A 144,179-nucleotide genomic window follows, 5' to 3' on the forward strand; every position below is an offset into this window, starting at 1 on the left:
ACTTCATATTCACCTTTTTTTATGCTTTTTAAAAAAAATTACATATTTTTGAGCCTATTAAAAAACAAAATAATATAGAATAAAAGAAAAACTGTATGTAGACAAGAAAATTCAGTAGAAGTTTAGAGGAGCACCAAAAGAAGGCAAAGGAGTCAGAGACCCACCCATGTAGTGTCAGATATGAGTTTCATCTTGTTTAGTGAGACTTTAAGTCAATTCATTCACTGTTTGCATATTCCTGAGAGGTTAGTTCCACTGCTGGCCCAGCATATTTTTTAGGCAGGACACATTGTAAATCAAAGGTTTTGAGGCTGGGTTGATATCTTAGTTTGGGTTTTACTGCTGTGAACAATCACCATGACCAACACAACTCTTATTTAAACAACAACAACAACAGCAGCAGCAACAACAAAAACAAAAACAAAAACAAAAACAAAAACAAAAACATTTAATTAGGGATGCCTTACAGTTTCAAAGGTCCAGTCCATTATTCAAGGCAGGGGTATGGCAGCTTCCAGGCAGGCATGTTCCAACAGGAGCTGAAATTTCTATATCTTGATCAAAAGCAAAAAGTGAAGACTAGACTCTGGGCAGCTAGAAAGAGTGTCTTAAAGCCCACATCCACAGGGACACATCTACTCCAAGGCTACATCTTCAAATAGTATTACTACTAAGGCCAAACATAGTCAAACCACTTCACTTGGTATTTATATTTTCCTCTTGGTATTTTTCAGAGTATATTTCCATACCAAAGTCACTAGAATAAGGGGGTGAAGGTTTTATGCTGGCATCACTTCAGCTTCTTCATGTCCAATGAATTAATGTGGATGTTGTCATCAACAATGGCGTCTTGTAATCAATTTGTGGACAATAGATTTATTGTCTTGCCAACAAACTCAACTGTTTATGGCTTTCCATAGGACACTTTTGTTAAGAAATCAATTGAATATAAGACATTCTTGCCACTGGAAGCTACATTTGGTGACAGTAGTTGGTCAGTTGTATCTCTATTTCACTTATTATTGAAACATTCATTAGGATTGCCTTAATATGTATAAGGAAGTTTCCACTGCACTAGGGTTACTCCTGGTCCCTGAAATGCCCCTGTGTCTTCTTCCATTCACGCTCTCAACTACATTTCCTCTCTCCGATCCCATGTGATCCTCCCATTCTGATCCCTTCACATTCATTGATCCAAGGCCTCCTATAAAATCTATTTAATTTCCCCATCTCAGGGAGATCTACTCCCAGGCCCCAGGCCCATGATCTATGCTTAACCACACATATTATAAAATATACAGTGCACAGATGGTATATAATAATTAATTATTTAGCATATATGTGAATTTGTACCATAACTTTCTCTCTGGGCAATCCCTTCTTTAGATTGGGGAAATTTTATCTTATAAATTTGTTGAAAATATTCTCTATCCCTTGGATTTGGGTTTATTCTAATTCTTTATTTCTACTTTCTTTAGATTTATTCCTTTTCTGTGATCGTAGATTCCTAGGCATTTTGTGTATAGATATTTCAGATTGATAATTCTTTCTGATATCTGGAAGGAAATACCAATAAGGATTTATCCAATAAAAGAAAATAAATTGTAGAGGCAGAAGAAGGGAATTCTGGAAGGAGAGAACTCAGAGTACGGGTTAGAGAAGGCACAGATCATGTCAATTCCCAACTTCAAGGTAGCCAGAGGTCTTCCTGACACCAAAGCTTCTTACTACTTCTGGTCTAGGTCTGAAGATGTCTTGTTTCTCCAATAGGAACTTCACTCTTCATCTGACACCTCTTGACTTCCTTCTGTCACTAAAAGGCCCAGGGATTTACTATGATCTCTCTTTAAGGTCAGGTCCTACAGATCATGATGAACGCAAACTTACTATGTGTTTGAAGTTAACCTAGTATGGCTGATCCCATCTTTGACCTGTCGAGCTTGGCTACTAAAGGGATGTACTGATGTGTTTGAATTACTTTAGTTTTTTGGGTTTGGGGTATTTTGTAAGCTGAGTAGCCATATTTCCCAGGCTTTCATATATCAGTTTTATCAATTTTGCCCCTGCATCAGCCTTCTAAGGAGCTGGAACTACAAGTGCTCACCACAGTGTCAGCTTTTGTGTTTCTGAGGTATGTTTCATTTTTTTCTGTTTTATTTTCTAAAGAATGAACTTTTACTTAATACTTTTATTATATGTGTGGGATTCCTAACATATGTGTTTCCAAAGAGCACAGAATTTGACATCTGATCCAGTGTAACAGATAATAAGATCTAAGAAAGTTGTAAGCCATCATATGAATGCCAATCCTTGACTAAGAGTCAAAGGTGAAATAAAATGTTATCAGGTTCTACCCTAGTATTGAAAGAGTTGAAGGAGCTTGCAACCCCATATAAACAACAATGCCAATCAACCAGAACTTCCAGGGACTAAACCACTACCAAAAGACTATACATGGACTGACCCAGGGCTCCAACTGCATATGTAGCAGAGACTATCCTTGCTGGGGCACCAGTGGAAGGGAAAGCCCTTGGACTTGCCAAGGTTGAACCCCCAGTGCAGGGGAATATGGGGGAGGGCAATAGGGGGCACACCCATATGGGGGAGGGGGAGGGAAGGGGATGAGGACTTATGGACAGAAAACCGGGAAGGGGAATAACCTTTGAAATATAAATAAAGAAATATATAATCAAAAATTAAAAAAAGAAAGAAAATTTCACTGGAAACCCTGATTGTGAGGTAGACAAAAATGCACTTTTTCTCTGCTAATGTGATTGTAAACTAGTGAGGAAATTAAGAAAATAAACATTGATGTGATTAATATGCTAAAAGTAAAACCAGATGAACCATTTCTTACCCTAAAACATGAGATTATCAGAGCTAAATATTTCCTTTTATATTTTTTATATAATATCTATTTATAATATCTGAAAAATGAACTCACACAAGGTATCCATCACTATACAAATGGATGTTGAAAATATGATGATGAAAATAATATATACTGAAATTTGTTCAGATAAAGAAAATATTCAAATTCAAAGAAAATGAATGACACTACAAAATACTATTTTTAAATGAAGGAAGAGAGGATTAGGAAAACAAAATCAACCTATACACCCTCATATATGGATTTTTACCTTTAACTTGTATATGAGCATGCCTTCTTGGAAAGACTAAGGTCAGATAACAGGAAAACTTATAGCATACCATGAGGGAGAACATTGTTTCCAGCAAAATTTTACTATGTATTTAAGAAGATAGAAATAATCCCATGCATCCAATGTGATAACCACGGACTAAGGTTGGTCTTCAATAACAACAACAAAAATGACAGAAAGTCCACATATATATGGAAGCTAAACATTGCTCTACTCAATAATTATATGGTCAAAGAATAAATAAAGACATTGAAGACATTTAAGAATTTAATTAAAATGAAAGCACATCATACCCAGATTATGGGACACAATAAAAGCAGTGCTTAGATGAAAACACATGGCTTTGAGTGCCTCCAAAAAGAAACAGAATAGAGAATACATTAGCATCTTGACAGCATACCTAGAAGCTCTAGAACAAAAAGAAGCAAATACACACAAGAGGAGTAGAAGGCAGGACATAATCAAACACAGGGCTGAAATAAACTAAGTAGAACTGAAAGGGATCACACAAAAATCAACAAAACCAGGAGATGGTTCTTTTAGAAAATCAACAACACAACTAAAACTTTGCCAGACTAACCATAGAGCACAGAGAGTGTATTCAAATTAACAAAATCAGAAATGAAAAGGGATATATAACAACAGTATCTGACGAACTTAAAAAAAATAATCATCAAAACCTACTACAAAACCTATATTCACCAAAACTGAAAAATGTGGAGGAAATGGACAATTTTTAGACAAATAACAAGTATCAAAGTTAAACCAGGGTCAGATAAATAATCTAAAGAACTCCATAAGTCCTAAAGGAATAGGAGCAGTTATTAAAATCTCCCAAGCAAAAAGAGTCCAGGATCAGATGGGATTGGTGCTGAATTCTATCAGATGATCATAGAAGACTTCTTACCAATACTATCCAAATTATTCCACAAAAGAGAAACAGATGGAGCCCTACCAAATTCCTTCTATGAAACCACAATTACTCTTACCCCACACAGAGCCAGCAAAGAAATAGAACGTCAGACCAATTTCCCTTATGAATATCTATGCAAAAACACTCAATAAAATTCTTGCAAACTGAATCGAAGACCATATAAAAATGATCATCCATCATGATCAATTAGGCTTCATCCTAGGGATACAGGGATGATTCAATAGATGGAAATCCACCTAGGTAATCCATTTTATAAACAAACTCAAAGGGGGGAAAATAGCATGATCATTTCATTAACTGCTGAGAATTCATTTGACAAAATTCAACACCCATTCATGATAAAAGTCCTGAAAATATAAGGAATTCAAGGCACAAATCTAAATATATTAAAAGGAATAAACTGCAAACCAGTAGCTACCATTGTACTAAATGGTGAGAATCTTGAAGCATTCCCACTAAAACCAGAAACTAGACAAGGCTGCCCACTCTCTACCTACTTATATATTATAGTACTTGAAATCCTAGCCAGAGCAGTCAGACAATGAAAGGAGGTCAATGGGATACAAATTGGAAAGCAATAAGTCAAAATATCACTATTTGCAGATAATATGATAGTGTATTTAAGTGATTCCAAAAGTTCCACCAGAGAAATACTTAACCTGATAAACAACTTCAGCAAAGTGTTGGGGTACAAAATTAACTCAAACAAGTGAGTGATCTTCCTCTAATCTGAGAAAGAAACTAGGAAAATGACACCCTTCACAAGAGTCCCAAATAACATAAAATAACTTTGTGGTGACTTTAACCAAACAAGTGAAACCTCTGTATGACAAGAACTTCAAGTCTCTGAAGAAAGAAATTGAGGAAGATCTCAGAAGATGGAAAGAACTTCCATGCTCATATATTGGCAGGATTAGTATGGTAAAGTTGGCCATTTTGTCAAAAGCAATCTAAAGATTCAATGCAATCCCCATCACAATTCATACTAAATTCTTTATAGAGATAGAAAAAGCAATTTGTAAATTCATTTGGAATAAAAAAAATCCAGGATAGCGAAAACTATACTCAACAATAAAAGAACTTCTCAGGGAATCATCATCCCTGACCTCAAGCAGTATTACAGAACAATAGTGATAAAAACTGTATGGTACTGGTACAGATAAAGGCAGATAGATCAGTGGAATAGAATTGAAGACACAGAAATGAACCCACGAACCAATGGCCCCTTGATCTTTGAGAAGGAGTTAAGACCATCCAGTGAATAAAAAACATTTTTCAATATATGTTGCCGGTTCAACTGGAGATCAGCATGTAGAAGAATGCAAATTGATCCATTCTTATTGCCCTGTACAAAGTTTAAGTCCAAGTGGAAAAAGAACCTCCACATGTAACCAGATGTGCCCAAACTAATAGAAGTAAAAGTGGGAAAGAATCTTGATCACATGGTCACTTGGGTAAATTTCTTGAACTAAACTCCAGTGGCTTATGCTCTAAGATCAAGAATCAAAAAATGGTACCTCATAAAACTACAAAGCTTTGTAAGGCAAAGGACACTGTCCTTAAGACAAATTGGCAACCAACGGATTATGAAAAGATATTAACCAATCCTAAATCTGATAGAGGGCTAATATCCAAAATATAGATGGAACTCGAGAATTAAAACTCCAGAGCACCAAATAACCCTATTAAAATGGGGTACAGAGCTAAACAAAGAATTCTCCTCTGAAGAATATGGAATGATTGAGAAGTACCTAAAAAGATGTTCAACATCCTTATTCATCAGTGAAATGCAAATCAAAAGAATCCTGAGATTCTACCTCATTGCAGTCAGAATGGCTAACATCAAAATGTCAGCTGATAACAGATGCTGGTAAGAATGTGGAGAAAGAGGAACACTCCTTCTTTGTTGGTGGGATGGCAAACTACTACAACTACTCTGGAAATTATTCTGAAGGTATCTAAGAAAGCTATACCTCTCCTGGGCATATACTCAAAAGGTGCTCCAACATAAAAAAAAAGGCACATACTGCCCTATGTTCCTAGTAGCCTTATTTATAATAGCCAAAACCTGGAAAGAACCTAGATGCCCTTCAGCAGAAGAATGCATACAGAAAATATGGTACATCTACACAATGGAGTACTGCTTAGCTATCAATGTCCTCATGAATTCCATAGGCAAATGCATTGAACTAGAAGATATTATCCCATCACAGAAAAACATACATGGTTTGTACTCACTGTTATGTGGATATTAGCCCAAAAGCTAGAATTACCCATGATAATTACCACAGACCCCATGAAACTCAAGAAGGGCAAGCAAAGTGCTTATGCTTTACTGCTTCTTAAAATGGGGAACAAAAATATTCATAGAAGGGGATATGGAGGCAAAGTTTGGAGAAGAAGACACTTAAAGAACAGCCATTAAGAGCCTGCCCACATGGATATACAGCCCACGTACACATACACGCACACACACACACACACACACACACACACACACACACACACACAGCCACCAAAACTATATATGATTAATGAAGATAAGAAGTGCATGCTGATAGGAGCCTGATATAGGTATCTCCTGAGAGGCACAGCCAGAACATGTTAAGTACAGAGGCAAATCCTAGCAGCAAACCATTGAACTGTGAATGGGATGTTTGTTGGAGGAATTAGAGAAAGGATTCAAAGAGCTGAAGGGTCTTGCAATACCATAAGAACAACAATGGAAAACAACCAGTGTTTCATGGGACTGAAAGTCTACTCAAAGAGTATACATGGACTGACCCATGGCTCCAGCTCCACATGTAGCAGAGGATGGCCTTGTTGGGCATCAATGGCAGTAAATGCCCTTGGTACTGCCATGTCTGGACCCCCATTGTAGGGAAAAGTCCGGGGTGGGTGGAAAAGGGGTGAATTGGGAGGAAAACACTGTTATAGAAGAAGCGGGGAATGGTACAGGGGGCTTATGTCTGAGAAATTGGTAAAGGGAGTTACACTTGAAATATAAATAAAAAATATGCAAGAAAAGAAAAAAAGGAAAAGAAGAAGTGTAAATAACAAATATTCAATAAAAAAAGAAAAAAGAAAAAATGAGATGAAAATTAGATCAAAGAGCCAATGAGCTGGCCTCTGGTGAAAGCACTGTAACCTACCCAGCTTGACGACACTGGTTGGTGAGCCAGAAATAAAGAAAGTAAGGAGGAAAAAAAGAAAGAATGAATGAAAGGAAGAAAGGAAGGAAGGAAAGAATGAAGGAAAGAAGGAAGGAAGGAAGGAAGGAAGAAAATATCATCCTGACTGAAGTAACCCAGTCACAAAGGAATTCGCATGCCATGCCTGCACTGCTAAGTGAATAATAGCCTAAAACCTCAGACTAAAACCTCAGAATAAATAAGAAAACATTCACAGACCATATGAAGCCCAAGAAGGAAGAAAACAAAAAAAAATGTTAATGCTTCATTCCTTCTTAGAAAGGAGAACTAAATATTCACAGGCAGAAATACAGAGACAGAGTTGAGAAGGGACTGAAGAAATTGTCATCCAGAGACTGCCCTCCCTGGTGATCCATCCCATATGCCCCCAACAAACCAAGTCACTAATGCCAAGAAGTGCTTGCAGACAGGAGCCAGATTTGGGTATGTCCTGAGAGGCTTTGCCAGAGCCCTACTGATATAGATTAGAATGGTTGCAGCTAATCATTGGACTGAACAGGGTTACCCCAATGGAGAAATTGGAGAAAAGTCTGAAAGAGCTGAAAGGGTTTGTAACATCAAAGGAAGAACAAATATATCAACCAACCAAACCCCACCAGAGCTCCCAGGGACTAAAACACAAATCAATGAGTAAACATGGAGGGTGCCATGACTCCAGCCACATATGTTGCAGAGGATGGTATTGTACAGCATCAATGGGAGGAAAAGACCGTGATGCTGTGAAGACTTGTTTACCCAATGTAGGGTAATGCCAGGGTGTTGAGTTAGGAGCGGGTAGGTATGGGAGCATCCTCATAGAAGAAGGGGGACAGGAGGTGTTTTGGGAGAGGGGGAAAAGAATATAATATTTGAAATGTAGGTACATAAAGTGTTCAAGGAAAATAAAATTAAAAAAAGAACAGCATCATCTGGCTGAACCACCCATTGGTCCTAGGAACTAGACTAACAGCCAAAGAGTGTACAGAGAGGCATACGTAGAGGGATTGGTAGGGTAGGGGGTTATGGACATCATTTGAGATGTTAATGAATGGAATTGTTAATAAAAATATTAACAAAGTAAAAAAGAATAAAATATAAGAAATTAAAATCTTATACAGATAATAAAAATCAAAATCTGAACAGGGGTGATATTTAATTTAAAGTATTAACAAAATTTTATAAAATATTAAAAAGAAAAAGAATAGGGTCAAGGATAGCCACTCAAATAAGATCATCCTTAGCTATGAGGGAAATTCTGATCAAGAGAACTTTGATACTTCATTTTTCCTCAAACAAAGTGGAAAATATTAGCCAAAAACCTGACAACAAATGTTTGGAATAGTGTAATCTTATTCAAGCTATGGAGTCCCCAGAGAGTGGACATATGGTAGGAGGAAAGGCTTCTACACCCAAACATTGAGAAAGAGTAGGGCAGGAAGGATATTGAAACTCACCTGTGTCCTAGCCCAGTAACATTGTTTTATTCCTATCAAAGTTTAGCCATTATTTACACAATAATTTACACCCTGTGCTGTATTTAGCTCTTATGGTAGGCATTTGAATTAGCATAGATCATGGCTACAGTGCCCCATACGTTCAAATCACTGGCTTCAGTCATCTCTCTGCTTTTTTAGAAATAGTACTTCTCTTATGACAGCATTACTCAGTATCTGTAAGAGATGAAAAATTAGATGTTTTTGTAAGGTATTATATTTCTTAAAGATACTACATTCTCAGGTATGAATTATCAGTGGGTCGATCCAATGTTCTAGGACAAAGGTGTATCAAGAAAATATCTATTCAGAGATTCGTGCAATACAATAATATCACATTATGTTTAGATTCATACAAGAAACTTGATTTCTGTATTGACATGAAGTTGATCATTTGAAAGTTAAACTGTAGAACCATTAGTTTCACTACAAAGAGACAGAAACTGTTTAGAAAGGGGCCTGGACATAATTTTGGCATACAAACATCTTTTGAAAAAAAAATCTGTGACTTGTGGAGACCCAGGAAAGCAAAACAAAGATTGAGTCTCTTCAGTTCTACAAAGCATGGTGTCTACCACTGAGACTTGCTCAGGACATATATAGCCTTTTCTGGTACAATTTCTGTATCATTTACCACGGCATCATCTGATGTACATGTTTGTATTATCATAAATGGCTTTCCCATAACTAGTCTCTTGGGTCATATTTGTGGTTGAATTCACTAAGGCTTTTATGCCTTGTGTCTGGATCTCTGTTGTCTTGAATGGAATCATACTGCCTGTGGCTAGAGAAGTTTTTTTTTTTAATCCATATTGTTATTCTGAAAGCAAGCCCTCAGAATAAAAGCCTGTGGGGAGAAAGTAATGGGCAAATACACTGGGCAGTGAAGAGTCTTATCAAAAAGAACGTGGGGTGGTTCAAGTGATAATTTCATTCACAATAAAATTCTAAGCAATCATGCACACATAAGCCATGCATATGTGTGCTGGACATTATAGAGTTCATCTTATGCTCACAGAAGGGAAGATACTTTGCTAATATGCTGTTCTCTTGGACTTTTATCTCTTGCTTTCTGCAGATTCCAATTCTTGTGTGCTCCTACACAAGCAGCGAGTGCTTAGTCAGGATGAATTACCGTATACGTGGTGAAGGAAATGTGGTGATTGTCGGATATTTCCCTGCTTTTGCTGTCTACCCGCTCAACAAAACAACTGACTGGAGGATGTCTGAAGTCAACAGAGATGTTATGGTTGAGTAAGTCCCTTACCATTTATTCATTTTCAAGACTTGGCATTGACATACCCTAGGGGAAGTACAGATTTAAGCTTCATTAATCTTAATTTTTATCCTAGTGAGAAATATGCTTTCTTCCATTCCTAGATCTTTTTTGCAGTCCTGTCTTTTTAATGACTCATCTGGTACTTTCATAGGACAATGAGTTTGTGGTTTAATCACTTTCTTTCCAGAGCAGTCACTGGAAATTTCCCCCATATTCTCAGTCATGCCTATAACTCCTCAGAGTTTGGATTGTTCCCATGTTAGCTCTGCAGGAGAAAGAACATAAAATAAAAAGTTAGAGTATTTGAGAGTATTCTAGAAATCTAGTTGTGCTCAGTAGGATAGTGCCACTGTTATTAGTGAACAACTATTTCCTTGTGTGAGGGTATATTGACAATGTCTGTGTTTGCTGCTGACAATTTGGGAGTAGGAAGATAAAGATTAGAAGTTGAGACCGACTGTCTGTTTCAAAAATACCTACATCGGCCACAGATTATTTTATCTAACTTTTAATATTTGTCTTATGAGATAGCTTACCATGTTTACTTGTTTGCTGCACACACACACACACACACACACACACACAAACACACACACACAGAAATACATATACATATATATGCATATTATATATAATGTGTATTTGTGGTCATGAATGTATTTCTCTGCACATAAAGACTTTAATTGGAGCACCTGAAAAATGTTTCTAGGCATTTAGAAGATGCAAGATTAGAATCAGACAAATCTGCTTGAGTTTCTTAGGTCCTGCTAAAGAGAAAAAAATGCATATTTGTGTTTAAAGAAAGAGAAGTGTATTTTGTCACAGACAACCATGTTTATTGGTGTAGGTAGCCACACAATAACTCTAAGTGAGAAGTGCAGCTTGCACTCAAGTCTGAACTCAAAAATGGAGTATGGAAACATAGTTTCAGGACTTAGTTTGGGGAAAACAAGTGGAAATTAACCAAAAAGAAACATAGGACTCAAGTGGGTTATTGTTAGTGTGGCATTACTGTGTCTGCTGAAATGTGACTCTGAAGCCAAGCCATTAATTCAGCAGTAAAAGAAGAATATGTTCACGTGTACAAGGTTACTTAAAATTAAGGATATTGTAATAGGTATAGCTCTAACAAGGCAACATGGGAAATTTAGAAATTGATGCCTGAACATAATATTCTATGGGAATGTCTATTGATTCAAGAGATCCTTGCTTACTTCAAGGAAGATTAAAAGGCTGTATGGTCTTCTAGACATTTTCACCTGGTATACTAATATGGAATATGTTCTGGTTGACAGTAGATGCTCTCTTTGTTTCTCTACTTCTCCTTGGCTTCCCAATATGAAAATGTGAGGCACCACTCACTCTACATCATCCTGAATGCCTCTTCAGGTGGTACCACGCAGTCCCATCCCTGCAAACTTCACACTTGTAATTATATAAGCCATCTCTGGCTGGCTTGTTTAATATGTTCCAGGAGAGAGTGCTGAATAATGTGATTTAATACCTTATGATGTCAGAAATAATATTAAAGAGAACTTAAAATTATAAATACTATAAAAATAACATGTCTGATATAGGCATCATATTTATTTTTCACATAGTATTTTTCATTGAGATTGGGGTATATGCAAACATATACCCTTCAAGGTTTAAAAGTGTTTAAAAAATTCAATAAAATCTTTTACATAGGAATAAAATACCCCATGTATTACTTGAAAGAGAAATAGTTCTTTCTAAAGTAAATTTCTTCCTGTTATAACTGTAGCAGCATTAAGTATAATTGTCTTAATTATCATAAATACAAAAGACCAAATGTTGTGGGGCTAGCCTTATTTTCTATGACTCTAATTTTCTTGTTCAAATTTTGTAATTGGGTTGCATTTTATATTTTTACTTTCTTGGCCAAATTAGGAAGATAGGAAATGAATATTTGATATATTCTGAAAATAAATAATATGATCATTATCAGAATAAAGCAGATTAAATTACAGTGTAGAAAGATTATAGAATCCTTTATGCATGAGGGTTAATTTACCTGCTAAATAATAATGACAGTTTCTTTCACCATGTATGTGACTTCTATTCCTTCAAACTAACTTAAAAAAAACAAGTTAATTTTTACCAGTTATGTATGCATATTTGTATCAGTAACTTGAAATGGTTTAGGAAATAGAATGTGAATTTTCAAATTGTACTTTTTTTCTACTTTTCTGTGGCAAATTTTCATTTTTTGTATTTTGCAATATAAAGTACCTAAATATCTCCTTTTTGGTTATTTGAACATATTGTTGCAATGTATGGTTTACTTTAAGTACTTTTGCTATTTCATGTGGAAGATATAAAATAACATGAACTTTTATTTGTCAAACCTATATTTATCAGGTTTCAAAACTCTAGTCTTCAGGTATGGAACAACTTTCCAGTTTACTGTAAAACTGTTTGCACTAATTTACATTCCACATTGCTATAGTTATGTCAGTAATATGAATGCACATTCCTTTATCATCATGACAGCATTAGCATCCTATGAGACTGTACGATGGTTAAATTATGAAAGTAATGTATCTACATTTAAAATTAGTCAGATTAATTATGCAACTGATTGCAAACCATGTGCTCTCAAAACCAACTGTCTTGCTGGGAATCATGCTGGTGCATGCCTTTAATCTGAGCATTTGTGAGTCATAGATGGGTGGACCTATGTTTTCAAGGCAAGCTTTATATACACAGGCTTGTGGAACACCCGAACAATTATATTGAGTACTCTATTGCAATTATGTTTTTTGGTTCTTTTAAGAGCCAGAGAAATTTTGTAAGCAGAACTAGTAAAAAGAGGTTTTGGTTGAAAAATCATATATAGTACCATTTTGGGCAAGATATAAACATCCCTAGAGTTTCCCACACTATTGTTTCATGATGCCAAGAATAAGGAAATATTCTTATCTATGTACTCACACTTGGACAGAGAACCATTGTCCATTGTGTGTGTGTGTGTGTGTCTGTCTGTGTGTGTGTGTGTGTGTGTGTGTGTGTGTGTGTGTGTGTGTGAGAGAGAGAGAGAGAGAGAGAGAGAGAGAGAGAGAGAAGTGTGGAGAATATATAGAGAAAGAAAAACAGACAGAAAGAGAGAAAGACAGACAGACATAAAATGTCCTTATTCACTTTATCTCGTCTCTATAAATGTAAAAAAATCTTTTAAAACTACATCTTGTGGGATAAAATGACCTCAAATTTTTGATCTTCAAAATTCAACATTTGGTAGAGAATGAAGGGTTCTGGGAAAGATAAGTATCTTTTAAAAACATTTTGAAAATGTGTTTTATGTAGATGGGTCATTGAAGGATACAGTACATAGCAGACATCAATATATTGTGTAAACGTCATTTATCTAGAGTGTTACAAGGCACAAGTGATGTTAAATGTAGTAATAGAAATGACTGATGATGTCATTTTTTAATTGTTCTTTTATAATATTTTTATTAGATATATTTCTTTACTTTCATTTCAAATATTATTCCCCTTCCTGGTTTCCTGTCCATAAGCCCTAATCCCCTGCCCTACCCCTTCCCCATATGTGTATTCCCCCCATACATCCACCTTATTGCCCTCCCCCATATTCCTCTCAACTGGGAGTCCAACCTTGCCAGGACCAAGGGCTTCCCCTTCCACTGGTGCTCCAATAAGACATTTCTCTGCTACATATGCAGTGGGAGCCCTGGGTCAGTCCATGTATAGTCTTTAGGTAGTGGTTTAGTTTCTGGAAGCTCTGGTTAGTTGACCTTGTTTTTATGGGGTTGGAAGGTCACTCAACCCTTTCAATACTTCATGTAATTCTCCCCAGGTGGTCCTGTTCTCAGTTCAGTGGTTTGATATTAGCATTGACCTCTGTATCGGACATGCTCTGGATGTGTCTCTCAGCAGAGATCTATATCCGGTTCCGTTCAGCATGCGTTTTTTAGCTTCATCAATCTCATCTAGTTTTGGTTGCTGTATATATATATATGGGTAATATGTGGGCCAGGCTCTGACTGGCCATTCCTTCAGTTGCTGCTCTAAACTTTTCTTCAATATTCCCTCCAATGGATATTTGTTTCCCCTTTTAAGAATGAGTGGGAGCATCTGCATTTTGGTCATCTATCTTCTTGAACTTCCTATGGTCTGTTGATTGCATCTTGGGGAATTCAAACTTTTGGGCTAATATCCACTTATCAGTGAGTGCATGCCAAGTGTGTTTTTCTGTGGTTGAATCACCTCACTCAGGATATTAACTAGTTCATTTTACTTGCCTATGAATTTCAGGAAGTCATTGTGTTTGATAGCTGAGTAGTATACCATTGTGTAGATGTATCAAAAGTTTTAATCCATTCCTCTGTTCAAGGGCATCTGGGTACTTTCCAGTTTCTGGCTATTATAAATAAGGCTGCTATGAACATAGTTGAGCATGTGTCTTTGTTGTATGTTCGAGCATCTTTTGGTGTGTGCCCAGGAGGGGTATAGCTGGGTCCTCAGGTAGCAGAATGCTCAATTTTCTGAGGAACCTCCAGGCTGATTTCCAGAGTGGTTGTACCAGTTTGCAATCCCAAGACAATGGAGGAGTGTTCCTCTTTCTCCACTTCCTCGTCAGCGTCTGCTGTCACCTGAGATTTTTATCTTAGTCATTCTGGTTGTTGTGAGATGGAATGTCAGGGTTGTTTTAATTTGCATTTCCCTGATGACTAAGGATGTTGAACATTTCTTTAGTTGCTTCTCAGCCATTTGATATTCCTAAGCTGCAAATGTTTTGTTTAGCTGTGTACCCCATTTTAATATGGTTATTTGGCTCTCTGGAGTCTAACTGCTTGAGTTCTCTGTATATTTTGGATATTAGTCCTCTATCAGATGTAGGATTGGTAAAGATCTTTTCCCAATCTGTTGGTTGTTGTTTTGTCCTAATGACAGTGTCTTTTGCCTTACAGAATCTTTACAGTTTTATGAGGTACCATTTGTCAATTCTTGATCTGAGAGGATAAGCCATTAGTGTTTTGTTCAGGAAATTTTGCCCAGTGCTCATGTATTCAAGACTCTTCCCCACTTTTTCTTTTATTAGTTTGAGAATATCTGGTTTGATGTGGAGATCCTTGATCCACTTGGACTTAAGCTTTGTACAGGGTGATAAGAATGGATCAATTTTAATTCTTCTACATACTGACCTCCAGTTGAACCAGCATCAATTGTTGAAAATGCTATCTTTCTTCATTGGATGGTTTTAGCTCCTTTGTCAAAGATCAAGTGACCATAGGTGTGTGGGTTTATTTCTGGGTCTTCAATTCTATTCCACTGATCTAGCTGCCGGTATCTGTACCAATGACATACAGATTTTATGAATATTGCTCTGTAATACTGCTTGAAGTCAGGGATGGTGATTCCCCAAGAAGTTCTTTTATTGTTGAGTATGATTTTCACTATCCTGCGTATTTTTGTTATTCCAAATAAATTTTCAAATTGCTTTTTCTATCTCTATAAAGAATTTAGTAGGAATTTTGATGGGGATTGCATAGAATCTTTAGATTTCTTTTGGCAAAATGGCCATCTTTACTATACTATCCTGCCAATCCATGAGCATGGAAGATCTTTTCATCTTCTGTTCCTCAATTTCTTTCTTCAGAGACTTGAAGTTCTTGTCATACAGATCTTTCACATGCTTGGTTAAAGTCACACAAAGTTTTTTTATATTATTGGGGACTTGTGAAGGGTGTCATTTCCCTAATTTCTTTCTCAGAGTAGAGGAAGACTACACCAATTGAGTAATTTTATACCCCAACACTTTGCTGAAGTTGTTTATCAGGTAAAGTGTTTCTCTGGTGGAACTTTTGGGATCACTTAAGTACACTATCATATCATCTGCAAATAGTGGTATTTTGACTTCTTCCCTTCCAAGTCCAATTTGTTTCCCTTTGACCTCCTTTCCTTGTCTGATTGGTCTGGCTAGGACTTTGTGTACTATATTGAATAAGTAGTGAGTGAATGGACAGCCTTGTCTAGTCCCTGATTTTAGTGGGATTGCTTCAAGTTTCTCTCCATTTCGTTTGATGTTACCTACTGGTTTACTGTATATTACTTTTACTACATTTAGTTATGGGTCTTGAATTCCTGATATTTCCAGGACTTTTATCATGAAGGGGTGTTGAATTTTTTCAAATGCTTTCTCAGCACCTAATGAAATGATCATATTGGCCTTATCTTTGAGTTTGTTTATATAGTGGATTACGTTGATAGATTTTTATATATTAAACCATCCCTGCATACCTGGGATGAAATCTACTTGGTCATGATGGATGATTGTTTTGATTTATTCTTGGATTCGGTTTGTAAGAATTTTATTGAGTATTTTTGCGTCAATATTCATAAGGGAAATTGGTCTGAAGTTCTCTTTCTTCATCGGGTCTTTGTGTGGTCTAGGTATAAGAGCAATTGTGGCTTCATAGAAGGAATTTGGTAGTGCTCTGTCTGTTTCTATTTTCTGGAATAATTTGGACAGTATTGTTATAAAGTCTTCTATGAAAGTCTGATAGAATTCTGCACTAAACTCATCTGATCCTGGGCTCTGATGTTGTAATTTAACATCACAATTTCTCTACTTAGTTTACTGCCATGTAAAATATCTATTGCAGTAAGTGGGTAATGAAATGTCTCACCATGTTGTGCCATGGTTAATCTGTTCTTTGCAATCTACTACTGTTTCATTAGTGAAGTTGGTTACTCCTGTGTTGGAGATGTGCATGTTTAAAATTGTAATACTCTGTTGTTGATTTTTTCTTTAATGTATGTAAGGTATGTTTAATTTGGCCCTCTAAATAGTTTGGTTTGATGTCTATTCTTTTACATCTTGGGATAGCTATGCCTGCTTGGATTCTTTTTGTTAATGTTTTCATTTCTGATTCATTCTTACCATTTCCAATTCATTCATTTTCTGCCTTTCACTAATGCCAGCCTCACCCTACAACCTTCTCCCCTTTATTTGTGCCACCATTTGTTTGAAAAAGTGCAAGCCTCTTGGGAATACCACCCAAACACAGGCAGCATAACATGACAAATTAAGACTGGGCATAAACCCACAGATGAAGGGTGAGTGAGTTAACCCAGTAGGAAGAAAATTGACTGAAAAGCAAACAAAAGAATCAATGACATTCAGGCTCCCACTTTCTAAATCTCACAAAATCACCAATCTAACAACCATGCCATATATGATGAGGACCTAGCCCTGCTTATTTTATTCTGTGGGCTGTGTTCTCCTATTTTCCAAAACCCTACTTGCTCTTCCTGTTTTTCCTCCACTTTCATAGGGCTCCCAGATCTCCAAGAGGAAGCATCCAGTGGAGATCTTCAGTTTGAGCTCTCTGCACACCTAATGTTTTACTGTGTTTTTCTGCATCTGCTCTAGTGATAGCTGTCAATGGGGAACTCTCTTATCACAATTTTCCTAGGCACAGATATTAATACAAAAAATGTCATTGGGTATCATTCTATTAATTATTTCCCTAACCAATGTCTCTGAGCTATGCAATCTCTGGTTCCTGGTCATCTGAACAGTTACAAGCATGAGCTCTCTTTTCTCGTGGAGGCGTCAAATTTGACCAATTATTGGTTAGCCTCTCCCACAACTTCGGCCCCTCTATTGCCTCACTGCGTCTCACAGGCAAGATAAATTATAGGTGTAAAGTTTTGTGGTATTGATGTCCTAGAACCAGATCTGTAATATTTGCCTTGTTACAGAAATGGATTGTTGAGACTTCATATATTCCTTTACTAGAGATCCTAGTTAGAATCCTAACTACCCTTGTAGAATTCTGGAAGTTTTCATGCAACATATTTGCACAACTCTTCCTAAATTTCTCCCAGTTTCATCTAGCTTGCCCAGTATTCTCTCCATTCATATCTTTCTCCACCCCTACCGGATCAGTCCTATTCCCAAACCCACCTGCACACAGTCCACTCACACAATGTATTCCATTTCCCCTTCCCATGGAGATCCATGCATCCACTTAAGTCCTTCTTGTTACTTAGCCTCTGAGTCTGTGAATTGAACCATGATGATCCTTGACATATAAATTAATTTCTACTTATATATGGGTACTTATCATATTTATCTTTCTACATATGGGTTGTGTCACTCAGGATATATTTCTAGTTCTATAAAGTTGCCTGAGATTTTTATAATGTACTTTTAAACAGCTGAATAAAACTTAATTGAATAAATATGCCCCATTATCTTTATTAATTCTTCAGCTGAATAACATCTTGATTGCTTCGAGTTTGTGTCTATTATGAATAAGGAGCTATGAACATGGTTGAGCAAGTGTCCTTGAGATAGAATAAACATTCCTTGGATATATACCCAAAAGTAATATGGCTGGGTGTAAAGGTAGGTCAATTCCCAGGTTTTGAAGGCACTGCATATTATTTTCCACAGTGGCTTTACAAATTTGTTCTCCCACCAACAATGCAGGAATGTTCCCCTTGCACCAAATCCTCACCAGCATGTGCTGTCTCTTGTGTATTTGACTGTAGTCCTTCTGACACATGTAAGATGGTATCTCAAAGTCACTTTTGTTAGTATTATCATGGTTGCTAAGTAAGTTGAAAAATCTTTAACTATTTCCTAACCAGTTTCCTGTTTTCCTCTTTTGAGAATCCTGTCTGGCTCTATACTCTGCCTTTTAGTTGGATTTATTTCCTTCTCAATATCTAAGTTGTATATATATATATACATATATATGTTATATACAATGATATATATATATATATATATATATATATATTATTACCACTCTATCAGATCATGAGTTGATGAATATCTTTTTCCATTCTGTAGACTGTGGTTTGCAATTCTGACAGTATCCTTTGCCTCACAGAAACCTTTCAGTTTCAAGGATAAATAAAGGTAATAATTCATGTAGACCTATAGCATTCAAAAAGATCCAAACATCAACTTAAAAACCCTCTGCCAAAAAGGCTCAAGATGTTTGATGTAGTCAGTATATAATTTTATCAGTCCTTCAAGGAATTAGTAACCTTAATACATATGTAATTATTATACAAAACTGCAAAAAAAGAACATTTTCTTAGGGAAGGTTACTCTGATTTCAGAAACATACAAAGACTCTATCAAAAATATAATAAAACAAAGGAAAATTGTAGGACAACCTCTTTGAATATAGACACAAATAAGTGTGTGAGAACTTAATCTACTAACATGCTAAAATATCTATAAACTCTGATCATGTTGCCCTCATTCAAAAGATGCATGGTTAATTAAAAACCTTTAAATCAATGAATGTAACTCACCTTATAAAGAGACAAAAGTACAGGGAAATAACTGATCATCTGGTTGAATGGAGTAAAGCCCTCTCACAAAATCCAGGATGATTTCATGATGATTGTCCAGGAGTAAATGATGAAAAGAGAAGGAACCTCGACTTAATGAAAAGAGATTTGTTTTTTTAAAAAAAAAAACAACAGAAAACATCATAGGATACAGAAAAAAACAGTATATATCACTGAACTTCTGAACAAGACAAAATTGTCCATTCTCATCCCTTCTTTTTAACCTAGAACTAGAATTGCTATTGAGGGAGTAAGACAGGTGAAGTAGATAAAGAGACCACAGATAAGAAAAGAAATAAAATTATCTTTACTTGTAGGTGTTATGATAATGTACACAAATGATCTTACAGACTATATAAGAATTCTGATATAGCTGATACAGACATTCAGCAACACTACCTAATTCAGAATTGCCACAAAAACCTGGTACCCTTCCATTGTACAAATTTTAAACACTGAGAAAGAAATTTAAAAAATCCTCTCAAAATAGCTCCCAAAATAAAATATTTCTAAATGAATGAATCAAAGCTATGAAATACAGTAGTAATAAAGAACTTTAAGACACAGATAAATTTTGCATAAGATCCCATATGTTGAAAGGATCTACTAATACTAAACTCATTGATCATTAGCATTAATTATTGTGAAATGTCTAGGGTTACAGGTTTACTCAGTGACAGTACACAGCTTCTTGGGGAGAGGGACAATGTTCTGAGGCTGGAGACGACCAGTCTGAAACATGAGAAAGATGGAAATGGTTCTGGGGACTGTGGCCTGCATCAAAGCCAGGGATGTGGAGTTCTCAGACCCTTTGACATATAGGTGCTGCTGGGAGTAGCAAAAGAGCGCAGAACAGAGGTAGGGCCCATGGGATGTATATGACCTTGGACCAGGAGAGAAAAGCAGAGCTCCTGTTAGTATCATGGAGAAGAAATCTTGGGTTAATGTGCAGCAAGCTTAGTGGTAGTTTTGGCTGGGCATTCAGAGACGCCTTCTATAGGTGATTAGACTGCAACTCAAAAGGTGAAGGCATACTCCATGGCTCCCCAGGGCAGATCTCAATGAAAGCAGACAGTCTATTGTTCTTAATTGTTTATTGTCAAGGCAGAAGATTGATGTGTAAAAACAAACCACATTTTTCAGGGTGGGACTGAGATTGAATACCTTTTGCAGGGAGGAAGTCTGAGAAGGAAAGGTTATTTGTGAAGCCTTCTAAGCTTCTAGGTTGCTCACTTGCAGAGACCTCTGTCTTGAGTCTACCAGAACTATGGTCATATATCTTTCATATGAGAAGAATGCATGGTACGTTTGTTCTAAGTCAGGAGTCTGTCATGGACATGGGAGTCATCTTAGCCTCAGGATTGTGTCCACAAGGTCTCCAAGTTTTGAACATCTTTACCTTATAAAGCTTCCAGACATGGTTTTACAGCCCATAATAATGTGCATCCTATAAAAAGCAATCTAGACATTCAGGGCAACACTCATCAAGATTTGAATAGCAAATTTTATTGAAATTGATGTATGTTTATTTTTCCAATGACAACACAAAAGACCCAAAATAGACAAAAATAATCCTGAACAATAACCACAGAATTAGAGATTCCAAGACCAGTTTTCATGCTATGCTTCTGAGCTACAATAACAAAAGCAACATTTATGTGAATTGAAGACAGACTCATTGATGAAAGGAGTAGAACTGAGATCACATATAATCATATAAAGGAACACTGATAGAGAGAGACACCATGTTTTTGTCAAAGAAAACAATAATACACATTAGTCAAAACACAGAAACCTGGGGAACTAAGAGATGGCTCAGTGGTTCAGAGCAATGAAACCTTTTCCTTGTAGTGAGTTCAATTCTCAGTATCCACATAGTGTCTTAGAATTATCAGTAATGGTATCTGATGTCCTCTTTTGGTATGTCTAAAAACAGCTAGAGGTACTCATATTCATAAAGAAAATAAAGCTTTTTAAGAAAAGATTACAAAAAGAAAAATAGAACTTTAAAAATACAGGATATATTGAATAGCTACAGGTAGAATCATATGTTTCTAACTTTCTTCCTATACAAATTCCAATTCAGTGGATCAAGAACCACAACATAACACCCAACTATACAAGCTGAAATTGTTGCTTTTGGTTACATCCTAAAACTTGAAGGTAAGACTCTATTACTAGAGAAGGCACATACTCGACTCAAAGTATAAAGAAAAATCCAGTAGGAATGGGCCAGGAAGCTTGATCCTTGCAGGCTATGTTTTATAATTCTAGAAGGTGCTATGCAATCTTCCAGAGGATAAAGGTAATAACCAAGCCCATGGAACTATGGACTGTTTAAACTACAACAGTAATTGTCATGTTAACACGAACACTCAGCTGGTTGGGTATAAACATAAAGTAATCTGAAAAGACTGATTCTCCATTGAAAGTTTTCTTCCATTAGGGTACCTTGGAGGGAAAACTCCACAGAATTTTCTTAATTAATAATTGATGTGTAAGGAGGAATCTTCTGTGCATGGTGCCTCTGGGCAAGTAGTTCTGTGTTATATTAAAAATCAGATTGAGTAATTCAAGAGAAGCAAGAAAGGAAGATTTGCTTCATTATGGTTCCTGCTTTGTTCCCATTTTTTGAGGTCCTACTTTGATTTTCTGCAATGGTTTTTCAAAATTTTTGACCTGTAAGCAAGTTTCACATGGTCAATATTTTACCGTCAGAACAGAAATCAAACTAAGACATACATCATGGAAGCTCTATACTATTGTGAGATAAGGTTTTTTCTGGCTTAAAATGATAAAACTCATCACTTGCCAGAGTATTGGGCCAAGCACTGCGGGTTACACAAAATATAGTCTCAAGGGGAGAAGGAATTACTATTACCTTGATAAATTCACTCAATGTAAAACTGAATCTTCTTAATTTATCATTATACACATTGATAAACAGATCTCTCAATCCCTGACATAGAATCTATGGCATTATTATTATTATCATCAACATCATCATCATCATCATTACTATTATTTTTATTATTATACCCTGACCATATTTTTCTCATTCTACACTCTTACCTGTCCCCGATTCACACTTGCCCTCTGTCCATCCCCATCTACTCTTTACAGTTTCTCTTCATAAAAGGGCAGTTTGATATCCTCCCATGAATATCAACCAAATATGACATATAATTTTTCAGTAATGCAAGTCACCTCACCTTTTATTAACGTTGAACAAATCAACCCAGGTTGTGGGAAAGGATCCCAAATGCAGGCAAAATATCAGAGACAGGCACTGATCCCACTGTTTAAGAGTTCCTTAAGAAGATCAAAGTTACACAACTGTAATTAATATATATATATATATATATATATATATATATATATATATATATATAAAACAGATGGCCTAGTCAGTACCATGCAGGATCCATGGTTGTCATTTCATTTGCTGGGAGTCTCTACAGGTTAGTTGATTCCATGGTGTTCCTTTTGGTGGCTTTGACCCTCAGGCTTCTAGAATCCCCCTGCCTCCTTTTTTGCAGGATCCCACAAGCTCCACCTAATGTTTGGCTATGGGTCTCTGAATCTCTGGTATAAATCGGGATAGTTGCAAGGGGTGGGGGTGGGGTTCATGTCAGTGAAGGCTGAAAAGAGAATGTATTGGAAGAGACAACTGGAAATCTGGGCATTTTGGAGACAAGCACGAAACTTCGTGCAATAAAATCTTCCAGGAATCTATAATATAACCCTAGCTGAGAATCACAGCAATGGGAGTCTAAATTTCATATCTCCTGTAACCAGTCAAGACTTCCGGTGGAGGGATTCGGATGCTAACTCAGACACAAAACCTTTGACCTGTAAGCAAAGGTTTCCGAGGGTACCTGGAAGAGAATGGGGGACAAGAGACGCGAAGAAGGATGCCAAGACAAGAGTCTGATCAAGGCGACAATTTTTTTTTCCCAAGGCTGAATTTATACCATAACGTGGGTAACAGAGGAGGGTGGGGAGTAAGAAACATTTACTCAGGCCAAGGACACAATATTCCTGTGGTCAGGAAATCGGCTGATGTTGACAGAATGTCAGAAAAATCACAGGTTTGTCATATCTATTAGTCAGTAGGATGTTGGTTTTTCAAAAAGGTTACAGGTCATCACATTGTGTATCTTTACGCGTCAGATGTTATTATTTATTTTGACCACCAGATTTGTATTAGTCTTCTGCAGCTGGCTGGGGACTTTCCATGAACCCAGTCATACTTAATTCTAACCATAATAATAACATCAACAGTGGAGGGCTTCAAGGGCATCGGTCCCAACATTGACCTACAATTTTTCATGCCTACATGATGTGGAGTAGATGCAACAGAAATTGTAAGTGTTGGCTAACAAATGATTGGTCCAGTTTGAAATTTATGCCATGACAGGGAGCCTAACATGGACATGGCCTGGAAGGCCAAGACCCTGAACATAGATATCCTAGAGTTCAAGCTTAAAACCAAATAAAAGTGGCAAGAAACAGTCAATGAAATGACTAAAAATGAGATGCTACTATTTTCATAGATAGTCAGTGACACAACAAAATAAAAAAAATATTAGAGATAATAGTGTGTTCTTGACTGAATGGAACATAATTATCTAACTCACACCATTCCAGAGATCATTGAAAAAGAAAAAAAAGATAAAATATATGTAACAGCCAAAGTTGATGGGTAAGTATAAGGAAACATCTGGATGTATCAAAGCTGCTCCATTTAGGAACTGATCACAATTGTGACAGCATAGACTACACCTGTATCAGCCAAGACCATACAGAATCTCAGTATTCAGAAGTTAGATGAGCAAACAAGCTCATACATAGCTACAGAGTGAGTGGCAAATTTTAGGCACTGAAAGAAGATAAGACAGTTTTATTTAAGGATGTGTAACTTCATAAACTGACCTCATTTCAGAAGATCACATGCATCCAATAATGCATAAACAGCAGAAATTTAAAAGTAAACCATGGGGAAAGAAACAATGCTAACAAGAAAGAAAGAAAGAAAGAAAGAAAGAAAGAAAGAAAGAAAGGAAGGAAGGAAGGAAGGAAGGGAGAGAGAGAGAGAGAGAGAGAGAGAGAGAGAGAGAGAGAGAGAGAGAAAGAGAGGGAGGAGGGAGGGAGGGAGGAAGAGAGGAAAGAAGCAAGCAAGAGAGGAGAGAGAAGAGGAGATGACCAAAATGTGAATGCTCCCACTCCTTAAAAGGGAAAAAAATATCCATAGGAGGGGATATGGAAGCAAAGTTTAGAGCAGCGACTCAAGGAATGGCCATTGAGAGCTTGACCCACATGTGGGCCATATATATACAGCCCCCAAAACTAGATAAGATTGATGAATCTCAAATAAATGCATGCTGAAAGGGACTGGATATAGATCTCTCCTGAGAGACACATCCAGGGCACGTCCAATACAGAGGTCCATGCTAGCAGCAAACCACAGAACTGAGAATAGGACCCCTTTGGGGAGAATTAGAGGAGGTATTGAAAGAGGTAAAGGAGCTTGCAACTCCATAAAATCAACAATGCCAAACAACCAGAGCTTCCAGGGACTAAATCATTACTGAAAGACTATACATGGACTGACCCAGGACTCCAACTGCATATGTAGTAGAAAATAGCCTTGTTGGGGCACCAGTGGAAGGGGAAACCTTTGGTCCTCCCAAGACTGGACCCCCCAGTGCAGAAGAATATGAGGGGGGCAATAAGTGGAATACACGTATGGGGGGGAGGGAATGAGGGCTTATAGACAGGAAACCTGGCAGAGGAATAATGTTTGAAATATAAGTAAAGAAATATATCCAATAAAAAATTTAAAAAAGTTATATTTAAGGAAAAAGGGTAGTATGAGCAGACAATGAGAAATGTCTTAGGAGAGTTAGTGAAGATGAGTATATGAAGAAATGAGTTTGTCAAAATTCTAGATTATCAGAAAACATTAAAAATCCTCTCTGAATCTGATAAAGAATAAGAAAGAGAAAATACTTGAATTCATTTTCATGTGTGAGAATTTCCTAAATTAGACCGTGGAAGTATAGATATAAAGACCAACAATTAAAGGACTTGTGTAATGCTGTATATTTTTCTCCCTGTGTTTTAGAGGTAGAGAAACAGGGATTTCTGTGAGTTTGAGGACAAATTTCACTAAAGAGAAAGTTCAACAACAGCTAGGGATAAATATAGAATCACTGTTAAAATAAAAGTCAGATATTTAAAAGGAAACCACAGAAGAAAGAAAGAATGAAAGAATGAAAGAAAGAAAGAAAGAAAGAAAGAAAGAAAGAAAGAAAGAAAGAAAGAAAGAAAAGGAGGAATGGAGGGAGAGAAGAAGAAAGCCAGAGAGAAGGAGGAGTTTGCAACACACTTTCTTTTCTGCTTGTGTTATCTCCTTTCTAAAACTCCAAACTCAACTCCAAAAACCCTGTTTCCATGGCAGTGAATCCATTGTCAGTCTTGTTTTGTTTCCTGGGACTTTTAAGTTCACAAATGTGAAAAAGTGTCTGGATGTGATTCCCATTTTTACATTCATGTATTTGAAGTTTAGAGTTGATTTCATCCTAGGATGAGAAAATAGGGACAAACACTTTTTCCTAACTTTTACTTTCTATTTACACCAGCATCTCATAGAAGAAAGTGTTCTGACCATTATGCTTTTTTATTTCCTGCTTCCATGACAAATCACAAAATGCTAATTTTGCTGTATATTCCAATTTATTCTATTAGTCTAGGAGTAACATCATTTTTATCTTTTCCATGTATTTGTTTGGAAAACTATTTTTTGTTAGATAGTAGAATAGATAAACCCACTGGTTTCTTTGCTACTTATACTTAAATTATCCTTTCAATACTTTTTCCAAGAGGTAGTTTGGATATTATTATCAAAGGTGGTATTTACATAGATGCACATGTTTGTGTTAGTGTACATACACAGTTATGTGCAAGGATGTAGATGACAACAATCAACTTGAGTGGACAGAGCCACATTCTGTGTGCATGGTCTCTTATTGTCAGAGGGTTTACTGTTGTGCATAAACAGACAGAACAGCATGATTTTGGGATCCATTTATCTTCAGAAGCCACAAACTGGAAATTAACGTGTTCACTATTGTGCCCTGTGAGATACATGAGTAACAGGGATCAAACTAGGGTATTCATACTAGAATGGCAAGCATTTTTCTCTCATACATGTTCTCTCACAAGCCAGTGTGTTCATATTATTAGATAAAAATGGTGATAAACACTTAAGATTTTTGTGCTCTGGACTCTCTCACCATTTTAGTTTTCCTTCTTTATTTCTTCCAAATATCTCTTATTTTCCATCCTTCTTTCCTTAATATGATAAATATCTTAGTACTTACTTTTGCTTGTTTTAGGTTGTTACTGTCCATTGAAGCAAAGGTTGGATATCTAAATACCCTGGGTTCCTCTGAATTGTTCTTTACAGACAGATGCCATGATTTTCTCATTTTTCTCATGAGCTTATGTTGCTATTCCTCTCCATTTCCACACATGCTACTATCATGAAGAATATAACATTGCATTTTTGGAATTACAAGAAATAGGTCAATATGAGATTTAACCTAGGCATACATATCAAGCAACTTTTTTAAACATACTAACCTAATGAAACTAACATGTGGATATTATATTTTTCTTGTGACCTGTCATATTTATCCATGTGTGTATAAACTTGCTTATTAAAAAGTACACTTTGCTTTCTTCCCTACCAACTAATATTAAGTGAATGAATGAAAAGAGCAGAAAAGAATATTCATGTAGTCCAAATGTGAAAACTGCGTTTGTACCAGCAGATTGATAATAAAAAAGAAAGAAAGAAAGAGAGAGAGAGAGAGAGAGAGAGAGAGAGAGAGAGAGAGAGAGAAGGAAGGAAGGAAAGAAAGAAAGAGAGAGAGAGAGAAGGAAGGAAGGAAAGAAAGAAAGAAAGAAAGAAAGAAAGAAAAAAAGGAAGGAAGGAAGAAAGAAAGAAAACAAAAGAAAAGAAAAGGGTATTGCAGTGCCCATGTATAAACCTGCTAATCTCTTGGTGAACTGGAGACACAGGCAGGAAAATCACCTGTATCATATGAGCTACACAAGACCTGGCATTAAATGGAAGATGGTGATAGTACCCACTTATAATTGTTTAAATTCTAAATACTTTTGCATATGTGCACACCCAGAGATACACATGCCATGTATAAACAAGTATACATATCACAAAACCACATACATAAAAATGAATTATAAAATGGTAACTGTTGTTTAGACACGTTCAATGATCTAGATATTTGTGAATTAAACCATATCTTCCTAACTAGTCGCTTGATTAAGAAACTTTTGGTTTTGGGGGCTGTGACGATTGAAGTTGAACCAGGAGATTTGAAGACTTTTCCCTTTCATTGACAGAATTCATCACAGGTACAAGGCAAATTAATTAACCTCATTTGGAGCTCAAGACACTGAGTGGTCTGCATTCAGTGTTTTACAACATCCTAAAAAATTAAACCTAAAAAGGTTTTAGTCTTGTGGAAACTTAATATATTAGAATCTTCTTTGTAATTGATAGATGGTAGATAGATAGATAGATAATAGATAGATAGATAAATAGATAGATAGATGATAGATAGATAGATAGATAGATAGATAGATACTAGATATAGAGAGATAATACATGCATGCATTGATAGATATATAGATTGACAGATAAATAGATAAAAAGACAGATAGAAAAAAGAAATCTCAAAGGAATCATTAAATAACAGAGAAGAGAAAGCTATAATTAGCCTACTAAAAACTTACAGTTCTAGAAATGGGTTACTTGAGTCATTGACAAAGAGGGGCCTATGGAAACTCCAAACAATCCAGGGTACAGATAAAGTAATTTGTTTCTCCACACAAAATGAAGGTGAAGTTCTTTGCTGAAAACAACACTGATGCAACTTACTGAACTTCATGTAGAGAAGCTGGTATCTACTTAGAGCCATTACTTCTATGGACTAACATTCATGGTACTGGAAGGTACCCTGCATTATTTCAAACAAAAAAGGGGAAAATCAACTTATCTATGAATCCTTTGAACAATAATAGTTTCCTGCCCGCAAGACACAAATATGAAATAGTGAAATAGTGGCACAAAATTGTGAGAGGAATCAAGCAAATTTTGATTGCATTTAAGGTCCACTCCTCTATAGATAGAACCATCACTTCTTGCACTGCCAAGGACCTAAAACTAGATAGGAAATGGACATGGGGGAAATAAAATACTATTGTTTGGCAAAAGAATGTAACTCCTTAGAATATTCTGTTATATCCATAGATCAGTGTCATACTTTGCAATCATCAGAAAAGTTCTGTATAACAGTAGCAACTCAGTTCTAAATGAGATGTATCCAAAAGACCTATTAAGTGCTCAGGAAATGCTACAGAAGAAGAGATTAGAAAATTTTAAGAGCCTGAGAATGTGAAGGAGACTTAGGGAACAAGTCCTTCTAAACATTGCTAGATTGATGGACATGTGGACTCTCAGAGATTATAGAAGCATGTAGAAGTTATACACCCATCTATAAGATAGGCAGTCAGTGTTCAGAGATGAAATGGATACAAGCCCCAATATTTAATTCAGAAGAGATTTGTAAGCTATCACAAGCTCCTATAATTAACTCAAATGAAAATACAAAAATTAGTTGTTTCCAAATGAGTCTCCTTGGATATACAAACTATTTTTAAGGCAAGAACCCATGCTCAGTAGAAGTTGCAAAACAAAATGAACTCAATGGCACTTTGGAGGTCAATTTTTTAACTATACATGACACTTGTATATATAATATGGTTTTCTTGTTGTTTTGTTTCTATGGTTTTCTATTTATGAAAACATGTGAGTCTCTGTCAGGATGTATCTCGGTATCTCTGTTCATTGAACTTTTTTTCCCGTTCTTTGTGTGTGTGTGTGTGCGTGTGTGTGTGTGTGTGTGTGTGTGTGTGTGTGTGTGTGTGTTGTGTTGTCCTATAATGGCTTGTTTGTTTTTATTTTAATGTATTATTATTTTAGTTGCCTTTTTGTATTCTAGAAATAGAATGAAAGAAGAGTTGTGGAGTTTGGTGGTATGAGATGTCCAGAGGACCTTGGAAAATGTGCTGGACGAGACACTTTAATAAAAATAAAATGTATGAAAACAAAATATTTTCATTAAAAATAGGAAAAGGTTAAAGAATAATCCTGTTGTAATCCTAAAAATTACTAAAAAGATATTTAAACATGGATTTTTAGAAATAGATAAAAAAGCCTTTGCATTAAACTTGCACTTACATTATGTTATGAGTCTTTCTCCTACTTATTCTTCTACCTTCTGTTCAGGATTAAGTTGAAGAACTACCAATGTATTTTGTCCATGATATTTGCCATTGAAGAGATCAACAGCAATCCCCATCTTTTACCCAACACATCCCTAGGATTTGAGGTCAATAATGTCCCACAAGGTCAAAGGGACACTTTATCAAATGTTTTTCGATCACTTTCAATGTCTGCTTGTGTTGACTTTAACTACAGAAGTACACACAAGAACAATTTTGCTGCTGTACTTACAGGACCATCATGGGCAATATCTGAATACATAGGGACACTTCTGGATCTTTACAAATTTCCACAGGTGAGAAAAGGTGACAGGATAGGATATAAAGTCTATTCTGCTTGGTGATATTTTACCAGGCTAGGAGAGAAAGAGTGAAACTTAAATCACTCTTCACAGAGAGAAAAATGAGGCAGACAGTTATTGGTACATATGTTTTTCTGTAGCTTATTACAAATAAAAGGGGAAAGGTAGAGCAGACAAAGTATACTTTTAAAATTAAGAATTTTTCTACACATTTTTGAAAATCCATAAAACACAAGGTTGCCTTTGAAAGGAGATTGAACTGAAAGCTTAAAACCTCTGCTGTACAATTGAGTTGAATTTTAACACAATGTTCTAATTATTTTTTTCTACAGCTTACTTTTGGACCTTATGATAGTCTCCTGAGTGAACAAAGTCGGTTTTCTTCTCTATATCAAGTGGCCCCCAAGGACACATCTTTGACAGTTGGCATTGTATCTTTGATGCTTCATTTCCACTGGAACTGGGTGGGGTTATTCATCATAGATGATGACAAAGGTGCCCAGACACTGTCAGATTTGAGAAGTGAGATGGATAAAAATGGAGTCTGCACAGCATTTGTAGAAATGATCGTAGTCACCAGAGGTTCATTTTTTACCAAATCCTGGAAAAATCAGGTGCAGATCCTGGAATCATCATCAAATGTGATTATTATTTATGGGGACTCTGATTCTCTATTAAGCTTAATAGTAAATATTAAGCAGAAGTTACTTACATGGAAAGTGTGGATACTGATCTCACAGTGGGATGTTTCTAAATTTGATGACTATTTCATGATAGACTCATTGCATGGAGCTCTTATTTTTTCACACCAACGTGAGGATATTCCTAATTTTACAGATTTTATGCAGAAATCCAACCCTTCTAAATACCCAGAAGACACTTATCTTCATGTATTGTGGCACATATTCTTCAATTGTTCATTTGTTAAGAAAGAGTGTAAAATTGTGCATAATTGTTTGCCCAATGCCTCCTTGGGATTCTTGCCTGGAAACATATTTGACATGGCTATGAGTGAAGAAAGCTACCATGTCTATAATGCTGTGTATGCTGTGGCCCACAGTCTGCATGAGATGATTCTCAACCAAGTGCAATTTAAAACTCTAGAAAAAGGAAAAAATATGATATTCTTTCCTTGGCAGGTAATGCCACTTCAGTTTTGTTGTGACGTCAGGAACATAACACTCTCAGAGTTTATAAATGCACTCAAACCAGGCAATATATACTATAGTCTATTTTATCCAAAATCTGTAAGTCTCTTTGAGAAAGAATTTTAAGATAAAAATATAAGTTTATTATAAAGAGCCATTCAGTATTTTCACAGTAATACGAAAAGTCCATTGAACCCACAGGTTTCATACAATAGAAAAGAGAGAGTAAGAGACAGGCAATTATCAAAATGGGTGTTAACATTTCTAAAATGCTTGCGTATTATAAATGGTCTCTTATAAAATTGTTAATATATTGTGCAGAACTCTATATAATTAAATTTTAATTGGTTATGACTACACTTTCAAAGAAGCCAAGAATTTTCTCCATGAAGTCATAATTTAGGGTAGGTTTGTTGTAAATATTTTAGTGAAACAGATTAGAACATTGTAAAAATATTGATGCTTCCATTGTGTTTGACTGTCATGTGTTAGATGTGATTGATCCCTATATTAAAGGTGATTTTTTCACATCAGGGACTAAGTTTGACTGGAGACATTTCCTGACACTGCTTAGCTTTTACCTCATTAGAATTTATGTAATAGAAGCACATACATCTCTTTTAGCTTCACCCCTTTCTAAGGAAAACACAACTCATTCAGGATGGAGTGAATGTGGTTCTGGATTGGAAAAGGAAATCACATGTCAAATATGACATTCTCAACTTTTGGAATTTCCCTAAAGGTCTTGGGCTAAATGTGAAAGTAGGAACATTTTCTTCAAATGCTCCAAAGGACCAGAAATTTTCCATATCTTCTAACATGATACAGTGGGCCACAGGATCAACAGAGGTGAATTTCATGTTACTTATGTGTTATAAACAGTGTGTAAACCTCAGAATCATGTTTCTGAATGTTAGGAATCTTCATTGCTCTTTCAGGGCCCATTAACAGGCACACAATGCCCACTGCTATAAAGAAGTTTTTTAACAGCCAATTTTGGAAAAGAGACTATTTAATTTTCAATCATCTACTTTACACAATTTCATGAATACTGAATTTGTCTGGATGATTTTCATCATTATCTCATCATTGACCGAAAGGAAATTGGGATTCTTGCTTAGCATTTTTTATTCAATACTCAGTTGGCCTTTTACTTCCAGGCTGCAGTCAGTATAGAAAATCATATTGGGAATATGTAACTGGGTTGCCTGTTTGCTTTGCTGTTGCAAAATGCTACCTAACAATATGGTAGCAATTTGTTCATGACAGATCAGAAATATATTCTATAACTACAGAAAACAAGGTTCTTAGGTGATAGAGGAAGTGATTCATGTTTCATAAATAGTCAGGGTGCAGAGACTGCTGAGAGCTGCTGTTAACATCCTTTCCTGATTTTCATTTGTTCAGGGACTATGACCAATACATCAGAGCCACCCACTATTAGAATTGGTATTAGTATATCAAGTGAACTAATCTAAAAATATATTTCCCAATAACTCTCATGGATTCCTTTCCACAGTGTTTCTAAAACCCATCACACTGGAATGATGGGCATTGGCCATAGGGAAAAAGTGCATTTGTATCCAAGAGTAAAGAGGTAGTAGGGTTGTAGTCATACCAAAACATAATACCAAAATCATAACATTTTACTTTTATTCCCCACCATATAATCTTTCAACAAGTTTCTAACAAATTCATATTATTACAGAAAATCATTGATCACATGGTTCTGTGAATGAATCATTCCAGTATTAAAAGCAATTCAAATATCTACATTTAGATGAATTAACATAAACAAATTAATGTTTCTGTTTTCAAAACAACTCTATTGGGGATTCCATAAAATCCCGACAATTTGCTGTCATATATTTCATTTTCAGATTCCTCAGTCTGTATGCAGTGAGAGCTGTCATCCTGGATTCAGGAAAACCCACCAGGAAGGCATAGTTGCCTGTTGCTTTGACTGCACTCGTTGTCCAGAGAATGAGATCTCCAATGAGACAGGTAAGTGTCAGCCATGCAGAAGACATCCATACCTGTCAATATCTGCAATATCTAAGCAAATAGTAAAGGCCTGTATGTGGAAAGCAATCTGTTCATTTTTGCAAAGATAACTTTATTCCTTCCAGTTGTCTGAATTCACATTATAGCTCATTTTCCCACTGAAATAATAAACTCTTCACATTGAAATTCATATCTGTTTTCAGTTCTTGAACCATTGTGGTTGACACTGCCTGCAGAAAACCACTTTATTCTCACCAGATTACATTGCTTCAATTCACTATGAATTTTGTCTTAGTTTCTTTGCTACTGTTATGACGAAGCAATGTGACCAAGCAATTTATAATTGATGCCCTGCAACTGGCTTATATTTTCATGTCTTTAATGTCTGGGAAGTGAGTGTATAGGCAAGTGAAAATTTGAATGAGAAGGCCCGCATATGCTGTTATGGTTGAATACTTGGGCTACAATTATAGAACTATCTGGGAAGAATTAGGAGGAATAGCCATGTTCAAGGTGGATCGTCACTGAGGGTGTGTTTGGAGATATCAAGAGCCCCACCTGATTTCCAATGTGATTAGGCCAAAGGACTCATTTCAAACCCAGACAAGACAACACAAAAGGAAAAATAGATCCTACAAGCATGCACAAGAATCAATCACAATCTAATTTCACTATCAAAAATTGCATTCAAAATGTCAACATTGGATGGATCCTATTTTCATGTCCAATCTTTTAGTCTGTGTCTTCTGATTAGAGAATTGTGGTCATTTAACTTTGATACATGATAATAACCAGTGAATGTTACTTCTTGGTGTTTCGAGTTAAGGTGGTTGTGGTGGTAGGGTGATGAGGTGGTGGTAGTAGTGGTGGTGGTGGTGGTGATGATGGTGGTGGTGATGGTGGTGGTGGTTGTGTGTGTGTGTGTGTGTGTGTGTGTTTATTTTTGTGCACCTTCTTTTGATTTTGTTTGTGGGAATATATTTATTGCTTTTGTATTTGTGGGTGCAGGTAATCTTGAGTTGAAATTTTTACTTATAGTACTTTCTATTGGAGTCAATTTGAAGTTGGATTTCACTTAAGTTTGATTTGTCATCAAATAGCTTGTTTTCTCCATGTATGGTGATTGAGAGATTTACTGGGCTGTCATTTTAGGTGTCCAGAGTTTGCAAGCCTTATGTCCAGGCACTTAAGGATTTTCGAATATCCACTGCATTTTCTTGAGTTTACTTACCCTCCTTCATTTTACATTTTCCTTCTAGTTCCCTCTGCAGGACTGTTGGTGAAAAGACATTGTTTAAGTTGTGTTTTGCCATGGAACATCTTGTTCACTCCATGTATGGTGACTGAAAGTTTGCTGATTGATATCTGTCATCTCATTGGGGCTCTAAGATATCTGTCCAGGACATTCTGTTTTTTCAGCAATTCCATTAAGAACTCAGGTGTGATTTTAGGTTAGCATTGCTATTTTCTTTGGATTTTTTCCTTTACAGCTTATAAAATTCTTTTGTGCTTCTGTAAATTCAGTGTTTTTGATTTTTAGCTGGATTGGATAATTTGTTTTCTTGTCCAATAGACTTGGTGTTTTCTAATCTTCTTGGACCTTTATAACATTCATGAGATTAGGAAATGTTTCTTCTCTTCTTTTGGTAAATATGTTTTTGAGTTGGGAATCCTATTCTTCTGTACCTGTTATTCTGAGTTTTGAGGGTTTTTTTTTTAATTAATTTGAGTATTTCTTATATACATTTCGAGTGTTATTCCCTTTCCCGGTTTCCGGGTAAACATCCACCTCCCCCCTCCCCTCTTATGGGTGTTCCCCTCCCCACCCTCCCCCCATTGCCGCCCTCCCCTCAACAGTCTAGTTCACTGGGGGTTCAGTCTTAGCAGGACCCAGGGCTTCCCCTTCCACTGGTGCTCTTACTAGGATATTCATTGCTACCTATGAGGTCAGAGTCCAGGGTCAGTCCATGTATAGTCTTTAGGTAGTGGCTTAGTCCCTGGCAGCTCTGGTTGCTTGGCATTGTTGTACATGTGGGGTCTTGAGCCCTTTCAAGCTCTTCCAGTTCTTTCTCTGATTCTTTCAATGGGGGTCCTATTCTCAGTTCAGTGGTTTGCTGCTGGCATTCGCCTCTGTATTTGCTGTATTCTGGCTGTGTCTCTCGGGAGCAATCTACATCCGGCTCCTGTCGGTCTGCACTTCTTTGCTTCATCCATCTTGTCTAATTGGGTGGCAGCATATGTATGGGCCACATGTGGGGCAGGCTATGAATGGGTGTTCCTTCTGTGTCTGTTTTAATCTTTGCCTCTCTCTTCCCTGCCAAGGGTATTCTTCTTCACTTTTAAAGAAGGAGTGAAGCATTCACATGTTGATCATCCGTCTTGAGTTTCATTTGTTCTAGGCATCTGGGGTAATTCAAGCATTTGGGCTAATAGCCACTTATCAATGAGTGCCTAACATGTATGTCTTTCTGTGATTGGGTTAGCTCACTCAGGATGATATTTTCAAGTTCCAAACATTTGCCTATGAATTTCATAAAGTCATTGTTTTTGATAGCTGAGTAATATTCCATTGCGTAGATGTACCACATTTTCTGTATCCGTTCCTCTGTTGAAGGGCACTGGGTTCTTTCCAGCTTCTGGCTATTATAAATAAGGCTGCGATGAACATAGTGGAGCATGTGTCTTTTTTATATGTTGGGGCATCTTTTGGGTATATGCCCAAGAGAGGTATGGCTGGATCCTCAGGCAGTTCAATGTCCAATTTTCTGAGGAACCTCCAGAGTGATTTCCAGAATGGTTGTACCAGTCTGCAACCCCACCAACAATGGAGGAGTGTTTCTCTTTCTCCGCATCCTCGCCACAATTTGCTGTCCCCTGAGTTTTTGATCTTAGCCATTCTCACTGGTGTGAGGTGAAATCTCAGGGTTGTTTTGATTTGCATTTCCCTTATGACTAAAAATGTTGAACATTTCTTTAGTTGTTTCTCAGTCATTTGGCATTCCTCAGCTGTGAATTGTTTGTTTAGCTCTGAACCCCGTTTTTTAATAGGGTTATTTGTCTCCCTGCGGTCTAACTTCTTGAGTTCTTTGTATATTTTGGATATAAGGCCTCTATCTGTTGTAGGATTGGTAAAGATCTTTTCCCAATCTGTTGGTTGCCGTTTTCTCCTAACCACAGTGTCCTTTGCCTTACAGAAGCTTTGCAGTTTTATGAGATCCCATTTGTCGATTCTTGATCTTAGAGCATAAGCCATTGGTGTTTTGTTCAGGAAATTTTTTCCAGTGCCCATGTGGTCCAGATGCTTCCCTGGTTTTTCTTCTATTAGTTTGAGTGTGTCTGGTTTGATGTGGAGGTCCTTGATCCACTTGGACTTAAGCTTTGTACAGGGTGATAAGTATGGATCGATCTGCATTCTTCTACATGTTGCCCTCCAGTTGAACCAGCACCATTTGCTGAAAATGCTATCTTTTTTCCATTGGATGGTTTTGGCTCCTTTGTCAAAAATCAAGTGACCATAGGTGTGTTGGTTCATTTCTGGGTCTTCAATTCTATTCCATTGGTCTATCTGTCTGTCTCTGTACCAATACCATGCAGTTTTTATCACTATTGCTCTGTAATACTGCTTGAGTTCAGGGATAGTGATTCCCCCTGAAGTCCTTTTATTGTTGAGAATAGTTTTAGCTATCCTGGGTTTTTTGTTATTCCAGATGAATTTGCAAATTGTTCTGTCTAACTCTTTGAAGAATTGGATTAGTATTTTGATGGGGATTGCATTGAATCTGTAGATTGCTTTTGGTAAAATGGCCATTTTTACTATATTAATCCTGCCAATCCATGAGCATGGGAGATCTTTCCATCTTCTGAGGTCTTCTTCAATTTCTTTCTTCAGTGTCTTGAAGTTCTCATTGTACAAATCCTTTACTTGCTTGGTTAAAGTCACACCGAGGTACTTTATATTATTTGGGTCTATTTGAAGGGTGTCATTTCCCTAATTTCTTTCTCGGCTTGTTTCTCTTTTGTATAGAGGAAGGCAACAGATTTATTTGAGTTAATTTTATACCCAGCCACTTTGCTGAAGTTGTTTATCAGCTTTAGTAGTTCTCTGTTGGAACTTTTGGGATCGCTTAAATATACTATCATATCATCTGCAAATAGTGATATTTTGACTTCTTCTTTTCCGATCTGTGTCCCCTTAACCTCCTTTTGTTGTCTGATTGCTCTGGCTAGAACTTCAAGAACTATATTGAATAAGTAGGGAGAGAGTGGGCAGCCTTGTCTAGTCCCTGATTTTAGTGGGATTGCTTCAAGTTTCTCTCCATTTCATTTAATGTTAGCAACTGGTTTGCTGTATATGGCGTTTACTATGTTTATGTATGGGCCTTGAATTCCTATTCTTTTTTTTTTTTTTTGTTCTTTTTTCGGAGCTTGGGACCGAACCCAGGGCCTTGTGCTTCCAAGGCAAGCGCTCTACCACTGAGCTAAATCCCCAACCCCTTTGAATTCCTATTCTTTCCAGGACTTTTATCATGAAGATGTGTTGAATTTTGTCAAATGCTTTCTCAGCATCTAATGAAATGATCATGTGGTTTTGTTCTTTCAGTTTGTTTATATGATGGATCACGTTGATGGTTTTCTGTATATTAAACCATCCTTGCATGCCTAGGATGAAGCCTACTTGATCATGTTGGATGATTGTTTTGATGTGCTCTTGGATTCGGTTTGCCACAATTTTATTGAGTATTTTTGCGTCGATATTCATAAGGGAAAATGGTCTGAAGTTCTCTTTCTTTGTTGGGTCTTTGTGTGGTTTAGGTATAAGAGTAGTTGTGGCTTCATAGAAGGAATTCGGTAGTTTTCCATCTGTTTCAATTTTGTAGAATAGTTTGGATAATTTTGGTATGAGGTGTTCTATGAAGGTCTGATAGATTTCTGCACTAAACCCGTCTGGACCTGGTCTATTTTTGGTTGGGAGACCTTTAATGACTGCTTCTATTTCCTTAGGAGTTATGGGGTTGTTTACTGGTTTATCTGTTCCTGATTTAACTTCGGTACCTGGTATCTGTCTAGGAAATTGTCCGTTTCCTGCAGATTTTCAAGTTTTGTTGAATATAGGCTTTTATAGTAAGATCTGATGATTTTTTGAATTTCCTCTGAATCTGTAGTTATGTCACCCTTTTCATTTCTGATTTTGTTAATTTGGACACATTCTCTGTGTCCTCCAGTTAGTCTGGCTAAGGGTTTATCTATCTTGTTGATTTTCTCAAAGAACCAACTTTTGGTTCTGTTGATTCTTTCTATTGTCCTTTTTGTTTCTGCTTGGTTGATTTCAGCTCTGAGTTTGATTATTTCCTGTCTTCTACTCCTCCTGGGTGTATTTGATTCTTTTTGCTCTAGAGCTTTTAGGTGTGCTGTCAAGCTGCTGACATATGCTCTTTCCTGTTTCTTTCTGTAGGCACTCAGCGCTATGAGTTTTCCTCTTAGCACAGCTTTCATTGTGTCCCATAAGTTTGGGTATGTTGTACCTTCATTTTCATTAAATTCTAAAAAGTTTTTAATTTCTCTCTTTATTTCTTCCTTGACCAGGTTATCATTGAGTAGAGCATTGTTCAATTTCCACATATATGTGGGCATTCTTCCCTTATTTTTATTGAAGACCAGTTTTAGGCCGTGGTGTTCCGATAGCACGCATGGTATTATTTCTATCTTTCTGTAACTGTTGAGGCCCGTTGTTTGACCAATTATATGGTCAATTTTGGAGAAAGTACCATGAGGAGCTGAGAAGAAGGTGTATCCTTTTGCTTTAGGATAGAATGTTCTATAAATATCTGTTAAGTCCATTCGGCTCATGACTTCTCTTAGTCTGTCTCCGTCTCTGTTTAATTTCTGTTTCCATGATCTGTCCATTGATGAGAGTGGGGTGTTGAAATCTCCTACTATTATTGTGTGATGTGCAATGTGTGTTTTGAGCTTTTTAGTAAGGTTTCTTTTACGTATGTAGGTGCCCTTGTATTTGGGGCATAGTTATTTAGGATTGAGAGTTCATCTTGGTGGATTTTTCCTTTGATGAATATGAAGTGTCCTTCCTTATCTTTTTTGATGACTTTTAGTTGAAAATTGATTTTATTTGATATTAGAATGGCTACTCCAGCTTGCTTCTTCTGACCATTTGCTTGGAAAGTTGTTTTCCAGCCTTTCACTCTGAGGTGGTGTCTGTATTTGTCTCTGAGGTGTGTTTCCTGTAGGCAGCAGAATGCAGGGTCCCTGTTGCGTATCCAGTTTGTTAATCTATGTCTTTTTATTGGGGAGTTGAGGCCACTGATGTTGAAAGATATTAAGGAATAGTGATTATTGCTTCTTGTTACATTCATATTTGGATGTGAGTTTATGTTTGTGTGCTTTTCTTCTCTTTGTTTTGTTGCCAAGACGATTAGTTTCTTGCTTCTTCTAGGGTATAGCTTGCCTCCTTATGTTGGGCTTTACCGTTTATTATCCTTTGTAGTGCTGGATTTGTAGAAAGATATTGTGTAAATTTGGTTTTGTCATGGAATATCTTTGTTTCTCCATCTATGTTAATTGAGATTTTTGCAGGATACAGTAACCTGGGCTGGCATTTGTGTTCTCTTAGGTTTTGTATGACATCAGTCCAGGATCTTCTGGCCTTCATAGTTTCTGGCAAAAAGTCTGGTGTGATTCTGATAGGTCTGCCGTTATATTTTGCTTGACATTTTTCCCTTACTGCTTTTAATATTCTTTCCTTATTTTGTGCGTTTGGTGTTTTCACTATTATGTGACGGGAGGTGTTTCTTTTCTGGTCCAATCTATTTGGAGTTCTGTAGACTCCTTGTATGCCTATGGGTATCTCTTTTTTTAGGTTAGGGAAGTTTTCTTCTATGATTTTGTTGAAGATATTTACTGGTTCTTTGAGCTGGGAGTCTTCACTCTCTTCTATACCTATTATCCTTAGGTTTGATCTTCTCATTGAGTCCTGGATTTCCTGTATGTTTTGGAGCAGTAGCTTTTTCCGCTTTACATTATCTTTGACAGTTGAGTCAATGATTTCTATGGAATCCTCTGCTCCTGAGATTCTCTCTTCCATCTCTTGTATTCTGTTGGTGAAGCTTGTATCTACAGCTCCTTGTCTCTTCTTTTGTTTTTCTACATCCAGGTTTGTTTTCATGTGTTTTTTCTTGATTGCTTCTATTTCCATTTTTAATTCCTTCAACTCTTTGATTGTGTTTTCCTGGAATTCTTTCAGGGATTTTTGACTCCTCTCTATGGGTTTCTACTTGTTTATTTATGTTTTCCTGGAATTCTTTCAGGCATTTTTACGATTCCTCTCTGCAGGCTTCTACTTGTTTATTAATGTTTTCCTGTGTTTCTCTAAGGGAGTTTTTCACGTCTTTCTTGAAGTCCTCAGCATCATGATCAAATATGATTTTGAAACTAGATTTTGCTTTTCTGGTGTGTTTGGATATTCCATGTTTGTTTTGATGGGAGTATTGGGCTCGGATGGTGCCATGTAGTCTTGCTTTCTGTTGCTTGGGTTCCTGCGCTTGCCTCTCGCCATCAGATTATCTCTAGTGTTACTTTGTTCTGCTATTTCTGACAGTGGCTAGACTGTCCTATAAGCCTGTGTGTCAGGAGTGCTATAGACCTGTTTTCCTGTTTTCTTTCAGCCTGTTATGGGGACAGAGTGTTCTGCTTTCGGGCGTGTAGTTTTTCCTCTCTACAGGTCTTCAGCTGTTCCTGTGGGCCTGTGTCTTGAGTTCACCAGGCAGGTCACTTGCAGCAGAAAAGTTGGTCTTACCTGTGGTCCCGAGGCTCAAGTTCGCTAGCGGGGTCTGGCCACGAGCTCTCTGCAGCTGCAGCAACCAGGAAGATCTGCGTTGCCATTTCCGGGAGCTTCAGTGCACCAGGGTTCCAGATGGCGTTTGGTGTTTTCCTCTGGAATCAGTAATGTGTGCAGAGTGCAGTCTCTTCTGGTTTCCCAGGCGTGTCTGCCTCTTTGAAGGTTTAGCTCTCCCTTCCACGGGATTTGGGTGCAGAGAACTGTTTATCAGGTCTGTTCCTTCAGGTTCAGGCGGTGTCTCAGGCGCAGGGGTCCTGCCGCTCCTGGGCCCACCCCCACGGGAACCCAGAGGCCTTATACAGTTTCCTCTTGGGCCAGGGATGTGGGCAGGGGTGGGCAGTGTTGATGGTCTCTTCCACTCTGCAGCCTCAGGAGTGCCCACTTGACCAGGCTGTGAGGTCTCTCTCCCACGGGGTCTGGGAGCAGAGAGCTGCTGCGGGCCGGGATCCGTGGGTGTAGGACTCCCCTTTTTTTTGGTTTTGGTTTTGCTCCCATATACCTATGGTTTTCAAATTTTCTTGGATATTTTATGTATTTACATTTCAATTGTTTTCTCCCTTTCCTCTTCACCATGTCCCCTTTCCTTCCCCTGCTTCTATGAGGATACTTCGACTCTCACCGACCCACTCTCTGGCATTACCCTACATTGGGGAAACAAGCATTCACAGAACCAAAAGCCTTTCTTCCCATTAATGCTTGACAATGTCATTCTCAGTAACATGTGACTGGAATCTTGGATCCCTCCATAAGTACTCATTGATGTGTGTTTTTTGCCCTAGTAGGTCTGGTGGACTTTGGTAGGTTAACATTGTTGTTCTTCCTATGGTGTTCCAAATCCCTTCAGCTCCTTCAGTCTTTTCTCTAAGTCTTCCATTGGGGTCACCTTGTTCAATCCAATGGTTAGCTACAGTCCTCCTCCTCTGTATCAGTAGGGTTCTGGCTGAACCTTACAGAGACACCCATGTCTGACTGCTGTCAGCAAGCACTCCTTGGCATCAGCAATAGTGTCTGGTTTTGGTGGCTACGTATGTGATAGATCCCTAGTGGGGCAGTCTCTGGATGATCCATTCTTCATTGCCTGCTCCATTCTTTGTCCCTGTATTTTCTCCAGTGAATGTTTTGTTCTCCCTTCTAAGAAGGAATGAAGCATCCAAATTTTGGTCTTTCATCTTGTTGGGCTTCATATAATCTGTGAATTTTTTCTTAGTTACTCCAAGTTTTGGGATAATATCCACTTATCAGTGAGTATATAACATATGTGTTGTTTTGTGAAGAAGTATTACTCAGCATGATACTTTCCCGTTCCATCAATTTGCCTAAGTACATCTGGGTTCTTTCCAATGTCTGCCAATTATAAATAAGACTGCTATGGACATAGCAGAGCATATTTTATGTTGGAGTATCTTTTCGGTATATACCCAGGAATGGTATATCTGGGTCCTCAGGAGATACTATGTCCAATGATCTGAGGAACCATCAGACTGATTTCCAGAATGGTTGACCCAGTTTCAATCCCACTGAAAATGGAGTTGTGTTCCTCTTTCTACACATCCTTTTTAGCATCTACTCTCAACTGAATCTTTATCTTAGCCATTCTGCCTTGTGTGAGGTAAGATCTCTGAGTTGTTTTGATTTGCATTTCCCTGATGACTATGAATGTTGAACATCTCTTTAGGTACTTCTCACCCATTCATGCTTCCTCACTGAAGAATTCTCTGTTTATCTCTGCTCCCTATTTTTTAATAGGAATATTTGGTTCTCTGGAGTCTAACTTTTTGATTCTTTTATAAATATTGGATACTAGCCCTCTATCAATTCTAGGATTAGTAGAGATATTTTTCTAATCTGTTGGTTACAACTTAGTTCTGTTGGCAATGTCCTTTGCCTTACAGAAGGTTTGCAATTTTATGAGGCCGCACTTGTCAATTCTCCCTCCTAGAGCATGAGTCATTTGTGTTCTGTTCAGGAAATTTTCCTGTGTCCATGTGTTCGAGACTTTCTGCACTTTACCTTCTTTCAGATTCAGTACATCTGGTTTTATGTGGAGGTCATTGATCCACTTTTACTTGTGCTTTGTACACAGTAATAAGAATGGATTAATTTGCATTCTTGTAAAAGCTGACTATCAGTTGAAATAGTCCCATTTGTTGAAAATTCTGTCTTTCTCCACTGGTTGGATTTAGCTCCTTTGTCTAAAATGAAGTGACCATACGTGTGTGAGTTCATTTCTGGGTTTCAATTATATTCAATTGTTCTACCTGTCTATCTCAGTAGGAATACTATGCAGTTTTTATCACTATGACTCTGCCGTATGGCTTGAAGTTAGGGATGGTAATTCCCCCAGATGTTCTTTCATTGTTGGGGATAGTTTGTTCCATTCTGGATACTTTGTTATTCCAAATGAATTTGAGAATTGCTCTTTCTAGCTCTATGAGTAATTGAGTTGGAATTTTGATGGGGATTTCACTGAATCTAAACATTGTTTTTGGCAACATGGCCATGTTTACTATATTAATTCTATAAATCTATGAGCATGGGAGACCTTTACATCTTCTGGGGTTTTCTTCAAGTCTTTCTTCATGCACTTGAAGTTATCCTACAGATTTTTTTCTTGTTTGGTTAAAGTTTCCCCAACCTATTTTATGTTATTTGTGACTATTGTGAAGGTTATTATTTTCCTCATTTTTTTCCTCAGCCCATTTATCCTTTGAGAAGAGGAAGGCTATGGAATGATTCAAGTTAATTTTATATCTAACCACTTTACTGAAGTTGTTTATCAGCTATAGGAGTACTTTGGTATACCTTTTGGGTCACTTAAGTATACTATCTTATCATCTGCAAATAGTGATATTTTTGAAGTTCTTCTTTTCCAATTTGTATCCCTTTGACCAAAATTTGTTGTCTCACTGTTCTGGCTAGAATTCAAGTAATATATTGAGTAAGTAGGAAGAGAGTAGGCAGCCATGGCTAGTCCCTGATTTTAGTAGAATTGCTTCAAGTTTCTCTTCATTTTGTATACTGTTGGCTGCTGGTTTGTGTATATTGCTTTCATTAGGCTTAGGTATGGGCTTTGATTTCCTGATTGTACCAAGACTTTTAAAATGAAGGAGTGTTGATTTTTGTTTCTCAGCATCTTATTACATGATCATGTGATTTTTTTCCTTTGAGTTTGTTTGTATAATGAATTTCATTGTTGAATTTCCTTATACTGAACCATCCCTGAATCACTGTGATGAAGCCTAATTAATCATGATGGATGATCCTTTTTATGTGTTCTTGGATTTAGTCTAAGAAAATCGTATTGAATAATCATGCATGGATATTCATAAGGGAAATTGTTCTGGAGTTCACTTTCTTTGTTGGGTCTTTGAATGTTTTATGTATAAGAGAAATTGTGGCTACATAGAAGGAATTGTGCAGTTTTCCTTCTGTTTTTATTCTGTAGACTAGTTTGGAGAGTATTGGTATTAGGTCTTTTATGAAGGTCTGATAGAATTCTGTACCAAAACCATTTGGTTCTGGGCTTTTCTTGATTTATAGACTTTTAATAACTTCTTTTTCTGTCAGAGTTATGGGGCTGTTTAGATGTTTTATATGATTCTGGTTTAACTTTGGTACCTGGAATATATTTAAAATTTGTCAATTTCAAGCAAATTTTCCAGTTTTGTTGAGTATAGGCTTTTGCAGTAGGCTTTGATGTTATTTGAACTTCCTCAGCTTCTGTTGTTATGCCTACCTTTTCATTTCTAATTTTGTTAATTTGGTTACTGTCTCTGTGCCCTCTGATTAGTCTGCCTAAGGGTTTATCATGTTGACTGTCTCAAAGAACCACCTCCTGCTTTTGTTGTTTACTCGTCCAGTTTTTTTGGTTTCTACTTGGTGGATTTCATCACTAAGTTTGATTATTTCATGCCATCTACTCCTCTTGGATATATTTGTTTCTGTTTCTTCATGAGTTTTCAGGTTTGCTGTCAAGGTGCTAGTTTGTCTCATTGAGAGACAGAGAGAGAGAGAGAGAGAGAGAGAGAGAGAGAGAGAGAATGTGTGTTGAACTGTGTGGCAATGGAAATACATAAGATCTACGGGCAGTAACAGGAAGGCAAGATCCTGAGAGGAATGTATTATAAAGGGAATATGAAAGGTGATGTCATGAAAGAATTTTAATTTACTATTAAACAGTATATAGAAATATAGGTATTTTGTTAATATTAGGAAAATATGCCCAAAATGAATGTGTAAATACTGATTAACTAAATAAATTGACAAGCTATCAGGAACACTGTTCAAATGTTGTTCAATAAAAACATAAGAGCATATGTGCAATTCTGTATCTAGTATTATGATAGCTAGGATTGTGTAGGGTTACAATAACTGTCACTGGTGAAACATTTCTTTTTTCTTTTTCTTTTTTTTTCTTTTTCTGTTAAAATGTTTACATATTTTTTCATCTTTATTAATTGAGTATTTCGTATTTACATTTCAATTGTTATTCCCCTTCTTGGTTTCCGGGCCAACATCCCCCTAAGCCCTCCCCCTCCTCTTCTAAATGGGTGTTCCCCTCCCCACATTACTGCCCTCATGATTGAACAACAATCATGTTCACTGGAAATTCAGTCTTGGCAGGACCAAGGGCTTCCCCTTCCACTGGTGCTCTTACTAGGCTATTCATTGCTACATATGCAGTTGGAGTCCAGGGTCAGTCCATGTATAGTCTTAGGGTAGTGGCTTAGTCCCTGGAAGCTCTGGTTAGTTGCATTTTTGTTCATATGGGGTATCAAGTCCCTTCAAGCTCTTTCAGTCCTTTCTAAGATTCCTTCAACGAGGGTCCCTTTCTCAGTTCACTGGTTTAATGATGGCATTTGTCTATGTATTTGCTGTATTGTGGCTGTGTCTCTCAGGAGAGATCTACTTCCGGTTCCTGTTGGCCTGCACTTCTTTGCTTCATTCATCTTATCTAGTTTGGTGGCTGTATATGTATGGGTCACGTGTGGGGCAGGCTCTGAATGGGCGTTTCGTCTGCCTCTGTTCTAAAGTTTGCCTCCCTATTCCCTCCCAAGCATATTCTTGTTCCTTTTTTAAAGAAGGAGTGAAGCATCAGCATTTTGGTCATCCTTCTTGAGTTTCATGTGTTCTGTGCATCTGGAGTAATTCGAGCATTTGGGCTAATATCCACTTATCAAAGAGTACATATCATGTGTGATTTTCTGTGATTGGGTTACCTCACTCAGGATGATATTTGCCAGTTTTATCCATTTGCCTATAAATTTCATAAAGTCATTGTTTTTGATAGCTGAGTAATATTCCATTGTGTAGATGTACCACATTTTCTGTATCCATTCCTCTGTTGAAGGGCATCTGGGTTCTTTACAGCTTCTGGCGATTATAAATAATACTGCTATGAATACAGTGGAGCATGTGTCTTTGTTATATGTTGGGGCATCTTTCGGATATATGCCCAAGAGAGGTATAGGTGGGTCCTCAGGTAGTGCAATATCCAATTTCCTGAGGAACCTCCAGACTGAATTCCAGAATGATTGTACCAGTCTGCAATCCCACCAACAATGGAGGAGTGTTCCTTTTTCTCCACATCCTCGCCAGCATCTGCTGTCACCTGAGTTTTTGATCTTAGCCATTCTCACTGATGTGAGGTGAAATCTCAGGGTTGTTTCGATTTGCATTTCCCTTATGACCAAAGTTGTTGAATATTTCTTTAGGTGTTCTCAGCCATTCGGCATTCCTCAGCTGTGAATTCTTTGTTTAGCTCTGAACCCCATTTTTTAATAGGGTTATTTGTCTCCCTGCAGTCTAACTTCTTGAGTTCTTTGTATATTTTAGATATAAGCCTTCTATCAGTTGTAGGATTGGTAAAGATCTTTTCCCAATCTGTTGGTTGTTGTTTTGTCCTAACAACAGTGTCCTTAGTGTTTCAGAATACTAATTCACTCAGGTCCCTTGAGGCAAGCAAGAAATTCAGAGGACATCATGGCTATAATACAATTGGAACACACACAGAAGAGCATACTTATAAGATTAGGGCAGGGTCTCTATCACCCTGAAGTCTCATGCCCTCTTCAAACCCAAAACTTTTGCCATTTTAAAGAATGCGTGTGGACAGGAAAATATTGTGGCAGTTCCCAAAGAAGTCTGGCCAGCAACTGACCAGTTCAGTTGATGCTTGGAGCCAACCATCAGACTGAGCTCAGGGAACCAAGTATGGGAGTTGGCAGAAGTACTGGAGGTTGGGAGGGGGATTGTAACCCCATTGGAAGAACAACATAGTCTGGCCTGACCAACTAGTTCCCCCATAGTCTATACATCGAACAGAGGAGTGTACCTGGAGTAATCAGTGGCTCTAGATAAATATTTAGCAAAGGATGGTCTTGCCTCAGTGCAATAGGAGGGAAAGCCCTTTTTCCTGGGGAGGTTTGATTTTCCAGCAGAGATGGATGCTGAAGATAAGGGGCAGGGGAGTATGGGTGAGTTGGGGAGCATTTTCAGACAGGCAAAGGGGAGAGGGAAAAGACAGATGTGGGATGAGCAGTTAGTGAAGAGGTAAATGGCTAGTTGGCAGAGGGCATAACTGGGAAGTGGGATATCATTTGAGATGTAAATGAATGGAATTATTAATAAGATCTTTTTAATTTAAAAAATAGAATAGGGTGTATTAATAAAGATGCCTAGTCAGAGCCAAATTAGTTTCATGCAATGTATTTCATTGTTCTACTGACTTCTAATACTGATACATCTGTATCATTAAAGACCAGGATACAATATGTGTAAGAACAGAAAAAGAAACATTTGTTCTATTCAATTCATATCAGCATGCAGTAGAAGGAAAACTGAGTTTAGGAATATTATCGGACATCAGAAACAAAGCAAGGTGGTTCTGATAGCAGTGCAGTGTGTGATAGATGGGAAATGGCTTAGAAAAGGAGAAACCAGTGTATGCACTCATGATCATCTCCATTTCTGCCAGATATGGATCAGTGTGTAAAGTGTCCAGAAACTCACTATGCAAACACAGACAGGATACACTGCCTGCAGAAAACTGTGACATTTCTGGCTTATGGTGACCCCTGGGGGAAGATATTTTGCTTCATGTCCCTGGGCTTCTCCTCACTCACAGCAGCTGTTCTTGGGGTGTTTCTGAAGAATAGAGACACCCCCATCGTCAAGGCCAATAATGTGGCTCTCAGTTACACCCTGCTGATTACTCTCACCCTCTGTTTTCTTTGTCCCTTGCTCTTCATTGGCCGTCCCAGCACAGCCTCTTGTATCCTGCAGCAAAACATTTTTGGGCTTCTCTTCACCATGGCTCTATCCACTGTGTTGGCCAAAAGTGTCACTGTTGTTATAGCCTTCAAGGTGACTTCTCCAGGAAGAATTAGAAGATGGCTGCTGATATCAAGGGCCCCTAATTTCATTATTCCCTTATGCACCCTGCTCCAAGTTTTCCTATCTGGAATTTGGCTAACAACATCTCCTCCATTTATTGATAAAGATGTTCACTCAGAACATGGACACATCATCATCATCTGCAACAAAGGCTCAGCTGTTGTTTTTCATTGCATCCTGGGATACCTAGGAGTTCTGTCCCTAGGGAGCTATTTTATGGCTTTCTTGTCAAGGAATCTACCTGACACATTCAATGAAGCCAAGTTCCTGGCTTTCAGCATGCTGGTGTTCTGCAGTGTCTGGCTGACCTTCCTTCCTGTTTACCACAGCACCAAAGGAAAAGTCATGGTAGCTATGGAAGTCTTCTCTATCTTGGCTTCTAGTACATCTCTCCTAGGCATTATCTTTGCTCCCAAGTGCTACATCATATTATTAAGGCCAGAAAGGAACTCGCTTCATTATATCAGGGACAAATCACATGCTAGGAGAAAAAACCTTCCTAATAACTAGCTTCTGTGCTTCTAAAATTAAACAATGTCTTTGAATGCTGATTGTCATTCACTATCTGAACTCTCACATATAAACTGACATTTGGACATTTGATGTCAGGGGCTATTATTTTTTTAGTTAATCATATTAACCTAATCCTTTTTCTCATGTTGAAATATATGCTGTATTTTTGTATTTTCTTCTTGTATTCACTATTTCCTTTGTGTTACTAAGTTTGAAATGAAACTCTAATTTGTGATTTCTCCCACTTGTTTCATTCACATGCTTAATTAATTTCACGGTGGGATTCCTCTATTAAATATGTGTGCTAATGAACAGATTCAAGTCATATATGTAAAGTTTAATTTTTTAAATCTTTTATAATTTTGAAATACAATACAGCAAAGAAAAAATATGTTGAGTTTTTTTAAGGCAGAATTTCTCTATGTGACAGAGACCTGTCTGTCCTTGTTTTACTTTGTAGACCAGTCTAGCTCCAACCTCAGAGACCTACCTTCCTCTGCCTTCTAAGTCCTGTCATGATTAAAGCACTTGCCATTACCCTCAGCCTATAATATCCTTCTTAATTGTTTATCTGTCTAGCTTTACTACAATTTTGATTCTAGATCTAAAGAAATGATTTTTATTTATAGAATAATTTGAGAAAAATTGATATCTGTTACAAGAGTTGGTGAGATGCCTTAGTAGTTACATTCACTGGCTGCTCTTCAAGGTTAGAAGGACTAGATTCCCAACATAAAAATTGTGGCTTACAATGATAATTAACTCCAGTTTCAAAACACACAACTTTTTCTAATATCTAAAAGCACCAGACATGAACGTGGTACAAAACATAAATAGAACCCAAACGCATCTATGTAAGCAATAATACAATTTGGGATGGTGGGCATTGATGCCAGGCTTTCTCTGTGTGACTCTGGGTGTCCTAAAACTCAGTCTGTAGAACAGGAAGGCTTCCAACTCAAAGAGTTCCACATTCCTCTTTCTCTCAACATCTGGGATTAAAGGCATATATCACCACACATATCTAAAACAAATTTTAAAAGAAAAATAAAGATATGGACATTTTCTCTGATGATTCCATTAACATATTTTATCGTCTGTTATCTTCTTTGTTTTGTTTAGTGTTTTTCTTTTCTATTTTATGAGTTTTCTAGTATTTCTGAGTATATGTCTGTGCAGTGCAGACATGTAGATCAGAAGATCATCTCATATTCATTTGAAACCGGACTTACACATAATTGCCAGCTCCCATGTGAGCACTGGGAATAAAATCCATGTCCTTTGTAAGATCACACAGGGCTCTTAACTGTTAATTCATTTATCCAGCAGCCCAAATACTTTATGACTGTTTCAGTGTCATTGCTTGTCATGGATATAATCATGTATCATAATTTGCTTTTGGAAATCCATCCATTGACTTGTTTTTTTCTGAATTGCTGCAGTGTAGGTTTTCAAGGTATGTACTCTGGAGATGCAGGATTTCATGCATTTACATTAATTACTCACTTTTTTTCTCTCTAATCCAAACAGATTGCTTCCACTAGCACTTTCTTTTGGTTAATTTGGTTAAGGAGTAGTTTATCTTAACTATTTTTGAATAAAATCATTCTTCGTGTCTTCACTTCCTTATATTTTTATTTTTATAGTAGTTGTGTTAATTTATTCATGCCAATATGTAATAGTTTGCTAATCTTGTTTGTGGTCACTTCTACAATGTCTTAAAATACATTAAGTTACTTGTTGGGATCCCCTTGGTTTGTAATTTAGACATTTGAAATTGTAAATGTACTACTCATGGTGGCCTTTATTGATTGACATTTTGCCATTCATTGTCAACCAATTAAAAGACTTTTTCAGTTCTATCTTAATTTCTTCTCTGAGATGGTCAGTACTCAATAGTGTCCTTCACATACTTATGTTTTCTCTCATTTCTCCTGTATTTGATTTCTGTCCTTATCTCTTTACACTCCAGCAGAGTACCAGCAGTTCTTTCAAATCTCTCATATGTGTTGATCTTTCTCTCTGCCTTAATTTGAGATCTGTTTTAGACCAAGTTCTTTGGTCTGCTTTGAAGAACATATGTTCCAGACTTTTTGAGTAAAGTGTCCTGAAGGTGTATGTCATTTCAGCTACCTTTCCATTTATCTCCAATGGAACTTTGTTAACTTTTTGTCTGCCTGACTTTTCTATTAGCCAGAGCATCAAAAGAGAACATCTCAGTAACTCACAGACATTTTTATGAAAGGGGAAGGCATTTCCAGAAGAAGGTAAATGACTCTAAATTTGGGGAGTGAAATCTGCACCGTACATCATCTCTCCACCACAAATCCTACATTGCTAGTTGTAGGGTCACTCAAAAACCCTAAAACTGTGAGTAGAATATGAAAAATTATGTGGCATCTGGGTCAGAAAAGAAAGCAAGCATCACTGACTATGTGACAGTCCACAAAGGGAATCTGAATTTCAAGTTATCACAGCTCTTATATCCCTGCTGTCTGTACTGACTTCATTCTCAATGACCTCCAGAGATTCTAAGTTGAAGTACTTTGTTGGATGCTCCTCTGATGGAAATTTTCCACTGTTTTTTATGAATTCACTGGGACTATCTGGTTGAAAATGGGCAAGATGAACTATGTTTGTCCCAGCACCATTTAAGAGTCCTCCTTACCTAGGTTCTCCAGTATTTCTTTAAGGTAGTTATTTATGTCTTTCTATAAGATGTGATTTTATATCCAAATCTTGTTTTTCCGGTGTTTGGATATCCAGTATTTGCTTTGGTGGGAGAACTGGACTCTGATGATACCAAGTAAGCTTGGTTTCTGTTGCTTAGGTTCCTGTGCTTGCCTCTTGCCATCAGGTTGTCTCTGGTGTTACCTTGTCTTGCTGTCTCTGACAGTGGCTTAAACCTCCTGTAAGCCTGTGTATCAGCACTCTTATAGACCTGTTTTCTCCCAGTGGGATCTGGCTACAGAAAGCTGTGGGACCAGGTCACCTCTGGGCAACATGAAAACAATTCTTAACAGTAAAAGAATGATTGGAGGAATCACCGTCCATGACCTTAAGCTCTACTACAGAGCAATACTGATAAAAATGCATGGTATTGGTACAGAGATAGAAAGGTTAATCAATGGAATAGAATCAAAGACCCAGAATTAAAACCACACATTTACACACACTTGATCCTTAAACAAGAAGCCAAAAATATTCAATGATAAAATGAAAGCATCTTCAAAAATGGTGCTGGCCTAATTGGCTGTCTGTATGTAGAAAAATAAAAATAGACTTATATTTGTCACCATGTTTACAGCTCAAGAACAAGTGGATCAAGGACCTCAGCATAAAACCAGACACACTAAATTTAATAAAAGAGAAAGTTGGGAATATCCTTGAACTTATTAGCACAGGGAAAATTTTCCTAAACAGAACTCCAATCGCTCATGCTATAAGATCAGGTTTGATAAATGTGACCTCATGAAACAGGACAATCTTACTTAACATAGTCAACAAGACAAATTGTCAACCGATGGATTGGTAAAACAAAATATTCACTAAATCTACAGCTGATGGAGGGCTAACATTCAAATTAAATAAAGAACTCAAGAAACTAAACAATAAGAAAAAAACCAAACATCCCAGGACATGCATGGTATGTTCTCACTAATAAGTGGATAGTAGCAAAAAAAAGAAAGAAAGAAAGAAAGAAAGAGAGAGAGAAAGGAAGAAAGAAAGAAAGAAAGAAAGAAAGAAAGAAAGAAAGAAAGAAAGAAACTGTAAAAGTACAGAATACCCAGGGTATTTTGAACTCAAAAAGGTCAACAAGCTGAAGGGCTCAAGTGAGCAAGTGAGAATGCCTCAGTCCCACATGGGAGGGTGAAGAAAGCAACCACAAAAGGGGGGAGGTACAAGGGAGGGAATGGGAGTGGAGGTGGTGAAAGAGGGAAACATAATCTGATATTGGATGTGGGAAAATGACTAAAACCTTGAGGACCAGCAGAAAGAATGGAAACAAGCGACCTTAGGAGGAAAGAGGTTGAAAGGACCCTTCAGAATATATCAGAAACCTGGGAAATGAGAGACTCTCAGTACTCAAAGCAGGAGGGGGTGGTAAATGAAATGCCCAACAGTGGGGATAGCAATCTTGCTGAACCCACCTCCAGTAGAAAGGACATCGATTGAGGAATGGAGTTGGTGTCCAGCAGTCACGACTCTAACCCATAATTCTTCCTGTCTGAAAGATATGCAAGGATGGAAATGGAGAAGAGTCTAAGGACCAGAAGGTCCAGGTATAGTCCCAAACTGGGATCCAGCTCCAGCAGAAGCACCCAGACCTGACAACCTTACTGAGGCTATGGAATGCTCACAAAAAAAGAACTACTATGACTGCCTTATGAAATATCCAAAAAAAAAAAAAAAAGGCAGCTGAAAGATTCAGATACAGATATGTGCACCCAACCAATGAACAGAAGTTGTTGATTTCTCTGGTTGAATTAGGAAAAAGCTGGAGAAAGCTGAGGAGGGGGGCAATCCTGTAGAAGGACCAGTAGTCTCAATTAACCTGGATACTGACAACTCTCAAACTCTAGATCACCAACCAGGCAGCATACACCATTTCAGATGAGGCTCCCAATACATATAGAGCAGAGGACTCCAGGCCTGGGTTCAGTCAGAGATGTACTTAACGCTCAAGAGACTGGATTCCATAGGGCGATTAGATGTCTGGTGGGATAGGTAGAGAGCGGACATCCTTGTAGAGACCTGGGTGGGGGGCAGGGAAGAAGTATGGGATGTGGAACAATCAGAGGATGGAAAGGTAGGGAAATAAAATCTGGAGTGTAAAAATAAATTAAATAAATAAATAAATATGAAGTGTGTGTCTGTCTTTTAAAAGAATGTATATATTTTATGTATATAAAACATATTTTATATATTATATTAATATATAAAACCCCTATTCTTGTGTTCAATAATAAGAAATCTCTGGCTAATTATTTTATATTAGTTTTAAGTTTATGTTATATACTAAATGTCAGACTGGCATCCTCTAAAAGTTTTGTGTAAATTTATGTATCAATGAATTTTGAGTGTTTTGGGTGACTTGGACTGTATAAGAACCACTGTTTTTGTATTTGTCTTTTCTTTCCTTCTAACCCAAGTTAACTAATATGAAAGTTAATTCTGAACTCCTTGTCTAAAGAATACTTGATCATACTGCTTACTAAGAATTTCAGATTATAATTACCAAAATGGCTTATGTTGAAAATGACTCTAAAACACACATTAAATGTTTTATATAACTTTTGGTTGAAAACCTATTTAATTTGATATGAAGATGGCAAGTCACATTTGTTTTTTGTGACCATTTCCTTGAAGCCCATTTTGTGACCTTTTACTCTGAGATAGTACCTGTCTTTCTTATTGAGATGTGCTTCTTGTACACAACAAAATGCTGGATCATATTTGTTTTTTTGTTTTTTTGTTTTTTTGTTTTTTGTTTGTTTTTTTTTTCCGGAGCTGGGGACCGAACCCAGGGCCTTGCGCTTGCTAGGCAAGTGCTTTACCGCTGAGCTAAATCCCCAACCCCCACTGGATCATATTTGTATGTTGAATCTGGTAGCTTCTGTCTTTTTATTGAGGAATTAAGTCCCCCTCTTGTTGACATATTAAAGACAGATAATTGTTAGTTCCTATAATGTTGTTGCAGCTGGCATTATGTGCATGTGATTCTCTGCTTTTGGTTTTATTGTGATATGATTAATATCTTTTTTTTTCCTTTGGTGTAGGTACCCTCCTTCTGTGAAGTTCCTTTTGATTTCTTTGTAGGGCTATGGCATGCTTACAGACAAGAGCCTAGCATGGCTGCCTTTTGAGAGAACCAACAAGCAAGTGAAAGTGTCAGATGCAGATACTTACATGCTAGCAATGGACAGAAGCTGGGGATTCCTATGGTTGAATAGGGAAAGGCTGGAAGATACTGAGAAGGAGGAAAACATCATACAAAGATTATCAGTCTCGAATAATCTTGACCCTGGGACATAACAGAAAGTGAGCCACCAACCAGGCAGCATAAACTAGCTGATAGGTGGCCCTTGATATATATCGGAGGATGGCCTGGTTTGGCTTCGGTAAGAGAAGAGGCACCTGTCAGGAGACTAGAGGCCCCTGGGAGTGAGTAGGTCTGATAAGCTTTGGGGAGACATCTTTTTAAAGAAGGAGGAATGAGTGAGGAACAGTAGGATGGCAGACCAGAAAGGGGATAATGACTAGATTTTAATAATATATTAAAGAATAACTAAAAATAACTCTTTGTATATTATATATATGTAAATATATATATGGATGTGGACATATATTTATAGATATAGATACACATATACATATAAAATATATGTATGTTTTTAAATATAGGAATATATCTGGATATATATGTGTATATATAGGATATATATATTATTTTTTTCCTTCAAAGTTTCTCTGTGCAACTCTTGCTGTCATGGAACTAGCTGTGTAGATGAGGTAGGCCTCCAACTCACAGACATCCATCTGCCCCTAACTCCTGAGTGCTGGGATGAAAGGTGTGGGCCACCAGTGCCTGGCTAAATGTTTCTATTGTTGTAGTGGTTTTATGATAAATCTATAATTTCTAGGAAAGCTGTGATGTATGCAATGATAGAGTTAAATGTTTGCAGGATCTTTATGCTAAGTTCCCTTTTTAAATAAGCAGTACAGGTAATATTAACTCTGCAAATTGTACCATAGTTAACTTACTTTATATATAATGAGGAGGCTTGTTTTGAGTTAGAAAGGAGTGTCAGCAGTAAAGAATATTGACCCATATTAAAAAAGAATGAGATATGATATCCTTACCCACAGAGTGGTTCACAATTGTCTCTAGCTCCACTTCTACGAGACTGCATGTTTGGCTCTCTGAAGCATTTAAGCATGTGATTCATTTACATATATGCAGCCAAAATGCACATACCTATAAAATTAAAATACTATAAAGACTTCTTTACTACATTATGAAAGAGAGATAAACTGATATTTAGTATTTAAATGGTGATTACATTACAAAGATATACTCTTTTTAAATATTAAAAATTAATTTCATGCACCCACTCGCATAACTCCCAGAGGAAGCATGACTCCCCGGTGCTCTAACAAGCCCAAGATCAGAGCTAAAGAGGCCACAACAACTGCTCCAACACCAAGAGTAACTGAAACCTCCGGGATCAAGGGACACAAGAACCCCTGCCTAGACAATGGCATGGATTCTTTCTGGTCTGAACCAGTGCCATAAGCAGAGCTTCAGCACTGGCTGTGTACCTACTCCTACAAAGTCAAGAGAGAAATCAAAATTCAGGTGTGCTGAAACACCCAGAATCACAAGAGAGGCCATAATATCTGTCCCAACAATCACCCCAATGCCCTGAGTAACTGTATCCCCCAGGATTCAGGGAGGCAGAACCCACCACAGAGCCTGGAGCAGGCATTCTTTGTAGTCTGAACAAGTGCCCTAAGCAAATGTTGGACATGGCTCCACACCCAGTCCCACAACACCCAGTGTTTACCTGACTGCTAGGTGCTCTAACAGGCTCAGGATCAGGGGTGCTCTGAAAGCCCAGGATGATAGGATTATAAGAACACAGAAGAAGTTTGCCTCTCAGGAATTTGGACACAACCAGGAGCCCTGGACCTCTGACACTCTCAAGATCACAGTTGAGACCACAACATCTATCCCAACACCCAGCTTAATCAGGTTGCAGATAGGAACCAGGGAAACCCGAAGCAAACAGCAGACAGAGGCATGGGTTCTTTCCGGCTTGCACCTGTGCCTGGGGCAAACCCAGGGCTCGGGATCCCCATCCATGCTGCAACACCTTGAGAAAGTTTGACTCCCAGGATCTCTGGCAAAATAGACTCTCAGGAGCTTTGTCACACTAGGAATTCAGGATCTCAAAGGGAGCTAGACTCCAAGGAGCTCTAACAAACACATGATCTCAAGATCACATGATCCCAGAAACATAGGATCACCATGACAGCTGGACTCTTAAGAGTTCTAACAAAACCAGGATATCAGGATAGACAGGCTGAGTCACATATAGCAACGGCAGGTACCACAAGAGATACACAGATGGCAATAGGGAAGGGCAACAGAAAATCAACAGAAACCCCTCTATTGGCATCATTAGAAGATAGGCCTCCTACTATTGCATGTCCTAGATACTGCATCACACCAGTAGAGCAACATTTGGATTTAAAATAACATTTCATGATGATGATAGAGGACTTTAAGAAGGACATAAATAACTACCTTAAAGAAATAAAAGAGAGAACATGGCCAAACAGGTAGCAGCACTTAAAGAGGAAACAGAAAAAATCTCTTAAAGATTCCCAAAAAACACAAACAAGTGAAGGAATTCAACAAAACCATCAAGAATCTAAAAATGCAAATAGAAACAATAAAGAAATCACAAAGGGAAACAAACTTTATATAGAACACCTAGGAAGAGATCAGCAGTCATATATGCAAGCATCGCCTAAACAATGCAAGAGATAAAAGAGAGTATCTCAGGTACAGAACATATCATTGAAAACATTGACACAAAAATCAAAGAAAATCCAATAGGCAAAAAACTCCTAATGTAAAACCTCCAGGAATTTCAGGATACAATGAGAGGAACAAACTTAAGGATAATAGGTATAGAAGAAAAAAGATTCCCAACATAAAGGGCCAGTAAATATCTTCAACAAAATTATATGAGAAAACATCCCTAAATGAAAATAAGAGATGCCTGTGAAAATACAAGAAGCCTACAAAACAATACATAGACTGGACCAGAAAAGAAATTCCTCCCATAACATATAATCAAAACCATAAATGCACAAAACAAAGAAAGCATATTAGCAGCTAGGGAGCTAGGGGAAAGTCAAATAACTTAAAAAGGCAGACCTGTAAGAATGACACCAGAATTCTCATCAGAGACAATGAAAGCCAGAAGATCCTGGGCAGATGTCATACAGACCCTAAGAGAAAACAAATGCTAGCCCAGGCAGGTAAACACAACAAAACTCAACAATTGTAACAGATGGAGAAACCAACACATTCCAGAGAAAATCAAATTTGCATGATATATTTCCACAAGTTCAGCCCTAATAAGGATAATAAATTGAAAACTACAACACTTGGAGGGAAACTACACCTTCGAAAATGCAAAAAAACTTACCTTCTTTCAACAAGTCCAAGAAAATAGCCACAGATAATAACACCACCTAACAACAAAAATAACAGGGTGCAAGGATTTCTATTCCTTAATATCTCTCAATGTCAAAGGACTCTGTTCCCACTAAAAGACAGAGAATAAATGACTGGATATATAAACAGGACCAAGCATTTTGTTTCATATAGGAAACACACCTCAGTGATAAAGACAGACACTACCTCAGAGTAAATGGTGGAAAAAAAATTTCAACAAATAGTCCCAAGAAACAAGCTGAAGTAGCTATTCAAAAATCAAATAAAATCGAATTTCAACCAAGAGTTATCAAAAATTAAGATAAGGAATGACACTTTATACACATTAATGAAAAATAAATCTACCAAAATAAACTCTCAATTCTAAACATCTATTTTTAAATGCAATGGTAACCACATTCATAAAAGAAACTTTACTGAAGCTGAAAGTACACATTGGACCTCACATAATAATCGAGACTACAACAACACACTCTTTTCAATGGACAGATCATGGAAATAGAAACTAAACAAGAAACAGTGAAACTAACAGAAGTTATGCACCAAATGCATTTGAGAGATATCTATAGAACATTTCATCTTAACACAAAATAATATACCTTCTAATTGAATTAAAAAATTCTAATAAAAGAAAAAGAAAAGATAAAAAAGCAAGTGTGAGTTTTAATCAAATTAACAATATAGTATAAATAGTTTGATCATGACAATGAATTATCAATATTTTTTAAAAAAAGAAAGTTGAAGAAGACAGATACAATTTGTGGGTCCTGGAAATCACTCTGTTTATAAAGTGCTTGCTGCACAGACATGATACTTTGAATTAAGTTCCCCAGAACCTGTGCAAAAAGTAGGCATGATTGTGCACATCTGTGGCCACAATGCTGGAAAAAAAGAGAGATCAGGAATTCAAGGCCCATACCTAAACATAGTAAAAGCAATGTATAAAAAAGTAGCCAACATCAAAGTAAATGGAGAGAAAATTGAAGCAATTCCACTAACGTCAGGGGTACGCAATTCTGCTCACTCTCCCCCTAACTAGTTCTAGCTAGAGCAATTAGACAACCAAAGGAAGTCAAAAGGGTACAAATTGGAAAGGAAGATGTCAAAATATTATTATTTGCATATGAAAGGATAATATACTTAAGTGATCCTAAAAGTTATACCACAGAACTCCTACAGCTGAAAAACAACTTCAGCAAAGTAAAATTAACTCAAACGAATAAGTAGTTCTTTTCTCCTCCAAGGATAAACAGGCTGTGAAAGAAACTAGGGAATTGACACCCTTCAAATTAGACACAAATAACATAAATTCTTCTGTGTGACTCTAACAAGGCAAGTGAACAATCTGTGTGACAAGGACTTCAGGTCTCTGAAAAAAGGAGTGAGGAAGATCTGAAAAGGTGGAAAGATCTCCCATGCTAATCGATTAGCAGGATTAATAGTGTAAAATTGCCATCTTGCCAAAAAGCAATTTACAGAATCAATGCAATCCCCAATAAATTCCAACTCAATTCTTCATGGAGTTATTAGAAATAGTAATTTGCAAATTCATTTGGATTAGCAAAAAACCCAGGATACTGAAAAGTATCCTCAACAATAAAAGAACTTCTAGGGGAATCACTATCCCTGACCTCAAGTTGTATTGCAAAATTATGGTGATAAAACCTGTATGGTATTGGTACAGAGAAAGGAAGATACATCATTGGAATAGAATTGAAGACTCAGAAATAAACCTACACACGTATCATCATCTGATCTTTGAAAAAGTAGCTAAAACCATCCAATGGATAAAAGATAGCAGTTTCAACAAATAGTGCCGGTTCAACAGGAGATCATCATGTAAAATAATGCAAATTGATCCATGCTTATTGCTCTGTACAAGTTCAAGACAAAATGGATTACAGACCTCCACATAAATCAGATATACTCAAACTAATAGAGAAAAAAAATGGATCAGAGTCTCAAACACATTGTCACTGGGGAAAATTTCCAGAACAGAACGTCAATGGCTTCTGCTCTAAGATCAAGAAAGGCCAAATGAGACTTCATAAAATTGCAAAGCTTCTGTAAGGAAAATTGGCAATAAGTCTTGCCAATTGAAATCTGATAAAGGGCTAATATCCAATATATGAAAAGAACTCAAGAAGTTACACTATAGATAGTCAAATAACACTATGAAAAATGGGGTACAGAGCTAAACAAAGAATTCTCAGCTGAGGAATATCTAATGGCTGAGAAATACCTAAAGAAATGTTCAACATCCTTAGTTATAGAAAAATGCAAATCACAAGTACCCTCAGATTCCACCTCACACCAGTGAGAATGGTGAAGATAAAATAACACAGGTGACAACGAATCCTGGCGAGGATATGGAGAAAGAACATTCGTCCACTGTTGGTGGGATTGCAAACTGGTACAACCACTCTGGAAATCAATCTGGAGGTTCTTCAGAAACCTGACATAGTATTACCTGGGAACCCAGCTACACCACACCTGATCATATGCCCAAATGATGCGCCAACATATAAAAAGAATGTATGCTCCACTATATTCATAGCAGACTTATTCATAATACACAGAAGCTGGAAGTAACCCAGATGTCCTTCAACAGAGAAAAGGAACGGAAAATGTGATACATTTACACAGTAGAGCATTACAGAGCTATCAAAAACAATGGCTTCATGAAATTCATAAGCAGGGACTAGAAAGTATCATCCTGAATAAGGAAACCCAATCACAAAAAAACAAAACAAAACAAAACAACAACAACAACAACAACAACAAAAAACACATAGTATCCATTCACTGAAAAGTGGATATTAGCCCAAAAGCTACAAGTACCCCAGAGAAAATTCATAGACCACATGAAACTCAATAAGAAGGACTACTTAAGTGTGAATGCTTCAGTTTTCCCTAAAATTGGGAAAATATATTCGTAGGAGGAGATATGGAGACAAAGTTTGGGTAGAGTCTGAAGGAACGAACATTCAGAGCCTTCCCCATCTGTGGATCCATCACATTTACATACAATCACCAAACTCAGACAGTGTTGTTGATTCCAAGAAGTGCATGCTGACAGGAGTCAGATATAGCTTTCTCCTGAAAGGCATTACCAGAGCAAGACAAATACAGAGGTGAATGCTAGCACCAACCATTAAACTGAAAACAAGGACCATTTTGGAGGAGTTAGAGCAAGGATTGAAGGAGTTGAAGGGGATGGCAACCCATAAGAACAACAATACCAACCAACCAGAGCTCCCTGTGACTAAAGCACCATCCAGAGAATTACACATGGATATACACATGACTCCAGCTGCATATGCAGCAGAGGATGGCCCAGTTGGGCATCAATGGGGGTAGAGGCCCTTGCTCCTGTGAAGACTCAATGCTGCACTGTTGGTGAATGTCAGGGCAGGGATGAAAGAGGAAGTTGATTGGCAGTTCAGGGAGCACCCATATGGAGGTAGGGTGTGGGGAGAAGGAATACAGTTTTCTGGAGGGGAAAACAGTAAGGGGGATAATGTAGATAAGGAAAATATTCAATAAAAAAATGAAAAAAATTTCTAAACTGTTTTTGCTCTGCTTTTTTTGACTATTTGCAGAGATCATTTTTAATAATAATTATGCCTTTATATAATTAAAATATATGTAATTTATAAATGAACAAATGTGCTAATTTCATCAATTATTATTTAAACTGTTTTCAGAAAAGATTCTGGGCAGCAATTTCTCTTTGTTTCTTTTTAACTAATTATTTTTTATATTTTGTGATTATAATATACTTAAATAATTTCTCCCTTTCCTTACCTTCCTGTAAAACTTGCCATATAGCCCTTCTTGTTCTGTTTATTCATTAAGTGCTGTTGCGTAAGTATGTGTATATGCAATCAGATTGAATGCATCAGTACTGAACTCCAAGTCACCAAAAATGCATCAGTGTCAAGGAAAAACTAAAATCACCTCCCCTTATAGTCATTTAACCAAAACAGAGTCCACATTATATTCTCTTTCATGCTTCCTGTGTTTGCTGTGCTCTGTCTGTTGGTGTGAGACTCCATTTGTGATGGCCTAAAGGCTGTCTTATGAATCTGTCCTTTTCTGTCTCTCTGTGTGTGTGTTTGTCTGTGTCCTCTTTCCATAACAGGACATAGAGACCATGAATTGGAGAATTCCCAACTGGACATTCTTAGTTCAATGACCCCAAGGGAAATGCTTTCATGTCTTTCCTTAAATTAGTAATCAAAGACACAAGGCTAATCATTGCTATGTTTAATCTATGCACATATGCAGAATCTATTTGTTGATGATACGTTTTTTGCATACTCAAAAAACAAAAAATACTTACAACAATGTGAAAGAAATAGCACTGTTATTTGAAAGATGTCAATGGGATCAGAACCCTGTGCTTTCAAAGACAGATCGTTAGCTCTGGGTTTGTGTTTCAGTGCTCTCACCTCCTTGCTTAGTTGAGAGGACCTTTAACCTGTGATTATCATTATAGCACAGTTTGAACCCTAGAACACACCAGAGAAATATGTTTCTCATAATAATCAAAAAATATTTTTTTTACCTAGGATGTCTAAAAAATTTCTGAAGTCTTTTTTTTTCCTGCAGAATATGATGGTATGCATTGGTGTACACAGAGAATTGTAGGGAAAATCAGGAGATCATCTATGAAAAATGGCTAAAGAGTGTAGTATATATGCTAGCCATATTTCCAGTTCTTATTTTTTTCAGGAAAATTTATACTGTTTTCAAAACCGGCTGCTCTAGTTTATGCTCCCAAAAGAAGTGTATAATAAAGTTCTTTTCCTCACATTCATGCCAACATTTGTCATTTACCTTGAGGATAGCCATTATGACTGGGGTGAGATAGAAATTTAGAGAATATTTAATCTGCATCTCTCTGATAGCTATGTATGCAGGACTTTGGTGAAATGATTTGGGAAATAACCAAGGTAACTGCAAAGCCTACCCAGTATACATGTGTGTATAAGCAGAACTGTTTCCTTGACTTTAAAGACCTCTAGGCAACTATATTGTAAACTCTAAAAGGAAGGGAAAAATACCTGATTCATACCATCCAAAAAGTCAAAAATTACACCAACATGAAATTAGTGAACAGATAATTACAACAATAACACTAAAGCAGTAATGAATGCACTACAATACACACACACACACAGACACACACACAAACACACACACACAGTCATGCCACTAGACTTCATGAAGCTAGTATTAACTGATTCCAAACCCAATACAATACAAATTAATATGGTGATTTTATTTTATTGTTATTTTCTTTTTGATAAGTCTTGATTTGTACACACTCTCATCCCCAACTCCCTACAATCCTGCACTATTCTTCCAATTCTCCAGTTCTATCTATGTATCTATCTATTTATATGTATGTGTCCTTTACCATCCCCCTTCTCTGTGACATGTTCATTTCCATTCATTTTGTTCTGTGATTTATCAGTGTTAATAAGGGTCATCTGTGGGGCTATGGTTGGAAGCTAGGTGTTGAAGCCTTGTGGACTCAGCAGAGTCGACATAATAAAGACGGCAATTCCTTTGCTCCTAAAAATCTATCGACAAATACAGTTGTGAAGTAAACGGTGGTGCCTCTGTCAGTCTGCCTCCCGTTTCCAGGCTAATTGCAGCTAGAACTTGTCTTCATTGAGGTCAGATCTTATAATTATTGTTCCTCTTGTTTACTGATTAAAATAGTTGTAAGGAATTTGGAGAATGGCACTAGATAGTTCTTCTCTTTCTTCCCTTCTTAATTTTTCCCATCTCGTCTTCCTCACTGTTCCAACTCCATAGATGTGATGGTGTAACTGATTTGTTTAAGGGTTAAAGAGCTGTGCCACATACATTGCTTATTTTCTGCATCTGAGACAAAAGTTAGTCTCTGCATGTACCATTGATTTTTTGCTTTGTTTCATAGCTTTGGCTGTCCTGAAATTGGCTCTGAAAATCAGGTTGGAATTGAACTCAGATATCTGTTTTCTTCTGTCTCCCAAGTGCTGGGATTGAACACATGCAGGAAAACCACCCAGGGAATACTGTATATCCAACCGTGAGATGTCACCAGTCATGCTGATTAATATAAAAAATTCAATGGACAGCATATGCTGGTGAGGATGAGGAGAAAGAAGAATGCTCCTCTGTTGCTTGTGACATTGCAAACTGGTATAAGCATTCTGAAAATAAATCCAGCAGTTCCTCAGAAGACTAGAAATAGTTTTCTTTCTTATTGGATATTTTCTTCACTTACATTTCAAACTGAAGATCACTATACCACTCTTGGATACATACCAAAAACAAGCTCCACCACACCACAAGAAGACATGCTCCACTATGCTCAAAGCAGCTTTATTCCTAGTTTCCAGTAAATGGAAACAATCCATATAACCTTTAACCAGAGAATGGATACTGAAAATAAGGTTTATTTACAAAATTGAACCCTATTCATCTATTATAAACAAGGACATCATGGATTTTACAGGCAATTGGATGGAACTAGAAAATATCCTGAGGGAATTAACCTAAACACAGAAGGATATGCATGGTATACTCACTCAGAGGTAGGTATTAGGCATAAGGCAAATGATAACCATGATACACCTCAGAGACCCAAAGTAATTAAATGAGAAAATAGGCCCAAGGAAGATACTTGAGTCTCAATTAGAAGGAGAAAAAAATTGTCATAGGAGGCTCAGAGAAGGAGAGAGTTAATTGGGAGATGTGGTGGAGGCAAATAAAGAGATAGGATCAGCTGTGGAGAAAAACATGAGAAAGGTCTAGCAGGAAGAAAATGAATTTAAATCTGCAGCTGACAGGGGTGGTGCAAGATTCATGATTGGAAATTCTGACTTCTACAATCCTTCTTCCCCATCGACTACAGAATTTTCAAACCTCCGTCTAATTGCTGTGAGTCTCTTTATCTGTTTCCATTAGTTGCTAGGTAAAGTCTCTCTGATGACAATTGGACAAGTAGAGTATCATTAGAAATCATTTGAAGGAATCAGAGAAAGAACTGGAAGAGCTTGAAGGGGCTCGAGACCCCAAAAGTACAACAATGCCAAGCAACCAGAGCTTCCAGGGACTAAGCCACTACCTAAAGACTATACATGGACTGACCCTGGACTCTGACCCCATAGGTAGCAATGAATATCCTAGTAAGAGCACCAGTGGAAGGGGAAGCCCTGGGTCCTGCTAAGACTGAACCCCCAGTGAACTAGTCTATGGGGGGAGGGCGGCAATGGGGGGAGGGTTGGGAGGGGAACACCCATAAGGAAGGGGAGGGGGGAGGGGGATGTTTGCCCGGAAACCGGGAAAGGGAATAACACTTGAAATGTATATAAGAAATACTCGAGAGAGCCCCTGGGCAGCACCCCACGAGCGAACCTGAGCCTCGGGACCACAGGTAAGACCAAATTTTCTGCTGCAAGAAAGCTGCCTGGTGAGCTTGGGACACACGGAAGCAGAATTTCTCTAGGACCCAGCACGTTCTGTGTTTACCGGAAGTCCCACACCCAAGGATCCAGGCCCGCAGCAGCTCTCTGCTCCCAGACCCGGTGAGAGAGAGACCCAACCGCCTGGTCAGGTGGGCACTCCTGAGGCTGCAGAGCGGAAGAGACCACCAACACTGCTCACCCCTGCCCACATCCCTGGCCCAAGAGGAAACTGTATAAGGCCTCTGGGCTCCCGTGGGGGAGGGCCCAGGAGCGGCAGGACACCTGCCTGAGACACCGCCGGAACCTGAAAGAAACAGACCAGATAAACAGTTCTCTGCACCCAAATCCCGTGGGAGGGAGAGCTAAACCTTCAGAGAGGCAGACAAGCCTGGGAAACCAGAAGAGACTGCTCCCTGCACACACATCTCGGACGCCAGAGGAAAAAGCCAAAGACCATCTGGAACCCTGGTGCACTGAAGCTCCCGGAAGGGGCGGCACAGGTCTTCCTGGTTGCTGCCGCTACAGAGAGCCCCTGGGCAGCACCCCACGAGCGAACTTGAGCCTCAGGACCACAGGTAAGACCAAATTTTCTGCTGCAAGAAAGCTGCCTGGTGAACTCAAGACACAGGCCCACAGGAACAGCTGAAGACCTGTAGAGAGGAAAAACTACACGCCCGAAAGCAGAACACTCTGTCCCCATAACTGACTGAAAGAGAGGAAAACAGGTTTACAGCACTCCTGACACACAGGCTTATAGGACAGTCTAGCCACTGTCAGAAATAGCAGAACAAAGTAACACTAGAGATAATCTGATGGCGAGAGGCAAGCGCAGGAACCCAAGCAACAGAAACCAAGACTACATGCCATCATCGGAGCCCAATTCTCCCACCAAAACAAACATGGAATATCCAAACACACCAGAAAAGCAAGATCTAGTTTCAAAATCATATTTGATCATGATGCTGGAGGACTTCAAGAAAGACATGAACACACTTAGGGAAGCACAGGAAAACATTAATAAACAAGTAGAAGCCTACAGAGAGGAATCGCAAAAATCCCTGAAAGAATTCCAGGAAAACAAATCAAACAGTTGAAGGAATTAAAAATGGAAATAGAAGCAATAAAGAAAGAACACATGGAAACAACCCTGGATATAGAAAACCAAAAGAAGAGACAAGGAGCTGTAGATACAAGCGTCACCAACAGAATACAAGAGATGGAAGAGAGAATCTCAGGAGCAGAAGATTCCATAGAAATATTGACTCAACTGTCAAAGATAATGTAAAGCGGAAAAAGCTACTGGTCCAAAACATACAGGAAATCCAGGACTCAATGAGAAGATCAAACCTAAGGATAATAGGTATAGAAGAGAGTGAAGACTCCCAGCTCAAAGGACCAGTAAATATCTTCAACAAAATCATAGAAGAAAACTTCCCTAACCTAAAAAAAAGAGATACCCATAGACATACAAGAAGCCTACAGAACTCCAAATAGATTGGACCAGAAAAGAAATACCTCCCGTCACATAATTGTCAAAACACCAAACGCACAAAATAAAGAAAGAATATTAAAAGCAGTAAGGGAAAAAGGTCAAGTAACATATAAAGGGAGACCTATCAGAATCACACCAGACCTCTCGCCAGAAACTATGAAGGCCAGAAGATCCTGGACTGATGTCATACAGACCCTAAGAGAACACAAATGCCAGCCCAGGTTACTGTATACAGCAAAACTCTCAATTAACATTGATGGAGAAACCAAGATATTCCATGACAAAACCAAATTTACACAATATCTTTCTACAAATCCAGCACTACAAAGGATAATAAATGGTAAAGCCCAACATAAGGAGGCAAGCTATACCCTAGAAGAAGCAAGAAACTAATCGTCTTGGCAACAAAACAAAGAGAATGAAAGCACACAAACATAACCTCACATCCAAATATGAATATAAAGGGAAACAATAATCACTATTCCTTAATATCTCTCAATATCAATGGCCTCAACTCCCCAATAAAAAGACATAGATTAACAAACTGGATACGCAACGAGGACCCTGCATTCTTCTGCCTACAGGAAACACACCTCAGAGACAAAGACAGACACTACCTCAGAGTGAAAGGCTGGAAAACAACTTTCCAAGCAAATTGTCAAAAGAAGCAAGCTGGAAGAGCCATTCTAATATCAAATAAAATCATTTCCAACTAAAAGTCATCAAAAAAGATAAGGAAGGACACTTCATATTCATCAAAGGAAAAATCCACCAAGATGAACTCTCAATCCTAAATATCTATGCCCCAAATACAAGGGCACCTACATACGTAAAAGAAACCTTACTAAAGCTCAAAACACACATTGCTACTCACACAATAATAGTGGGAGATTTCAACACCCCACTCTCATCAATGAACAGATCATGGAAACAGAAATTAAACAGTGATGTCGACAGACTAAGAGAAGTCATGAGCCAAATGGACTTAACGGATATTTATAGAACATTCTATCCTAAAGCAAAAGGATATACCTTCTTCTCAGCTCCTCATGGTACTTTCTCCATTATTGACCATATAATTGGTCAAAAAACGGGCCTCAACAGGTACAGAAAGATAGAAATAATCCCATGCGTGCTCTCGGACCACCACGGCCTAAAACTGGTCTTCAATAACAATAAGGGAAGAATGCCCACATATACGTGGAAATTGAACAATGCTCTACTCAATGATAACCTGGTCAAGGAAGAAATAAAGAAAGAAATTAAAAACATTTTAGAATTTAATGAAAATGAAGATACAACATACTCAAACTTATGGGACACAATGAAAGCTGTGCTAAGAGGAAAACTCATAGCGCTGAGTGCCTGCAGAAAGAAACAGGAAAGAGCATATGTCAGCAGCTTGACAGCACACCTAAAAGCTCTAGAACAAAAAGAAGCAAATACACCCAGGAGGAGTAGAAGGCAGGAAATAATCAAACTCAGAACTGAAATCAACCAAGTAGAAACAAAAAGGACCATAGAAAGAATCAACAGAACCAAAAGTTGGTTCTTTGAGAAAATTAACAAGATAGATAAACCCTTAGCCAGACTAACGAGAGAACACAGAGAGTGCGTCCAAATTAACAAAATCAGAAATGAAAAGGGAGACATAACTACAGATTCACAGGAAATTCAAAAAATCATCAGATCTTACTATAAAAACCTATATTCAACAAAATTTGAAAATCTTCAGGAAATGGATAATTTCCTAGACAGATACCAGGTATCGAAGTTAAATCAGGAACAGATAAACCAGTTAAACAACCCCATAACTACTAAGGAAATAGAAGCAGTCATTAAAGGTCTCCCAACCAAAAAGAGTCCAGGTCCAGACGGGTTTAGTGCAGAATTCTATCAAACCTTCATAGAAGACCTCATACCAATATTATCCAAACTATTCCACAAAATTGAAACAGATGGAGCCCTACCGAATTCCTTCTACGAAGCCACAATTACTCTTATACCTAAACCACACAAAGACACAACAAAGAAAGAGAACTTCAGACCAATTTCCCTTATGAATATCGACGCAAAAATACTCAATAAAATTCTGGCAAACCGAATTCAAGAGCACATCAAAACAATCATCCACCATGATCAAGTAGGCTTCATCCCAGGCATGCAGGGATGGTTTAATATACGGAAAACCATCAACGTGATCATTATATAAACAAACTGAAAGAACAGCACCACATGATCATTTCATTAGATGCTGAGAAAGCATTTGACAAAATTCAACACCCCTTCATGATAAAAGTCCTGGAAAGAATAAGAATTCAAGGCCCATACCTAAACATAGTAGAATCCATATACAGCAAACCAGTTGCTAACATTAAACTAAATGGAGAGAAACTTGAAGCAATCCCACTAAAATCAGGGACTAGACAAGGCTGCCCACTCTCTCCCTACTTATTCAATATAGTTCTTGAAGTTCTAGCCAGAGCAATCAGACAACAAAAGGAGATCAAAGGGATACAGATCGGAAAAGAAGAGGTCAAAATATCACTATTTGCAGATGACATGATAGTATATTTAAGTGATCCCAAAAGTTCCACCAGAGAACTACTAAAGCTGATAAACAACTTCAGCAAAGTGGCTGGGTATAAAATTAACTCAAATAAATCAGTTGCCTTCCTCTATACAAAAGAGAAACAAGCCGAGAAAGAAATTAGGGAAACGACACCCTTCATAATAGACCCAAATAATATAAAGTACCTCGGTGTGACTTTAACCAAGCAAGTAAAAGATCTGTACAATAAGAACTTCAAGACACTGAGGAAAGAAATTGAAGAAGACCTCAGAAGATGGAAAGATCTCCCATGCTCCTGGATTGGCAGGATTAATATAGTAAAAATGGCCATTTTACCAAAAGCAATCTACAGATTCAATGCAATCCCCATCAAAATACCAATCCAATTCTTCAAATAGTTAGACAGAACAGTTTGCAAATTCATCTGGAATAACAAAAAACCCAGGCTAGCTAAAGCTATCCTCAACAATAAAAGGACTTCAGGGGGAATCACTATCCCTGAACTCAAGCAGTATTACAGAGCAATAGTGATAAAAACTGCATGGTATTGGTACAGAGACAGACAGATAGACCAATGGAATAGAATTGAAGACCCAGAAATGAACCCACACACCTAAGGTCACTTGATTTTTGACAAAGGAGCCAAAACCATCCAATGGAAAAAAGATAGCATTTTCAGCAAATGGTGCTGGTTCAACTGAAGGGCAACATGTAGAAGAATGCAGATCGATCCATGCTTATCACCCTGTACAAAGCTTAAGTCCAAGTGGATCAAGGACCTCCACATCAAACCAGACACACTCAAACTAATAGAAGAAAAACTAGGGAAGCATCTGGAACACATGGGCACTGGAAACAATTTCCTGAACAAAACACCAATGGCTTATGCTCTAAGATCAAGAATCGACAAATGGGATCTCATAAAACTGCAAAGCTTCTGTAAGTCAAAGGACACTGTGGTTAGGACAAAACGGCAACCAACAGATTGGGAAAAGATCTTTACCAATCCTACAACAGATAGTGGCCTTATATCCAAAATATACAAAGAACTCAAGAAGTTAGACCGCAGGGAAACAAATAACCCTATTAAAAAATGGCGTTCAGAGCTAAACAAAGAATTCACAGCTGAGGAATGCCGAATGGCTGAGAAACACCTAAAGAAATGTTCAACATCTTTAGTCATAAGGGAAATGCAAATCAAAACAAACCTGAGTTTTCACCTCACACCAGTGCGATTGGCTAAGATCAAAAACTCAGGTGACAGCAGATGCTGGCGAGGATGTGGAGAAAGAGGAACACTCCTCCATTGTTGGTGGGATTGCAGACTGGTAAAACCATTCTGGAAATCAGTCTGGAGGTTCCTCAGAAAATTGGACATTGAACTGCCTGAGGATCCAGCTATACCTCTCTTGGGCATATACCCAAAAGATGCCTCAACTTATAAAAGAGACACGTGCTCCACTATGTTCATCGCAGCCTTATTTATAATAGCCAGAAAATGGAAAGAACCCAGATGCCCTTCAACAGAGGAATGGATACAGAAAATGTGGTACATCTACACAATGGAATATTACTCAGCTATCAAAAACAACGAGTTTATGAAATTTGTAGGCAAATGGTTGGAACTGGAAAATATCATCCTGAGTGAGCTAACCCAATCACAGAAAGACATACATGGTATGCACTCATTGATAAGTGGCTATTAGCCCAAATGCTTGAATTACCCTAGATCCCTAGAACAAACGAAACTCAAGACGGATGATCAAAATGTGAATGCTTCACTCCTTCTTTAAATGAGGAAAAAGAATACCCTTGGCAGGGAAGGGAGAGGCAAAGATTAAAACAGAGACTGAAGGAACACCCATTCAGAGCCTGCCCCACATGTGGCCCATACATATACAGCCACCCAATTAGACAAGATGGATGAAGCAAAGAAGTGCAGACCGACAGGAGCCGGATGTAGATCGCTCCTGAGAGACACAGCCAGAATACAGCAAATACAGAGGCGAATGCCAGCAGCAAACCACTGAACTGAGAATTGGTCGCCTATTGAAGGAATTAGAGAAAGAACTGGAAGAGCTTGAAGGGGCTCGAGACCCCAAAAGTACAACAATGCCAAGCAACCAGAGCTTCCAGGGACTAAGCCACTACCTAAAGACTATACATGGACTGACCCTGGACTCTGACCCCATAGGTAGCAATGAATATCCTAGTAAGAGCACCAGTGGATGGGGAAGCCCTGGGTCCTGCTAAGACTGAACCCCCAGTGAACTAGTCTATGGGGGGAGGGCGGCAATGGGGGGAGGGTTGGGAGGGGAACACCCATAAGGAAGGGGAGGGGGAGGGGGATGTTTGCCCAGAAACCGGGAAAGGGAATAACACTCGAAATGTATATAAGAAATACTCAAGTTAATAAAAAAAATGATAAACTAAAAAAAAAAGAAATACTCAAGTTAATAAAAAAAAAAAAAGAAATCATTTCATTGACTTTTGTTTCCTGTCTTCCCTCCTAGGACTCTGAGCTATCTAGTGATGCATGTAATTTTAAAAACACATGCGAACACATTTGCCCCAGAGCTGCTGAGTTCTCTCTGGCCCATTGCAGTTCCCTTTTCTTCTTCCTGGCTTAGCATTACCAAGCAGCCATCAATGACCAGGCTTCTCTAAACTACCTGCTTTTGCTCCTGAAGGGGTTGAGTTACCAGTACCACCTGAGACCTTTCAGGCCTCGGATGAAAAGCACAGTTTTATTACTTTGAAACTTGCAGGCTAGCACAATTGCTGAGCACAGAATCTCCAGTGCTAAACTTATCAGCTAGGTTGGATCAGCTAGCCTCCAAAGACACCTTTGGCTGTCCTCACTTGGCTGCGGCAGCTGGTTCTAGCTTCCCTGCGGTTTTTTGTGACTGTTTCTTGCTCCCCAACACACACAGTCTGGTCAAAATGTCTCTTTTCTTTCTCTTCGTCTCTTTCTCTTCTCTGTTCCTGGGAACCAGAAGTCACATCTGTCCCTTCTGCCCAGGAATTGACACCCAGCCTCCTTTATTGATCAAATCAAGAACCAATTAGAGAAACACACCTTAATATCAGCACATACTCCTATAATCTAGTCTCTGTTTGCCTGAATTCCTGGCATTGTCAGTGATGAGAACCTTCTCATGGCATAGGTCGATGCTGGACCAGTCATTGGTTGTCCATTCTCTCAACTTCTGGACTACATTTACCCCCAGCACATCTTGTAGGCAGGATAAATTGTAGGCCTTTAATTTTGTGCCTGGGTCGACATCCCTATCCCTCTACTGGAAATCTTGTCTAATTATAGAAGAGGGCATTTTCAGGCTCTGTATCCCCTATTGTTAAGAGTCTTAAGTAGGGGCACCCTTTAGATTCCTGGGAGTTTCCAGGTTCTTGCTCATGCATGTCGTATCACCTTCCCAATTCCAAGATTCCAGGATTCTTAGTAATCTCTCTGCCCCAACCTGATTCCTAATGTGTCCATCCCTACCTACCTTACGGGTGGTGATGCCTATTTTCACAGTGAGATTCATTTTTCTACCTTGATCCTTCCTTGGTACGTCCTTTCTCTGGCTCTGTGGATCATGGCTATCCTGTACTTCACAGCTCTGTCTACTTATAAGAGCACATAGCATGCATGTCTGGGTTACCTCACACAGGATGATCTTTTATCATTTCAGCCATGAGACCTCTATTTTCATTCTTCATTTTCTTCAACTGACCATTCAACTCCTTTACCCTGTCTTCAAGCCCTACCTTCAGTCTCCTACCCAGTCTGTTTGAGTTACTGCATTTTTCACATCTTGTCTCATTTCACTTTGGGTTGTTTCCTTCTTTGTATTTATTGCATTCAGTTTCCTTTTTTTCTTTCCTTTCTTTCTATTTTTTTTTTTTTTGCTAAAGACTGCTTCCATCCTTGCAATGTGGCCATCATTAGGGCAAATCTCAAGAAGTTCAGAAGATACAGATCCAGTGGCTATGGAGATGGCTCATCAGTGAAGACCACATGCTCTTGCAGAATACCTGTATTCAATTCCCATCAACCAGAGAGCAGTTTACAACCATCAGTAGTTCTAGCGTCAGGTCATCTGACACCCTTTTCTGACCTTTGTAGGCATCAATCATGCAGTTTCCACATATATGCCAACTGGCAAAATATTGATGCACTTAAAATAAAACAACTACATGCATTAATAAAAGAAAGAAAATACAGAATGAGCATCAATTCTCATCTGTTGCAACCCAAGTAATCATGTGCATTTGATAATGCAAATTCTATTTTTTTTTAATTCAAAGGAGAGACTGGCCCTATTCTATGCTTACTAAACTTGCAAAAAGACATGGGGAGTTTGAAAGTTCTAGACAATATCACAGGTTGAAACTGTGATACTTTATTGAAAAGCAAATTAAGATTTTTTTTGTTGTTTTCCCGGTTTCCCATCCATAAACTATCTATCAATCTCCTTCTCCTTCGCCTTCTTCTATGAGGATGTTCTCCCTCCCTGACCACCCAGCCCTTTGGGCCTCCCTGCCCTGACATTCTCCTCCACTGGGAGCTCCATCCTAAAAACTTCTTCTCTCATTGGTGCCCAACAAGGCCGCCCTTTGCTACATATGCAGCTGAAGCCATGGGTCTTTCCATGTGTACTCTTTGGATGGTGGTTTAATCTCTGGGAGATCTAGTTGGTTGTTACTGTTTTTATGGGGTTGCAAGCCCTTTCAGCTCCTTCAATTCTTTCTCTAAGTACTCCAATTGAGACACCATTGTCATTTCAGTGTTTGGCTGCTAGCATTCACCTCTATATTTGTCAGGCTCTGGCAGAGCCTCTGCACTTCTTCACATCAGTAATATTGTCTGGGTATGGTTGCTCTTTGTGTATGGGCTGGATCCCCAGGTGGGGGAGGCTCTGAATGGCCATTCTTTCAGTCTCTCCTCCAAACTTTGTCTCTATATCTTCTTCTATGAATATTTTCCCCCTTTTAAGAAGGACTGAAACATCCGCACATGGGTCATCCTTCTTATTGAACTTCATTTAGTCTATGGATTGTATCATGTATAATTTGGGCTTTTGGACTAATATACACTTATCAGTGAGTGCATTTAGTTTTCATATTCTGCATTGTCCTCACTTCTTTCAGGCATTGCTAGTGTTCTCATGTCCCTTGTGTATTTTCCTCCTATGTGCTTTGAGTTCATTCACATGCCTTATGTGCTTTGACCTCCATGAACACAATTCTGGTTCTCGAGCTCTTTATCATGGACAGCATTTCAGCAACTAATCTTAAGGAAACAGTTACGGGTTTGGATTTGAGTAAACAGAATTTTGTATTAGTTTTTTAAGAGGCTCTACCAGTCCCCAGAATGACAAAGATGACTCTAAAGTCTGTGCTCTTCCCCATTTCCCCTGTCTGGCCAGAAAAAAAAAAAATCAAACTGCATTCTTAAAGTTAGCCGTTGAGGCCCATTCCCTTATTGGCTTACTTCCTCCCCCTGAAGATGACAAAAATGTCTAGCTATCAAAATATAAAAGTCCAGCACCTAATTGACATGCCAATCAAAACAACCAGAATATCCTAGCCCATTCTAACAAAGAATCCCCATTTTTACCTTTTGAAAAATAAATATATAAGGTCTTATGCCGCTGTTTTTCAGCCTGATTCAGAAATCAATCACTTTAATTTTCTGTCCTGATTAATAAAGAATCTCTCTGTGAAAATTGATGTTTTTGTGGTTTGTGGCTAATCCAGGATGTGGGAAGGAGCACCTACTGTATGCAGGTCTCTTCAATTTTCAATGCTATATTCGGGAATAGGACAAAAACAACTCTGAATTTACAGAATTTCTTCTCTTTCCATGTATGTTTTTGCTCAGTAGGTTGGTATTCCAAGATCCAAAGTTAGGTAAGGTAACATTTATCTGAAAAAGTCAGTACCCTGTGTAGTGCATAGAAACCAGTGTGCAGCATATGACAAAACCCAGTTTTGGCTCATGCTGGGACAAAGCACATGGGAATACTGTGCACAGCAGGTCCAAGGAAGACTAAAGGGTGAAACAGTTTGGAAGGCAGAATGAGATAGAGAGCAGGCGGCTGGTCTCCAGGATGCATGGTATTTGCCATATAAGAAGAGTAAATCAGAATAAAGATTGACTTGGACAACTAATCAAGAAAAGGAAAGCACCAAGCATGGACGGGTTTACAGGAGCCAAATGAATAGAACATAGTGGTAGTATACAGCACCAGAAATGTGCTCTAAGGAAACAGGTCAAAGTAATAGGAAAATCTGCTATTCACTGTGGAACCAGGGGAAGGAAGGCACATGGTTCAGAATCCAGGTAGGACAAAGAGGCAATTTTTAGGACTTTAAAATTCGCAGTTGCCATATCTGCCATGGCATGTGTCCTGGCATGGTCACTAATCAGGAGCTGCAATTAGGAACTACAAACTCAGGTACCCTCAACTCAATGTCTGTGGAATCTCCCATGTCAGAAGAGCTGCAGGCCTGTGAAACATGCAGAAAAGGAGAAGTGGTGTGCTATACAGCTGCTCATAAGAATGTCAGTCCAATAATTCACTTATGGATATCTTACCATTGTCAGCAAGTTTGAAGCCATATTAATTTAGGATTAGTGTGATTACTAATTTCTTGTTTCCAGAATGCTTTCATATAATAATCTGATACAGAATTTGCAGTAGCTGCTGTCTGCAAACATTTCTCTTTGCTATTATAGCCAGACCAAAGTTCCTGGAAAATAAATTCATCCATATTCTCTTAACTATCCTGTTCTAGCACAGATCTATTCAAGAGGGGGTCCTTTACCTCTGATACTATATTGTACTAGCAGACTGGAGTCTAGCATAGCTGTCGTCTGAGAAGCTGTACCAGCAGCCTTGATACTCAGCAGATGCAGATACTCACAGCCAACCTTTGTACTGAGGTCAGGGACCCCTATGGAAGAGTTAGAGGGAGGATTAAAGGAACTGAAGGGGATGACAATCCCATAGAAAAAGCAACAGTGTCATTTAACCTGGACCTCTGTGAGCTCCCAGACACTAAGTCACCAATCAAGGAGCATACATAGGCTGATGTCCGTACCCTAGACATATATGTAACAGAAGGTCACCTTGCTAGTACCCAATGGGAAAGGATGTGTCTAATGTTGTAAAGATTTGATGTGCCAAGGAAGGAAGATGGGGAATGTGACCTCTCAGATGTGAAGAGGAAGGGGAATAGAGGGAAGAAATCTGGGAGGTGGACTTGGAGAGGAGCAACATTCCAGAACTCAATAAATATAATCATTGATTAATTTCAAAAAGAAAAGAAAAAAGAAAACTCACTACAAAAAATTATTTCAAGAACTACAGTAAATAGGTATATATAGAATGGAATCCTTGCTTTAATACCGACTTTAGTGGAAACAATTTCAGTTTCAATCTTAATGGGTTGTTTATTGTGGGAATGATGTAAATGTTATTATTATATTAAGATATGTTCCTTGGATACCAAGACTATCTTATACTTTTGCCATAAAGTGGTGTTTGATTTTATGACAAGATTTTTCAGCATCTAATGAGAACATCATGTAGTTTGTGCCTTTCAGCATGTTTATATGTTCAAATATAATTATTGATGTATTATGTGTTAAACATCACTGCTACAATGAGAAAAATATTATTTTATCATTTTGGACAATACATTACACATGTTCTTGGATAAAGCATGAAAAATTTTACTTAGTATTTTCATCTCAATCATAATAAATATTGGTCTATAATTTTCCTTTGATGGATGTGGGTCTTTTTGCAGTCTATAGTGTAAGTGTGGCTTTCTGAAAAGCATTAGTCAGTGTTCTTTTGTTTCTATTTCCTGAAATTATTTCAGGAAATTTTTATTCAGTAGTTATTGTTAAGTTTGCATGAGGTTGTTTTCTTCTTTTGTTATTATCGAGCTTTAATCTGTGTTAGTAAAATAAGAATAAGTGTGCTATTTCAGTTTTCTTGTATCAGTTGAGTCTTGCTTTTTGTTCAACTATGTGGTCATTTTTGGAGAAAGTTCCATGAGCTACTGAGAAAAGGCATATACATTTTTGTTTGGGTAACATCTTCTGAAAGTACATAATAGATTCATTTAATTTCTCACTTTATTTAATGTCAACATTCCATATTGAGGTTTTGTTGGAAGACCTGTCTATTAGTGATAATAGATTATTAAAGTCACCCATTATCATTACATGTCAATTTGTGTTTTTTATCTGTTGGGTATGTATCTTTTACGAACTTGGCTCCTCCTGTGTTTGTTGCATAAATATTGTCCCAGAAACAGGGAAGGGGAATAACAATCGAAATGTAAAAAAGAAGTACTCAAGTTAATAAAGATAAAAAATTTTAAAAAAATAAATTAAAAACTACAATTTCCTCTTGGAGAATTTTTTCCATGATGAGAATGTAGTGTCCTTCCTTATTTCGTTTAATAACTTTGGTTTCAATATCTGTTTTGACATAAACCATTATTTCTACACCTGCTTGCATCATTGTTCCATTTGCTTTGAATATCTTCTGTTATCATTTACCCTGAAATAATGTCTATCTTTGTTAATGTATGTTATGTAGACATACCATGAAAAATTTATTCTACTTCTACTCCATTCTGTTAGTCTTTTTACTAACATATTGAGGCAAATACTATCAGCATGAATCAATGGACAGTGTTTGTTAATTCTAGGTATTTTGTTATTATATTATAGGTTCCTATTCTCACATATATGATATGCTGGCATGGGATTATTTATATCTTTTGGAATATTTTTCCTTGGTTTCATTTATATTTTAATTTCTTTTGGATGTTTGGTTGGTTGTTTGGTTGTTTTGGTTTTGTTATGTTTTATTTTTAAGTGTTGAATTGTTTGCTTAGTTGATTGTTTTGATTGATTTTTTTTTCATATTCAGGGTTTCTGTATGTAGATCTGACTACCCTTGAACTCACTCTATAGACCAAACTGGCATCACACTCTCAGAGGTTTTCCTGGCTTCATATCTCAATGGCTAGAATTAAGGGCGTGTCCCATCCACTTACATACTTTTGTGTTTTCTTAGGTGTGTTAAGCTCTTCAGACTAAAGTTTTACTCCTTCCAGCTTCTGGAGACATGGAAACAAACACTGCATAAATTTGTTTTCATCATGAAAAGTTTATATTTCTTCATCAATGGTGATTGAAAGTTCTCCTGGATATAGTAATTTGAATGGCATCTATGATTTCTTTAAAAATGTAGAACATCCATCCAGGTCCATCTACTTTTCACTCTCCACTGAGTAGTCAGATGTACTTTTATTGGTTTTCCCATGATAGGTTTCAAAATATTTTTCCCTAGCAACTTTTACTATTCCATATTTGTTGCTTTCTTTATTATGTGTCACAGGAGATTCTCTCCTGAGGCCGTATATTTAGTGTTCTTTATGTTTCTTGTAACTTCATAGTCACCTCTTTTCATGCTTTTTAAAAAATGTTTTTAAATGTATTTTTGAACCTATTTTTTAAAAATAAAATAGAGTAAAACAAAAACTGTCTCATTGGAGGTAGACAAGGAAATTCAACAGAAGTTGAAAAGAGCCCCAGAAGAAGGCAAAGTAGTCAGGGACTCAGCCAAGCAGTGTCAGATATGAGTTTCATCTTGTTGAGACAGATTTTAAGTCAATTCAGTCACTATTTGTTTATTCCTGAGAGGTTTGTTCTACCACTGCTCCAGCATATTTTATAGGCAGGATATATTGTAAGTCAAAAGTTTAGAGGCTGGTTTGATGTCTTAGTTTCTGCTTTACTGCTGTGAACAGACACCATGACCAAGGTAACTCTTATTAAAAGAAAATACATTTAATTGGGGCTGCCTTACATATTCAAAGCTTCAGTACATTATTGTCAAGTCAGGAGCATCACAGCTTCTAAGCAGCCATGTTCCTGTAGGAGCAGAAAGTTCTACATTTTCATCCAAAGGCAAAAATGGAAAGACTAGCTTCCAGGAAGCTAGAAAGAGGGTCTTAAAGCCCACACCCACAGTAACACATCTACTCCAAGACTACACCTCCAAATGGTATCAGTAATAGGGCCAAACATATTCAAACCACTCTAGTTGGTATTTACATTTTCCTCTTGGTAGCCTTCAGAGTGCCTTCCTATACCAAATTCACTAGAATAAGGGGGAATGAAGGTTTTATGCTAACATCAGCTCAGTTTTTCCATGTCCAATGAATTAATGTGGATGTTGTCATCAATAATGGGGCCTTGCTATCAGTTTATGGACAATAGCTTTATTGTCTTGCCAACAACCTGAGTTGTTTGGGGATTTCTAGAGGACACTTTTGTCAAGAAATAAATTAAATGTAAGATATTCTTGACACTGGATGTTTCATTTGGTGATTTGAGATGGTCACTTGTGCCACTATCTCACTCATTAATTGAAGCATTAATTAGGATTGCCTTCATATGTTTAAAGAAGTTTCCACTGCAGTAGAGTTTTTATTGTCCCTAAAATATCCCCTAATTTTATGTGTCTTTTCCCACAGTTACTCTCTCAACCTCATTCCCCCTCCCCATCCTATGTGATCCTCCCATTCTGTTCCTTCCACATCCACTGACTCATGGCCACCCATAAAATCTATTTAATTTTCCCTTCTCTCTCCCCAGTCTCATGATCTAAGCTTAACCTCAACAGAATGTAAATTATATAGAGTCTACAGACTGTAGATAATTATCAACTCTTTAACATATAAGTGAATCTGTACCATACTTTTCTTTATGGGCACCCCCTTCCTTAGATCTGGGAAATTTTATCTTATACAGTTTGAAAATGTTCTGTATCCCTTGGATTTGGGTTGATTCCATATTCTTTATTTCCACTATTTTCAGATTTAGTCCATTTATGTGATCCTAGATTTTCTCAACATTTTTTGTCTAGATATTTCAGATTGATAATCCAACAGATATCTGAAAGGAAATGCCAGAAAGAATTTACCCAATAAAATAAATTAACTTGTAGGGACTGAAGAAAGGAATTCTGGAAGCAGAGAACCAGGAGTATACGTTAGAGAGAACACAGGTCATGTTAGCTCCCTACTTCATGGTACCCAGAGGTCTACCTGGCACTAAGCTTCTTATTGTTTCTGGTATAGGCCTCAGGATATCCTGTTTCTTCAACAGGAAATTCACTCTTCATTTGATACTTCTTGACTTCCTTCTGTCACTACAAGGCCCAGGGCTTTACTCTCATCTCTCTTTAGGGTCATGTTCTACAGGCTGTGGTAGAAATAAACTCACTATGTGGCTGAAGTTAACTTTGTACTGATGATCCTATTTTTGACCTGCCCAGCTCAGTTACTAAAGTTATGCACTGCCTTATTTGAATTAATTTATTTTTTTGGGGCGGTTGGGTTTTTTTTAGAAGGTGTGTAGCCATATTTCTCAGACTTTCATTTATCTGGTATCAATTTAGCCCCTGAATCAGCCTCATAAGCACCTGGATTACAAGTGCTCACAATAGCATCAGCTTTTGGTTTCTGAGTGGAACTTTTTCTTTGTTTTCTTTTCTAAAGAATGAAATTTTAGTTAATATTTTTATTAAATGTGTATGTGTAGTATACGTGTTTCCAAAGAGCATAGAATAAGATATCAGATCCAGAGTAACTGATAATAAGACCTAACAAAGTTGTGAGATATCATATGAATGCCAATGTTTGGCTAATAGGCACAGGTGAAATAAACTATTTTAAGGTTCTACCTCAGCCCTGTGAGAATGACTATCTCAAGAAAATGTCACTAGAAGCCCTGACTGTAAAGCTATTATTCTCTCCTAATATGATTGTACACTGGTGAGGACATTATGAAATGTATTTTGTCTCACAGAAATGCAATAAAACTTAAATAGACAGAAGTAAGATTCCAGTAAATACATAAATTCAAAGTGATTAAACAACTCTTTACAAAACAAATGAATTAAAGAAGAAATTAAGAAATATATTTTTTTAAAAACAAAACATGCTGGAACTAAATAAACATGAAAAAGTGGCTCCACACGTTCTGTGGGAGACATAGGAAAGCTGTCCATTGAAGAATGCAAAAGGATAGAATGGCGGTGCTACACAAAACTAGGGAAAAACAGGAACAAAACAAATAAAAACAATGTGGACAGCAAGACATGACAAGAAACAGAGCAAAAATCAACAAATAATAAACAAATGAAACAACCTAAAGATCCAACAAAACTAAGAGCGGCTTATTTGAGAAGATAAAGAAAATTGACAGACACTTGGCCCAACTAGCTACAAGAAAGAAAGAGGGGGAGCAAATTAAGAGAGTTAGAAATTAATTGGAAAACATTACAACAGACGAAAAGATCAAAATACTATAAGAGAATATTTACAAAACCTATATTTCATTAATCAGTTAAACCTAAAAGTAGATGAATTCCTTTCTTTTTTTAGGGGATTTGTTAAAATTTATTCTTTAATCTTTTTATACAGTCCAGAATGTACACCCCTCATGGTCCATGCTCCAAATGTTTTACATTCCACACCTCCTTCTTCAGTCTCCAAGATGATGACCCCACCCCAGACTCCTCACACCCTACCATAGCTCCCCACTCCCTGGGGCTGCAAGTCTCTTGAAGCTTAGGTGCATCATCTCTGATTAAGCCCAGACCCAGCAGTCCTCCATTGGTGGCCTATTATCACCTTGTGTATGCTGACTGGTTGTTGGCTCAGTGTTTTAGAGATCCCAGGGATCCATGTTAGCTGAGACTGCTGGTTCTCCCATAGGGTTGCCCTCCTCCTCAACTTCTTCCAGCTCTTCCCTGACTTATCCACAGATACATATCTGAATCTGACCCTTTCAGCTGTGTGTTGGGCCTTTCGGGGACATTCAGTATGATAGGCCCCTGTTTGTAAGCACACCATAGTATGAGCAATAGTGTCAGGCCTTGGGGCTTCCTGCTGAGTTGGATCCCAATTTTGGCCTGTCACTGGACCTCCTTTTCCTCAGGTCTTCTCCATTTTCCTGCACTTCTTTTAGACAGGAACAATTCTGGGTTAGAGATTTTGATGGTGGGATGACAACCACAATCCCTCCACTTGATGCTATGTTCTTCTACTAGAGATGGACTCTACAAGTTATCTCTCCCCATTGTAGAGCATTTCACCTAAGACCCCTCTCTCCTCAGAGTCTCTTACATCCAAGAACTTGTACATTCTTGAGGGTTCCCCCACAGTCTTCCTCCTGAGGTTGTCTGTTTCCATTCTTTCTGCTGGCCCTCAGGGCTTCAGTCCTGTTTCACCCCATACCTGGCTATATTCCTGTCTCTCCCTTCCTGTCCCTTTTCCCACTCAGGATTGTCAATCTCTCTCTGCCTCCTGTTATTGCTTTCTTCTCCTTCCCAAGTAGGATTGAGGCAGACTCACTTTGACTCATCTGCTTGTTAGCCTTCTTGAGTTCTGTGGATTGTACCATGAGTATTATGTACTTTTTGGCTAGTATTCACTTATTAACAAGGACATTTCATGAATGACAGATGAATTTCCAAGTTTAAGCAAACTACAAATATTAAACTTAGAAAAAAATCAACCCAAAAGACACATAAGAATTGAAACACTAAGAAAAACCTTTCTAGCTAAGAAGAATTGAGGACTGAATGGATTTAAAGGAGAATCCTCTGAGACATTAAATAAAAAAAAGTTCTATACCCAGTACTTCTAAAACTATTCAAAATAGAAAAGAGAAGAAACACTTTCCAAAATCCCTCAACAAAACTCATATCTCTCTAATACCCAAAACGACAAAAAAGTACATGAAAATATACATGATAAACATCAACAAAAATACAAAATGAGCTGGACAGTGACAGCACATGCCTTTAATCCCAGTATTTATGAGGCAGAAGCAGATGGATCTCTGAGTTCCAGACCAACCTGTTTTGGTTCTGTAGAGCAAGTTTCAGGACAGCCATGGTGACACAGCTACAGAGAGAAACATGTCTCAAAAAAATTAAAAATGAAATATTTTGAATCAAAATATAGAACTACATCCAAAAGATAACACATCTTGACCAAGTTGACACTACCCAAAAAATGTAAGGATGGTTGAACATAAGAGCATGTCAATACTCATATTGAAATCAATGAAAAAATCTGAAGTCAAAGATCCCATGTTCATTCCATCAGATACAGAAAATTTCTGGGACAAAACTCAAAATGTCTCCATGATAAAAGCCCTTGAGAATGTATGGATGAAGGAAACCAAACACAACACAATACAGATTAAGTATGAAGAACTCACAGACAACCTCATGTCAAATGGAAAACAACAAGAAGCAAAGCCAAGTCTTGAACAAGGCCAGACTACTATCCTCACTCTTGTATAATAGTGCGATTGACGTCCTAGCCAGAGCAATAAGGAAAAAGAAGAAAATTAAAGGATTAAACAAAGAAAGAATTTGCATAACCCATATTTATGAATGATACAATATATTAGAGGTCCCAGAAATTATATGCAAAATTTTTAGAAATTATAAACTAATTCAGCAATAGGGGCAGATACCTAATCAGGATGCAATATTAAATATTTATATATTTTATTGATATATATCAATAAAAAGTACACCAGGAAGAAATTCATAAACACACTTCCAATTATAGTAGTCTCAAGAATTATCTGATAGTAAATGTAACCAAACAAGGGACAGAGCTCTAAAATAAAATACGTTAAACCTCTAAAGGAGAGACAAAGAGAAATGCAATAGAAAATAGAAAGATATACCATGCTTATTGATTTAAAAAATTAACACTGTAAAAGTTCACCATTTTCTCAAAAGACATTTTGTCACTCTAATTCCAATCAAAATCTCCCTCTTTTTTTTCCATAGAAAGAGGAAAAATTATCATAAATTCATACAGAATCACAAAATAGCCCAAGATAGGAAAAAATGCTTACCTGATTACCATTCCAGAGCTTAAGATAAATTACATAGCTATAATAATATTATGGCCCTAGCATGATACAGACATATTTGACAAAGACATCAAAAACATATGCTAGAGAAAAGAAAAACATCCTCAACTAATGGTACTGAGAAAACTAGACTTTCACATACATGAGAAAGAAATTAGACCAGTATCTATCACCTCATGCAAAAATAAACGACAACTTGATTAGAAATCTAAACTTAAAGCATGGAAAGCTAGCAGGAGCATGGGCAGAATTCCACATGATATCAGTGTAGGACTTTCTGAATGGGCCCCAACTTGAGCCAGGAATATAGACTACAACTGATAAATGTGATTTTATGAAGCTAATGTTTCTGCAAAGCTTTAGCAGCAGTCAACCAGGTGAAAAGGGGATCCATAGAATGACTGAGAATTTTTACAAGAGCTTTACATCTGACAGAGGATTATATCCAGGATATGTAAAGAACTCAAAAAAAAAAAAAAAAACAATGAGTCAGAATAACAAGTGTCCAGCTTGAGAAACTGTGCTGGCACCTATGCAGAGACTTATACAAAGAAGGTTGGCTCTATGCATACACATCTGCATTGGTCAGTTGCTCGCCAAACCTTCCAAGGAACAACCACACCAGGTTCCTGATGGCAAGCCTCTCTTGGCAATAGGAACTGTGTCAAGTTTGGTGTCTTCAGACAGGATGGATACCCAGGTGGGGCAACCCCGCATGGCCCTTCCTTCAGTCTCTGCTCCATTTATTAGTTCCTATTATTTATTTGGTCAGGAACATTTCTGGGTTAAAAATTTGAGATGGAAGGGTGAACTCCATTAGCCAGGGCCATGCCTGGGTACTGGAAGTGGTCTCTACAGGTTCTATCTCCCCTTCTCTGCACATTTCAGCTAAAGTTATCCTCTGTGTGTCCTGCAGACCTTGCATTTTCCTGGCCTCTGGGACCTTCCAGTGGCTATGCACAGTTACTCATCCCCTACTGCTACATATTTTTATTCAATTTCATAACCCTTTGTTCCTCTCTCCCTGCCCTTACAGTACTGACCCCCTTATTTTCTCCCCTTCTGCATGATCTCCCAGGTCTCTCCCTCCCTCCAGATCATCCTGTGCCCCCTTCAATGCAAGACTGAAGCATTCTCACCCAGGTCTTTCTTCTTCCTATGCTCCTTATGGTCTGCGGATTTTGTTGGGGACATTGTGAGCTTTTGAAATAATATCCATTTATCAGTGAGAAAATACCATGCGTGTTCTTTTTTATCTGGGTTACCTAACTGAAGATGGATCATATTTTCTAGTCTTATCTATTTGCCTAAAAATTTCATGAAGTCATTGTTTTTAATAGCTGAGTAGTAGTCCATTGTGCAAATGTACCAAATTTTCTGTATTCATTCTTCTCTTGAGGAACATCTGGTTATTACCAGCTTCTGACTATTATAAATATGGCTGCTATGAACATAGTGGAGCATATGTCCATGTTATATGTTGGAGTATTTTTCAGGTATATGACCAGTAGTAGTATTACCTAACCTTCAGGTAGAACTATTTCCAATTTTATCAGGAAGTACAAGCATATTTGCAAAGTTGTTTGACCAGCTTGCAGTCCCACCATAATGGAGGAATGTTCCTTTCACTATATATTCACCAGGATCAGCTGTCACCTGTGTTTTTGATCATAGCCATTCTGATTGATATGACGTGGAATCTCATGGTCATTTTGATTTGCATTTCACTGATGTCTAAGAACATTGAACATTTCTTTATGTACTCAGCCATTCAAGATTCCTCATTTAAAAATGCTCTATTTAGCTCTGCACTCCATTTTAAACAGAGTAATTTGGTTTTCTGGAATTAAAAGTCCTCTTTTATATGAAGAATTGATAAAGATCTGTTCACAATATGTGGGTTTACTATTTTCTTCTATTGAAAGTTTTCTTTCAGACCTTCATAGACGACCTCATACCAATACTATCCAAACTATTCCACAAAATTGAAACAGATGGAGCACTACCGAATTCCTTCTATGAAGCCACAATTACACTTATACCTAAACCACACAAAGACCAAACAAAGAAAGAGAACTTCAGACCAATTTCCCTTATGAATATCGACGCAAAAATACTCAATAAAATTCTGGCATACTAAATCCAAAAGCACATCAAAACAATCATCCACCATGATCAAGTAGGCTTCATCCCAGGCATGCAGGGATGGTTTAATATATGGAAAACCATCAACATGATCCATTATATACACAAACTGAAAGAACAAAACCATATGATGCCGCGCCCAACCTCGACCAGCAAGGAAGACACTACCACAGGAAATCTTCTTCAAGCAGTTTTACTCAGGAACCTTGATACAACCTTCTGACTCTCTCTCTCTCTTCTGGCTCTCTCTCTTTCTCCTTTCTCCCTCTCTTTCTCCTCTCTCTTCTGGCTCTCTCTTTTCTGACTCTCTCTCCTCTGACTCTCTATTTTCTGACTCTCTCCTTCTTACTGTCTCTCTTTTTGTCTCTTCCTCCCGGGGAACGCCCTGCACCACACTTAAATAGCTAGCACTGGCCAGTCCTTGCAAGCCATGTGGGTCATGTAGATAGGCTGTCACTGTGCGGAAGCTAGCGGGCCAGGCAGACATAGCCAAATAAGGACTTGTTTACTGCAAGGAGCGCTCACCTTTGGGAGGGTGGAAGGCAGAAACCAGCGCCATCTTTGAGGCACAGCACGTCGCAGCTCTCTACAGTTCCCCCTTTTTGTTTAATTAATCAAACAGGCAAAGGCACCGCTGAGTGTGGCGACACCCCTGTCTTAGGATCATCCCTTCATTAAACCCATTGTAGGACACCTCGTCGCCCACAAGGTTCCATGCCTTAGGTAGAAGGGAAGTTGCCCGTCGCTGGGCAAGGTCACTCACATATACTCAGGGGCGAGGTGCAACTAGGTCTTCTGAATGACCGTAAGCCAGGCTTGAGGGGACTGTCCTGCTTCAATGGCTGTAAATGTCTGTACCACCATAGCCGCGTGCTGCCTCTGAACAAACCTCATTCTACAGAGACACCACAGGCTCACTAGGGAGACCAGCAGCAAGAGTCCAGCTAGGGCTCCCATACCCACCCACTCTCTAAGATGATTCATAGCAGCAGCAATCCAAGATGACAATCCCGTAGCCAGTCTAGCATCTGCACATGTGGAGTTCACGGTCACGATGGCTACAGGTAGCTGATCCATTAAGAAATTGAATTCTCCAGTCCAATTACCTAAAAAATAACTTGACAACTGTTTAGACAAATTAGAGGAGTGGGCTTAAAGGTCATGACGTATCGGCATGAGTCTCGGGAACACCGGTAGTATCTCCCACTGGGACTCCGTTTTGACCAGCATTTGGATCACACCGAGAAGTGTCAGCAACAGCAGCATCTTCATTCTTTTTTTTTTTTTCGGAGCTGGGGACCGAACCCAGGGCCTTGCGCTTGCTAGGCAAGCGCTCTACCACTGAGCCAAATCCCCAACTCCCCAGGATCTTCATTCTTGTTGTACTTCCTGGTCAATCTTTCAGGGACCCACAACAGATCTTGCCGGTCGTGAGGAAACACACAAACAGACCCTCTTGCCCACGCCAACACAGGGTCTGGCCCATGCCATAAGCCAGTGAGCACATCTTTCCATTTCACATAACCTTTCAATGTGCCCGCCCAACACTGATGTCGGTCAGCGGCAGAAAGGCCATCATCATCCAAAATTAAAAATTTAAGAGTAAAAAGGGCTAAGGATATCTGTTCCTTAGGAGTTCTGCCATGGCCTATTCCCCCTTTTTTGTTTAATTAAGCATTCCATCAAGGTACGATGTGCTCGCTCAACAATACCTTGACCTTGGGGATTCTAAGGCAGACCATGGCTCAACTGCACATCCATCTGTTTACAAAAGGATTTGAAAGATTGGGCAGTGTATGCTGGGCCATTATCAGTTTTTAAGTGTTGAGGCTTTCCCCAAGCAGCCCAGGCTTCTAGGCACTGTCCAATAACATTGTGTGCCTTTTAGGGGTAGCATGAATGATACCTGAGCAGGTATCCACAGAAACATGAATGTATTTTAGAGTCCCAAATCCAGATGGAGTTACATCCATTTGCCAAATCTTTAGAGGCAGTAAGACCCTGGGATTAACCCCCACACTAGGAGACTGATGGAAAGTGATACACTGTTGACATCCTAAAACTATCTGTCGAGCATCTGCTCGCGACAGATGAAACTTCTGCTGTAAGGTTTTGGTAGGCACATGAAATTGGTGATGAAACTGTTGGGCTTGATCCAATGATGAGCTTAAGAAGATAAACTCCATTCAGGTACATCTATCCACAAGATCATTTCCCTCACTGAGAGGACCAGGCAAACCTGTATGAGCTCTAATATGTTGGACAAAAAACTTGTGACCTCTTTTCCAGATCAATTCCTGAAGTTCCCTCAGCAGCTGGCATACCGTGCTGCTATAGGGCCAGCCACTTCTAGTGATGTTCCTTAAAGAAGGATAGCAGAAGGTGTTTTGGACCCTCTATCTATCTATCTCTCCATGGAATCCACAGCGTAATATAGCCCAATCGTCCACAGTGCCACACAAGATCTTTATCTGCTGACCTGTATAGGGCACTATGATCGAGGTTGGGGAAACATCAAAATATTGTATGCACTGTTGAATCCCATTCAGGGCTAATCGTGCAACTGCTGTAGGATATTACTCTACTGATCTAGCTGGAGAAGCTCTGGGATAAACCCAAAGCAGAGGGCCATCTTGCCACAACAATCCTGTGGGCTGCATGTAGGTGGCTAGAATGCATAGCACAATGTCTGCACCCTCCTTCCATCGATGTAACATTGCGCCTTGTAATCTTTTTCAACATTCTTTAAAGCTTCCCTTGATTCATCAGTCAATTGTCTAGGAGAACCCAAGGCCGAATTCCCAGCCAAAATATTATACAATGGTTTTAATTCATAATTTGGTAATTTTAAATAACATCTGACCCAATTAATATCTCCCAATAATTTTTGAAAATTATTAAGAGTCTTAAGGTTATCTTTCCTCAATTCAACCTTTTGGGGGATAATGATATAAGGGCTTACTTTTGTTCCTAAATAATTTACAAGATTGCCCTTTTGTACCTTTTCAGGGGCAATAATCACTCCTTTACCTTCTAGCAATTTAACTAAATCTCCATATGCTAAATCTAAAATCTCTTCATTCTTCACAGTTAAAAGGATATCATCTGTAAAATGGACACATCTCAGTGAGGGAAACTTCTGTCTTAATGGGGTGATGGCGTTGCCCACAAAAAGTTGACACATAGTAGGGCTATTGGCCATACCTTGTGGTAAAACCACCCATTCATATCTTTGATCAGGTTCATGGAACAGTAAAAGCAAATCTTTCACTATCCCTTGGACAAAGAGGTATGGAAAAAAAACAATCTTTTATATCAATCACTACAACAGGCCAACAGGCTGGGAGAGAGGACAGCAGTCGCAAGTCCAGCATTAGTCAAAGGTCCCCCTATTTCTCTACAGACCTTCATCCAAGCTTCAAGTCCCTTGTTCTTGTAAAGAGTGATAGTGGCTCGGCATTCCCTTGTGCACTGTTCATAGGCCAACTGTTTAATCAAGGGCATAGCAGTATCGGGGTCTCCAAAGACTCTCCCCGCTGCTTCCACTAATCAGGCTACAAAGTCAGAGAATGGCTCCATAAGTCCTTGAAGGATCTTGGTGAGATTTCCACTCACTTCTCCCTTATTAGGTAAGGATTTCCATGCCTTTGTTGCAACTTCATTAATCTGCTGGTAAACCTGTCCTGGATACCCTGTCTGAGCATTGGCAAAGCATCCCTGACCCAGCAGCATATCCCTATCCCAGGCAGCCTGGCTGCCCCCCGCTGCCAAATTAGCAGCAGCCTGTTCATTGGCAAACTCAATAAGAAAAGCTTTCCAGTCCAAATACTGTCCCGGACTAAGACAGGCCCGAGCAAGGATAGTCCAATCACTAGGAGTCATGCAAAATCTGTGTAAGGCCTCAACCTGAGCTATGGTAAATGAGGCCATAATACCATATGTCCTGACTGATTCTGTCAAGGACTTGATCACCTTAAAGTCTAAAGGCTCATGATACCTTTGTTGATTAGCATCCACATAGACAGGATAGGCCAGATGTAGTTCTGTGAGGACTGCCTTCCACACTTCTGGGCAGAATGTACTACCCGAAACTCTACTTCCTCCCTCTGCAACATTGCAGGGAAGAGGAGCCGAGGGGAACCGCCCAGGAGGTTCCTCCACCATTTTAGGCTTTTTCCTTTTCTTCTTCTGTCTATTCTTTAGAAACTGTTTCCGCATTTGATCTATCAACTCTTGTAACTCTTCTTCTGAATCTGTTTCATCTGTTTCCTCCTCTGTATCTGTCCTTTCTAGGTCTGTCTCCTTTGCACTTCCCTGCTTTTCTGACCTCTCCTCTGGAAGCATATCTAGGGCAGCTTGCCCCTTCTCTATAGCTGCCTGACAACATTTCTGATCCTCAAGGCAGCTACGCACTAAGCGCCATACTATACGGACCCCAGGACTTAGAGTCCCCTGTTCCTGGGCAAAATCAAGGTCTTTCCCTAACTTGTCCCAGCTCACCACCGTGAGATTACCAGAGGCTGCGAACCAGGGTGCAATGGCTTTGGATTCACTCAAAAATCTCTCTATGGTGCTTCTTTTTATTTTTAGTTTCTTTTGCTCAAACAGCTCTTGAAGAGCCAGAAAAATTGGACGAGACTGTGAGGTTCCCATGACAAAAACTTTCTACGCTGCTACGGCTAAATTCATGCGCGTCTTGCTACTTTCGGTTCGCTGCTACATCAAACTTTACTTTCAGTTCTCTGTTACCTCGAACTTTACTTGCTCACTACCCTGAGACTTTATACCCGCTTATTTCCTGCGGTCCTTATTGTCCCACCTTATCTTGGGAGCTTTCCAGCGCTGCCCTGACTGCAAGAAGTTCTGAGCTCTGAGAGAGTTGAGTCCCTTTACGGTGGATTCGAGGATTCCCCGTACAGGCCACCACTTGCCGCGCCCAACCTCGACCAGCAAGGAAGACATGACCACAGGAGATCTTCTTCAAGCAGTTTTACTCAGGAACCTTGATACAACCTTCTGACTCTCTCTCTCTCTCTTCTGGCTCTCTCTCTTTCTCCTTTCTCCCTCTCTTTCTCCTCTCTCTTCTGGCTCTTTTCTGACTCTCTCTCTTCTGACTCTCTCTTTTCTGACTCTCTCCTTCTTATTGCCTCTCTTTTTGTCTCTTCCTCCCAGGGAACGCCCTGTACCACACTTAAATAGCTAGCACTGGCCAGTCAGTCCTTGCAAGCCATGTGGGTCATGTAGATAGGCTGTCACTATGCGGAAGCTAGCGGGCCAGGTAGACATAGCCAAATAAGGACTTGTTTACTGCAAGGAGCGCTAACTTTTGGGAGGGTGGAAGGAAGAAACCAGGGCCATCTTTGAGGCACGGCACATCGCAGCTCTCTACAATATGATAATTTCATTAGATGCTGAGAAAGCATTTGACAAAATTCATCACCACTTCATGATAAAAGTCCTGGAAAGAATAGGAATTTAAGGCCCATACCTAAACATAGTAAAAGCCATATACAGCAAACCAGTCACTAACATTAAACTAAATGGAGAGAAACTTGAAGCAATCCCACTAAAATCAGGACCTAGACAAGGCTGCCAACTCTCTCCCTATTTATTCAATATAGTTCTGGAAGTTCTAGCCAGAGCAATCAGACAACAAAAGGAGGTCAAGGGGATACAGATTGGAAAAGAAGAAGTCAAAATATCACTATTTGCAGATGATATGATAGTATATATAAGTGATCCCAAAAGTTCCACCAGAGAACTACTAAAGCTGATAAACAACTTCAGCAAAGTGGTTGGGTATAAAATTAACTCAAATAAATCAGTTGCCTTCCTCTATACAAAAGAGAAACAAGCCGAGAAAGAAATTAGGGAAACGACACCCTTCATAATAGACCCAAATAATATAAAGTACCTCGGTGTGACTTTAACCAAGCAAGTAAAAGATCTGTACAATAAGAACTTCAAGACACTGAGGAAAGAAATTGAAGAAGACCTCAGAAGACGGAAAGATCTCCCATGCTCCTGGATTGGCAGGATTAATATAGCAAAAATGGCCATTTTACCAAAAGCAATCTACAGATTCAATGCAATCCCCATCAAAATACCAATCCAATTCTTCAAAGAGTTAGACAGAACAATTTGCAAATTCATCTCGAATAACAAAAAACCCAGGATAGCTAAAACTATCCTCAACAATAAAGGGACTTAAGGGGGAATCACTATCCCTGAACTCAAGCAGTATTACAGAGCAATAGTGATAAAAACTGCATGGTATTTGTACAGAGACAGACAGATAGACCAATGGAACAGAATTGAAGACCCAGAAATGAACCCACACACCTATGGTCACTTGATTTTTGACAAAGGAGCCAAAACCATCAAATGGAAAAAAGATAGCATTTTCAGCAAATGGTGCTGGCTCAACTGGAGGTCAACATGCAGAAGAATGCAGATCGATCCATGCTTATCACCCTGTACAAAGCTTAAGTCCAAGTGGATCAAGGACCTCCACATCAAACCAGACACACTCAAACTAATAGAAGAAAAACTAGGGCAACATCTGGAACACATGGGCACTGGAAAAAATTTCCTGTACAAAACACCAATGGCTTATGCTCTAAGATCAAGAATCGACAAATGGGATCTCATAAAACTGCAAAGCTTCTGTAAGGCAAAGGACACTGTGGTTAGGACAAAACGGCAACGAACAGATTGGGAAAAGATCTTTACCAATCCTACAACAGATAGAGGCCTTATATCCAAAATATACAAAGAACTCAAGAAGTTAGACCACAGGGAGACAAATAACCCTATTAAAAATGGGGTTCAGAGTTAAACAAAGAATTCACAGCTGAGGAATGCTGAATGGCTGAGAAACACCTAAAGAAATGTTCAACATCTTTAGTCAAAGGGAAATGCAAATCAAAACAGCTGTGAGATTTCACCTCACACCAGTGAGAATGGCTAAGATAAAAACTCAGGTGACAGCAAATGCTGGCAAGGATGTGGAGAAAGAGGAACACTCCTCCATTGTTGGTGGGATTGCATACTGGTACAACCATTCTGGAAATCCGTCTGGAGGCTCCTCAGAAAATTGGACATTGAACTACCTGAGGACCCCGCTATACGTCTCTTGGGCATATACCCAAAAGATGCCCAACACATAACAAATACACGTGCTCCACTACGTTCATAGCCTTATTTATAATAGCCATAAGCTGGAAAGAACCCAGATGCCCTTCAACAGAGGAATGGATACAGAAAATATGGTACATCTACACAATGGAATATTACTCAGATAGCAAAAACAATGACTTTATGAAATTCATAGGCAAATGGAGGGAATGGAAAATATTATCCTGAGTGAGGTAACCCAATCACAGAAAAACATTATGTTATGCACTCATTGATAAGTGGCTATTAGCCCAAATGCTTGAATTGCCCTTGATGCACAGAACACATGCAACTCAAGACGGATGATCAAAATGTGAATGCTTCACTCCTTCTTTAAAAGGGGAACAAGAATACCTTTGGCAGGGAATAGGGAGGCAAAGATTAAAACAGATGCAGAAGCAACACCCATTCAGAGCCTGCCCCATATGTGGCCCATACATATATAGCCAACCAATTAGACAAGATGGATGAAGCAAAGAAGTGCAGGCCGACAGGAACCAGATGTAGATCTCTCCTGAGAGACACAGCCAGAATACAGCAAATACAGGGGCAAATGCCAGCAGCAAATCACTGAACTGAGAACAGGACCCCTATTGAAGGAATCAGAGAGGGGTTGGGATTTGGCTCAGTGGTAGAGCGCTTGCCTAGGAAGCGCAAGGTCCTGGGTTCGGTCCCCAGGCCCGAAAAAAAGAAAAAAAGAAAAAAAAAAAAGAAGGAATCAGCGAAAGGACTGGAAGTGCTTGAAGGGGCTGGAGACCCCATATGAACAACAATGCCAACCAACCAGAGCTTCCAGGGACTAAGCCACTACCCAAAGACTATACATGGACTGACCCTGGACTCCAATCTCATAGGTAGCAATGAATAGCATAATAAGAGCACCAGTGCGAGGGGAAGCCCTTGGTCCTGCTAAGACTGAAGCCCCAGTGAATCTGATTGTTGGGGGGAGGGCGGTAATGGGAGGAGGATGCAGAGGGGAACACCTGTATAAGAGGGGAGGGCGAAGGGCTAGGGGGATGTTGGCCCGGAAACCGGGAAAGGGAATAACAATCGAAATGTAAATAAGAAATACTCAAGTTAATAAAGAAAAAAAAAGAAAAGAAAAAAGAAAAAAAAGGAAACAGTATCTCAAAAATTAGTATTTCTAGCACCAGACAATGTAGAATCAGTGTCTATCAGAAAAAGGTATTGACTACCATGAGATCTGTCCAACCTGTAAAGAAAACTATGGTTACTATCTCTTAAAGTAGTAGTTTACCTGCTTGCACAAAATATAATATTCTGTTGTGTATATATGTATGAATTAATAATGGGATGACCATATATGATTCTTATTTAAATATAATTGAGGATTCTGTTTAAAAGAAAAAAAAAGAAAAAAAGGAAAGTTTTCTTTACCTTACAGATGCTTTTCAACTTCATGTAACCATCAGAGAGACCTGACAGACAGCAGTGTGGGAGCTGTCTGTAAGACTGGTGGAGCAGAGGGGGATTGCAACCCCATACTCATGGAGTGGCAGGATTAATATAGTAAAAATTGCCATGTTGCCAAAAGCAATCTACAGATTCAATGCAACACATATCAAAATTCCAACTCAATTCTTCATAGAATTAGAAAGAGCAATTTGCTGATTCATTTGGTAAAGCAAAAAACTCAAGATAGGGAAAACTATTCTCAACAATAAAAGAATTTCTGGAGGAATCACTGTTCCTTACTTCAAGCTGTATTACAGAGCAACCATGATTAAAAACTGCATGACATTGGTACAGAGACCAGCAGGTAGATCAATGGAACAGAATTGAAGACCCAGAACAAAGGATATACACCCATGGTGACTTGATTATTGACAAAGGAGATAAAACTATCCAATGCAAAAAAGACAGCATTTTCAACAAATTGTGCTCATTCAACTGGAGGTCTACATGTAGAAGATTGCAAATTGACCCATTCTAATCTCCTTTTACCAAGCTCAAATCTAAGTGGATTAAAGACTACCACATAAAACCAGTTACACTGAAAACAATATATGAGAAAGTGGAGAAGAGCCTCAAACACATAGGCATGGGGAAAATTTTCCTGAACAGAACTTCAGTGGCTTATGCACTAAGATCAAGAACCAACAAATGTGACCTTATAAAATTGCAAAGATTCTGTAAGGGAAAGAACACTGTCAATAGGACAAAACAGCAATGAAGAGAATGGGAAAAGGTCTTTAGCAATCTCACATCTGATAAAGAGCTAATATCTAATATATACAAAGAATTCAAGAAGTTAGACTCCAGAGACTCAAATAATCCTATTTTAAAAATGGGGCACAGAGCTAAACAAAGATTTCACAACTGAGGAAAACCATTTGGCTGAGAAGCACTTAAAGAAATTTTCAACATTCTTAGTCATCAGGGAAATGCAAATCAAAGCAACCTTGAGATAACACCTACTACCAGTCAGAATGGCTAAAATCCAAAACTCTGGTGACAGTACATGCTACAAAAGTGTGGAAAAAGAGGAACACTCCTCCACTGTTGGTATGAATTGCAAGCTGGTCCAACAATTCTGGAAATGAATCTGGAGAGTCTTCAGAAAATTGCTCATTGTACTACCTGAATACGTAGCCATACCACTCTTTGTTATACACCCAAAAGATGCTCTAACATGTAACAAGGACACATACCCCGTCATTTTCATAGCAGCCTTATTTATAATAATCAGAATCTTGAAAGAACCCAGTTGTCCCTCAACAAAGAAAAGGATACAGAAAATGTGGTACATTTACATAACAGAGTACTACTGAGCTATTAAAAACAATGACTTCATGAGTTTCTTAGGCAAATGGATAGAACTAGAAAATATCATGTTGAGTGAGGTAACCCACTCATAAAAATAATACCAACCAGCCAGAGTTCCCAGGGACTAAGCCACTACCCAAAGACTACACATGGACATACACATGGCTCTAGCTGCATATGTATCAGGGGACGGTCTTGTTGGGCACCAATGGGAGGAGAAGCCTTTGGTCCTCCCAAGGCTGGAACCTCCAGTGTTGGGAAATGTCAGGGTGGGGAGGCAAGAAGGGGGTGGTTGGCAAGGGGAACATCCTTATAGAAGAAGTGGAGGGAGATGATATAGGGAGCTTATGGATGGGAAACCAGAAAAGAGAATAGCATTTGAAATTTAAATAACAAATATCCAATAAAAAAAGAAGAAACAAAGAAAAAATGAGATGGAAAGTAGGTCAAAGAGGCAGTGAGCTGGCCCCTAGTGAGAGCACTATTACCTACCCAGCCTGATGACACTGGTTAGTGAGCCAGAGAAAGAAAGAAAGAGAGAGAGAGAGAGAGAGAGAGAGAGAGAGAGAGAGAGAGAGAGAGAGAGAGAGAGAACATCCTGAGTGAGGTAATTCAGTCACAAAAGAATACACATGGTATGATCTCATGGCCTCATGGATAAGTGGATAATAAAATCTGAGAATACCTAAGAAAAATAGATCATATGAAGCCTACGAAGAAGGAAGACCAAACAAAATATTGATGTTTCATTCCTTCTTAGAAGGGAGAACAAAATACAGGCAGAAATACAGAGACAAACAGTTGAGAAGGGACTGAAGAAATTGTCTTCCAGAGAATACCTCACCTGGGGATCCATCCCATGTGCCCCTACCAAACCCAGTCACTAATGCTAAAAGTGCTTGCTGACAGGGGTCAGATAGGGGTATCTCCAGAAAGCCTTTGCCAGAATCCTACTGGTATAGGTTAGGATAGTTGAAACTAACCATTGGACTGAACAAGGGGATCCCAATGGAGGAGTTAGAGAAAAGACTGAAAGAGCTGAAAGAGTTTGTAAAACCATAGAAAGAACAAAAGTATCAACCAACAAAACCCCTGCAGAACTCCCAGGCACTAAACCACCAACCACTGAATACAATGGAAGGTTCCATGACTCTAGCCATATATGTGATTAAAGGATGGCATTGTTCAGCATCAATGGGCAGAATAACCCTTGGTCCTGTGAAGGCTTGTTTCCCCAATGTAGGATAATGCCAGGGTATTGAGGTTTGAGTGGGTGGGTGGGAATGGGAGCATCCTAAGAGAAGCAGGGGGACAGGAGGGGATATGGGAGAGGGGGGAATGGGTATAACATTTGGAATGTAAATTCATAAAATATCCAAGAAAAATAAAATTAATTAAAAAAAGAAAAAAGCATCTGCTGACTGAACCACCCATTGCTCCTAGGAACTAGACTACCAGCCAGGGAATGTACATTGAGGCATCCATAGAGGGATTGGGGTGGGGGTATTGTAGATGGTTAACCCAGAAGTAAGACATCATTTGAGATGTAAATGAATGAATGGTATGGTTAATAAAAATATTAACAAAGTAAAAAAGAATAAAATATAAAAATTAAAGTCTTATAAAGAGTAAGAAAGATCACAATCTGAGCAAGGACAATATTTTAATTTAAAGTATTAAAGAAGTTTATTTAAAACATTAAAAAGAAGAAGGAAAAGGCTAAGAACAGCCACCTAAATAAGATCATCCTTAGCTATCTGGGTAATTCAAATCAAAAGAACTGGGATACTTCATTGTACCTGAGGCAGAGTGGAAAATATTAACCAAAAAACTGACAACAAATATTTGGAATAGTGTAATCCTATTGAAACCATGGGGTCCTCAGGGAGTGAAGGTCAGTTGGGAGAAAGGGCTAATACATCCAGACATTGAGGAAGAGTAGGGCAGGAAGGATACTGAAATTCACCCGTGTTGTAGCCCAGAAACACTTATTCATCCCTATCAAACATTGGTCATTATATACACAATGATTTACACTCTATGCTTTGTTTAGTTCTTATGGTAGGCATCTGCATTGGCATGCATCATGGCTACAATGCCTCATACATTCAAATCACTGGCTTCATTTATCTCTCTGTTGTTAGAAATAGTACTTTCCTCCTCAACACCATTACTCAGTATCTGTTACATAAGTAGGGGAATGAAGAAATAGATGTTCTTCTAAGTTATTATATTTCTTAAGATAATACATTGTCAGGTATGAGTTATAAATGGGTAGATAATAATGTTCTAGGAAAAAGGGGTATCAAGACAATATAATTCAGATATTCATGCCGTATATAACAATATCACAAACTATTTAAATTCATACTAGAAACTTGATATCTGTATTGATACGAAGTTGATCATTTGGAAATCAATTATTTAGAACCATTAGTTTCATTTTAAAGAGACACAAACTGTTGAGAAAGGGCCTTTGACATAATATTGGAATTCAGACATCTTTAAAAAAATCTGTGACTTGTGGAGACCCAGGAGAGCAAAAGTAGGATATATTCTCTTGAGTTCTACAGAGCATGCCATCTGCTACTGAGACTTGCTCAGGACAGATATGACCTTTTTTGGTACCTTTTCTGTATCATTTACCACGTATCATCTGGTTTACATGTTTGTATGATCATACAAGTCTTTCCCCATGAGTAGTTCCTTGGGTCACTTTTGTGGCTGAACTCACTAAGGCTTTCATCCCTTGTGTCTGGATCTCTGTAGTCTTCGATGGAATCCTACTGCCTGTGGCTAAAGAAGCATTAAAATGCTTTTTATCTGTATTGTTTCTTATTCTGAAAGCAGGCCTTCAGATTCAAACCCTGTGGGAAGAAAGTACTGGGCAGGGGTTGGGGATTTAGCTCAGTGGTAGAGCGCTTGCCTAGCAAGCGCAAGACCCTGGGTTCGATCCCCAGCTCCGAAAAAAAGAAAAAAAAAAAAGAAAGTACTGGGCAAATCCACTGAGGAGTGAAGAGTGTTATCTGAAAGAACTTGGGATGATTCAGGTGATAATTTCAGTCACCAATAAAATTCTAAACAATCATGGACACATAACCCATGCATATGTGTGCTAGACATTGCAGAGTTCATCTTACCATGCTCATGGAAAGGCAGATACTTTGTTAATATACTGTTCTCTTGGACCTTTATCTCTTGCGTTCTGCAGATTCCAATTCATGTGTGCTCCTATACAAGCAGCAATGGCTTAGTCAAGATGAATTACCATATAAATGGTGAAAGAAATGTGGTGATTATGGATATTTCCCTGCTTTAACAGTCCAGTTCCTCAACAAAACAACTGACTAGAGGATGTCTAAATTCAACAGAGATGTTATGGTCGAGTAAGTCCCTTACCATTTATTCATTTTCAAGGTTTGTCATTGACATGCCCTAGGGAAGGTACAGATCCAAACGTCATTATTCTGATTTTTTACCCTAGTAAGATATCCTCTCTTCCTTTCCTAGATCTTTTTGCAGTCCTGTCTTACTAGTGACTCATCTGGTATGTTCAAAGGACAGTGAGTTTGGAGTTCAGTCATTTACTTTCCAGAGTAGTCACTGGAAATTTCCCCCATATTCTCAGAAATACCTGTAACTTCTCAGTTTGGATGTTTCCAATGTTAGCTCGGCAGGAGAAGGAATATAATATAAAAAGTTAGAATATTTGAGAGGATTCTAGAAATCTAGCTGTGCTCAGTGTGATAAAGCTACTGTTGTTAGTGACCAAATATTTCCTTGTATGAGGCCACTGTGACAGTGTCTGTGTGTGCTGCAGACAATTTGGAAGTAGGAATGTAAGGATTAGAAATTGAGATCTACCATCTGCTTTAGAAATATCTCCATAAGATTTTATCTAATTTTAATATTTCTCTTCTGTGATAGCTTACCCTGTATATATATATATATATATATATATATATATATATATATATATATATATATATATAATGTGTATTTGTGGTCATGATTATATTCCTGTGGACATATTGACTTTGTTGGAGCATCTGAAAAATGTTTCTAAGTATACTAAAAGATGCAACCTTAGGATCAGACACATTTGCTTGAGTGTCTTAGGTCTTTCTAAGGAGAAAGCATCATGCTTTTAGTTTTTAAAGGAAGAGAGGTGTATTTTGCCCCAGACAGAAATGTTCATTGCTGTAGGTAACCATACAATAAGTATCTGAAAATGAGATGTGCAGCTTGCACTCAATTCTGAATTCAACATGGAGCATGGAAATATACTTTCAGGGCTCAAGTTGGGGAAAACAGGTAGAAATTAACCTAAAATAAATTTAAGAGTCAAGGTGGGTTATTGCTATTGTGTCATTACTGTGTCTGCTGAAATGTGTTTGTGGAGTTAAGCCATTAATTCAGCAGTGGAAGAACAATATGTGCAAATGTACAATGTTACTTGAAATTAAGGATATTGTAATAAGCTTAGCCTTACCATAGGCAATTTGGGAAATTTAGAAATTGATGCCTGACCAAAATATTTTATAGAAGAGTCTATTGGTTCAAGCGCTCCTTGCTTACCTCAAGGAACATTACAAGACTTTATGGTCTTCCAGACATTTGTACCTTGCATACCAAGATGGAAACTTTTCTGGTTGACAGAAAATGCTATCTTTGTTTTTCTTCTTCTTCTTGGCTTTCCAATATCAAACCACCAGGCACCACTCACTGTGTATCAGACTGAATGCCTCTGGAGGTTTTACCACAGCAGTCTCATGCCTACAAACCTCACACCTGTAATTACTTGAGCCCTCTTTTACTGGCTTTTTTAATATGTATAAGAAGATAGTGCTGTATAAATATGATTTAATATGCTATGATGTTAGAAATAATATTAAAAGGAATATTAAATGTTATAAAACTAATGTCTGGTTTAGGCAGTACATTTATTTTTCATATAATATTTTTTATTCAGATTGGGGCATATGTAAGCACAGACACTTCAATGTTTACAAATGTTTTACAACTTCAATAAAATATTTTACATAGGAGTAAGAGACTCCATGTATTACTTGAAAGAGAAACAGTACTTTCTTAAGATAAATTTCTTTCCATTAAAACTGTAGCTGCATCTACACAATGGAATATTACTCAGCTATCAAAAACAATGACTTTATGAAATTCATAGGCAAATGGATGGAACTGGAAAATATCATCCTGAGTGAGGTAACACAATCACAGAAAAACATACATGGTATGCACTCATTGATAATTCAAATGCTTGAATTGCACTAGATGCACAGAACACATGAAACTCAAGACAAATGATCAAAATGCAAAGGCGTCACTCCTTCTTTAAAAGGGGAACAAGAATACACTTGACAGGGAATAGGGAGGCAAAGATTAAAACAGAGACAGAAGGAATACCCATTCAGAGCCTGCCCCACATGTGGCCCATACATATACAGCCACCCAATTAGACAAGATGGATGAAGCAAAGAAGTGCAGGCCGACAGGAACCGGATGAAGATCTCTCCTGAGAGACACAGCCAGAATACAGCAAATACATAGGCGAATGCCAGCAGCAAACCACTGAACTGAAAACAGGACCCCCTTGAAGGAATCAGAGAAAGGACTGGAAGAGCTTGAAGGGGCTCTAGACCCATATGAACAACAATGCCAACCAACCAGAGAGCTTCCAGGGACTAAGCCACTACCCAAAGACTATACATGGACTGACCCTGGGCTCCAACCTCTTAGGTAGCAATGAATAGCCTAATAAGAGCACCAGTGTGAGGGGAAGCCCTTGGTCCTGCTAAGACTGAACCCCCAGTGAACCTGATTGTTGGGGGGACGGCGGCAATGGGGGGAGGATGGGGAGAGAAACACCCATATAGAAGGGGAGTGGGAGAGGTTAGGGGGATGTTGGCCCGGAAACCGGGAAAGGGAATAACAATCGAAATGTAAATAAGAAATACTCAATTTAATAAAGAAAAAAAAACCCGTTGCTGCATTAAATGTAGTTGTCTTAATTTTCATAAATACAAAAGACCAAAAGGTTTGAGGCTAACCTTATTTTCTATGACACTAATTTGCGTAGTCAAATTTTTTAATTGTGCTTTTTACTTTCTTGGGCAAATTAGGCAGATGGTAAATGAATACTTTATATGTTCTGAATGATCATCATCAGATGAATGCAGATTAAATTACATTAGTACATGTATGAAAATTATAGAATCATTTATGCATGATGATTAATTTCCCTGCAAAACAATAATGACAATTTCTTTTACCATGTGTGGGACTGCTATTCCCTCACACTAACATAAAAAACATCCAAGTTACATATTAACAGTTATGTATGCATATATGTTTCCTATCAGATCACCACAGAGTAAGATTGGTCTTGAATAACAACAATAATAATAGAACACCCACATATATGTGGAAGTTGAACAAAGCTCTACTCAATGATAAATTGGTCATAGAAGAAATAAAGAAAGAAATTATAGGTTTCTTAGAATTTAATGAAAATGAATGCACAACATACCCAAATTTATGAGATACAATGAAAGCAGTGATAAGAGGAAAACTCTTAGCTCTGAATGTCTTGGGAGGAAAATCAGCAGCTTGACTGCACACGTAAAAACTCTTGAACAAATAAAAGAAAATACACCCAAGAGGAAATAATCAAATTCAAGGCTGAAATTAACCAAGTAGAAATAAAAAGAACTATACACATAATCAATAAAACCAGGAGTTGGTTCTCTGAGAAAATAAGGAACATAGATAAACCCCTAGCCAGACTAACCACAGGGCACAGAGCGTGTATCCAAATTAAGAAAATCAGAAATGAAAAGGGAAATATAACAACAGAATGTAAGAAAATCGGGGAAAATCTGGAGGAAATGGACAATTTTCTAGACAAATACCAGGTATCAAAATTAAATCAGGAAGAGATAAACCATCTAAACACACCTATAACTCTTAATGAAATAAAAGCAATTATTGAAAGTCTCACAACCAAAAAGAGTGCATGACCAGATGTATTTAGTGCAGAATTCTATCAAACCTTCATAAAAGACTTTTTATCAATACTGTCCAAACTACTCCAGAAAATAGAAACAGACAGAGCACTAGAAAATTCCTTCTATGAACTCACAATTACTCTTATACCTAAACAGCACAAAGACCCTACAAAGAAAGAGAACTTCAGACCAATTTCCCTTATTAATATCAACACAAAAATACTCAATAAAATTCTTGCTAACTGAATCCAAGAACACATTAAAATGATCATTCATCGTTCTCAAGTAGGCTTCATTCCAGGGATGCAGTGATGGTTCAACATATAGAAATCCACCAATGTATTCTGCTTATATAAACAAACTCAAAAACCATATGATCATTTCATAGATGCTGAGAAAGCATTTGAAAAAATTTACCACTTCATGTTAAAAGTCCTGGAAATATCAGGAATTCAAGGCCCATAACTAAACATAGTAAAAGCAATATACAGAAAACCAGTAGCAAACATCAAACTAAATGGAGAGAAACTTGAAACAATCCCATGAAAATTACGGGCTACACAAGGCTTCCCACTCTCTCCCTACTTATTCAATATAGTTGTCAAAGTCCTAGCCAGAGCAATCGGACAACAAAAGGAGGTCAAAGGGAAACAAATTGAAAAGGAAGAGGTGAAAATATCTCTATTTGCAGATTATATGATTGTATAATTATATGATTCCAAAATTTCCACTAAAGAACTACTAAGCTAAAGAAACAACTTCATTACAGTGGCTGTGTATAAAATTAACTCAATCAAATCAGTAGCCTTCCTCTACTCAAAGGATGAACAGTCTGAGAAAAAAATTAGTGAAATGACACCCTTCACAATAATCACAGTGTGACTTTAACCAAGCTAGTGAATGATCTGTATGACAAGAACTTCAAGTCTCTGAAGAAAGAAATTTAAGATCTCAGAAGATAGAAACAACTCTTATGAACATGTATTGGCCAGATTAATATATTAAAAAATAGCAATTTTGCCAAAAGCATTCTACAGATACAATGCAATCCCCATCAAACATTCCAACTCAATTCTTCATAGTGATAGAAAGAGAAATTTGAAATTTCATTTGGAATAACAAATATCCCAGGTGAGTGAAAACTATACTCAACAATAAAAGAACTTCTAAGGAAATCACCATCCCTGACCTCAATCATTATTACAGAGCAATAGTGATAAAAACTGTATGAAATTGGTACAACGACAAGCAGATAGATCAGTGGATTAGAATTGAAGGCCCAGAAAAGAATCCACACCCATGGTCACTTGATATTGACAAAGGAGCTAAAACTGTCCAATAGGAAAAAGATATCATTTTCTACCAATGGTGCTGGTGGTTCAACTGGAGGTCACCATGCAGAATAATGCAGATTGACCCATTCTTATTGCCATGTACAATGATCAAGTCCATGTGGATCAAGGACCTCTACATCAAACCAGGTACACTCAAATAAATTGAAGAAAAACTGAGAAAGAGTGTCAAATACTCTTGGGAACTGGTGAAAATTTTTGAAACAAAACACCAATGGCTTCTGCCATAAGATCAAGAATTGACAGGTAAGACCTCATAAAACTACAAACCTTCTGTAAGGCAAAGGACACTGTCATGAGAACAAAGCAGCAACCAATAGATTGGGTAAAGATCTTTACCAATTCTACATCTTATACAGGGCTAGTATCCGAAATATTCAAAGAACTCAAGAATTTAGACTCCAGAGAGCAAAATAACTGTATTAAAAAATGGAGTACAGAGGTTAAAAAAAAAAAAAAGAATTCACAGCAGAGGAATGCCATTGAATGGCTGAGAAACACCTAAAGAAATGTTCAACATCCTTAGTCATCAGGGAAATGCAAATCAAAACAACTCTGAGATTCCATGTCACACCAGTCAGAATGGCTAAGATAAAAAAAGAATCAGGAGACAGCAGAAGCTGGCGAGGATGTGGACAAAGAGGAATACTCCTCCATTGTTGCTGGGATTGTAAACTAGTACAACAACTCTGGAAATCAGTCTGGATGTTCCTCAGGAAACTGGACGTTGCAATACCTTAGGAACCAGCTCTACCTCTACTCAGCATATGCCCAAAAGATGCTCCAACATACAACAAAAGCACCTACTCCACTATGTTCATAGCAGTCATATTTATAATAGCCAGAAACTGGAAAGAACCTAAATATCCTTCAACAAAGGAACAGATACAAAAAATGCCATACATCTACACAGTGGAATAATACTCTGCTATCAAAAACAATGATTTCATGAAATTCATAGGCATATGAAATGAACTAGAAAATATTCTGAGTGAGTTAACCGAATCACAGAAAAACACACATGTTATGCACTCACTGATAAGTGGATATTAGTCCAAAAGCTCGAATTACCCAAGATGCAATCCATGGAACACATTAAACTCAAGAAGAACGATGACCTAAATGCAGATGCTTCAATCCTTTTTAAATGGCAGAAGAAAAATATACATAGCAGGGGATATGGAGACAAAATTTAGAGCAGGGTCTGAAGGAACAGCCATTAAGAGCCTGAGGATCCAGCTATACCTCTCTTGGGCATATACCCACAAGATGCCCCAACATATAAAAAAGGCACGTGCTCCACTATGTCATCGCAGCCTTATTTATAATAGCCAGAAGCTGGAAAGAACCCAGATGCCCTTCAACAGAGGAATGGATACAGAAAATGTGGTACATCTACACAATGGAATATTACTCAGCTATCAAAAACAATGACTTTATGAAATTCGTAGGCAAATGGTTGGAACTGGAAAATATCATCCTAAGTGAGGTAACCCAATCACAGAAAAACACACATGGTATGCACTCATTGATAAGTGGCTATTAGCCCAAATCTTGAATTACCCTAGATGCCTAGAACAAATGAAACTCAAGACGGATGATCAAAATGTGAATGTTTCACTCCTTCTTTAAAAGGGGAATAAGAATACCCGTGGCAGGGAAGAGAGAGGCAAAGATTAAAACAGAGACTGAAGGAACACCCATTCAGAGCCTGCCCCACATGTGGCCCACACATATACAGCCATCCAATTAGACAAGATAGATGAAGCAAAGAAGTGCAGGCCGACAGGAGCCAGATGTAGATCGCTCCTGAGAGACACAGCCAGAATACAGCAAATACAGAGGCGAATGCCAGCAGCAAACCACTGAACTGAGAACAGGACCCCCGTTGAAGGAATCAGAGAAAGAACTGGAAGAGCTTGAAGGGGCTCGAGACCCCATATGTACAACAATGCCAAGCAACCAGAGCTTCCAGGGACTAAGCCACTACCTAAAGACTATACATGGACTGACCCTGGACTCTGACCTCATGGGTAGCAATGAATATCCTAGTAAGAGCACCAGTGGAAGGGGAAGCCCTGGGTCCTGCTAAGACTGAACCCCCAGTGAACTAGATTGTTGGGGGGAGGGCGGCAATGGGGGGAGGATGGGGAGGGGAACACCCATAAAGAAGGGGAGATGGAGGGGTTAGGGGGATGTTTGCCTGGAAACCGGGAAAGGGAATAACACTGGAAATGTATATAAGAAATACTCAAGTTAATAATAATAATAATAATAATAATAATAATAATAATAATAATAATAAAAGAGCCTGTCCCACATGTGGCTCATACAGCCACCAAAACTAGATAAGATTTATGAATCTAAAAGGTGTTCCTGACAGGAACAGGATAGAGATTTCTCCTGAGAGGCACAGCCAGAACATGTCAAATACAGATGTGAATGCTAGCAGCAAACCAGTGTACTGAGAATAGGACCGCGACTAGAGGAATTAGAAAAATGATTGAACGAGCTGAAGGGGCTAGCAACCCCATAAGAACAACAATGCCAACCAAGAAGAGCTTCCAGGGACTAACCCACTACCCAAAGACTATATATATGAACTGACCCATGGCTCCAATTGCATATGTAGCTGAGAATGGCCTTGCTGGGCACCAGTGGTAGGAGAAGTCCTTGGTCCTGTCAAGGATGGACCCCCAGTGTGAGGGAGTGTTGGGGGAGGGTGATAAGGTAGTATGGATGGTGAGGGGAACACCTTTATAGAAGAAGGGGAGGTTGAGGGGATAGGGGGCTTATGGATAGGAAACTGGGCAAGGGAGTAACATTTGAAATGTAAAGAAAGAAGTATCCAATAAAAATAATAGATTTATTTAATATGCTAAACAGCCAGCAACGGTAATAAGAATAACCCATGCTCTTGAGAATACTCTTCCTCTGAGAATATTCTTATTCCATTTATGAGAATCAGTAGTGAGAAACTGATATATGCTGAGGACATAGATACAGCATACAGTTTTGCCTTGAGCCACCTGGTGAATGTAGTACTGGTATTCAAATATATTGGAAGCCTTCTTGAAACAGTAACAAATGTAAGAGAATGTTATCTGATTATAGAAAATAATGACTCAATTAAATCATACTGTGAATTACAAGGATGTCTTAACATTGGAATGGAAAGCATGGAAGGTATTATGACCCAGTCAGAATTGTACTTTTGGTCCTACAAAAGAAGAAAAACTAAACTCCAGCAAATCTGATAAACATTTGTATGAGAAAGAGATGACTCATGGAAGCCTTAATAGCAGAAAACAAAAGGTTTGCTAGAAGGAAGAGGAGGAAAAAGAGGAGAAGTAGGAGGAAGAGGAGGAAGATGGGAGCAGCAGCAGCAGAAACAAAAATAAAGATATTAAAATAGGCAGGTGATTGTCCTATGTGGGGACAGTTTACAAAATTGGCTGATGAAGGAGAAACAATAGTTCGATGATCTGGAAAGTCTTCGAACACTACTACTTTGGTTCCTGTGATGTTGTCTGTGGTAACCGTAATGTTAATGAGGGAATTCATACTCATTGAGCTAATATTCCTAATCCCCCAATTTACGTAGGTGCAAGTTGGGGAGACATGGATATTACTGTGTTTGTCAACGAAACTTTTTGGCTACATTCTCCTCACGAACATTGTAGAATTGATAAATCTCCAGAGTAGGATAAAAAAAATGTAAATTCTACTGTAGGAATAAAAGGAAATTTTTACTTGGATGCATAATGAAATTCATTGTCTAAACATCACTTCTTGAAATTGGTTATCTAGTATTGATTATAGTACTACCTAATTTTGTTTCATTTGTTCATTCTTTCTTCCTTTCTTTCTTTCTTTCTTTCTTCCTTCCTTTCTTCCTTTCTTTCTTTCTTCCTACTTTCTTCCTTTCTTATTTTTAAGCTGGTGAACTAATACATTTATTTAGGGTGCATACAGGAGCATGCATGTAGTGATGACATGAGTCTTGGAAAAGCTTTCCCCAGCATGGATCATGACTCTCACTAACTGGATCTCTGTAACTAATTCCCTGCTCAATTTTCAGTCCTGGTAAACTCTTCTCTTCCTGCCCCAGCAAATTGTTACTGCTTGTAGGGAGCTGCGATGTGCCGCACCTCAAAAATGGCGCTGGTTTCTGCCTTCCACCTTCCCAATGGTGAGCGCTCCTTGTAGTAAACAAGTCCTTATTTGGCTATGCCTGCCTGGCCTGCTAGCTTCCGCATAGTGACAGCCTAGCTGCATGACCCACGTGGCTTGCTAGGATTGACCAGGGCTAGCTATTTAAGTGTGGTGCAGGGTCTCCCCAGGGTCAGAAGATTATATCAAGGTTCCTGAGTAAAACTGCTTGAAGAAGATCTTCGCTGGTCATGTCTTCCTGGCTGGTCGAGGTTGGGCGCGACGAGGAGCCTTAGATACAAGCATCACCAACAGAATACAAGAGATCAGAGGAGAGAACTCAAGAGCAAAAGATTCCATAAAATTCCACAGAAAACTAAGGTAAAACAGAAAAATCTACTGGCCCAAAACATACAGGAAATCCAGGATACAATGAGAAGATCAAACCTAAGGATAATAGGTATAGAAGAGAGTGAAGGCTCCCAACTCAAAGGACCAGTAAATATCTTCAACAAAATCATAGAAGAAAACCTCTCTAGCCTAAAGAAAGATATGCCCATTAACATACAAGAAGCCTACAGAACTCCAAATAGATTGGAGCAGAAAGCAAACTCCTCCCATCACATAATAGTCAAAACACCAAAAGCAAAAAACAAAGAATGAATGTTAAAAGAAGTAAGGGAAAAAGGTCAAGAAACATATAAAGGCAGACCTATCATAATTACACCAGACTTCTCAAAAGAGGTTATGATTGACAGAAGACCCCGGACAGATATCATACAGACCATATAAGAACACAAATGTCAGTCCAGGTTACTGTATCCAGAAAAACTCTCCATTAACATAGATGGAGAAACCAAGATATTCCATGACAAAACTAAATTTACACAATATCTTCTGCAAGTCCAGTCCTACAAAGGATAATAAATGGTAAAACCCAACACAAGGAGGCAAGCTACAGCTTAGAAAAAGCAACAAACTAATCATTTTGCAACAAAACAAAGAGACGCAAACAAACATAATCTCACCTCCAAATACGAAGATCATAGGAAGCTAAAATCACTATTCCTTGATATCTCTCAACATCAATGGACACAATTCCCCCCAAAAAGACACACAAATGTTGGATATTCAATGAGGACCCAACATTTTGCTACCTACAGGAAACACACCTCAGAGACAAAGACAGACATTACCTCAGAGTAGACGGCTGGAAATCAACTTTCCGAGCAAATGGTCTGAAGAAGCAAGCTAGAGTAGCCATTCTAATATCAAATAAAATTGATTTTCAACCAAAAGTCATCAAAAAAGATAAGGAAGGACACTTCATATTCAGCAAAGGAAAAATCCACCAAGATGAACTCTCAATCCTAAATATCTATGTTCCAAATACAAGGGCACCTACATACATAAAAGAAACCTTACTGGAGCTCAAATCAAACACTGCACCTCACACAATAATAGTAGGAGATTTCAACACCCCACTCTCATCAATGGAGAGATCATGGAAACAGAAATTAAACAGAGACATAGACAGACTAACAGAAGTAATGAACCAAATGGACTTAACAAATATTTATAGAACATTCTATCTAAAACAAAAGGATATGCCTTTTTCTCACCACCCCATGGTACTTTTCCCAAAATTGAATATATAAATGGTCATAGAACAGGCCTTAAGAGATACAGAAAGATACAAATAATCCCATGCGCCCTATCAGACCAAGAGAGGCTAAGGGTGGTCTTCAATAAAAATAAGGAAAGATCGCCCACATATACATGGAAGTTGAACAATGCTCTACTCAATGATAACTTGGTCAAGGAAGAAATAAAGAAAGACATTACAGAGTTCTAAGGATTTAATGAAAATGACGGTACAAAATAGCTAAATTTATGGAACAGAATGAAAGTTGTGCTAAGAGGAAAATTCATAGCTCTGAGTGCCTGCAGAAAGAAACAAGCAAGAGCGTATATCAATAGTTTGACAGCCCACCTAAAAGCTCTAGAACACAAGGAGGCAAATGCACAAAGGAGGTGTAGAAGGCAGGAGATAATCAAACTCAGAGCTGAACTCAAGCAAGCAGAAACAAAAAGGACTGTACAAAGAATCAACAGAACCAAAAGCTGGTTAATTGAGAAATTCAACAGGATAGATAAACCCTTAGTCAGACTAAGGAGAGGCCACAGAGAGTGTGTCCAAATTAACAAAATCAAAAATGGAAAGGGAGTCATAACAGCAGAATCAGAGGAAATTCAACAAATCATCAGATACTACTACAAAAGCCTATATTGAACAAAGTTTGAAAATCTGGAGGAAATGGACAATTTCCTAGACAGACACCAGGTATCCAAGTTAAATCAGAACAGATAATCCATTTAAAGAACCCCATAACTCCTAAAGAAATTGAAGCAGTCATTAAAGGTCTCACAACAACAACAACAAAAAAAAAAACCCCAAGTCCAGATGGGTTCAGTGCAGAATTCTATCAGACCTTCATAGAAGATCTCATACCAATACTATCAAACTTTGCCACAAAATTGAAACACACACAGAGCAGTACCAAATTCTTTCTATGAAGCCACAATTCCTCTTATACCTAAACCACACAAAGACCCGACAAAGAAAGAAAACTTCGATACAAAGATACTCAATAACATTCTTGCAAACCAAATACAAGAGTACATCAAAACCATCATCCATTATGATCAAGTAGGCTTCTTCCCAAGTATGCAGGGATAGCTTAATATACAGAAAACCATCAACATAAATAACTATATAAGCAAAGTGAAAAGTAAAAACCACATGATAATTTCATTAGATGCTGAGAAAGCATTTGACAAAATTCAACACCCCTTCATGATAAAAGTCCTGGAAAGAACAGGAATTCAAGGTCCATACCTAAACATAGTAAAATCCATATAGAGCAAACCAGTAGCTAACATTAAACTAAATGGAGAGAAATTTTAAGCAATACCACTTAAATCAGGGACTTGACAAGCTGTTCACTCTTTCCCTACTTTTTCAATATAGTTCTCAAAGTCCTAGCCAGAAAAATCAGCCAGCGAAAGGAAATCAAAGGGATACAGCTTGGAAAGGAAAAAGTCAAAATATCACTATTTGCAGAGGATATGATAGTATATTTAAGTGATCCCAAAAGTTCTACCAGAAAACTTCTAAACCTGATAAACAACCTCAGCAAAGTGACTGGGTACAAAATTAACACAAATAAATCAGTAGCCTTCCTCTACACAAAAGAGAAACAAGCCAAGAAAGAAATTAGGGAAAGAACACCCTTCATTATAGTCCCAAATAATGTAAAATACCTCCATGTGACTTTAACCAAGCAAGTGAAAGATCTGTATGATAAGAACTTCAAGCCTCTGAAGAAAGAAATTGAAAAAGATCTCAGAAGATGAAAAGATCTCCCGTGCTCATGGACAGGCAGGAATAATATAGTAAAAATGGCCATTTTACCAAAAGCAATCTACATATTCAATGCAAGCCCCATCAAAATTCCAATACAATTCTTCATAGAGTTAGACAGAACAATTTGCAAATTTATCTGGAATGAAAAAAAAAACAGGATAGCTAAAACTATTCTCAACAATAAAAGGACTTCCAGGGGAATCTATCCCTGAACTCAAGCGGGAATCACTATCGCTGAACTCAAGCAGTATTACAGAGCAATAATGATGAAAAAACTGTAAAGTATTAGTACAGAGACAGGCAGATAGAGCAGTGAAATAGAACTGAAGACCCAGTAATGAACCCACCCACCTATGGTCACTAGATTTTTGACAAAGGGGCCAAAACCATCCAATGGGAAAAAAGATAGCATTTTCAGCAAATGGTGCTGGTTCAACTGAAGGTCAGCATGTAGAAGAATGCAGATAGATGCATTCTTATCACCCTGTACAAAGCTTATGTCCAAGTGGATCAAGGACCTCCACATCAAACCAGATACACTCAAACTAATAGAAGAAAAAGTGGGAAAGGATCTCGAACACATGGACACTGGTGAAATTTTTCTGAACAAAACACCAATGGCTTATGCTCTAATATCAAGAATTGACAAATGGAATCTCATAAACCTACAAAGCTTCTGTAAGGAAAATGACATTGTTGTTAGGACAAAATGGCAACCAACAGATTGGAAAAAGATCATTACCAATCCTACAACTGATAGAGGGCTTATATACAAAATATATAAAGAACTCATGAAGTTAGACTGCAGGGAAACAAATAACCCTATAAAAAATGGGGTTCAGAGCTAAACAAAGAATTCACAGCTAAGGAATGCCAAATGGCTGTGAATCACCTAAAGAAATGTTCAATAGCTTCAGCCATAAGGGAAATGCAAATCAAAACAACCCTGAGATTCCACCTCACACCAGTGAGAATGGCTAAGATCAAAAACTCAGCTATAGCACATCCTGGTGAGGATGTGGGGAAAGAGGAACACTCTTCCATTGTTGGTGTGATTGCAGACTGGTACAACCATTCTGGAAATCAATCTGGCGGTTCCTCAGAAAATTGTACATTGCACTACCTGAGGAACCAGCTATACCACTCTTGGGCATATACCCAAAAGATACCCCAACATATAACAAAGACACATGCTCTACTATGTTCATAGCAGCCTTATTTATAACAGCCAGAAGCTCGAAAGAACCCAGATGCCCTTCAACAGAGGAAGGAATACTGAAAATGTGTTACATCTACACAATGGAATACTACACAGCTATAAAAATCAATGACTTGGGGTTGGGGATTTAGCTCAGTGGTAGAGCGCTTGCCTAGCAAGCTCAAGGCCCTGGGTTCGGTCCCCAGCTCCGAAAAAAGAAATTAAAAAAAATCAATGACTTGATGAAATTCATAGGTAAATGAATGGAACTGGAAAATATCACCCTGAGTGAGGAAACCCAATCACAGAAAAACACACATGGTATGCACTCATTGATAAGTGGGTATTAGCCCAAATGCTCGAATTACCCTAGATGCACAGAACACATGAAACTCAAGAAGGATGATCCAAATGTGCATGCTTTACTCCTTCTTTAAAACGGAAACAAGAAAACCCTTGGGAGGGTACAGGGAGGCAAATTTAGGACAGAGGCTGAAGGATCACCCATTCAGTGCCTGCCCCACATGTGACCCATAAGCATACAGCCACCAAACTAGATAAGATGAAGCAAAGAAGTGCAGGCTGACAGCAACCGGATATTGATCTCTCCTGAGAGACTCAGCCAGAATATAGGAAATACATAGGCGAATGCCAGCAGCAAACCTCTGAACTGAGATTGGACCTCCATTGAGTGAATCAGAGAAAGAACTGAAAGAACTGAAAGGGCCTGAGATCCTATATGAACAACAATGCCAACCAACCGGAGCTTCCAAGTACTAAGCCACTACCCAAAGACTGTATACATGTATTGTCCCTAGGCTCCAACTGCATAGGTAGCAATGAATAGCCTAGTAACAGCCCCAGTGGAAGTGGAAACCCTTGGTCCTACCAAGGTTGGACCCCTTGTGGTCGGGATTTTTGGGGGGAGCGCAGCAATGGGGATAGAATTGGGTGGGGAACACCCATATAGGAGGGGAGGGGGAGGACTTAGGGGGATGTTTGCATGGAAGGGAAAATAACATTTGAAATGTAAATAAGAAATACCCAATTTAATAAAGATGGGGGAAAAAGTTTAGATTTGTGATTCTAAAATTCTTTCAAGATTATTTTTAAAGATAATTATTCAAGTAATTACTTCTTTCCTTAAAACCATAAATTTTTGCCTGCCGGTAAGAGAAACAGGCTCAGAAAACGATTTTGCTTGTTTAACTTTGTTAATCTAGAACATGTTGCTCATTTAGAAATGTACATAGGTTTTTGGAATAATTTGTTTTCTTTGCCTGTACTATACAATGCTATTCTTATAAAGATATTGGAGAACATACTGTTTTTTTTAAATAATCATTCACTAGAAGAAAATTAAGCTAATCACACTGTACTTTTATACTGCTTAAAGATTTTGCTAGGATGAATAAACTTTGAAAGAAAGAATAAAAAGAAAAATTAGATTAAAGCAGGACAAATTCTAGTTAATATCAGCTTAAATTTTTGTTCTCTTTAGGTACTAAATGTGCTTACATAATGGGAGACACTGAGTCAGGGAGGTGGAGGAATTCCTATAAACTTTAAACTTAATGGGACTATTTTGTTCCTTGGCTACATATAGGGATATAATGATATTCTTTTAATAACCATTCAATTGATTGAATATTTGCACCTTCATTTTTTAATAAGTCAAATTAAACACATGGCAAGTTCCACTCAAATAAAAGTTAGCTTATATAAACCCCAGACCTATGACAAAATAAAGCAGGCAGTAGAAAATAATAGAATGACAGTTAAGTGTCTTTTCTAGGTGGACATGTGCTTCCTTTTCATCCATTAAGTAGTCTTCCCAACCATAAAAAAAATCGGTCTCTCAGAATGTGCAGTTTTGTTCTGGGAAAGTTGTCTTGACTCTTGAGAGGCATTATTGGTTTGGGTTTTAGCCCCTATCTGATGAAAGAATGCTCCTTCTTTGTGACAAAAATTTAAAGTACAGATTTTATTATCTATTATTTTCTTAGATACAGAGAGACACAGAGTGAAGCAAAAAACATAGATGGCAGAGAAAAAAATTCCTTAATTACAAGTATACGATAAAAATTATCTTGACTTTATAGTTTCAAATTAAGCAGTGAAACTTAACTGAGTACTCATAATTATTCATCTACCCAAATTTATTAAGTCATATACATTTAACATAATTTTCACACTCTTTTTTTTAAGTTAATTTTAATTATATTATGTGTGTGTCAACATGTAGATGTGTGCTATAAGTGTAGGTTTTTGGCAGTCAGGGACATCAGATCTCTGGAGCTGCAGTTGCAGGCATTTGTGGGTCACATTATTTTGGTGCTCAGAATTGAATTCAGCTCCTCTGAAAATCAGTATGCCCTAGTAACTTGTGAGATGCTACTACAACCCACATTTTTGTATTTATACATTAGTGTGGGTATACAATTGAGTGCATGTGGAGATGAGAGGACAAATTGTAGTTGCATGTTGGTCCAGTGACCTCCATTCATTAAGACATATTGGCTCACTCAAGATTTTATAATGTGTAAATATAGGAAATCTTTTCTCCAAAATAAAATAAAAATTTAATAGATTTAAAATTCCACAGAAATACCATTTTCTGTTTAGAAAAAAATTTTTTTATTATATGAATGGTTTGCTTACACGTATGGACATGCACAACATGCAGGCAATGATGCTGTGGTGACCAGAGAACCCCTGGAGCTGAAATTAACAGATAGCTGTCAGTGGCTTTGTCAGGGCTGAGTAATGATTCCAGGTACTCTGGAAGAATAATTTTTCTTAACTGAACACCTCTAATGCATCAATTACTGACACAAGTCCCAGTAAATCTCAGGGCAGACAATAGTCTCCTGCCTTCAGAAAGACTTATATCAGAAAAGGCTAATAAGAAATTGTCCAAGGATGATATTTATCATGTCCTAGATGTCTGGTACCTACCTCAATAACCAAAGAAACATTTTCTCTTAATCTCTTAATCAGATGTTTTGAAGATATGTTAAACATATGTAAAACTATGAGATGCATATGATTTAACTTAGAGCAATTTGATATCCTGATCAGGATTGCTACCCATACACTTGAAATACTATAACAAAAAATTTTGTATTATTGTTTTTTACCTGAAGCAAATCTTGACTTGACTAAGCACAAAGTTATAAACATGTTTATAAAATTGATAAAATTGTAAATAGAATGATTCTTATATATCTTACTGAAGTCAGGGAATATTAAACTAAATAAATCACGTGAAGATGTTATTCTTACATATTTCTCACATGTAGGTTGGGGAAATGTGACATATCAAGTGAAGCATATGGCATGATTGCTACTTCCCTTATGAACTCTAAGGTGAAACATCCCTCATTGGTTGAAAATCCCTTGAAGATCAAAGGAGTAATGTCATTTTGTAAAATGCTGAAGGACCCAAGCTGTGTCTGGGAGAAACTGATGGAAGTTGTTTTGGGAAAGCATGCTCTGGAGATGTTTTAGAAAGCTACATGTTGGTGTGAGGATCATAAAGGAGGTCACATGCTCCATAAGGAATACAGGAGAGCTTGTAATATGTGATTAGACTCAATCACTATCCATGCTGTAGATGCCATACCAGTACGTACAGCAGATGCAAGCAAGGATACTATGAGACTGAGTTCAGACAAGCCAAGGCTAGTTCTAAATCTTCTTTTTCATAATTTGAGCTTAATGAATGTAATTATCCTGAATAAAGATGAGGCATCTGGAAAGAAATTGGATACTAGGGCAAAGGAGAATATAAATAAGAAAAAAAAATTCCTTTCCAAGGCAGGGCTGCATAAATCTTACCCATGTCACTATAAGCTGTCTCATGCCATAAGGTTGAGGTTGATTTCTCAAGGTATACTTTGTGTGTGTGTGTGTGTGTGTGTATGTGTGTGTGTGTGTGTGTGTGTGTGTGTGTGTGTGTGTGTGTAAGATGTGCTTTATTAGCAGGGAATCATATTTCTACAGCCATGTATTCTCTTTTTAGGATTTTTTAAAAATTTACACTTCAAATGTTATCTCCTTTGCTGGTTTCCCATCCATAAACCCCCTATCAAATCCACTCTTCCTCTTCTTCTATGAGAGTATTCTACCTCCCTAACCACGTATGCCTTCCAGCCTCCCTGCTTGGACACTCCACTACAATGCTGGGCCCAGCCTTGGCAGAACCAAGGGCTACTCCATTGGGGATCCTGTTCTCAGGTCAATGATTTGCTGCTAACATTTGCTTCTGTATTTGTCATGCTCTGGCTGAGCCTCTTAGGAGACAGCTATAGCAGGCTCCTGTCAGCATGCACTTATTGCCTTCATCAATATTGTCTAGGTGTGGTGGCTGTATATACAAGGGGCTAGATTCCCAGGTGGGGCAGGCTCTGAACAGCCTTTCCATCAGTGTCTGCTCCAAACTTTGTATGCAGATCTTCTCCTATAAATATTTTGTTCTCCCTTTTAAGAAGGACTAAAGCATTCACACTTTCGTCATCCTTCTAGAGCCTCATGTGACCTGGGGATGGTATCTTGGGTAATTCAGGTTTTGGGCTAATATCCACTTATCAGTGAGTGCAAACCATGTGTGTACTTTTGTGATTGGGTTGTCTCATTGAAGATGTTATTTTCTAGTTCCACCCATTTGCCTAAGAATTTCATGAAGTCATTCATTTTTATAGCTAAGTAGTATTCTTTTTCCGTATCTACTTCTCTTTTGCAGGGCATCTGGGTTCTTTCCAGCTTCTGGATATTATAAATAAGACTTTTATGTTCAGAGTGGAGGATGTGTGTTTTTTATATGTTGGGGCATGTTTGTGGATATGCCCAGGAAAGGTATAGTTGAGTCCTCAAGTAGTATTATCTCCAATTTTCTGAGGAACTGCCAGACTATTTTCCAGAATGGGTGTACCAGCTTTCAAACCCACCAACAATAGAGGAGTGTTCCTCTTTCTCTACAACCTCATTAGCATCTGTTGTCACCTAACTCACTAGGGTGAGATAAAAGCTCAGGGTTGTTTTGAATTGTATTTCCCTGATAATTAAGGGTGTTAAACATTTCCTTAGGTACTGCTCAGCCATTTGATATTCCTCAGCTGAAAATTCTTCATTAAGCTCTTTACTCCAATTTTAGTAGGGTTATTTTATCTCAGGAGTTTATCTTCTTGAGTTCTTTGTATATATTGGATATTAGCCCTCTACAAGAAGTAGGATGGGCAAGGATCCTTTCCTAATCTCTTGTCTTAATGACAGTGCTCTTTCCCTTACAGAAGGTATACAATATTGTGAGGTCCCATTTTAGACCCTTGATCTTAGAGCAAACGCCATTGGTGTTCTGTTTTGTTGTGGTTTGCCCTGGAGTTATCTGTATTGGGATGCTAATTCCACTGCCCCCAAGGACTACTGCCTAGTAACACACTCAGGACCCTGGTGACTTCACCAGAACCCTCTCCCCATTTAATTTGTAAAATACAGGTGAGAGCAGGTACAGGGTTGAAGGAGGCCTGTCACTGGATGAGAAGTAAGGATGGGCAGGAGAAAAGTTTGAAGGAAGGGGAGGGGACTGGAATGGAAAGAGGAGAGAAAGGAGGGACAGCCAGTGTAATCACAACAGAAAGAAAATGGAAGCTGCCATTAAGATTCCACTCTGTGTATTTACAGGTTGTTATTAATGTTCTTAAGGGATGGATGTGTACTGGGTTTTGTTTGTTTAAATGGGCAATTATATCTTATCAATTGGGTCAAAGGTTATTGTGTTGTGTGGTTTTTTCATGTGGAGAACTGAGTTTGGGAGAGTGTGTGGTGGCAGAGGGGCCAACGTGGAGTTTGAATGTGTGTTTCAGGCAAGATATTTTTGGGCATTGTGGTGCTGAGCCTGGTGGGGTAAAAAACAGTTATTTTTTTTTTCAATTTGCTAAGCTGTGACTGTTTATTAACCGACCAGATTATAAAAACACCACGGGCAATACCTTAGTTCATCCGTCTAATAAGCCTGTTTATCTGGTCTTCCCTGTTGCCAGTATCTCTTCCTTCAACAAAGTGTGTTGTCTTTTTCTTCATTCCACCTCGTGGGGAAGATAGTTTGAAGGGCCATAGGAAGTTATTTGCTTCCTTAAAGCGTTTTCCAACTGTATAGATCTCATGAATTAGATCCTCCATGCAGATGATGCCAAATTTACCAAGAGATAGAGCAATCAAGGAGTTATCTGTCAAGGCAATGCGCTTTTTATTGATTTTGCCATAGCCTCGCTTGTAGATGAGCTCGTTTACTGACTTCAGGTTGGGGTACCCCCATGCAATGTACGATCCTCAGCATGTTCACTGAAGTGCATTTGAAGATCTGCTGGAGACAAAGCAGCTGCAGCACCTTGCGCACCTTTGGGCTCACTCCATTGATACCTCGGATTCTGATGACAAAGGCCAATTTTGGTTCTGCGGGCACATAGAAGTTCCCAGCTTTCCTTGCCATCCTAGCCATGCGAATCTCAGTCCGGTACATCTGTCTACTCCTTGTGATAGTGCTTTGCCTTCTCACAGATGAGCTTCCTCCTTGCCTTTCGCAGTGTCTTCAGGGCAAACTTCTTCCTCAGGCGCTTGACCTTCAACTCTGCGAAATTCCTTCGCTTTTTCTTAAGGGTTTCTGGCACAGCAGGAACCTTTTTCTTCTTAAGGGTTCCTGGCGCAACCTTCTTTTTCTTCTCTGGTACAGCCTCCATGGTTCCAGCCGGAAAAAGAGAGGCCAGTTATTTTTTTATATTTTTACAACAACACTGTTTAGGAAAATTTCCCCGGTTCCCAGGTGTGCAAGGCTCTTCCCACTTTTTCTTGTAATTTCAGAGCATCTGGTTTCTTTTACTTTTTTTTTTTTTTTTTTTTTTTTTTTTTTTTTTTGTGGAGGTCCTTGATCAACTTGTACTTGAGCTTTGTACTGGGTGATAAGAAAGAATCATTTTGCATTCTTCTACATGCTGACCTCCAGTTGAACCAGCACCATTTGGTAAAAATGCTATCTTTTTTCAAATGGATGGTTTTGACTCCTTTGTCAAAGATCAAGTGACAAGAGAAGTGTAGGCTCATTTTTAGGTGTTCAATTCTATTCCACTGATCTACCTTCCTTTGTCTGCCATACACCTTTTATTACTATAGCACTGTAATACAGCTTGAGGTCAGGAATGATGATTCCCCCAGAAGTTCTTTTATTGTTGAGGGTATTTTTTGCTCTTTTGGTTTTTTTTTCTTATTCCAAATGAATTTGCAAATTGCTCTTTCTAACTCTATGAAAAATTGAGTCAGAATTTTGATGGGGATTATGTTTAATCTGTAGATTGCTTTTGGCATTTTGGCCATTTTTACTATATTAATCCTGTCAATCGATGAGCATGGGAGACGTTTCATCTTCTGAGACTTTCTTCAATTTCTTTCTTCAGAGACTATAGGTTCCTGTCATACAGTTCTTTCACTTGGTTGGTTAGAGTTACATGGAGGCATTTTATATTATTTGTCACTTTGTGGAGGGTGTCATTTCCCTAATTTCTTTCTCACTCTGTTAATCCCTTGAGAAGAGGAAGGCTTCTGATTTGTTTCCATTAATTTTATACAAAGCTACCTTGCATAAAATGTTTAACAGGCTTAGTAGTTCTCTGGTGGAACTTTTGGGGTCACTTAATATACTATCATATAATCTGTAAATAGTGATATTTTGATCTTTCCTTTCCAATTTGTATCCACTTGACCTTTCATTCTCTGATTGCTCTGGCTAAGACTTCAAGTACTATGTTGAATAAGTAGGGAGAGAGTGGGCAGCCTTGTCTAGTCTTTGATTTTAGTGGAATTGATTCAAGTTTCTCTCCATTTAGTTTGATGTTGGGTTCTGGTTTGGTATATTTTGCTTTTAATATGTTTAGTTGTGGGCCTTCAATTCTTGATCTTTTCAAGACTTTTAGGATGAAGGGGTGTTGAATTTTGTCAAATGCTTTCTCAGCATCTAATGAGATGATCATGTGGGTTTTTTTTCCTTTGAGCTTGTTTATATAGTGGATTATCTTGACGGATTTTTATATATTGAACCATCCCTGCATCACTGGGATGAAGCCTACTTGATCATGATGGATGATCATTTTGACATGCTCTTGGATATGGTTTGAAATAATTTTATTGAATTATTGAATATGTTTACATCAATATTCATAAGAAAAATTGGTCTGAAGTTCTCTTTCATTTTCTTTTTTTTTTCTTCTTTTATTTTTTGTGGTTTAGGTATAAGTGTAATTGAGGCTTCATAGAAGGAATTGAGTAGTGTTCCTTCTGTTTCTCTTTTCTGGAATAGTTTGGAAAGTACTTGTATTAGGCCTTCTATGAAAGTTTGATAGAATTCTCACTAAACCCATCTGATACTGGGCTTTTTTGGCAGGGGGATGTTTAATGACTGCTTCTATTTCTTAAGGAGATATAGGACTGTTTAGATGGTTTATCTGATCCTGATTTACCTTTGATAACTTGTATCTGTCTAGAAAACTTTCCATTTCATCCAGACCTTCCAGTTTTGCTTAATATATGTGATTGTAGTAGGATCATATGGTTTTTGAATTTCCCCATATTCTGTTGTTATGTCTCCCTTTTCTGACTTTGTTAATTTGGATACTCTCTCTCTCTCTCTCTCTCTCTCTCTCTCTCTCTCTCTCTCTCTCTCTCTCTCTCTCTTTCTCTCTGTGCTTTCTGGTTAGTGTGGTTTAGAGTTTATCTATCTTGTTGATGTTCTCAACCAACAAGCTCCTGGCTTTGTTGTTTCATTGTATAGTTGTTTTTGTTTATACTTAGTTGATTTCAGCCTTGAGTTTGATTATTTCCTCTTGGATGAATTTGCTACTTTTTGTTCTAGACTTTTAGCTGTGCTGTCAAGCTGCTAATGTATGATCTTTCCATTTTCTTTTTGAAGGCACTCAGAGCTGTGAGGTACCCTCTTAGCACTACCTTAATTGTGTCCCATAAGTTTGGGTATGTTGTGCCTTCATTTTCATTAAGTATTAAGAAATCTTTAATTTCTTTTCTTTATTTCGTCCTTGACCAAGTTATCATTGATTAAAGTGTTGTTCAACTTCCACTTGTATATGGCTTTCTTTTATTTTTATTTTTATTGAAAAAACACTTGTTTGTGCTGATATGATAGAATAAATGGGATTATTTCAATTTTCTTGTATCTGTTGAGATGTGTTTTGTGACTGATTATATGGTCAATTTTGGAGAAAGTACCAAAATTGCTAAATCCATTTGGATCACAACTTCTGTTAACTTCTCTATGTTTCTGTTTGGTTTCTGTTTCCTTGATCTGTCCATTGATGAGAGTGGAGTGTGAAAATCTCCCACTGTTAATGTGTGAGGTACAATGTGTGCTTTGACCTTTAGTAAGGTTTTTAACGAATGTAGGTGCTCTTGCATTTAAAGCATAGATATTCATGATTGGGAACTCATCTTGGTGGATTTAACCATTGTTGCATAGTAAGTGTCCTCATTTTTCTTTGATATAAAAATGACTACATCAACTTGTTTCTTGGGACCATGTGCTTGGAAAATTGTTTTCCAGTATTTTACTCCCATGTAGTGTCTGTCTTTGTCATTGAGATCCATTTCCAGTATGGAGCAAAATGCTGGGTCCTCTTTATGTATCCAATCTGTTAGTCTATCTCTTTTATTGGGGATTTGAGCACATTGTTTTTAAGAGATATTAAGGAATAAAGATTGCTGCTCCCCGTTGTTTTGTTTTTAGGGTATAATTATGTTTGTATGGCTCTCTTCAATTGGGTTTCTTGCAAGATTACTTTCTTGTTTTTTGTAGGGTGGTATTTCCCTCTTTCTGTTGGATATTTCCTTCTAATATCCTTTGTTGGGCTGGATTTTTTTGAAAGATATTGTTTAAATTTGGTTTTCTTTTTTAAATTTTTTCTTCCATTTTTATTAAATTGGGTATTTCTTATTTACATTTCGAATGTTATTCCTTTTCCCGGGTTCCTATCCATCAGCCCCCTAGACGCTCCACCTCCATCTCCCATTACTGTCCACCTCCCCCACAATCCCCTACACTGGGGTCCAGTCTTGGCAGGATCAAGGGCTTACCCTTCCACTGGTGCCTCAACAAGGTTATTCACTGCTACATATGCAGTTGGAGCCCAGGGTCAGTCTATATATAGTGTTTGGGTAGTTGTTTAGTCCCCGGAAGCTCTGGTTGGTTGGCATTGTTGTTCTTACAGGGTCTGAAGCCCCTTCAGCTCTTTCAGTCCTTTCTGTAATCCCTGCAACGGGGCTCCCATTCTCAGTTCAGTAGTTTGCTGCTGGCATTCGACTCTGTATTTGAAATGTTCTGGCTATGTCTCTCAGGAGAGATCTATCTCTGAATCCTTTCAGCATGCATTTCTTTGCTTCATCTATCTTATCTTGTTTTGGTCACTGTATATGTATTGGATACGTGTGAGGCTATTCCTTCAGTCTCTGCTCTAACCTTTGCCTCCATATCCCCTCCTATGGATATTTTTGTTCCTCTTTTAAAGAAGGAGTGAAACTGCAGCATTTTGGTCATCCTTCTTGAGTTTCAGGTGGTCTGTGCATCTTGGGTAATTGAGAATTGGGGCCAATATCCACTTATAGATGAATGCATACTGCTTGTGTTTTTCTGTGATTGAGTTACCTCACTCAGTATCATATTTTCTAGTTCCATACATTTGCCTATGAATTTCATGAAGTCATTGCTTTTGACAGAAGAGTAGCTCCTCTGTGTAGATGTTCCACATTTTCCTTATCCATCCCTCTGTTGAAGGGCATCTGGGATCTTTCCTTCTTCTGGGTATTATAAATAAGGCTGCTATGAACATAGTGGAGCATATGTCTTTGCTATATGTTGGAACATCATTTGGGTATATGCCCAGGAGATGTGTAGCTGGATCCTTAGGTAGTGGAATGTCCAATATTCTGAGAAACCTCCAGACTGATTTCCAGAGATGTTGTACCAGTTTGCAATCCCACCAACAGTGGAGGAGCGTTCCTCTTTCTCCACATCCTTGTCAGTATCTGCTGTCACCCGAGTTTTTGGTCTTAACTATTTTTACTGGTGTGAAGTGGAATCTCTGGGTTGTTTTTATTTGTATTTCCCTGATGATTAAGAATGCTGAACATTTCTTTAGGTGCTTCTCAGCCATTCTATATTCCTCAGCTGTGAATTCTTTGTTCCTCCACTTAGTACCCCATTTTTAATAGGGTTATTTGGCTTTCTGGAGTCTAACTTCTTGACTTCTTTGTATGTTTTGGACATTAGTGCTCTATCAGTTGTAGGATATTTACAAGGATATTTAGCCATCTCACCATACCCTCTCAATTTTTTTTCATGCAAAGCAGAAATTTAGCATAGGAAGAACATGAAAACCTGCAGAGAAATGTGTATGTTGCAACAGTACGTAAGCTGCTGACATATGAACTTCTTTCAGGTTGTTTTACTGCTGTCTCACATTCATTGCCTGTGGCCATCTCTATGAAGGCCTTGTGAGCAACAAGCCAATCACCTTTCTTGATCTGGGGTCAGATTTCCTGGAAGATTCGGGAGTGAACCTTCTGTGTGAAGCTTTGAAAGACCCAAACTGCACCCTCTGGGAGTAATGGTAGGGTTGCGTTCTCAGTCAGCGTTGGACGTGCTATTTCAGACGGTGGCATTCAGAAAGTAGGAGGGTAGAATTTTCTGAATGTCATTATTACTTCAGAAGTTGTCTTAAGTCTACTACTCATGATAACTCTCTACATATGTGGGGCCATTAATCGGTCCTTGGATTAAGAGGATGAATTTGCAGAAACTATTCCTTCATCAGATGGTGAAACATTTACACTCTATTAAGGCTTGAGAGAGGACTCAGTGATTGAGAGCACTTGTTAGTGAGTCACAAGGACCATAATCTGCATTCCATCACCCATGTTTTATAGCTTACAATCTCCTGTAACTACAGCATCAAGGAAACCAATGTTCTTTACTGGCCTCAGTGGGTACCCCCAACCCACATGTACACATACCCTCACATGGGCACATGAACACTGACACAAATGAAGAAGAAGGTATGTTTGAGCCAGGATATCAGGCTTTCTCCACATACTGTGGCAACCAGCTTATACCTTGGTCTTAGGTTTCTAGAGTTTGTAACTATCTCACTGATATCTATTTATGAGCCTTCCAGTTAATTTCATTAAAGCAGGTCAAACATAGCAAGATACCACAGAGAATGATGTCTTCTTGAGAAAACAAAGTTGTGGTTATTCCATCTGATCAACCGGGGATGCTCAATGGCTTGCCAACTGTAATCCCTATCAAACGATTGTCACAACATAGGCTGTGCTGTATGCTGCTCTTGAGTTGGAACTGAAAGCAATGAAGGGTATATTAGTGGCAGTGGGCACTCAAGCAGGGGAATTTTCTTACATTTCTCACTTGCTATGTAAGAAGGTTAAGTATAGTCCCCATCTGAAATAATTAAGGTTCTTCACATGTATGCATATCAGGCAGAAATATATTGTGTCCGTGTACTAACATCACAGTTTCTAAATCTTTCCACTATTAGTATTTTGTTGTGGCTCTTCTCTGATTTGTAAAGGTTTACAGTAGTATATCTATATCAATTAGATGCTACTAGCACTCTCTAGCAGAGAGTGGCTAACCAAACACATCTAGAATCTACAAATAGGTATCTATTTATATATCTATCTGCCTATATCATATCTACACACCTTTTATCTGCTATCTATAAAATTAGCATGTCTCCCTTGTCTACCATTAAAAAATAGTCTTTACTTACATATCAACCTTTTCCTATATTCATCTGCAGATCCCTTTCCATTACACTCTATATATCTACTAATTTCCATATGTTAATTATACATCTAACAAACAACACCCTATTGTCTATAATTAACATTTATGCATCATCTATGAATTCTACAATCTTCACCTATGTTATACCAACTGTCTTTCTTTTGTCCATCACCATCTCTCTTCATTATTTAAAATGCCATGTGGAACCATGAACTTGAGTCTCAGGAAGGATTTGAGGACATGTTAGACTAAATTGTTGGAGAAGTTCAATACATGGTGATATTGCACAGGAATTTGATATCAGTGATAAGATAGCTCCATTGATTTCTTTCAGGCATGTGTATTATAATCAGGGGGAATGAGAGTAGGAACAACCCATAAAGAGATTAAGGCAGGAGAACTGTGGTGAGCCAACTTATGGTAGAAGACCCCAGATGAAGAAGCATCATCAACATTTCAGAACTGCTTGGGAATTTCTGGATCCTACAAATAAGCAAGCTGTTATGATGGAATCTCATGAATTGGAGATATAGCTTAGTTTGTAGAATGTTTACCTTGCATACAAAAGAGTCCTGAGTTTGATCCTCCAGCACAGGCTTAAATAAAAAATATGGTAGCTACATGCCAATAATCTCAGCATTGGTAGGTACAGGTAGGATGGTCAGAAGTTCAAAGTAATCTTCAGCTATCTGGAGCCAGATTGGGTTACACAAGAGTCTCTCTCTCTCTCTCTCTCTCTCTCTATATATATATATATATATATATATATATATATATATATATATATATATAATTGTGGTCAATGAGTGGCTACTAGGTCAGTCTCTACCAGGGGAAGCTTTGACCTAGGTTATCCAATTCTCTGGAGACAGGCACATAAAAGCAAAGATAAATGTACTTATTATGCTGCATATACTTGTACACATGTATATGCATATAACAGGAATAATTAAAGAAGAGATTGTTAATTTGGAAGGGGGACCTAGGAAGAACTGGCGGAAGAACTGGAGTAATGTAGATGGCTGTGGATGCAGTACTCATATGAAATTCTAAAAAAAAAAAATAAGAAAGAAAGAAAAGAAAAGGATTAGGAAGTAACATTGTTTACATGTACACTTCCCCAGGTTGTCTGGTTGCTTTTAACTTCAGAATGCTGTGAAAAGATCTTTGCTGTCCTTACTTGCAATACAAATTTAAAGACCCTGAAACTGGCCAGCAATAAAATACATGACACTAGTGTCAAACAGTTATGTCAAGCTGGGTGTCATATTAAATGAAAATTTCAGCATCTTGGGGAAGTTTCTATGAAATGTCATGCTGGGAGGACTCATAACTTAATGAGAAAATGCTAGAGGGTTATTATGGTTAAGAAAACGTCCAAATAACATAGGCTCATGAGTTTTGCAGAAATGTACCAGTCTTGTAAAGGCAGCCACAGCTGATATGAGATCAAATGCAATACTCCTGTCATATCTTTGTTCACCATAATGTGTGGTTCTTCTAGTCTTTCTGCTTGTTGTTCTGTTATATTGCCTGTGTCTTGGGAGAAGTGAATGACATAAATGCTTCATTTGTGCCTTCATACACTGATACTTTCTTTACATTGACTAGTTTTGTGTCTGTATTATCTAGTCCGTGGCAAAACTAAGCTTCTTTGATGAGACATGAGAGCTAAAATAATACATAGGAATAATGCTAATCATTTAGAACAACATTTTTCAACTTGTGGCTCAGAACACCTCTTGATTTGAAATAAGGATTTGCTCAGTGTTGATACTGTGGACATTTGGGACTACCTAGTTCTTTGCAGAGAAGCCAGGAACTGGAACTGAACAACGAATTTTATTTCTGGCATATTCCTGCTCATAGTTTAGACATGCATGAGTTCACCAGTGACTGTTGAGAAGACCTGACCTTGGCTCTTACCACCTGCAAACCATTGAAGAGATTAAATCTGGACTGGAAACCCTTGGACCATTGATTTGCTTGTACTCTGCGAGGCTTTAAACCACAAAGACAGTAACCTGAAGATGCGTGGGTGAGTACATACTGTATCTTTTGGTCAGGAATGAGTTCAAAACAAGCTCTTCTCTGTTAGTTTTCACAAGCTCAGACACACTAAGACTGGAATTAGAAGTTTTGTTGTGAGGGTCCACTGCGGAACTATGGAACATGTAGTACTAAGTTCTATCTTTGATTTCTATTCACTCATAAGTACCATTCTTTGGTGGTTATTACTCCAAATATCATCAGTCATTTTTTTAAATCTTGAATTATTTTGAAAAGTTGCCATTCTTTTCTAAAGTATAAAATCACAATATTGTAGAAAGTGAGTGAACTTAGAAATATAGCAACCATAAAGAAATAATCTACTTGTTGTCTCTTATATACTGATCCTAATTTGCAACACACATAATCATACACACACACACACACACACACACACACACACACACACACACTCCTGCACACAAGTGTGTCATACGCAGGACATGAAATAAAGATAAATGGTTAAATGTAAGTACACATTTATATCATTCTTTATATTAACCAGTAAATCATCCCTCAAGGCATAACACATTTTCAATGCCAGATTAATTTTTAGAACTTTTTTCTCTATATGTTTGAGTATTTTGTCTCACCTCCACCTTGTGAATTTTGATCATTTACTAGGACTATAAAGTGCAATGTTCAAGCAAGGATCAGGGAAGAGGTAGGATGTTATCACAGGTGGTTAATTATGGTGAGAATACTACAGTTGGGGCAGCACAGACTGAAAGAGAGGTTGGAAAGTCAGGAGCTGAAATTGAGCAAGAGATCTAAAAGACTTGGCAGATCAGTGTTAACTCTTTGTGTAATTAAAGGTGACATAAGACATGCTTATAGTCACCAAGCAAGGAAAAAAAAAAGACAGATGGGAGGACAAGTTTGAGGAAGCCATCTGTAAATCAGAGAGACCTGTATTCTAATTTTAAGCTTGAAATTCAGGGGTATAATGGCCAAAACAATCTACTGAAAATTTTCGAAGAAAGAAAATGTGTTTATGTTGAATAGTGACTTGGTAAGGCCTTATTTGTCAAAAAAATGCACACATCTGATGTCTGTGATCTTTTTCTCCCAGACAATATTGAAGGAAGGCATAGAGTAAGAGGTGGGGATCACCTATAAAACAGCACCTACTAGACTTTATAAAGTCGAAGTACTCATGAACGGACAGTAGCAGTGGTTGCCTCCACAAGACCTGCATAAAATCAAGCGAGTCCAAATTACAACATAGATAGAGGAGGATCTTCTGAGACCCTACAACTAGTTGAAGAGTTATTTATGCTTGGTGGCTTCAAGAGGAAGGAGTGTAGGTTCTCTGTAGGGATATGGCCCATGTTAGGTTGCATATTCTCCAAAGGATGGGCCTATAAGCACATATATATTGGCATCTCTAATTACATTCACTGAGCTATTGGTCAAGAAAAGAACATGATGATTGGACAGGAATGTGGAAGCATCAGAGAGCCCCATCTCTGGGGGGAAAATATGATCAAAGTACATTGTATGCATGAGAACTTCTCAAAAAATAAATACATTGATTTTTAAAACATGGGTGTAATGGTAATATGCATTTAGCAATTGTTAGAGCCTGTGGAATCAATATTGTTATTTTAAGTAAGATTTGTGATGATGGCATAGCAGAAAGAGAAAGAGAAGATGTGAGCTAAGGGATAGGATATGCTGTAAGAGTCTCATAGAAAATGAATAGGGTTTCAAAAGGAACAGACTTAATGTGAATAATTGTGAAATTATTGGCTATGACATTAATTAAGACAGTGTTCATAAGTTTTTTTTTTTATTAACTTGAGTATTTCTTATATACATTTCGAGTGTTATTCCCTTTCCCGGTTTCCGGGCAAACATCCCCCTCCCCCCTCCCCTTCCTTATGGGTGTTCCCCTCCCAACCCTCCCCCCATTGCCGCCCTCCCCCCATAGACTAGTTCACTGGGGGTTCAGTCTTAGCAGGACCCAGGGCTTCCCCTTCCACTGGTGCTCTTACTAGGATATTCATTGCTACCTATGGGGTCAGAGTCCAGGGTCAGTCCATGTATAGTCTTTAGGTAGTGACTTAGTCCCTGGAAGCTCTGGTTGCTTGGCATTGTTGTACTTTTGGGGTCTCGAGCCCCTTCAAGCTCTTCCAGTTCTTTCTCTGATTCCTTCAATAGGGGACCTATTCTCAGTTCAGTGGTTTGCTGCTGGCATTCGCCTCTGTATTTGCTGTATTCTGGCTGTGTCTCTCAGGAGAGATCTACATCCGACTCCTGTCGGTCTGCACTTCTTTGCTTCATCCATCTTGTCTAATTGGGTGGCTGTATATGTCTGGGCCACATGTGGGGCAGGCTCTGAATGGGTGTTCCTTCAGTCTCTGTTTTAGTCTTTGCCTCTCTCTTCCCTGCCAAGGGTATTCTTTTTCCTCATTTAAAGAAGGAGTGAAGCATTCACATTTTGATCATCCGTCTTGAGTTTCGTTTGTTCTAGGGATCTAGGGTAATTCAAGCATTTGGGCTAATAGCCACTTATCAATGAGTGCATACCATGTATGTCTTTCTGTGATTGGGTTAAGACAATCAACACTGTATAAAGTTATAATGCTTAAATAAAAAACAATACTCATGGTTAGGAACTTAGAGTGAATGGTAGAAAACAGCTATTTATTCCTTAAATATTGTTTAACTGTAATTTCAACATCTTGATACATGTTTATATATATACATATATATATTCTTTGTTATATTTCCAATATATCCCCTCCCAAGTTACATACCATGGTACTGGTAGCTGTTTCCAGGGCCTTTTTTTCACACCCCCATTTATTTTTACATCTCTCATCACCTCTTTGCAATATTTAGATAACAAACACATTCAGTAAGCACTAAGCTCTTTGAACAGAAATGTTTCATCAATGAATGTCTTAAAGTATGGGATTTTGAAACTTAAAGGGCACTGATCCTCTTACAAACATCATTCCCTATCAGAACTAGGTCATTCTCAAAGCGGCTAACATCTACCTGAATTTCCTGTGTGTAGTTTATTCCATGATCCTAAAAGACAAGAACATCATGATACAGTAAGTGGGAAGTGGAAAGATGTCTAAAATCCCCAAAGGGTTAAAATATGGATCCATAATTTTGGGGAAAGTGATCTCAAATATTCTTTTTATTAAGTTCTAGGGATCAGACCTAGGATTCACTCTTGGTGTTGGAAAGACAACTCTGTGGTTAAAACTCCCCCTTGCTGTTCAGAAGACCAGAGTTCAAACCACAGAAGTACACTGTGTACCTACAAGCGGTCTGTAACTCTAATTCTAGGGTATCTGATGTGGGTTCCTGATGTCCATAGGCACATATGTGCATGCAAATGCAGAGATTACACATATATACAAGAACTTTTAAAACAATATTTTTTATGTTTACCATGAGTCTGAGTCACTATTGCAGTTGCTATAAATTACAATTAATAGATCAGCTTACCAGGGGACAGCCCCAATAGAGATGTTTCCTTCCTTCCTTCCTTTCTTTCTTTCTTTCTTTCTTTCTTTCTTTCTTTCTTTCTTTCTTTCTTCCTTTCTTTCTTTTATTTGGTATTTTTATTTACATTTCAAATGTTATTCCTGTGGGATGATGTCATATGTGAGGCAGGTACAAGATAGAAAGGAGGCCTGTCATTGGAAAAGAAGGAAGGATGAGTGGGAGAAAAGTTTGAAGGAAGAAGAGAAGACTGGTGCAGAAAAGAGAAAGAGACAGGAGGGAGAGGGAGAGAAGCCGTGACAGGACAGTATGGCAGGTGACATTAAGATTCCACTCTGTATTTCCACATTGTTATTAATGTTCTTAAGGGATGTATGGTACTGGTCTTTGTATGTTTAGGTGGGCAATTATATCTTAGCAATTGGGCCAAAAGTTATTGTGTTGTGTGTTCTTTAATTTAGCGATTTATGTGTAAGAAAGTGTGTCATGGCTGGTCTGGGCCACTGCAAAGTTGAGATGTGTGTTTCTGGCATGGAAACCTGCCTTGGGAACTAGACAGTTAGAGAGATTGGTGCCAGGCTCAGAAAAAGGCTTTTGGCAATGTGATATGGGATGGAGCAGAGCGGGTGAGATGCTTTGCTGACTGAGCCTTAAGATACCCAGCAGACATCTTGGGACACATTGGTGCTGGACCTAGCTGGGATAAAAGAAAACCTTCCTTTTTAAATTTTTTTTTTATATTTTTCACCAACATACTCCCTTTCCCGGTGTCCATCCATAGGGACCTATCCCATAACCCCTCTCCCTTCTTCTATAAGGATGTTCCTCCCTCTCCAAACACACACCTTCCTGACTCCCCACCCTAATATTTTCCTACACTGGTGGGGGTCCAGCTGTGACAGAACCCAGGGCTTCTCTTCCCATTGTTGCCCAAGAAGGCCGTGGGGCAGTCCATGTGTACTCTTTGGTTGGTGGTTGAGTCCATGGGAGCTCTGGCTGGTTGGTATTCTTGTCCTTGTGGGGTAGCAAGTCTCTTCAGCTCTTTCAGTCCTTTCTATATCTTCTCCAACAGGGACACCATGCTCAGCTCAATAGTTTTCTGCTAGCATTTGGCTCTGTATTTGTTATGCTCTGACTGAGGTTCTCAGGAGACAGCTATCTGAGGATCCTGTCAGCATGTACGTCTTGGCTTCATCAATATTGTCTAGATATGGTGGTTGTATATATATGGGCTAGATACCCAGGTGGGGCAGGCTTTGAATGGCCATTTCTTCAGTCTCTACTCCAAACTTTGTCTCCATATTCCCTATGAATATTTTTGTTCCCCCTTTTAAGAAGGACTGAAGCCTTTGCACTTTGGTTGTCCTTCTTCTTGAGCTTCATGTGATCTGGGGATTGTATCTTGAGCAATTCAAGCTTTTGGGCTAATATCCACTTATTAGTGAGTGCATAGTGTGTCTGTATTTCTCTAATTGGGTTACCTCACCCAGTATCATATTTTCTAGTTTCATTCATTTGCCTATGAATTTCATAAAGTCATTGTTCTTGATAGATGAGTAGTAATGTGCCATATTTTCTTTGTCCATTCCTCTGTTGAAGGGCACCTGAATTCTTTCCAGTTTCTGGCGATTATAAATAAGGCTGCTATGAACATAGTGGAGCACATGTCTTTATTGTATGTTGGAGCATCATTTGGGTATATGCCCAAGAGAGGTATAGCTGGGTCCTCAGGTAGTAGAATATCCAATTTCTGAAGAACCTCCAGATTAATTCCCAGAGTTGTTTTTATCAGCTTGTACCAAAAATAGAGGAGTGTTCCACCTTTCACCACATCCTTCCAGCATCTGTTGTCATTTGAGTTTTTTTATCGTAGCCATTCTGCCTGGTGTGAGGTGGAATCTCAGTATTGTTTTGGATTGCATTTCTCTGATAGTTAAGGATATTGAACATTTCTTTAGGTACTTCTCAGCCATTCGATGTTTCTACCTGAGAATTCTCTGTATCCCATTTTTAATAGGGTTATTCGATTCTCTGAAGTCAAACTTCTTGAGTTCTTTGTATATATTGAATATTAGCCCTCTCCTGGACGTAGGATTGCTAAAGATCTTTCCCCAAACTATTGGATGCTGCATTGTCCTAATGACCGTGTCCTTTGCCTTACAGACACTTTGCAATTTTATGAGGTCCCATTTTTAGATTCTTGATCTTAGAGCTTAAGCCATTGGCGTTCTGTTCAGGAAATATTCCCCTGTGCCCATGTGTTCAAGACTCTTCACCACATTTTCTTCTATTAGTTTGAGTATATTAGTTTTGTGTGAAGGTCATTGATCCACTTGTACTTTAGTTTTGTACAGGGTGATAAAAATTGATTGATTTGCATTCTTCTACATGCTGATCCAGTTGAAACAGTGAGGGACCCTCGTTTGATATTAGTGCAGCCATTTCTTAAGAATGAGAATCTTTTAAGCTGGCCCTTGCTTAGCCCCTAGATGTTAGACAATAGACCAGAAAGTACAGAAAGAACATTCCTACCCACTCTCTAGGAAGCTCCCGGACCATAAGAACAGATGGTATAGAACATATTTACTGCAGGGCAATTACAAGACAGGAAACATCTCTGGGAAGCTAACTGACCACTATAGAAGTGAGATGTCCTTGGTACAGAATGCAGCTGTGCTGACATAGCTATAGCCTTGTCCTAGGAACTCCAGAAGAGAAACACCTGCCAAGACAGATAGCCTTGGTCCTTGTCCTGGGAACTCCAGGATAAGAAAACATATCAAGTCAGATGTCCTTCGTACTGAAATAGCTACATTGATGAGGTTATGGCCTTATCCCAGGAATTCCAGGATGAGAAACATCTGTATAGTTATCCTTGGCACCGAAATAGCTGAGCTAATGAAACTGTGTAATCTTAAATGACTATTTAAGCTGTACATTTCTGTTGTTCGAGTCTCTTCACATCCCTCCTGCGTGAGGACTGTGTCGAGCCCCAATGCATTGGTATCCCAAAGTAAACCTCTTGTTTTTACATCGAGACTGAGTCCCGTGTGTTCGTGGGTGGTGAGTGTCCTCAGGACTGGAGTGAGAATCTCCTCTGAGGGTCTTTCAACAGCACCATTTATTGAAAATGCTATGTTTTTTCCACATGTTGGTTTTACCTTTTTTATCAAGAATCGAGTGACCATAGATGTTTGGGTTCATTTCTGGGTCTTCAATGACATTCCACTGATATTCCTTCCTGCCTCTGTACCAATACCATAAGGTTTTTATCACTATTACACTATAATAGAGCTTGATGTCAGGTTTGGTGATTCCCCCAGAAGTTCTTTTATTGTTGAGAATAGTTTTCACTATTCTGTTTTTTTTTTGTTATTCCAAATTAATTTGCAAAATGTTCTTTCTAGCTCTATAAATAATTGAGTTGGAATTTGGATGGGGATTGCATTGAATCTGCAGATTGTTTTTGACAAAATGGCCATTTTTACTATATTAATCCTGCCATGAGAATTGGAGGTCTTTTTATCCTCTCAGGTCTTCTTCAATTTCTGTCTTCAGAGACTTGAAGTTCTTGTCATACAAATCTTTCACTTGCTTGCCTAGAGTCACAGGGAGGTATTTTATGTTATTTGTGACTATTGTGAAGGGTGTCATTTCTCTAATGTCTTTCTCAGGCTGTTTATCCTTTGAGTATAGGAAGACTACTGATTTGTTTGAGTTAATTGGATATTCTTTCTTGTCTGTTTGGTTCTTCTCAAGGCAGCAGTAGAGAGGATCATTGGCAGAAGGTAAGACTTTGTCTTATGAGATGTTTATGGCTTTATATATAATAAGAAAATGTTTACTTATATAAGTCTAAGTTAGTATGCTACTCTAGCTGACATGCCTGCTCTGTTCCTCTGATGCCAGAAACTGCAGTTTATGGCACTTCGCAACTCATCTGCAAACAGCAAAGGAAATACACAGCTCTAACTTTCAGCCTGCTAGTCAGAAGTCACAGGGAGAAAAAGGGACAATTTGAAAAATAATTTCAGTGTTTATTATTAAGTTGTAAAAAGTTTCCTATGAAAGGTATCTAAGTTGAAAAGCACAAAAATCCTTAGTTGGGAAAGAGAAAAATTCTAAGTGGAGAAAGGCAAAAAAATTCTTCTCTAAGCAGGGAAAGGCAAATAATTCTAGGAAGGGACAAAATATTTTCTATCTCTTTGTCCTTAGTACTTTCACATCTTTCAGAATACATGATCACATGTTGCAAAGTTCATCACAAATTCACATACATAATCAAATAATAAATTGAAATAGAAGTTTACAACAGAAAATGTTTATATAAATATCCATTAGGAGTAATTATTGGGCTAAACATTCATCACCTGTCTCAGCTCCCCACTTTCACTGAAAGTTTGAAACAATAGCTAAGTTATTAGTGAAGTTTTGTATACATAAACCAAGTCAATATCTTATCTTCTGTCCTATAACCTATTATTAGTTCCAATTTTATGACTTTGTTTAATTGTTTTGTAACCTCTTGGAAGATGCTCTGAGTAGGAAAAATTCTGGTTACTAAGACCAATTAACTGATGACACATGGGAAACTGGAAGTGTGCTCATTGCAGTTTTTACTATCAGAAAAGTACCTAATAGCTGTCCCACTATAAAAAAGCTTAACAATCGTTAATATAATTTTAGGAATTCTTACATGGTCATCATTAAGACTTAAGCAGACATTAGTTTGTCTATGTAGCAGCACTACAGGACAGTACATCTTTGTAGATCTGCAGAGATCTTCTCCAAAGGGGTGGGTTAAAACCTTGTTCTTATTATGTATGAGTAATAATAACAGGAAAAACATATTAATATCAGGAGTCTTTCCTATAATGATCTCACTTACTCCCTTGCAAAATTAAATCAAATCTCTTACAAATTATATTATAATTCCAGTCAGATCATCTCAGGAAGATTACCTGCTAGTTATGAGCTTGTCCTATTGTGGCTCTTTACAGCAGTCCCATTTAAATAATATTAAAATTTTAATATTCTTTTTTAAAGATTTATTTATTTATTATATATAAGTACACTGTAGCTGTCTTCAGATACACCAGAAGAGGGCATTGGATCTCTTTACAGATGGTTGTGAGCCACCATGTGGTTGCTGGGAATTGAACTCATGACCTCTGGAAGAGCAGTCAGGTGCTCTTAACCGCTGAGCCATCTCTCCAGCCCAAAATTTTAATATTCTAAGTTAACAGTTCTCAACTTGTGGTTAATTAAAGGGGCCAAACATCAACTGTTCTGCATTTCAGATATTTACATTATGATTTATAACAGTAGCAAACCTATAGTACTGAAGTAGGAATGAAATAATTTTGTTGTTGGGGATCATGAGGATTAAAAAACTATTAGCATGTTGTAACATTAGGAAGGCTGAGGACAACTGAAAAATATTTAAATTATTTTTCTTTTAAAAATATTTATTTGCTGGGTATGTGAGTATGTGTGTGTGTGTGTGTGTGTGTGTGTGTGTGTGTGTGTGTCTGTGTGTGTGTGTTTATGACATGTATATACAGAAGCTCTTGGAGGTCAAGAGGGGTAGGTGCCAGATCCCTTGGAACTGTAGTTACTGGTGATAATGAGTTGCCCGGTGGGTGCTGTAGAATTTGACCTGACCTGGTTCTTCTGTAGGAGTAGTAAATGTTCCTTATTCCTGAATAATCTATCCTGTCTTTAAATTATTTCAAAAACTAGAAAAACATTACAAATTTAGTTTAGCTTTATTAAAAGAAAGAATTGACTTATTCCCACACTAATAATTGGCTTCATTTTGATTCTGATACATTTAATGCACAGTAGATTTCCTCCTTAACCTAATGAAATTCCTCCTCTTCTATTTCTTTTTTCCATTAATTAATCTACCTACTAACTTTACATTCTGATCCTGCCCCCTTCCTCCTTTTCTCCCAGTTCCACTCTTATAAACCTCTCTCCCATTTCTCTCTTCCCTTAACTTTGTTTTACACAAGAATAAAGTTACCTATCATTGCCACCAGAGGGCACAAGATCCACTGGAACCAGACTTACAAGCCTTGTGTTTATTCTGGAGGAAGGGATGTCTCAAATGCTCTGAACTGTTGAGTTGTTGCTCTACCTCACAGTTCCGAGTCTCTATATAAAACACACTGTGTATTCCATTTACCTATGGATTTAAAGCTCAAGCATGCATACACTTCTTTTCTGATGATCCCTTACAATGGTAATAAACTCATCATCATCAAACATGTTTGTAAGAAACATTAAAATGATGGGTCCTGGAATGAAGAGTTGGCTAAGTGTTTAAAACAGAGATTCAATTCTTAGGACCTAAATGGAGGATCACCTCCCACTCAAGCACCAGTATTTGTCATGCACAAACCTACATAAAATCAAAGCACTCATACACATAAAAACTAATACAAAGTATTTTTAAATCACAATTTATTATTAATTCCTTGTTTAAAATTTAAATTTGCAAACTAGGTACAGATAACTCTTCTGTAGACTACTAAGAGACAAAGTATTTATAAATGATTTATTTGCACTGAATTTTGTAATGTGAACCAGTAGACAGTTTCAAAGCACAGTATTCTAACTTTCATTCCATTAGTGCAATAAAACACTAACCAAAAGCAACTGGAGAGGGAATGGTTTATTCAGGTTGATAAGAGGAAACTAAGGAAGAAACTGAAGTAGAGATCCTGGAGCAATTGGGCATACTTGCTTGATCACTAGGGCTTTCTCACACTACATTTTCCATTTAATCCAGAACTACTTCCACAAACTTGGCACCACCCTGTGTGGGTGGGGGCCTTTAAAAACTTTTATGACTGATCAAGAGAATGCCACCACAAATTGGTTGACAGGCCAATCTGATGGAGCCATTTTTTTCATTGAGAATTCTTAGACCCAGGTCACTCAAACATTTGTCCAGATGTCAAAATATGTGTGGATAGATTTTGTTTTTAAGCACAAGTAACACTCAAGAGTTCTTAAAACATCTATAGTTTTTCAATTTATAGCCACACAGTGTGGATACATACTTAAAATCACAGCATTTGGGAGACAGAAGGCAGGTGGATCTTTGTTTTGAAGGCCAGCCTGTTCTACAGAGTAAGTTCTAAACCAAGCAGGACAATACATCCATTATCTGGGTGGATGGGCATGGTGGGGTATCAAACAGCATCTTCTAACCAGGGAAGGAGACCTGGATCTAAACTGGACATCTCCTTATAGACTTTGTCAAAAGCTTTACTTTGAGCCACAGTGGCAGGATTCTTCTAGTCACCAGAAATGGCTGTCAAACACAGATGGGCATGCAGACAGAAAATGAGCAAAACTTGCACTTATACAGCCAAGTCTTTTCCTTTGTCATCTCATCAATCTAGTTAGTATTTTCTTCCAAGACTAAAATGAGTACTCCTCCAATTCTCTGCTTCATACCAACTGCCAAACCTACTTTGAACACAAAATGAAGTAGACTTGTGATGACATAGAATTGGTGGATGTGAATGTAAACAAACAAACAAATAAACACCCCCCCCAAAAATCCCAAGCCACATAAAGCAAAAGTGGATGGGAGGTCCTAGTGTTGAAACTTTCATAAAAATACTGAGGAAGTTTCTTCTCATACCTGAACCTCACTTAGTACTCATCTGTGCCTCAATGTTGAAAATAGGGCAGCCATGTGACAGAATAGCACATTGCAAAATTGCCCCTGGAGGATTTCCTGTGTCCTTCAACTAGTTAGTTGTCCAACTAAGGTTATATTACAGTTATGGAACTTTCACACAATATGTGATCAAAAACAAATAAGCAAAATTGCTATGAGGGAAGCAGAGGTACTCTTTTTGTTATATAGTTCCACTGAAACACATATAGTCTACAACCACAAACAGCTCCCATTTCTGTTTTTTTTTTCCTGGAGAGGTGTCATATATTAACCATAAAGTCCCATTACCCTTATTCCTATACATTGGCAACATCCTCTTCTACAATTGTTTTAATGAATGTTATATAAATGTGTACAGATTTCTGGTATTGGTATTTGTCACTCAGCATAAAGCAACAGGAGTCCATATACATTTCTGTATACAAAAATAGATTCTTTCTAATACTGATAAATAAAATTGTATCTGTCACATATTTTAAACTCACAGAAAACATCTGAACCAAAAAGTCGTATTATTGTAACTATGTCTCTTGTTTCTTACAGATTTGGTTAATGTCACTGAGACAATACAGGAACATATGAGATATTGGGAATTCTATGGATGTATCATACCATTCTTAGATATTCTTTTAGTTGTTGCATAGTAGAATTATTTCTCAATAATTGAACTTTATACCCCTAGATGTCCTGGAATTCACTATGTAGACTAATCTAGATTCTAACTCACATACTCCTGACTGTGTCTTCTGAATGCTGTATCTAAAATCTGTTGCCACTGCACCCATTTATCCCACAGCTGTTTTAAATGTAATGTCAGTCTTGGTCCAATCACAGTACACAGCTATCACCCCTCCCCACAATAATTCAAACTGAAATATTAAAACAAAGTGTAAAAAAATACAATAAGCACAGAGGAAGAATAAAGAGAAAAAAATGAATGACCCAAATAGAAAACTAGAAACATATTTTAAATATAATAATGAAAAGTAAGATCTTGTGAAAATTCAGATCAATGAAACCTTGGTAGGTTTGATATTTGAGTATTTAGTAAAAATTTTCAGGCAAAGTCTAAGTTTTTTAGATCCTTGGGTAAAATACATGGTATTTTTTCTAACTGACTATCTGACTGGTTATTGATACCCCTAGCACTTCATGCAGAGAGAGAATCCTGCACAATCAACAGGGATCAAGTCATGTTTCAGCACACCCTCTCTGCTTCAGCTTCAGATTTCTGCCATGATTTCCATGGAAGGTGGACTACGAGCAATAATATGAAGTAAGTCCTTTCCTTGCATAGTTGCTTTTTGTTAATGTGTTTTATTATAGAAACACTTATTAAGGCATACACTTAATATCAGTACCACAGTAAAATTTCTTTAGGGCAAATAAAAAAACAGTCATGGATGTGTAAGAGGCAAACAGTTACAGAGTGATATTCCTAAATTGATATATCAAGAGATAAAATTGGACCACAGATGCAAAAGAGGATGGCATTCTCTATCTTGGATATCCATCTAAAATAAGTATTTATCTCTTTTCTTACATTTATTTAGGCCTATCTGTTGATAAATATGTGTCAATACCTATTAAGTTGTTAGCCACATTCATATGGAGACAAAATATGTTGAAACCCTTCAAGTAAAAACAAGTATGCTTCTGTTTAGACATCCCTATTAGTACAGAGATATAATATGATAGTACATAGATCTTTATAAGTTCATTTGAGTAAGTCGTTGAAATTCTAATTGTAAACTTTTTGTGAATATTCATTTTAGTGCATAGCCATAAGAGATAGGAGACTGGGCCTATGTAGTTGAGGTTAGCCTGAACCTGACAGACTTCATGACAATTCATCATCCTCTGTCTTCCTACTTCTGGCATTATATTGTGAGCTACTGTGATGTCACCATAAATAAGGAGTTCAATCCAGTTTTGGATAAAATATTTGGGACTGTTAGTAATTCTGTCTTCTGGATTTGTCATTTTGACTGATTTTCAGCACCAAAAGAATACTGAACAAGGATTTATAAGATCTCTAAAATTCAACAGTAAAGCAGAATTCATGGGAAGTCTACAGTCAGAACTTCTCTAATATGTCTCAACCACAATCTTTAGTTCACAAATGAAATGGGAAACAAATTATAAATACAGTCTAGAAGCTAAATACACATAGAAGTTACCATAAGCATCAGGACGGTGGTGACGTCTGTGGCTCTGACTTCAGGTATGAATGTGGTACAGTCTTTGGCAGTATCTTTCCAGGAGAATAATCATAGTGCAGATTATGATGCTGAAAGGCATTGGTTGACGATAAAACCACAAGAAGCTTGGACCTACACTGAAATCAGAGTTGTAACAAACCCATTTGATTTTACATAAAACATCCCTTCCTGTAGTCCCTGGACTAGTGCCTTTCCCTAGAAAATAGACATCATTTAAAGTCGCAAACAACTGAAAAGATTGACAAAAATACCCACAGTTTTGGAAGCTATTTCTCTGATAATTGTTCTATTCCATTTACCAAGATCAAAGTGAGAATCTCTTAGTCATTGACAAATAGCTTGCTGCTTAAAAGCTAATATTAAAATGGATAAACTTATAAGAGAAAATATTCTGAACCACAACAGCATGCAATTGTGGTTGTGAGAATCTGCAGACCAGCTGTCTAAGAGCCAAAAGATGTTGGTTCTTAAAAGGGAAAAATGAGATTCTAGGTCACAATCACAAGAAGATCTAAATAGTGGACAAGAGGAAATTGTAGTCTTCTCGAATCTCCAGAAAATAAACTGGGAACCACTGTGTAACAGATCTTAAAGTATGTATTTGAACATATATATATATATATATATATATATATATATATATATATGTACATACATACATATATTCATACAAATGCATTTGCAGCAGAATGGCATGTCCACAGAATATTACAGGAATACAGACAGTTTGCTCTTCTCTGCATTTCCAAATCATGAGAGGTTGTGCAATAGAAGGCACCTATAGGAGTTAGAAAGAAAATATGTCTTAGTCTTTTATTACAGTTATATTAGAACCAACATAGAGGCCAATATTAAACCTTTACTTGTTAAACTTCAAGACAAGTTGAAAAATCTTATCCTCAGTGATAAATTGGTCTTTCAAGAAGCTCTAGGTTTTTAGCCATTATACTACAAGTAGCTATACCTATGTGAGAATCTGTCAAAGATCTGTTGGTTCATGATGCTACTTGTATGACCAGAAAGCAATTCTCCTCTATCTTGAATATTATCTGTATAGACTGGATCCTGCACAAAGTCCTCTTAGTAAGGTCACCATGAACTCCAGGAGTAAGAGGACATGTTATTTCTAAACCTACTAGATATTTTATAGGGTATCCCACATTCCTTCATGACTTCGCTGTCATTGGAGGACTAACCATCTTAATTCCTCTGTCCGTAGTAGTATATGCTTATATGTTTTTTAAAAACCAGAAGTCCTCTCTCTCTCTCTCTCTCTCTCTCTCTCTCTCTCTCTCTCTCTCTCTCAAAGAATTACATTAATTTTATGTGAATGTTTGCATGAAAGCATATATATGTATCTGTATGACTGGTACATAGAGTGGTAAATGTGCATTGAATTTCCTGGAACTGGAACCAGGGATGGCACTTAATCATCATGTAGGCCCTCAGAAATGAACCTGGTCATTATAAACAGAAGTAATCACCCTGACCCTCTCAGCAATATCACTAGACATTTCCTGGGTAATATTTAGGTGGAGTTGAGACAAAAGCTAAAAGTTGGTTGATCAATAAACAGTTTGATTGGACAAACATTTTCCACTTACAACATCAGTTATGGAAATTACAAAGAGCAGATTAATACTTTCAGAGAACTCCATTGATTGCAATATATTGAACTTTGACCTTAGAATGTTAAGAGCACAGACCTCATATCAACATCTCATTTTTCATTCAATTTAGAAATTCCTCAGACCCTCAAAGTGTGGAAAGACTTCCCAGCTTTCTTTCTCATGCTGGGGAAACATTTATCTTTATATACAAATTCTT

General features: G+C 38.0%; 4 pseudogenes; 1 reads left to right on the forward strand and 3 right to left on the reverse strand.

Annotated features, from left to right (window-relative positions):
• Window positions 1-9,818: 9,818 nt before the first annotated feature.
• Window positions 9,819-49,006, forward strand: Vom2r-ps39 (vomeronasal 2 receptor, pseudogene 39; annotated as a pseudogene).
• Window positions 108,141-108,325, reverse strand: Vom1r-ps27 (vomeronasal 1 receptor pseudogene 27; annotated as a pseudogene).
• Window positions 119,981-120,801, reverse strand: Rpl7-ps16 (ribosomal protein L7, pseudogene 16; annotated as a pseudogene).
• Window positions 142,126-142,652, reverse strand: Vom1r-ps28 (vomeronasal 1 receptor pseudogene 28; annotated as a pseudogene).

The sequence above is a fragment of the Rattus norvegicus genome, chromosome 1 (genome assembly GCF_036323735.1).
Source record: "Rattus norvegicus strain BN/NHsdMcwi chromosome 1, GRCr8, whole genome shotgun sequence".
Taxonomy (NCBI): domain Eukaryota; kingdom Metazoa; phylum Chordata; class Mammalia; order Rodentia; family Muridae; genus Rattus; species Rattus norvegicus.